Source organism: Eutrema salsugineum, unplaced genomic scaffold (assembly GCF_000478725.1).
Source record: "Eutrema salsugineum unplaced genomic scaffold, Eutsalg1_0 scaffold_4, whole genome shotgun sequence".
NCBI lineage: Eukaryota > Viridiplantae > Streptophyta > Magnoliopsida > Brassicales > Brassicaceae > Eutrema > Eutrema salsugineum.
In genome coordinates, this window is record NW_006256686.1 from 2143681 (window position 1) to 2287859 (window position 144179).

The 144179-nt window shown below is 36.4% G+C and overlaps 7 protein-coding genes, 1 long non-coding RNA gene and 1 other non-coding gene across 10 annotated transcripts; 4 read left to right on the top strand and 5 right to left on the bottom strand.

Moving 5' to 3' along the window:
* Positions 1-22050: 22050 nt before the first annotated feature.
* LOC112084622 lies at positions 22051-23748 on the top strand. 2 transcript variants are annotated; one of them, XR_002898293.1, is made up of 3 exons: positions 22051-22423; positions 22556-23128; positions 23544-23748. It is a non-coding gene; the product is annotated as an uncharacterized LOC112084622 (long non-coding RNA). The 2 variants fall into 2 exon arrangements; XR_002898294.1 differs by having other exon boundaries at positions 22057-22905; positions 23028-23128.
* A 15202-nt stretch (positions 23749-38950) lies between these two features.
* LOC18013833 (proteasome subunit alpha type-6-B) lies at positions 38951-41430 on the bottom strand. The gene is made up of 9 exons (XM_006396068.2): positions 41231-41430; positions 41051-41145; positions 40755-40836; positions 40496-40592; positions 40351-40409; positions 40170-40252; positions 39698-39793; positions 39394-39453; positions 38951-39241 (listed from the first exon to the last, which is right to left on the bottom strand). Exons 1-9 carry the CDS (start codon positions 41304-41306, stop codon positions 39149-39151), a joined length of 741 nt encoding a protein of 246 aa, XP_006396131.1. The 5' UTR covers positions 41307-41430; the 3' UTR covers positions 38951-39148.
* An 11675-nt stretch (positions 41431-53105) lies between these two features.
* On the bottom strand, positions 53106-56088 carry LOC112084356. Its single transcript, XM_024153476.1, has 9 exons — positions 55924-56088; positions 55818-55843; positions 55550-55749; positions 55149-55390; positions 54665-55051; positions 54200-54610; positions 53748-54098; positions 53470-53601; positions 53106-53351 (listed from the first exon to the last, which is right to left on the bottom strand). Exons 1-9 carry the CDS (start codon positions 56086-56088, stop codon positions 53106-53108), a joined length of 2160 nt encoding a protein of 719 aa, XP_024009244.1.
* Positions 55399-55502, top strand: LOC112084799. The gene has a single exon (XR_002898459.1). It is a non-coding gene; the product is annotated as a small nucleolar RNA R71 (small nucleolar RNA).
* An 11849-nt stretch (positions 56089-67937) lies between the features above and the next one.
* On the bottom strand, positions 67938-71172 carry LOC18013834 (methylthioribose-1-phosphate isomerase). Its single transcript, XM_006396070.2, has 9 exons — positions 70946-71172; positions 70775-70830; positions 70521-70679; positions 70327-70429; positions 69486-69628; positions 68972-69077; positions 68633-68771; positions 68291-68559; positions 67938-68202 (listed from the first exon to the last, which is right to left on the bottom strand). The coding sequence occupies exons 1-9, from the start codon at positions 71015-71017 to the stop codon at positions 68131-68133; spliced, it is 1119 nt and encodes a 372-aa protein (XP_006396133.1). The 5' UTR covers positions 71018-71172; the 3' UTR covers positions 67938-68130.
* A 15358-nt stretch (positions 71173-86530) lies between these two features.
* LOC112084357 lies at positions 86531-89786 on the bottom strand. The gene is made up of 6 exons (XM_024153478.1): positions 88943-89786; positions 88560-88759; positions 87954-88127; positions 87498-87674; positions 86877-87431; positions 86531-86833 (listed from the first exon to the last, which is right to left on the bottom strand). Exons 1-6 carry the CDS (start codon positions 89784-89786, stop codon positions 86531-86533), a joined length of 2253 nt encoding a protein of 750 aa, XP_024009246.1.
* A 4574-nt stretch (positions 89787-94360) lies between these two features.
* Positions 94361-95776, top strand: LOC112084358. The gene has a single exon (XM_024153479.1). The coding sequence runs from the start codon at positions 94361-94363 to the stop codon at positions 95774-95776; it is 1416 nt and encodes a 471-aa protein (XP_024009247.1).
* Positions 95777-123416: 27640 nt separating this feature from the next.
* LOC112084631 lies at positions 123417-124661 on the top strand. Its single transcript, XM_024153888.1, has 7 exons — positions 123417-123434; positions 123509-123587; positions 123664-123711; positions 123909-123963; positions 124043-124099; positions 124183-124239; positions 124356-124661. Exons 2-7 carry the CDS (start codon positions 123547-123549, stop codon positions 124644-124646), a joined length of 549 nt encoding a protein of 182 aa, XP_024009656.1. The 5' UTR covers positions 123417-123434; positions 123509-123546; the 3' UTR covers positions 124647-124661.
* Positions 124662-126281: 1620 nt separating this feature from the next.
* Positions 126282-128989, bottom strand: LOC112084359. Its single transcript, XM_024153480.1, has 5 exons — positions 128788-128989; positions 128202-128380; positions 127000-127170; positions 126429-126878; positions 126282-126338 (listed from the first exon to the last, which is right to left on the bottom strand). Exons 1-5 carry the CDS (start codon positions 128987-128989, stop codon positions 126282-126284), a joined length of 1059 nt encoding a protein of 352 aa, XP_024009248.1.
* Positions 128990-144179: the final 15190 nt, after the last annotated feature.

Consider the following 144179-nt stretch of genomic DNA (forward strand, 5'->3'; position numbering starts at 1 on the left):
AGTTTGTTAGAAAGAGGCCATCAAATGAAATTCCTTTGGATCATCACGTCATGGAAGCCAGCCATCAAGAAAAAGGAGAACCTCTTTCCATCCCTATTGACGATCTCGTCTCTACCGATTCATTCAGTGTTTTGAAGACGACAAACAAGATCATAAGTCCCTTCCTCTGATGAACCAAAGCCTATTTCTCTTCAGCTCCTCACCATCTTGACTGTAAGACAGACCACGTGAAAGATGAGACACTAATGGTGACATCAAAACCACCATGGGAGGCGCTTTCTAAGACGAAGGATTCAGAGAAGTTTGATGCCCCATTCTCAATCAAGGAAGTGAAATTTCGTGATTCTCTTTGTGAATCTGGACCTGATGTGAATCTCATACCAAAGAACATTGCAGAGAATGCAGGTATTTCGATTTTTCATCCTTCTAAGATTTATATTCACTATGGAGATCTTTCTGGTGCAGGCACACTTGATTTCAAACCCGAATTGCCTTTTCAAGGGATATTTTGTCTTGTTTCTACTGACTTCCATGTTATGGAGATGAGAAAGGATGAAACGAAACCCTTGATATTTGGTACTTCGTTCCCTAGCATCTGTTGAAACACTCATCAACTACCCAAATCAAAAGATGTGCTTATCAAAGATCAACACGAAAACATCACATCCGGCGATTCCTACAAGGAACTCTAATTGTATAATCATAGACAGCATGGATGATCCAATATTCGACCCTGGAGGAGCTACAAAGGATGTTGGATACGTTCTAGAAAGAAGAGCACCCAAAGAAAACGCTGGATTTACAAGCTTGACGAACAAAGGTACTTCCTTATGTACACCTTTAACCAATGCTCATATGAGAGGTGATGCAGACTTAATTGAAGCAAGAGTGGAGTTTAAATGGCTCTCAAGACTCTTTTACGAAGACTCTCCACAAGGAAAAAGAATTGGAGACAAGAAGCAAGAGGATCTGAACATCTTTCCTAGGACATTCGGCACCGCGGTCGCGTGTGTGCTACCCGCGGCCAAACCACCTTTTCCCGCGGTCGCGTGTGCGCTACCCGCGGCCAAACCACCTTTCCCCGCGGTCGCGACACTTCCACCCGCGGAGAATGCTCTTTATATCGACCTTTGGACAGTTCAAGCCATGGCGACACCTCTTCAACCAAATTGTCCTCACCTTGGATGCTTAACCATCTCCACCATGATATGTCTATATTTTACATCATTTAGAGTGCATTTTAGAGTCCTCATCATATGTTTTCCCATGTAAATTGAGTCTTTAGGCATGAAAATAGGATTTAGGGCTTGCATTAGGTCCCAAAGAGTTTTGCATGTTTTGAAGTCTTTATCAGGTGCTTTGGAAGTCATTTGGAGCTTAAGAAGAGGAGCAGAGAAGAAAACGGTGAAGAAAAGGGTCAAAAATAGTGAAAACCGCTTGGAGGAATTTCTCGGCCAAATCGCGTACTGGCCAGACAGAAACCTCGGTCAAAAAGTTTACCGATCGCTCATTACCGGCCAAAATCCTTACCGATCGACCAAAATCAGCCTGGGTCGAGTATCGGGTGCAAAATACCACAGGTTGAGTTTTTGGCCGAGGCGAGAGAAATTTACGACCAAAAAGCTTACCGCGGTACACAGCCCTCGGTCATTTTCCTTATCGCGGGAAGCTTTTCTCGACCAAAATCTGTCCTTGTCCGCACATTTCAAAGATCAGCAATCCGGGGAACCTTCCGGTCCGAATCAGTTGGCGGGGTTTTCATCAAAGTTGGAGACAATCAAGCAAAGATCCCAGAACGATCGGAATCATCAAATTCGGACCAGAGGAGAGAAAGATACAGCTTCCGGAAGATGCACCAGCATTACGCGCATCCGATAACCGAACGGCGGAGTCCAAAAATCACGGCGGACGGAGCCTTTCCGGACCGAATTAGCTTGTCCGGTCTTCATCAAAGTTTGAGATCTGTGGAAGAAATTCTCAGGACAGTTGGAATCGCTTAGTTCGGAGCAGTGGTTTGAAAGATAAAGTCTCCGGAGTTCACATCGGTCCAAAAAGCCTGTTTTCCGGTGATTTCAATACGGTGCAAAGATGTGAAATCCAGGAAGCCTTCCACTTCCCAAGCTCCGACGGTTTCTTCACCAAAGTTCGAGCTTATTGAGTCATCTTGACTATGGGACTGGTCTCAGAGCATTTGGAGTCGTGTGTTGAAAACTACTGTTTCCGGAAGGCAATATGGTCGAAACGAGCCCAAATGAGTTGCGATACACGCTAAGTATTTTCTCAAGCCTCGGCATCAGAACCTCGACATTGCTCAAGCCAAGGCTCATATCTTGGGAGTATTTTGAACTAGACCTCGGGCTGACGCCTCGGCACGTTGGAATCAAGGCATGCACACGTAAGAAATGAAGCTGGAAACGACTAAGTATTGGACGTGCACCTCGGTGTAATGACCTCGGCGTGCATGCCGGACTCTGTTCTACCGAACCCCTCGACCACCAAGCACCTCGGCATTTTATGCCGAGGTCCCTTGTCACAAACCCAGAATCAAGAACGAGATGGCTCAAGAACACACACGTGAAGATGGATCAAAGACTAGGGTTCATGCATGTTCTTGGCGTGTTCTTCACGAGATCTTCATTTGGATCCAGACTCACGTGCACTCCTCGACATGAAGACCTCGGCTTCACTCTCCGACACACCGTGGCACTCACCCATCAACCCAAGAAAGCGGTTCAGTACCCGGTTTGTTCCGGGCTGACCCGCAACACTTTCCCTTTTGCTATAAATACATTTTAGGACCAAAAACCTAATCATCTTATCTCTTATCTGTTTTTAGCTTTAAGAACTTGCCTCTTTTGTGAAACTGGATTAATCTAATCCGATATCTCGTTTTTGCATCAGAATCTTGTTCTTTCTTTACTTCTTTTATCATCCAGCATCAAACTCCTTATCATGACCAGCTACACGTCTTGCAAAGGACTTAGTGAGCTCGTTATGATCAGTGAGTAGTCGTTTAAGCGGCTTTAGATAAGTAGATTAGGGTGCTTTCAAGGTAGATTAGTGGGTTTAGGTGTCTAGTCTTGCATGTTTCATTCTTTAACCGACGAGATCTCTAGGCTGGATCCAAGCACATCACTTGAGGTTCAGATCTGAGGCATATCTCGCATCAAAAGTGTTTGTAGAAATGTCTGAACCACTCGGTTAAAGGTTTAAGAGTCTTTCATCGCGAGAGTGATAGTTTGTTCTCTTAAATGACATATTTGAACTGAATCTTATTGCTGATTGATTGGTGCTTCTCAAAAGACATTTTGGTATGAAGGAGGATCAGTTTAGATGCTTAATACTTTCATGAGAAGATTAACATGCCCTGAGTTCAAAGTTAAATGAAACCGCTTGATAAAATGATTCATTAACCCACTAGTTTAGCTTGGAAGCACCCGAGTCGATTATCTTGTCTAAAGTCTCTGCCTTTATCATTCATTATAATCATCTGAATCGTTTATTTGTCATTTGCATCTTAGCTTTGTTCAAATCTCATTATTTGCTTTACTTTTATGCTCATTCGCTTGATACTTAGCCTAGTAAAAACCTGTACTATTCTCTCTTGACTTAACGAACAAATGACATAGATACTGTCTCGTTTACAAGCTTGGATTGACACCCCTTTGTACTACTCTGACAGGGGATTGATAACCCTTATTAAGGCATAAAAAAACCTTAGTTATCACACCACTTCAGATCATAAAGAATCATCTGTCCTTGTATCTTGCAACATGGTTCAATGTCATGAAGTGAGAGAGACCTTATTCACCTCATCATACAAGCATCTGAGACGTTCTCCTATCACAAGTGGTGTTGAAGACTCATGCCTCAAAGGAGCTCCAAGACTGATTTTTGATCCTGAAGGAGGCTACCATCTCAAACCTAAGGACAAAATTTCCAATTGGGAATGGCGTTATAAGGGATATACAAAGGAAAGCAAGGAGATGTCGAAAAAGACTTGTCTCAGAACAAGGTCTTCTTCATTGGAATAAGCCACGTCCAACACCAAAGTCGAGCTAAACGACTTAAAACAAAAGCGCTTAATGGGAGGCAACCCATTTAGGTATTGTTTTCTTTAGGATTTTTCTTTTTTTTTTCTATTGATCTTTTTCTATTTCTTAGTTTCAGGTGTTTCTTATAAAACAAAAAAGCAAAAAAAAAAAATCAAAAAAAAAAACCCGAAAAAACCAAAAAGAAGGATAGTCCCTGACTGCTCGGCCCAGCAGGAACAAAGAAGAAGCAGGAAGAGGCCGCGAAATAAGCCCCTGCGGTCGTAGACGTTCTGACCGCGGGAAACGCCTCTTCGACCGCAGTCGCGTGATTCTGACCGCGGCCAAGCACCTGTTTACCGCGGTCGCTGATATGTTCATAATTTGCATCATTTAGGTTGCATAAATCATTCCAAATCATGTTTTATTTCATGCATTTTAGGTCCTTAGGGTTTGTTTTAGAACTTAGGAGATGCATTAGGTCCCAATGAGTCTTTGCATGTTTTGAGTGTTTATCAGGTGAATTTGGAGCTGAAAAGATGAATCCAGGAGGTGGAATGGTGAGCAAAGCTTGAAAAGTGGCAAAAATTGGATCTTTGGAGGTTATCGGCCATTCTCGCTGACCAGGAAGGTTTTCTCGGCCATTTTTTATGTACCGTGGGAAGAGTTTACCGGCCATTTTCATGTACCGCGAGCAAAGTGTATCAGCCAAAATCTCCGGTTGCAAACATGTCTCAGAAATCGCCTGTCCGAGGAACCTTCCGGTCCGATTCGGATGGCGGGTGCTTCATAGAAGTTGGAGAGGACTTGATCACGGTTTCATAGCAAGTGGAATCACGGAATTCGGACGCCTGAGCAGGAAGTTAAGCTCGTCGGAAGGAACCCCTGTATCGCTCTTGTTTTGGACCGAGCCGACGAGTTCTGAAAAATGCGAAGGACGGAGTACTTCCAGGCCGATTCAGTTTCCGGGGCCTTCATGAGAATCAGAGACACTTGAGTCCTCTTTCCAGAACATCCGAGACCAGTCAATTCGGAGCTTTGGGCATAAAGATACGGTCTCCGGACTGGACGTATGTATAGACGGCCTTCTCTGATCGTGTAAATGCACTGCAAAGATGACCCCTCCAGGAAGCTTTAAACTTCCCAAGCACCGAAGCTTCCTTCATCAACGTTGGAGTCAAATGAGTCTTCTGTCTTCTGCAACCAGAATCACTCAATTCGGACAAGTCTCCAGGAAGTTACACTCTCCGGAATGCGAGATGGCCCAGACAGCCCAGAATGACTAAGTTAAACATGCCGCGATGGAATGCCACGGTCCACACTTGGCCGTGGCAACTTTTGCACACCCTCGGTGAATGACGCGATCTTAATGCCACGGTCTGGGACTTGACCGTGGCAAATGAACAATTGGCTGGAGACAACTTTTACACAGCTTCGAGTTTTGACACGTTTTCAATGCCACGGTCTGAGACTTGAACGTGACAAACAAATACTTGGCTGGGAAGGATTTCACATGCATGCGGGTTTTGGCACGGTCTGAATGCCACGGTCTGGGGGCTTGACCGTGGCAACTTTTACACATCTTTGGCGTTTGACACGGTGACTTGCCACGGGTTTCAGACGAAGCTTGATCAGACCGTGGCATCAAAAGGAACCAAGAACACAAGTGAAGGCTTTGACACGGTCAGGTTGCCACGGTCACACCAAGAACACACCAGACCGTGGCAAACCCATCTTTGCCCATCAAGACCGGGTCAGTACCCGGTTTGTTCCGGGTTGACCCGGTTCGCCCAAGTCATCTATATAAGGTTTTTAGACCTAATTTGTAGAGAACCTTGGATCTACTTTTAGTTTTCTTTCCCCTTTTGTGAAAACCTACTTAATACACTTTGCTTTAGAGAGCTTAATACCGATTTTGAAGTTTCTTTCCATCTTATTCATCATTTCTTATCATCAAATCAAACTTCTGATCATGATTAACAACACATCTTGCAAAGGATTTAGTGTGTTGATCATGATTAGTGAGTAGTCGCCTTAATGAGGTTCTAGATGTGTAGGTTAGGGTGCTAAAGTGTTAGATTAGGAGTGCTTGATTCATTTCTCTAAACAGCTGTTCTCTATGCTAGATCCTTGATAATCACTTGAGATCTAGATTCTGGGAATTTCATGGAATTTCATGCACCAAAAGTGTTTGATGAAATTCCTGAAAGAGTTGTATTAGAGGTTTAAGCATTTTTTCTGCATGATGATGTATTGTTATTTGCTTGAATGATCATTGAGAACTGTTTATTAATGCATATTGGTTCATATTTCACAAATGGGAATTTGGTTTGAAAATGGATTAGTATAGGGGTTACTACCTTCATGAGAGGATTAACCTAGATTAGAGTTCTTAATCATTTGAATCATGTCTCATCATTGTCATCAGCATTTCTAGTTTAGCACCAAAGCACCCTAACCAACTATCATGTCTAGAATCTCATGCCTCCATCATATCATATTCACATCACTCGTCATTATCATTTGTCTTTAAACCTGTTTAAGTTTGTAGTTGTCTTTAGTTAACCAAAATCACTCTTGTTTGCTTGAATTAAGAATCTGATCACATAGTTTAGTGTCTAACACCACATCTGGATTGATAAACCTCTTTGTGCTACATTGACAAGGGGATTGATAGCCCTGAGACCTTAAAAAGTCTTGTCTATCAGTCGTGTGGCTCCTGACCACGGCAAATGGTCGTTGAGATCAAACCCGACCCCAAACCACCCACTTCACCTCATTCCACCTCACCAATCCCCACTCCACCTCATTCATCACCCTCCACCACCTTCATCACCACCAATCACCTTCCCAAACCTCTTCGAATGAATCCGGTTCATCTCCACCAGCATCCCGGATCCAGGTAAGTTCTCTTTGGCCTTACCAATTCGATTATCTATGCATTTTTCTCATCCAATCTCGATTTGTTTCACACTGAGGACTCTTTCATCCCTTTCTAACCACTTTTCTTTCATGACTCTTGCATTATCTACACTTTTTGCATTTTCCTTAAAGTTTTTCAAAATCGGTTTTCAAAACAAAATACGTTTTAAAGGGAATGGTGAACATGAATCAATGATAGTTGACTGTGTGCTTTAGACTGTTCCTAGTGACATGCTCATTCATGATTTAGGATTAGACTAGGCGGTAGCTAAACACATTTGAAACAAAGTACCCCAGAGGAATTTGAATGATTTCAATTTAGATGAAGGGATACACTAGCTCTGTTTTATTTGGACTTAATTTGGACTTAACTTTCTCATTGAAGCATTAGACCAGGGAAACGAATCATACATTCAGGACTCCTTTATCCTTTTACCACTCTCTGTTGATCCTGAATGGCTAGTTCATCTTTAGCTAGTTCCCCACCTTAACCAATCCTCTTTCAAACCACATGCACTCTTGTTTTTTATTGTCTTATATGCAGATAAGTGCAAAAACGTTGAAGAGAAAGAGGAACGACGCAGTTTTCAGTCACTAAGGACAGAGACCTGTGATTTGCCGGAAAAGTTCCCGGAAGGATTCAAAACAAGAGGAAGCTCAGTTTGCCTTAGAAAAATCTCAAATTTTGGTACAATCTCGTCCTCTAGCCTCTCTCTCTTTAAAAGGCATTTCCTATTCTTAAAAAAAAAAAAAAATCCGAAAATAAGAAAAGAAAGGAAATAAAAGCCTTAGAGAGTCTAGAGAGGTCGAATTCCAAGTCCCAAGGCAACTGGAGTTCGAATTTTATGGAGTTTTGGAGATCATTTTCTGATTCCCGGAAAGAATCTAAGTCTGGGGGAATAGCTGTTTACAAAAAAGGAGAAGGATTATGCAACAACATTTGGCAAGAAGAAGTGACTGAAAATTGCGGTCATCAACAGGTCCTTATCTCTCTTGCGGTTTTGCATATTATCTTGCATCCTCCAGATCTTCAGGTAACCCGAAACACTTTAACTCCACCACTTAAACAACCCTTTAATGCCATACGCCGTCTATCCTGGATGATGTCTTTAATGATAACTCACTATTGAACTTATTGAATGTAGAGAGCTAGTTGACTGGAATCAAGATTTAGATTGTTTAAGTTTTGCATGACGGAAAAAGTGGACTAGTATCTATTGTGCATTGGTGAGAATTTTCTAGACTAAGTTGTGGATTGATGCACTATCTTTGGTCCTAGTTTAGGAGTTCATGTCTATGAGATTTGTGCATTCCCTATTTTTGTTTTCACTTAACCAGTTTAGGCTTTTGCTTTGTTTGAGGACAAACAAAGGTTTAAGTCTGGGGGAGTTGATAACACCGTATTTTGACCACTTTAATGGATCGTTTTGAAATAATTTTTCTATGTTTTTAATTGATTTCAAGTACTTTTATTACGTTTTTTTAGTATTTGTAGTTCCAAGACTCTTTTCAGGTAACTTAGGGAAAAGCTTAACAAAATGGATAGAAAACCAGATTTCAGCTTAGAGTCAAACCGTCAGAAGTTCACCCCCGATTGAAGGCCTTCTCACCGTCTGATCCAGCTCAAATTTGGAGATCTTAAAGATGGAAGTATCAGCTTTTCATTACACTTTACAGCTTGGCAATCCAACGGTTCAATCAAAAAATACGCAAAGAGCAAGATGTCCCGTAAACCAGCCAGCAAGCGTTTCCACCCGCGGCCAACAAGCAATTTCCCGCGGTCAGAAGCACCGCGACCGCAGCCAGCCATCCATTTCCCGCGGTCACAGCCATCCCGACCGCGGCCAGCCAACTCCGAGCCCGAAGACCCATTTCTGAAGCCCGTATCATTTTCCCAGCCCTAATTCCGGAACCATAGACACCAGAGAGTATTGGAGACTATAAATACATGTCATTTAGGTCATTTTTTAGAGAGAAGAAGGGAGACAAAATACTTTACAGAAATTTTACTTTAAGCTTTGTTTTTAGGTTTTAGGGAGAGAGAGATTTGTCTCTTGAACCCTTGTTCTTTCTCTTTCAATTTCGGTTTCTATTCTACTTTTTAATACTATGTTTTTGATTTCGTTCATCATGTCTGAGTAGTTTTATTGTTGGGATTAAGGGATTTTCGATGGGGATTTATATGTTCGATGAGCTTTTGAGCCGAATCTTAGAACTTTTTCTTCTGAATTCGTTTTTACTGCATGAGAGTAGCGTCATGAACTACAATCTGATCCAGATGCTTGGTGATACGAAAGTGTTCATCCGGTGTCAGATCTAGTTTGGGAGAGCAAAACAAACATAGGAGTGGAAACCTACCTATGGGCGATTTGTGAATGCTGACGAGTCTTAAACATAATGCATCTCTTCTTTTCCAGGGCCAGAGTGGAAACCTACTGGTCAGGGTTGAGAGAGATAGTTGTCTATGATCATGACAGTGGCGTATTCATACGTCCGTGACTCCAGATCAAAAAGTTTAAGCTAAGATCTTATCAATTTTACTCTCTAGCAATGTTTTGAATCGTTCTTACCCCTGAGAAAACTTTCCTGAACCCCAACGCCTCTTTCCTTATAGATTCACACCGTTTTTATTTCAAGCTTTAGTTCAATATTCTCATTCCTTTTTAGTTAATTTTCATTTAAGCAATTAGAATATCCGTTTTTCTTGTTTTTATTCATTTTCGTTAAGTTTAGTTATTAGGTCATTTTAATTTCCGTATTTTCTCTTTAAGATTCATTTTTACATTTTAAACACACCACCAAAACCCCCACAAAACCGTTTGGTTCTAGACTTCTTTACTTTATATTTCTTTCAAAGGATTTTGCAGGAAAAGATCCTCCTTCCCTGTGGATTCGATCCCTAAGTACTACAATCGATCAGCTGTGCACTTGCGGCTATTGATTTCATTTAGGGTAAAACTTGACAACCCTCACACCGACTACACACCACATCACTAACCACAAGCATGGATTGATACCTCTTCATTATTACAACGGAAGGGGATTGATAACCCTTGCACAAGACCTAAAAAGTCTTAGTTATCAATTGGCGCGTTGCCAACTTGTGGGTAGCATTAGTTTTTGCTTGTTCTTTAGATCAAGCCTTTATTTTTCTTGTTATTACTGATCGTTTTCAAGTTCTGTCTTTGAGTGATCAGGTAGATGCGAACTCGCTCTTGAAGCACAGAGCCGCCTCAGCCTTACAACAACAACATTAAATTGCTTGAGAGAAGAGCTAGAGAGAGGGCTTTGCATCAGGAACGGTTGGGTATGGCTGATCAGGAGAAGATTGAGCAACAGGCTCAAGAAGACGAGCACCAGGCTCATCTAAACCAAGCGCAGGCCGAGAGGAACGAGCAACAGGCCTACGTAAATCAAAACATGGCTCGGCGTATTGAAAGGCAGGTTCAAATTTGGAGACATTTAAGAAGAGACAACCAGCTTTCCATAGAACTTTACATCAGGAAGATCCAACAGTGCATTCAAAAGATACATGGAGAACAAGTTGACCAAATTCACCAGTCCCGAAAGACTCTCACCCGGGACAAACAAGTGTTTTACCTGCCCCGGAAGACTCTCACCCCCGGTGACCTATGCCGAACAATAAGGCTTAACATGAAAGCTCATTTCATCATTCCTCTTTAGAGGAGCCTTATTTGTGACCTGAAAGACCTTAGGACCTATAAATACATTTCTAGCAGTCCTAATCGGGTGTGTGCTCCTGTAATGATTTTTTGAGCCACCAAACTCTGTTTTCTTAGGATTAGGCGATTGAGAATGGGATTCTTCCCTGGATCCATTGTTCTTTCTACTGTTTATCTAATTAGCTTTTCGATTTCATTCTTATGCATTCTTTCATATCTTTTATCATTTTCTTCATCATGTAGATTAGTCTCAGAGAATCAAGTTTCTAAAGAGTCATCGATAGGTATATATATTCAATTAGGATTTCTAAGTTTCTAAACCATATTATGAATCTCATCTTTTCTAAGTTGTTCATACTGCATGAGAGTAGATTCATGACCTATTCTCTGAGCCTAGGATCGATCAGAGCCACGAAAGTGCTGTATCATATCATCCATACCTAGCTTCAGAAGAACATAGTCGCTACAGGATTCGAGCGCTACCTGTAGAGAAGTTGTGAGCAAACAAATTCAATAATTAATGCATGACCTTATTCCTGGCATGAGAACGGGAGTTAATTATCATAATTAAATAATTAGTTGATTAAGATGACGAGAGTTGGTTAACCATACACACACATATTCTAGTTCCATGTAGATTCCAGAAAATAGATAAGGATAAATCGTCCAGAAGCTAATTGGAAATGCTTTGACATCGATTAGAGTAAACCGGAGATGTCTAAATCGCCCACTATGAGTCTAGAGTCTCTAGTTTGAGTCGAACACCCTTGAGATATTCTTTTAGAAACTCATTTGCACTGCATTTAGTTTCCCGTAAATATTAGATTAGGATTAGTTTAAGATCCTGTGACCAAAAACCCTAAAACCCCATGAGTTTATGATTTCGCTTACTCTCTCATTTTGGTGTTTCCTTGCAGATTAGACATCTTCCCTGTGGATCGACACCCTAAGTCCTACAACGTACATCTGTGCACTTTCAGACATTAGAGTTTTATAAATTTAAAACTCCGGACCAATGGGCTTGCAAAAGACCTGCGACCTTGAGGTCCATCAACCTCTTCCTCAAGATCACCATGAAGAAAGTATTGTGTACATCCATTTGAAAAATGTCCCAGTTTTTTGCTGCGACAAGCCTGAGAAGAGTACGAACTGTGGTCATCCATCCTAACAACGGGAGAAAATGTTTCATTGTAGTCTTCTCCCTCGACCTGATTATTTTCCATGATAACTAGACGGGCCTTGTACCGCTCGATCGTCCCATCGGCTGTGTACTTTGTTTTAAAGACCCATTGACTGCCGAGTGCAACCTTGGCTGGTAGCAAATCAGTGATATCCCACGTCCAATTACGTTCACAAGCAACAACTTCAGTGTTCATAACATCGTTCCGCACTTTGATCTGGACAGCCTCTTTGAAATGCTTAGGTTCGTGAGATTCCGTAATTGCAGCTAAGAAAGCACGATGCCTTGGAGAAAAATTAGTATCAGATATAATATGTCAATGGGTAAAGGGCATTACTATCGCAAGTGATTGTGTTACACACAAAATCTTTAAGTAAGACGGATCGAGTCTAGTGTCTCTGTCCACAACTGAGCTGCTCTTCGACAACCGGCGGCTCATTAACAACATCAGCAACAACAATAATATATGTGTCCACCTCAGCCTCAACATCCTCTGTGACAGTCGGTGCAGAGGGAGTAGAAAAGACAATGGCATCATCAATATCTGCTTCTCCAATACCAAAATAAGTAGAGTCAGTATGCCCCCTTGCTAAAGGATCTGAAAAAACACGCCAATCCTCATCGCAAGCAACAACTGGTGATGAAACAGAGTAAGGAACAGATGATTGAGCAGCAAACGGAAAAAAGCTTCACGAAACACTACATCTCGTGATACAATGAACTCGTAATAGTCAATGTAGAAGACCTTCCAGCCCTTCTTCCCAAGAGGATAACCAAAAAATACACAAAGACGGCTACGTTCGCCAAACTTTTCTTTCGCTCGAGTAATAAGGTGAGTGTAGCACGCCGAGCCAAAAAAATACAATACAGTGTAGTCTGGTTTTACTCAATGAAAAACTTCATACAGAGAACGACCACGATGAGTGGCAGTACGTGTAATACTGATCAAGTAAGCAGCCGTCAAAACTGCTTCACCCCATAACATAATTGGTAAACTGGCCCGAAACAATAATGCTCTTGCCACGTTAAGAATATGAATGTGCTTACGTTTGATTATACCATTCTGCTTTGGAGTCCCGATGCAGGATGTCTGATGTATAATCCCACGATCACGAAAAAACAAGGAGAGACACAAGAACTCTGTCCTGTTATCACTGCAAACCACCTTGACAGACTTGCCATATTGTTTTTCTATGTATGCCAAAAAATTTGTTAAGGCTTGGCGCACTTCCGATTTTTCGAGTAGCAAATGTGTCCAAACAGGTCTCAAAAAATTGTCAACAATGGTTAAAAAATATACTGCTCGACAAGAAGAGGGAGCTCGGTATGGACCCCAAACATCACAATGTATTAAGGAAAAATAATCGGTTGTTTTACTAATACTGTCTGGAAAAACCTCTCACGTTTGTTTAGATCGAAAACACACATCACAAAACTTTGAGCTAACAAGATATATTCATAAAATGCATCATTTAGTGTTCATATTGAAGTCTAAATCATGTCTCATTGGCATACATTTAGGGTCTTTAAGCATTAATTTAGGACTCAGGAGCTTGCATTAGGTCCAAGAGAGTTTTGCATGGTTTGGAATGTTAAACAGGTGCTTTTGGAGCTTATTTTGAGTGGATAAAGTGAACCAGATGAAGAAATGGTGTTTAAATGATAAAAATGGTGAGAAATGGCAATGTAGAGTTCCTCGGCCAAAACACGTACTGGCTGCTAAAGCTTCTCGGCCAAAAATCTCAAGTGCAGATACATTTCACAAATCACGTTACTGAAAGGCCTTCCCGGCCGATTCAGCTTCCGGGGTCTTTATCAAGATAATTAAGTCAAGGTTTCCGAACAGGTAGAATCAATGCATTTGGAGCAGCGATCTGAAAGATACGGTCACCGGAAGACAGACCTGTCTCGCATCCATTCCGGAGCTATCCAATACGCCTCAAAGACACTGTTACCGTAAAACCTTCCCATCCGATCTGGCTTCCGGGGTTTTCATGAAAGGTTTAGAGTATTGACTCTAGTTTCCAGAACGCTTAGAATTGTGAGTTGGGAGATATTGCAATCGGAAGAAGAACATGTCCAGAAGCCATTTCCGGATAATTCAATTATAATTATTATGATATAAATTTTATATATTAGTATTTTAATAATATATTAAAAATAATATAGTGTTAATATAATTTTTATGTAAATTGTGAGGTTTCAACGGTTTTTTTAATCTATATACAATATGTGTTTTTTCAAAAACGTACTATTTAGTCAAAGATTATAAGTTAATATGCTCAAATCTACTAAAAATTTTACAAAATAATCAAATGCTACTATTTAAAAATAGTATTGACATGACGATAAAATATTATACATTCACTTCTTCAAATCAAGAAGATAATAATTTTTTATTATTTTTACTTTTATTCTAATTATATATGTGATCTTTAAAAAATAATAAAATAATAAATTTAATATTTAATATTTTTTCTTATTTAACTAATACAATTTTTGATATATTAATTCAAAAAAACAAAGTAATAAATAAAATTTTTGCTTTGAGATTAATAACAACTTTAATTTCAAAACCAAAAAATAGTTGAATATGAAATGATTAAAATCACACAAAATTTATGAACTAAATTTATTTTTGTCAATTGGTTGTGTTAACTTTTAAATAATTTTTTAATGATTATACCTCATCTCTTCTAATAAGAATGAAAAAGAATTTTTATCATGTTCATTTTTATTCTTGTTAAATCTGTTTTTTAATAATATATCATTTTTATTTATTTAATAATTTTTTTATGATTATATTCAGTTTCATCATATTCATTGTCACTTCTTCTAATTATAATTAAATAGACAAAATTGATATAATTTAATAAATACAAATTTAGAAAAATGAATAACAAACTGAATAACTCAAACTAAGAACTTCTTCATTAATCTATTGTAATTCCAAGTCGAATATTAAAATGTACTTTTTTCCAATCATTTTACATAATATTATATAATATTATGTGGAAATATGTTTTGTATATGTGACAGAAATTTAGATGTATATAAATCATAAATATTATTTATTTAAAATTTTACTTGAAAAGCCTTTAAATCAAGTAATTTAAACTTGTATAAGTAGTATATTTTTTACATATAAAAAATAAATTTATAACTAAAAGAGTGATAATGGAGATTTTAATATCATAGTGGTTTATTTTTGTTGTTAATGGAGATTTTTTTTTTTGTAACCATAATATTAGAATGTGGAAAATTTTTTAATTTTTAAATGTTGATATGGATGCCTTAAAAATAATGTGGCTAAACTGTTATTAATAATAGAATAGTTTAAATTACAAATTTTCCTATATTGTTTTGTATTATCAATGTAATTTTATAATTTAAAAACTTTTTAAATTTTAATTATTGATGTGGACTAAAACATTGACCTTTTAAATCTTATTTGGATGTCTTTGGAGGCATATAGCTTCAGCTTTTATTTTTTAATATATTTTTTTTTTGCTAACAATACAGTTTTAAAATATTTAAAATTTTCTTAATTTTAAATATTGATATAAACCAATAGAATTAAAATTTAAAATCCTATGTGGACACTCTTAGAGGTATAGAGCTTCAGGTTTTATTTGTAATATATTTAGATATTAATGCTGGAAGATCCCACAGAAGGCCCGTTGCGGCAAGTGATTTTGGTTTTTCCTCCATGTTTTGAGGCTTACGGAATGTATTCTGATACTGTTTGGTTCAGCTAATTGTTACCTTTGTGGCCCATGTTGGATTGTTAAACCCTTGTCAGATGCCATGTTATTTCAAAGATTTTCCTCGGATACCTCAGTCTCTTTCGCCTAAATACGGAACCTCTTTCTCTATTTTTAGTGCTTCGTTTTTCAAATTTTTTTGGTATAAATCACTTGACATGTTTCTCGGATTACTTGAAATTTATCATTCTTCTCAAATCTGGTGGCAAAACTATAGAGATTTTACGGTCTCTTTTTCAATATTAAAGTAGCTTGTAGTGGTTTTGTTTTCATCATATTTTTTTTTAATTAGCTAATAGTTAAACATATACTTTAGTGAAGTTGGTTCTTAATTTTACATTGTAATGATTCATTTTTTAGTGAAACCTAACTCTAATTTTTTTGCTTTTTTTAATTGAAATGGTTGTACACACATAAAAAAAACTTAAATTTTATTATAGTTATGTGACAAAAATTTGGATGCTAATGTAGGAGTCTCTAAATATATGCGTAGACATATGTAAATAAATTTTAATATTTTATTTATTCTTAGTTATTTATATAATTGAAACATCTAATTTAAATTTAAATTTTCCTATTTAAAATTAATATTTTATTTTATTTTATTATTATTAATATAAATTGTATATATAATTTATTCATCTTTAATAATTTTTTAAAAAAATAATAGAATTTAGAAACTTTTTATTTTTAATTGTTGAGGTGGACCAATAAAAAGTTTATACAAACTTTTTTTATTTAATAATAATATTAGAATTTGTAAACTTTCTTAATTTTCTTATTTAACACTAATATTAAAATTTGGAAATTTTTTTAATTTTGAATGATGATGTGGACTAATAAAGTTGTTAATTTTCTTATTTAACAATAATATTAAAATTTGAAAATTTTCTTAATTTTGAATGATGATGTGAACCAATAGAATTGCCCTTTCTAATCCTATGTGGACACTCTGAAAAGCCTATAGCTTCAACTTTTATTAGTATAAGATTTGAATTTTTGTTATTGACTTTTGTTGACTTTTTTATGTCGACTTTGAAGTTGACTTTTGTTGACCTCTTCTTATTTTGCTTTTTTATTGATTGTTAATTTTGTTTGAGTTTTTAATTGCTTATTTTAATCATTTGCTCAGTACTTAATCAAACCGAAACCCCTGATTTGCTTAGTTTAAGTAATTTCTTGTATTCTTGGTGTGTCAATCTTAATCCCTTTGAATTGATACCTTAATATTGCAATGACATGAGCATATTAAGGAATTGATTTAGAAAAAAATTCCTTTATCATAACAGAAGCAGTTGAACAAGAAAACAAAGGTATATCCGAAAGCACGGAAAAACTAGGATACCCCAAACGTTGGTGCCATAAAGTCTGATCGAAACCCGCATCAACAATGTGAATCTTCGCGGTAGCAACATCCGTCAAGTAATATACCTCATCTCTCTCTTCATCGGTTCCAATGAGAGTCCTTGAAAAAATTTCTTGCAAGATACAAACAGTATCAGTAAACATAGCAAAATAACTTGCTTGCTGTAATATCTTAGAGACAGAAATCAGTGTACAATTCAATGAAGGCACATAAAGAACATTAGTCAGCGAGACTTTGTCTGAAAGAGGAAACACTCCCATGCTCCACGCAAAGTTTTACTTCCATCCGCGAAACACACACAATACGGTGGAATGGACACAAGATCGATTAATATAGATAAATTCCTGGTGATGTGGTGGGAGGCTCCTGTCTCAATAATATCATCGCCATATTTAGTCTTACCAGACAATTTGTCAGAGGTATCGTTGCCTGATTTTTCTTTGATCATTTGAGAAAGCATCTGCCACTGCTCTAGAGTAAACTCTGGAAAAGGAGAAGCATGTGAACTTGTAGCATGAGCAACTATGACTTGTCCTCTACCCCAACCTGCACCACGACCACCACAACCGCCACGATTTGCCAACAATCCTTTTTTTCATGCCCTGAACGACCACAATGAGAACAGAGGATCCGAGATTTCAGGACGGAAACCTCAGAGCTTGATCCCAAAGTTGTTTCCCTATTCACAAAGCCCACAACATCCTGCTGCTGTTCCTTAGCGCGAACGCCACCCAAACATTGTTCTTCTCTCACGACTTTGGAGTAGACTTCTTCAATTGATGGTAGTGGATCTTCTTCAATGAGTGCGGTACACAGATTCCCATACCGAGAGTCATCAAGGCCTATACGGAACTGGTGGACTTTCTCATTGTCTCTCTCTTTCACAATTGTCTTCGCCACTCCACAAGTACACAATGGCAAACGTTGATAGACCACCAGCTCATCCCAAAGCGTGGTCAACTTGCCGTAATAGTCGAACACGACTGTCCCTGTTGAAGACATCCTACAAGCTGCGATTTGAGCTGATGAACACAGACTTGGTTTCCCACTGAGAAATGTTGCTTCAAGTTTTTCCAAAGCTGACATGCTTTGGAAACAAAAGTTACCGTGGTTTTCACCTTTGGTTCGATTGATGCCCTTATCCAACCGACGATCATGGAGTTTGCTGCAATCCAGTTTTTGTAATCAGAGCTTTCACATCATGGTTTCTTCAATGTTTCGTCGATGAAACCAGTTTTACGCTTGGTATGAAGTGCATTAAGAATCTCGCTGGCCCAAAGATTGTAATTTTCTCCATTCAACATGACCTGAGTGATCATCAAACCGGGATTATCCGATCCATACCACACATACTGAGAAGGAGACACTATCTCCACAATTGCGATCTCACCGGATCCTGCAGCTGCTTTCTTACCAGACATAATAACAAAACTATTAGTTCAAACAATGAACAAACTTGCAAAATATGATTTTTTGGAAGAGTTAGACTATAGGCTCTGATACCAAACTAACTTGATTTTATTGAATGACATTTACAAGGTATTTATACATCACATTCTCCAGACAAACTTTTCTTAACTACCAATGTGGGACAAAGTCTTTATTTACAAAATAGGAAATATTCCTAAAACTAAGGGATCCATATATATCCCAATAATTTTTTAGATGGCAACTTTACTATCATAAGTATACCCAACCATCTTATAACTCCTACTACTATCGTATCCTATGCCACATAACCTGAATTTTCGCTAGACTTTGATCAATCTACTTTGTCTCAACCATGGGTTCCAAACCGTGGCTATATCATTCATGCCACATAACATGGAGTAGCCATAGCAGCCTTCCAAGTTTATTTTTCTCTTAGATTTTAAACTGGGGATATCTAAGGTTAACTCGCACACTTTAATGTACCGATCTTGGTCATTGAGATTGATGCTCGTCGAATAAATCTTGGAACCGGTCTGTAACATGAATTCTGATAGTGTTCTAGTGAATGCTACTGCTAAGTTGTTATTGACGAATCTCTTATCATTGAAAAGAGGGTTCCATCCTCTGCAAACGACTCTAAAGCGAGTGAGGGATAGAGGTGGAAGACGAAAGAGTATATCTTCCTCCAACTCTATCGGAAGCTTTATCGATAAATGAGGTTAGAGGTTTTGTTTTGTATCTTCTTCTTTTTTCCCTTTTATCTTTTTTTCTCTTTATCTTGGTAACGAGAATGAGGAGAAGAAAAACAAAATAAAATAAAATTACGATATTTTGTTAAAGAGAGAGATATATATATATATATAAGGTAGTGATAAAATCAAATGTAGATATAACTTTTATTTTTGGAGTTATCTCGGTTCTTGACTATATCTCTATGGTGAGTTTACAAGACTCAACTTTCTGGAAATCTTCTTAGCATTACTCTTTGCTTTACTCAACTTGTGTATGTTGTTTCTTGTAAATTTTAAAGACTCGATGTTATTTTACGCAATAATTAATTCAACTACGTAATTAATATATATGTTGTTGTCTTTTCCATTTGAGTAGTTCAAAGTAAATATTAAAGTATTTTTGTTAGTTACCATTCAATTTCTGGAAAACCATAACCCATCTATGATCCTCCCAAAAATCAGCACTCTAAAGTTGGTAAAGGGGATAAATGTAACACCTGTGTTTGGGAAAACCTTACCAGTGGGAAGTTTGGTTAAGGTAGTTATGAGTTATGCAGAGCAGAAATGGGGAAAAACCAGGGGGTTAACTGAGGAAAGTCGGAAATGGGTTTAGCCGGAGAAAATTGGGTTTAGTCGGGTGATTCCAAGCTAAGTCTAGCTTTTGCCAAGCTCAATCAAGTTTTGCCGAGCTAAAATCAGCTGGCCGGGATTTTCCGGAAGTTTAGCTAGATATTCCGACAAGCCGAGTTTTTCGGGACTTGGTCGGGATTCGGACAAGGTTAGTCGAGAGCAGACAGCCTTTCTCGGGGTCGGGAGTACACAGGAGCGGTTATCGGGTGAAAGCGCTAAGGCAAAAGTGCAGGAATGGTTATGGATATGGCCGAGTAAGCGATAGCATGGAAACGGTTATTAGTCGGGCAGAAAGACTCGTGGGAGTGGTTATTAGCCGAGAAAGTGTGCAGAGTGGCGCGGAAACGGTTTCTAGGCGGTTTTCTGTGGAAAATCAAGTGAGGACCTATATATTAAAAGCTTCTGGCTCATTTTTTATTCTTCCCGCGACCAAAGAACTCAGAAAGATCGAGAGAACCGCTTTAAGAGAAATTAGTCAAGAGAAAGTCTGTTTAGCCGAGAGATATCAGATTCTAGCCGAGAGCGACTATGATTATGTCAAGTGTGATCCGGATCAGCCGAGCGATCGTGGGAACGAGTCTGAGCGATAGAGAATTCTGTCCTATTCGAATCTGTCAGAGAAACTCTAAGGTGAGTGTGTGACCGTGGCCTAGTTGGTCGTATTCTTGCTTAGATTCTAGCCGGTTGCGTGTTATTTCTGTGCTTGTCATCACATTTCTTCTGGCTATACCGTGATGATCGATCCACCTTATCGGCGATCTAGATCAGATAAGGCGCTCGCGGCTGTGATGCTCGCCGAGGCTTGTCTGGTTGCGGGATGATCGGCCAGATAAGCGTGAATGGTCATGCACGGGTAGTTTTCTGTTTCTGATGAGCATTGGCCTCGATCTTTGTTTGATGCGATTATACTTTGGCTCGGTGAGATGACATGACCGCTCTCACTAAGCAGTTCTGTTTGCTTATGCCTCCTTTTATGGATGCAGGTAAAGATAATGTCGGATCAGCGCGCGTGGACTAAGGCTGGGAAGGAATGGATGGTAAGATCTGGGTAGTTAAGGTCTAGTTGATATAATAGCTTATATGCGAACAATCATTATATTGAGAACCTCGATTTAATGTATTTCTGCTTTAATCTGCTTATGTACGGCTAAGTCTTGTCTGAATGAACCAAATGCAAAAAGCTAAAGAAAATGTTAAGTAAAATCCGGACCAAAAATTTGACTAAGTATTAGTTAAAAATAAAAATCTGGGTTAGGGTACTACAATAAGCCTTGCTTCAATGGATCATGAGACACAATGAACAAGGGGTCTGGAATGAATGGTCACACAGGTAGCTGCGAAAAGTCTCCTGATTTACCTAAATGACTCTTTGGATATGGACACACCAAGACAATCCAAATTTGTGATCGTTTGGATATGACTCATCAAACAGATCGAGTTGTGATTGTTGAGACAATTAAACCACAAATATGAGTCACCGCGGACTGATCAAAAGATAACTTCCAAATGATCAAAAATATTCACAAGGAAAATAATTGTGAGAATCACTCTCAAAAAAAAAATTTCTGATTATTTCTCTTAGAGATTATATGATTACATAGAGTAGAAATGTGTAGAAAACTAAGCAATCTTGGAATTAACAGTTTAGACTAAAATTAAAGACAAACATTAACTAATAGTTGAATGACTCTTTAAATTGTGATATTGAAGCTGGTCCAATTGGCACGAGCATGACCCCCTCTTGATCTTTCTTTCTGCTCTTCATTATCATATCACATCTCCTAGCCCTGTGCTTAGGTTATTTGACCTTAATTTGACACCCTTACGTATTCATATGAAGAGAATATAATAGAGTATATGATTCAGGTGGAAACTACACGATTCATAAGACTGATGATGGAAACAAACGAGTGAATGATCTTAGAAAGATTCGAAGCAAAGGGAAAAATCACACAAAGTCTGATTTAATGTTACATCGAAAAGCGATCAGTAGCATTCACTAATGGACATCAAATGCCCTCGATCTCCCACCTGCCAAAACTAAAATGAACAGGAAAAAATTTCACATGACTCTCACAAGCTTTAACCAAAATTCATTTTGGTAGTTATAGAGTGGAGCATTTGTCAAATGTAGCACTATTTATTCAAAACTAAGATACACTACAAGAGATTCGTTAGAAGACGTCACATTTCTAACGTCGTTTGATAAACCGACTTTAAAATTAGAAGTAAGAAGCGGTTTAGCGTCGGTTTAATAAGCGACGTAATTGATATCGGTTTTTAAAGTAAATTAATTTGTCGCTTTTCGGGACACCCACACGATACTTTCATTATCTGGAAAATTCAGAGAACTCCACTTGAATCGACCATAGAGTTTTTCATTATCTCTCGTCTCTGATTACTTTGAATCTTTCATCATTCTCTATCGGAATTCATATCCGGGAAATCAAATTTCGATTCGATTCTGTAGTTTTTCTTTTCTATCTCGTGATACTCGTAAATCGGCTCCAGAACGAAGAAATAATCGATCATTATGTTGTCTCTCTGATTCAATAACTTGGTTTTATAAATAATTTAGATTTGATTTGATGTTATGATGGATTCGTAGAAATTGTTTGGTAGGGTTTTTGGATAGAGTCTTCGGTGAGGAATCTCCAATTTCAGAAATTTTAGCTCGATTCGAAGGTAATTTCTAATCAGATTTTGATTGCTTTGATCTCTTTTAATTTTGGAAGAACTTGTGGTGTCACTCGATATTTGGTCTCTAATTTGCTACTTAGTCAAATCATTTTCCTTGTTTTGACGATGAACTTTCAGATGGAATCTGTTATGCATGTGAAATGGGAGTTTGGGAATGAAATGGTAGATTATGCAGTTCTGACCTAATTAAACTGTAAAGCTAATTTTTTGATAAAATAACTTCACAGAATATACAGCGTAAGCACGATGATCATATGTTTACTATATCTTATGATCATATGTTTACAGAATATACAGCGTAAGCACGATGATCATATGTGAACATTACATATTTTGTTTTTTTGATTGGTGCTCAAATTATAATACAAATCAAACTATGTGATATTTGCAGAGATGCAAGAGGAAAGACGACATTTATATGATTCCTTATGTTGATCCTACAACTAGCTTGTCTTAAAAGATTGAGGGTGATCTCTGTATTTTGTTCTGTATCTAAGCATGTGATGAACATTGGAAAGGAACGATTGTTCTACTGGAAATGTTACTTGTTTCATTCTACTTTAACCTTGTAGAATATTTTATGTCGCAGCAAGACGAGACATGCTTCAACCAAGTCTAAGGAGAGCTTCTTATTGCATCTTACATGAGACGGGATCGAGGTTAATCGAAGAGGGAACCAGAGTACATGAGGTTAGTTCTCTGTTCGTTTGAGTAGTTTAATTGTTTATTAAGGCGTAATATAGACTGGAATGATCTTCTAGTGCCTTATATATTGCTAGAGACATTCCTTACTATAGGACTTGATTAAATGTAGTTATTATGATTCTTGAGAGTTCAATTCTCGAATACAAATTATACGTTTGAGTACAGTACTTGTTTGTGTCAGCTTTCTATTTCACATTGATTAATTACAATTTATAGGAGATTCTTACCTAATTGAATCATAATCTTTCAAGCAGAGCATCAAGCATTCGTCGTATGTTTGTTCCGTTCAAAATAACTGTAGTAGATGTGTATGTATAAATACATGTAGTGATATATATGTATAATGTGATATTCTATTATTCTAAAACTAAATAGTTCTGTAATTTTTATCTGATTTCAGGGTTGTTACAAAGACGGGAGCTTTTTTTGAAGAGTACTACAAATATGTAGGCAATATTGTGTGTTGTGCATAAGATAGAAAACAGAGTTGCTTTCTGTGTAATAAGTAATAACATATTAATTATTTAATTTATAATCAATAATTTGATTATTTGGAATCATGTTTTGTAAATCCTAGTGGAATCACATTTTTACAAATTTTTGTACATTTAATAATTAATTAATATGAATATAAAAAGTTTTGCATAGTTGCGTCGGTTTTATAACCGATGCTTAATACTACAAAAGAAACGACGTTATAATTTTGATGTTAAATTTGACGTCACTTATTTATCCGAAGCAAAATAATTTGGCGTCAGGCGTTGTTACGTCCCTTTAGAAACCGACGCTATTACTTTGGCTTCAGTTAAATACCGACGTTAAGTAATAAATCAAACGACGTTAAAAGCCTTTTTTTTTTGTAGTGATACTTGTTTTGTTAGTAACAAAAACCTTTCTAAAAAAAAAGAATACTCATTTTCTTAGTATAGAGTAGCCCTAGGCATTCGGATACCCGATTCAGATGTTCGGTTTATCGGGTTTAGGATTAAATATCCATTCAGATATTTTGTAAATTTCGGATCGGTTTGGATCACTTTTAGTCGGGTTTGGTATTGAAATCAATATCTGGTTTTTAACCAAAAAAAATTTGGATTCAGATTTTTTTGGTTATATGTCAACCGAATACAACCAAAACATTTAAAATACCCAAAAAAAACCAAAAATCCAAGGACATATTTTCTTTGTAATACTACAATCGACAAATGAAACTTGCAACAAATGTTAACCTGATAGTAAAAAAACAACATCAACATTAATCCAGTCGAAAACTAGCTCAGAAGAGAAATAAAAGATCAATAATACATAAGATTGTTCAACCTTCAAACTTCTACGTTCAAAAGAAAAATGCAGTGTGAAAAGAGTAATAAGGAGAAGAACCAAATGAATTCCATAACTCCAAAGTCAAAGCTTGAAATCGAGTCTACCATGCTTCTGTTCTGATAAAACCAATAACGAATGCATTAAAAGACAAACCAAATGACAGAGATTTAGAGCAAACAAATCTTGAGATATTACTTACATCAACCTGAGTCTTAAAGTGCTTGAGAGGCTGAGATTCATTTCTATAGTGTTGGTGGATTATCATAATCTATACATGTAATTAAGAAAATATAAAAGTTAGAACATCTAAACTGATATAAGAAGAGCTTACTAAATGAGAATATTGTCTGTCTTAAGCTTGTCTTCATATTCAAATTCAGAGATCATTTGCTCCTTTGTAACCATGCTTCTTTTACCAGTAATCTGAATGTCTTTCTTCATCCACTGCTATATACACATCAAAACCTCAACCATATAGTGAGAGCTCCTAGCTGGAGGTACGATCCGACCACTAGTGCTAAAAGCACTTTCAGATGTAACAGAAAACACTTGCATTGCAAGAACATCTTTTGCCATTTCGGATAGCATAGGCAACTTAAAAGTGTTGTGCCTCCACCAGTCTAGCACGTTATACTCTACTCCAGGCATGGTGTTTGAATCCTCAACACTCTCCTTCAGATATCTGTTTAATTCATCTTGTGTATCTTTGCACTCTAGTTTCAGCAACCATCTCCTTGTATATCGAATCCACCCTTTCATACCCTAAACCCAAATCATCTTCCACCACTTCCACTCTTTCATGTGATTGCCATGATGATTGTCTGATTAGACTGTAAGATTATGTGTTTGGCCCTTATTGGTATCTATCACTGTATTCATCAAACATTGCATGCAGCACAATAAGGACTGACTGTCAGATCCTTTTGCATCGAAACAGTCTTCCCCATACAGTCTTGCAAAACACAGTAGCAAACCCCATTTTTTCCCTAGGATCAAAGACTAAAGCTACTATAAGCATATTGTTTAATCCCTTCATCTCGTACATATACTTGCAAAACTTCTTGAACATCACATCGGCCTTCTCTTTCAGCTCTGTCTACATTACTTCTGATTTTCATCAAATTTTTCTCAATAGTCACTATCTCCTCATAGCATTTAAATGAATTCAGAGTTGAAGAAGCCGGAACAATCAAATTGGAGCCATAGAAGAGGACTAAGAAACAGACTAACTTCTTAATCACATCCCAACCACTTGAAGGAGGTCCGACCCTTGATTTCCCATTCTCTAACTTGTTGAAGTAGTCAATTTATAACTTGACTTCTTTCTCCATCTTGTCGAATGCTAATTTGTATTTCTTTGCCTTAAACAACATAGTGTAAGTTGAGTTCCATCGAGTTTGATATCCAATGGCAAACTTACCCGAGTCAACTCTCATTTCAAAAGAACTCAGCCTAGTTGAATTTGATCTAACGTATGAGATAACATTACGAATTGCAGTAACACTAGAATCTATGTCAGCTAAACCATCTTTCACAATCAGGTTAATGATGTGAGCACAGTATCTAACATGCATAAAATCACCACCCAAAACAAATGCCTCACGATTTACCAAAGAAAATTCTGTCTGAAACTTCCTAAGAGCAGAAGTATTAGCCGTAGCAATGTCAAGAGTGGTGCAAAATACCTTCTCTAAACCCCATTCAGCTAAGCAATCTAACAGAATAGTTGACATTGTCAGACCTTTGTGATCGATAATGTGCCTAAACCCGATGATAAACTTCTTTAACCTCCAAAACATATCAATGAAGTGAACTGTAATCACCATATAACTCAAACTTGTTCAATAACAAAATGAAAAGGTAGTAAACTGAGGGATGATAATCAAGTTATAAAGGTAACATTTAAAACAAAAAAAACGCAATACATGTAGGCTGAGGAACCCATATATCTGTTGTAAGAGAAACTCGTTGCTTGTTAGCTATCAACAGCTGTGGGAGATCTTTTCCTACCCACATACATCTCAATAATGTTTCTTGTTGCTGTTCTTCTAGAATGAGTCTTGCAGAGGTTCACCTGCTTGCAGAAGTATTTCCAAGCCATGCTTTCAACAAAAGAAAGATGCAACTCCCCAATAACAAGCATCTTATCCGTAGCAGTCTTGAATACTTCCTCAGACACTTTCACAATCCAGATTACCACTGTGATTCAATACAGACTGACTCTTACCTTGGCTCTGACTCTGACAATCTCTCCATGCTTTGAAATATTTGCATATTGCTAGATGGTTTTTGAGATTGGAAGTCCCAGATGTTGTTGGACATGAAACGAACTTCTGACAGTAGTTGCACTTGCATTTCTCATGGTTTTTTTTTTGTTTTGTGAAATGATTCCAAACTTGAGACCTTGTATCAAGTAACTTCCTTGGCTTTGGTGGCTGAGAACTAGTATCTTCATGTATGTCCTTTGTTTTACCACGATTAGCAGTAGTCCTAATCTCTTCTTCTAGATATTCTTCATGAAAACCATGAGTGTTCTCTGTGTTAGTGTTTTCCAGTATTGGTTCAGATGATGAATTTATCTGCGTAACCAAGAAAAGAACTATATGAGAAGCTAACAAAGAAGTTAAAGTGTAAGAGAATACATAAGAGAGCAAAGACTAAGATATGAAAAAAAAAAAAAAATCGAACGTGCAAGAGATGAAAACAAGGAAGAACAGAAAAAAAAAATAAAAAATTGAACAAGAATTATAAGAGATAAAATTTAATACAAGACCATTGAAAGCAGCCACCAAACATAAATTTAACAACAAGAATAATCAAAAATAGATTACAAGTTCTAATAAAAAATACAAAGTTCTAATTTTTACTGAAAGTCGAAGAACAGTAAAGTCAAAATAGAGGGAGAAGGAACAACTAAGAGGATACCTGAGATCGAATTCTCGATGCTTTAGAAGTCAGAGAGAAAGGGAGATGTTTGGTTACTGATTTCAGATTGAAATTAGGGTTAATGCCTGAATTTCGATTGGAAAAGAGGAAACACAACGCCTGGGAAGCTCAAGAGACTGCCTTGATTTGTTCGACATATTAGCGATGTTATGAACACAAACATGTGTTTGGTGTGTTCGTTTATTACTTTGGGTATCAGTTATTTTCTGAACCAAATCGAAATCTGAAGTTATTAGGCATCAATAACCACTCGGGTATAACCACTTGGGTATTTTGACAAATCTGAATCCGAACTGAACCAACTATTTTCGGGTCAGTTTTTATGACAGAAGTTCTGAGTTTCAATTCCTAATAGATGTGATTTCTACAGGTTATTAGTGAAGACAACTTTGTAAAGAAATTTCCAGTGTAGTGCTGTGTTTGCAGTCTGCTTGGATTCTTGTAGAACATAAATTGTCAACTAAAAATTTATTCTTGTAATAGTTTTTTTTTTAATATCTAACTAGTTTCTAACTCCGTGCATCCGCACAAAAATATTTTTTATTGTTTAACCAATTTTGTAATATAATTTGTGTTTTTGAGTTTAGATATAATTATTTTTATAAATATATTTTTTAATAAGCGAAAATATTGATTTTTGTGTTTAGATATATTTTTATAGTATTAAAATTAATTATGATTATAAAAATATAATTTTAACTCGTCCACTAATATTAATTCAAAATGAACTATTATAAAAACATAATTCTAATTTTTCCGTTCATATTACCGTATAATATAAATATTTGTTATAAGTTTAAGATGTATTAAAAGTATTATTTAACATTATAGTTCTCTAAAATTTAATCAACAAAGGGAGTGTACAACTGGTTTTTCAAACCACATTATAGTGTATGCAATAATTTTTAATTTTTTATGTTTTAATTTTGTATGAAAAATATATTTTCGATATACATGTATAATTCAAAATTAGTGATATTAGTTACCAAAATATTTTTAACCTGATTTTTTATATATATTTTTAGTTCTACGAATTTTAAAAAATATTTTACATTACTTTAAAAATTAATTTTAAATAAATTAAAAACATAGTCTACATTGGTTTCAATAAATAGACTTTAGATGACAAAAAAAAGGCAAAAAAATATATGCAACGAAAACTTTAAATATTAATATGTTTCCACTGAAAAATCAACTAACTGCAAAAAAAATTGACAATTAGTAAGAAAAAAAGACAGGTAAAAGTATGTACTATCGACTAAACAAACATATAGATGATCTTCGAATTTAAGAAAAGAAAAAAACAAATACACGTATTTTATGCTCGCATATACAATTCAATATTAGCTACAAAATTCATAAAAAATCACATTAGATAGTAAAAATGATGCGATTCTCAATAGAATCATCTCCCTAGATCACACTCAAGCACTGGATTGGAACTGATAATCCTTGCAAACACAAAAGTTTCAAGGTGTGGAGACTTGATAAGACTCCAAAGCCCGCGGTAAGACCTTTGATGAATTTGGTTCGATTTTCATTACTGGATATGACTCACCAGTCAAAGAGAACCGAGGTTCTTGAAGGATACTACACGCCAACAAGAGATTTTATCTTAACTTAGAAAGAGATTTTTGATAAAAAAAAAAAAAAGATAAGATAGTTTCTCAAATGAGATTACAAGAGGGTATAAAGAAGTAGAAGAGAGTCACGGCCAAAGCAATAAACATGTCTCAAAAATTACAAGTGCAAGCTGTCTAAGTTTGAATTCAAATGCTTCCATAGGCTCATCTTCATGGCCGACTCTTTTGGGCTGGACTTGGTGGACTTAGATGCTTAAGTGATCCAACTCTGCCTCATTAAAAACCCATCACTAGAAAACCCATTATTGGGACAAAACTAATAATGGGGAAAAACAGTACAAAGTTGGATCATAAGTCCACTAAGTATCTCGGACTTGGATCACAACAAGAGTGTTTGAATTATACTCTTTTCCCTTTGAACTTGGTTGGCTGATGATGTTGCTTACGGCTTCTTTGAGTCTTCTAAACTTGGCTCTAGTCATTGGGCCGTTTGCTACTTGCAATGCTTCCTTAGGTTCGAGCTCCTTAGTTACAAGTTCCTTGTCTCCAAGCTCTGGTTTAAATAAGCTTTCCATGATCGCATCATCCCCCTCCTCTTCGAAAGGATTTGACCTCAAATATGGATCATCTGCAAAATAATGAACTAAATCAAAAACATTGAAACTTGAACTCACATTATACTTACCTTGCAGGTCGAGTTGATAAGAATTGTCGCCAATTCTCCTTATGAATTTGAAGGAATCATCGATCCTAGGCATGAGTTTAGACTTCCTCTCAGCTGGGAATCTCTCTTTCCGAAGATGAACCCATACTTGATCTCCTTCTTCAAACATAACCTCTCGTCAGTTCTTATTTGCTTTGCGGACATACTGCTTTGTCTTTTACTCAATGCTTTCCCTGGATTTCTGATGGATCTGTTTAATAACTTCAGCTCTTTTCTTGCCATCCAGGTTTGTTCTTTCACTTAAAGGCAAGGGGGTTAGATCCAATGGTGATAAGGGATTAAAACCATACACAATTTGGAATGGGGAGAATTTAGAAGCAGAATGCATGGAGTGATTATATGCAAACTCAACATAAGGCAAACAGTCTTCCCAAGACTTAAGATTCTTTTTAACTAATGCACGCAATAGTGTAGATAAAGTCCTATTAACTACCTCAGTTTGCCCATCAGTTTGTGGATGACAAGTAGTTGAAAACAGAAGCTTCGTTCCTAGTCTAGACCATAAGGTTTTCCAATAGAAGCTTAGAAACTTAGTGTCTCTATCTAAAACAATAGACTTAGGCCTTCCACGCAAGCGAACAATTTCTTTAAAGAAGAAACTAGCAATATGCGAAGCATCATCAGTTTTGTTGCATGCAATGAAGTGTGCCATCTTAGAGAATATATCTACAACGACAAAGAATGAATCCTTTCATGTTCTAGTCCTAGGCAATCCAAGAACAAAATCCATAGAAAATTAACCCAAGGATGCTCAGGAATAGGTAAAGGAGTGTATAAACTGTGTGGTTGAACCTTAGATTTTGCTTCTTTACAAGTTACACATCTAGCACATATTCTCTCAACATCTCTCTTCATATGGGGCCAATAGAAGTGATCTTGCATGATTTTCAGGGTTTTGGTGACACCAAAATGTCCCATGAGTCCGCCACCATGAGCTTCCCTAACTAACAAATCTCGGATAGAACAGTTAGGAATGCAAAGCTGGTTACCAAAGAAGAGGAACCCGTCTTGTCTAAAATAATGATCTTTAGCAAACGTTTTCACAAGACTGGTAAACTTCTTTGAACTCAGGATCAGACGCATACATATATTTAAGTTGTTCAAAACCTAAGAGCTTTGCATCAAGAGTGGAGAGTAACACATACCTGCGAGACAATGCATGGGCTACAACATTGTCTTTACCTTGTTTGTATTTGATGACATATGGGAATGTCTCGATGAACTCTACCCACCTGGCATGTCGCTCGTTGAGTTTCTGTTTCCCTTTGAGATGCTGGAGGGACTCGTGAACAGTATGAATAACAAACTCTTTGGGCCAAAGATAATATTGCCATGTTTGTGAGGCTCGGACCAATGCATAGAGTTCCTTGTCATAAGTGGGGTAATTCAAAGTAGCACCTCCGAGTTTCTCACTGAAGAAGACTATTGGCTTCTTATCCTGCATCAAAATAGCACTAATTCCTATTCCAGAGGCATCACATTCGATTTCAAAAGTTTTAAGAAAATCAGGAAGAACTAAGAGGGGATCATTGGTTAGCTTATCCTTTAAGGTCTGGAATGCCTCCTCTTATGCTTGTTCCCATTTGAACCCTACGTCTTTCTTGATGATCTCTGTGAGTGGAGCAGCCAGAGTGCTGAAATCCTTCACAAACCTCCTATAGAATCCGGCTAAACCGTGGAAACTCCTTACTTCACCACCGGTTTTTGGACTTGGCCATTCTCTAATGGCTTTCACCTTTTATTCATCTACTTAATTCACCCTGCGATCACAACAAAGCCTAGAAACACAAGACTATCGGTGCAAAATGTGCATTTCTTGAAATTAGCAAATAATTTTTCCTTCCTAAGCACATCTAAAACCGATTTTAAATGCATGATATGATCTTCTATACTTTTGCTATAAACCAGAATGTCATCAAAATAGACTACTACAAATACACCTATGAATGCTCTAAGAACATGGTTCATCAGTCTCATGAAGGTACTTGGTGCATTTGTTAGACCAAATGGCAATACTAACCATTCATATAAACCATGCTTCGTTTTAAATGCAGTTTTCCATTCATCCCCTTCTTTCATCCTAATCAAATGATAACCGGTTTTATTATCTATCTTAGAAAAGATACTAGAACCATGCAACTCATCAAGCATATCATCAAGTCTAGGGATATGATGTCTATACTTAACTGTGATGTTGTTAATTGCTCGGCAATCAATACACATGCGCCAGCTTCCATCCTTCTTTGGTACTAGGAGCACTGGAATGACACAAGGCTCATGCTTTCCCTGATGTGACCCTTCTCCATAAGTTCATTGACCTGTCTTTGAAGTTGGTTTCTACAGGGTTAGTTAGATAAGCAGGGCAGTTTGGTAATGAGGCTCTGGGCACAAAGTCTATCTGGTGCTCTATGCCTCGCACTGGTGGTAATTCCTTCGGTTGGTCTTCTGGAAATATATCTTTATAATCCTGCAAAAGTTCTGTCATCTCACTTGGTAATACTGGTGTTAGGTTAGTCATATTCGCAAGACAATCTTTAAAAACGAATAGCAAAACCGACTGCTTAGTAGATAAAGCTCTTTTAACATCACCAGCCTTGAGAAAGAAGTTTGCGAATTGGTCGATGGTTTGTCCTTCTGTTTGAGCTGAACCTGGTCTTGGAAAACCTCCTGAGGCGTCAAAGGAACCAAAGTAGTGTTCCGGCCTTTGAACACAAATGAATGCTTGTTGGTGAACCCATCGTGTATCACCCTTCTATCTGATTTCCATGGTCGGCCGAGGAGGATATGACCAGCCTCCATTGGTAATACATCACACAGAACCTCATCCTCATACTTTCCGATGGTTAGGGGCACATTAACTTGGTTCTGCACCTTCAACTCGCCACTATCGTTGAGCCATTGTAACTTATAAGGTCTAGGATGCTTCTTTACGTCTAAACCCAGTTTATTGACCATAGACTCACTAGCCACATTAGTAAAGCTTCCTCCATCAATAATAAGAGAACAGACTTTTCCTTGGACTAGGCATCGAGTATGAAACAAGTTCTCTCTCTGCTCTTGTTCATCGCTCTTAGTTTGCAAGCTCAATGACCTTCTAAAAACAAGCAAATTCCCTTGTGCCGGCAGCTCTTCATGCTTGGATAGAAACTCATGGTCTGCCTTTCCATCCTCTGATTCGACCTCTCCATTTTCCAAGACCACCATAACTCTTTTGTTTGAACATTCCGTAGCATAATGACCAAGGCCTTGACATTTGAACCACTTAACATCTCGAGAACGTGTTGTAGGAGCCTCTGTTTTGTACTTGTTGTCTTGATGAGACGCAAAGGATTTGTTATCCGGTTTGGTGCCTACGATTTGCTTTCCTTCCCTTTGATAACTCGGTTTGAATGTAGAGGTGGTGGCTCCTTGATTAGATCTTGTTGTACTCCTCTGTTTGAGTTGTTGCTCCACTAGTATAGCTTTATGCAGCATCTTTTCAAGGTCCACATAGTGTTGCATTTCCAGCCTATCTTGGATATCACAGTTAAGACCTCCAAGGAATCTTTACATGGTTGCCTCACGATCCTCAGAAACATCAGCACGAATCAACAAGGTTTCAAGCTCTTGGTAATAGTCTTCTACTCCACGGCTGCCTTGAGTTAAACGTCTAAGTTTATTATGCAGTTCCCAGTGGTAATGACTTGGAAAAAACCGCTTTCTCATGAGGGTTTTCATCTCGGTCCAAGTTTAAACAGGATACTCTCCATTTCTCCTTCTAGAAGTAACAAGTTGATCCCACCAGCTCAGGGCATAATCGGTGAACTCTGTGGCAGCAACTCTTACTCTATTGATCTCGGTATATTCTTGGCAATTGAATACCAATTATATCTTCTTCTCCCATTCTAGATAGGCGTCAGGATCATTCTTCCCTTGGAAACAGGGAATTCGCAGATTAAGACATCCTAGATTGTCTTGAAGACTTTCAGCCCCACTTTTGACTCGCCTTGCTTTTCTTTGGCTATGATGCGATATGACTGACTATAGTATTCTTCTGACGCATGATCTTTAGGTGGCCTGAGTTTATCTCTGTTCTTCTCAGGGGATTGATCTGGATCTTTTCTTCTAGAACTTCAGTCAGATTTGGCATCTGATTGCTGTTGTAGTTCCTTTCTGAATACTTCGAACTGATCTGACATTAACTTCGTAAGTTTTGTGGTCATGGCTTCCATCAGTAGCTTATTATCTTGCTGTTGGCTTGTTTATCCATTTGACATGGTTTTCCTGAAATCAGCAACAAGTTTTTGATTGTTCAAACATGAAAGATGACCCTTTGTGTACTCCAAGTAACTGAAGAGACTAGATCTGATTTCTTATGAATTCGATTCGACAATATGGTCTAAGATGAACAGATCTGATGTTAGAAGTTGAAAAGTTAACTTGATCCAAATGGTTTATGATGCAACAACTATTAAGAGATTCAATAGAATTCTGATCTGATTGTAATTAGCAAGATAATAGATCGAAGCAACAAGGATAGAAACAACCTGATGATTCGATGATAACACCGGATTTTGACAATTTTTATGGATCACTTTAATATTTTTTGCAGGTGTTTTTACTCCATTTTCAAAGGTTTTCAAAGGATTTCTATGTTTTCGGATTTTAAAAGACTTTTCAGGTAATTTGGGATAAAGAGGCATAAATTGGAACAAAAAGACTCTTTTGGATAAATGCAGACCATCAGAACTCTCATGGAGAGACGAAGACCTTCTCACCGTCTAATCACCCTCAAAATTGGATAACTTATAGAAGAATCAACCAGCTTTCAAATGCATTTGGTTTGGAGACATTCTAACGGTTGGATCTCAAGATATTCCATTTGCCTCAGAGACACTCAAAGACGACCAGCAAGTCTCCCTACCGCGGCCACCGACCCATCCACCACGGTCACGAGCTGTAAGACCGCGACCAAGCCTCTATTTCACGGGGCCACGTTACTCTCGACCGCGGCCGGCCAACTCCGATTAAAAGCCCATATTTCTGAAGCCCAAAGTCATTTCTCTGCCTCAATTCCGGAATCGTAGAGACCATGGAGTATTGAAGACTATAAATACTTGTCATTTATGTCGTTTTTAGACATCACCTTCATACTTTTACAAAAACCCTTTTCCTTCGGCCGTTTTATGCGATTTTTAGAGAAGATTGTTTAACTCTGAGTTCTTCAATAAAGAAGCTTTCTTTCATCTCTTTTCTTTGCTGTTTTTGATTGCTTTTAACACCAATGATGATGTCGACCTCAGCCATGTCTGAGTAGATCCCGAGTTGAAATAAGGGTTCCCGAAATGGGCTCTCATAATCGATTAAGACATCTAGGTTTATAGATCTGGGATTTTAACATTGTTCTATGTTTATTCTCGTCCTTATTGCATGTATGCTTGATTGATCACCTCATATCTGATCTAGATAGTTAGTGTTGCAAAAGTTTTCATTAAGTATCCGACCTAGAATGAAACAGACGATTTTTCCGTAGGAGTGGAAACCTACCTGCGGAGAAATCATGAGTACTGACGAGTCCTGTGCAGCTCTTGCATTCTCTCCCTTCTAGGGCCAGAGTGGAAACCTACTGGTCAGGGTTGCGAGAAACAATTGGTTATGATCACGACAGTGACGTAGTCATACCGCTGTACTCTAGCTCTAGAACCCTATATTACGATACCCGTCAATCCCAATCTATAATCCCTAGTGTTGAAACCGATTATGATCCCTGTAGAGTTCCCAAAAGCTCAGCATTTTTAGCCATAGTTTACAAACTAATCGATTTTTACTTGCTCATTTAGATCTGCATTTTATTTGATTTAGTTCGATATTCTGCTTGTTTCATTTGCCTTTCATTCGATTTTCTACTTGCTCTTTAGGATATATTTATTTGCCTTCTTTAGTTTTAGTTTAATCCGTGACAACCAACCAATCCCTAAAACCAATCTAGTCTAGACATAATATTAGAAACCGTAGAAGAATACCAGGCACACAAATCTCTGTGGATTCGATCCCTAAGTACTACAATTGATTAGCTGTGCACTTGCTACTTTCATTTGTTTTTATTAAGGGTAAAACTTGTTCCCTCACGCAGTAGACACATCATTTGACGATCCAATGGTTGAATGTTTGCTCTGATACCACTTGATGTGTTTCTCAATAGAATCATCTCCCTAGATCACACTCAAGCACTCGATTGGAACTGATAATCCTTGCAAACACAAAAGTTTCAAGGCGTGTGGACTTGATAAGACTCCAAAGGTTGCAGAAAGACCTTTGATGAATTTGGTTTGATTTTCCTCACTGCATATGACTCACCAGTCAAAGAGAACCGAGGTTCTTGAATGATATTACACACCAACAAGAGATTTGATCTTAACTTAGAAAGAGATTTTTGATAAAAAAAAAAAGATAAGATAGTTTCTCAAATGAGATTACAAGAGGATATAAAGAAGTAGAAGAGAGTCTCGGCCAAAGCAATAAACATGTCTCAAAAATTACAAGTGCAATCTGTCTAAGTTTGAATTCAAATGCTTCCATACGCTCCTCTTCATGGCCGACTCTTTTGGGCTGGACTTAGTGGACTTAGATGCTTAAGTGATCCAACTCTACCTCATTAAAACCCCATCACTAGAAAATCCATTGGGACAAAACTAATGATGGGAAAAAAGAGTACAAAATTGGATCACAAGTTCACTAAGTATCTCGGACTTGGATCACAACAAGAGTGTTTGAATAATATTCTTTTACCTTTGAACTTGGTTGGCTGATGATGTTGCTTACGACTTCTTTGAGTCTTCTAGACTTGGCTCTAGTCATTGGGCCGTTTGCTACTTGCAATGCTTCCTCAGGTTCAAGCTCCTTAGCTACAAGTTCCTTGTCTCCAAGCTCTGGTTCAAGTAAGCTTTCCATGATCGCATCAAAAAACATTTTAGAATCTATTTAACAAGTCCACATTTAGCTTTGCTCTCTTCTCATGCTGTCATTTTAGCATCTATGTATACACTATTAACAAAAAATCTGAATATTAAAATATAAATACACAAACATATTCACGCTAATATGTATATATTTAAAATATATAAAAAAATCAGTATTGAATATTAAAGTATGAATACACAAACATATAACATATGTATCTATTAAAATACAAAAAAAATCTAAATTACATAACTGAATATAAAAAATAAACCTAAGAAAATATATTCATGTGAAGACGAACCATAGACAAAAGAAATAGAATAATAAAGGAAAAGAAATTGAAAAAACAAATGCGAGAGACAACCAAGATAAAGAGATGATCTAGAAATAGAGCCATAGGAGTACATTAATGTGGGAGATGAAGAAAAAAAAGGAGTTGGAAAATGATGAAAGAAAAATGTAATCTGGTTTTTTTTTTTTTAAATGACGGTTTAGATGAGAATGGAAAGAAATTACGTGAAAGAAAAGTATAATTAAATTTTTAATTTTAATGATGATGCGTCTAAGGAAAAAAGGATAAGCCCTAAGGAGATGTTAAACATCATAACCATCTGATAGTAAGTGATAGTAATCGAAATAAGAAAAAATGTTCAACAAAAAAAATGTCCAAAAGTAAATGAAAATTTATTTTACTATACTTTCAAATTTGTATTATAACACAATAATATAATTTTAATTTAAAAATAACATAATAATCTTTTTTTTTTTAAAAACACCTAGTATTGTAACAAATTAAATATATATATATATATAACTAATAGAGAGCATTTATAAAACAGAATTTACATACAGTAAAATTTCTAATAATATACCTACGCGTAGCATGGATCAAATTCTAATATCTGTATATATAAAGAAGAATGTCCTCTCTTTATAGGCTGTCACATTAATAATTCATACTCTAAATTAGTGACACATCAGCACTTATGTATTGTCCTTTAATCTCATCCAATACTTGACCAATTTATTTGACCAATAATCAAATAAAATAATCATTGCCTCCTTTCCTAATATTTGATTAAGAAAAACAATATCTACCCAAAAAAATGAATATAAAAACATCATGTAGTCTTCGAAAATGATACATTTTTTCTAAAACAAAAATGATAGCATATAACCATAATCTAACACTATAAAAACATAAGACTATAAAAACATAACACCACAACTGTGAAAACTAGAAATTACAACACCAGGAAATTTTGGAAAGATTTCAAAACATTTACTAACCACTATACACGGACTACATACCACGGGAACGTCAGCAAAGCTCTAAATTTTACCCCATAGCGACAGTGGCAATGGAATTGTTTGAAATAGCTCAGAGTCTCACGAAAATAATGAATCCGGAAAAGTGATATATAAAACTGTTGGAGAATTGCACGATTCAGAGTTAGAAGCGAGTTGGTGATAATCGGAAACATTTTCGGCGGTTTTCTTAAACCAGATCGGAATTTATTTAAACCTGACAAAGATGAAAATTCACATACTTAATTAATGTTGAAATATGTGGTTTTGTATTTGGTTCGTACATTTAATAAAATTTATGAAGCCCTAGTTGCGTCTTTCTTTTTCTACGGTTTGGGTTTTCTTTATGTATCAGTTGCGTCTTTCTTTTTCTACGGTTTGGGTTTGTGTTTGTGGTGGGGTTTAGATTGGGAATAGAATAATAAGGAAGAGGATACACGTGCGTCCAGCAGTCAAGGTGTGTTGAAGAGTTCAAACGCAGGATAAGCTTAAGGCTGCAGCCAAAAGCCAGAGGAGAGACAATCAGCACCAAGAGACAGCCCTTAAGATCCCAAACACTCATGCTTAACCACAACCGGTTCAACCCGCATCTCGGTCCAAACGGGAAATCACTGTTTCGAAGTCCGGATAGGGATTGTAATATATCCACCGGACATGTCATTGCAAAGGTAAAAGAATGGATTGGGCGTAGAGATACATATACAGTATAATCTAAAGGAAAAGCTGATAAAGCTTGTCTTCTGAGTAATCGCAGTTCTTGAATATATATATATATATATTTATGGTGAATCTACAAGTTGTTGGCCGGTTCACCACTATCTGAATAACATCCGCAGATTACTCTTTTGCTAGACTCAACTTGTTTATATTGTTGTTAGGCTTGGAGACTCCATATGGTTTTCATGTAATAATTAAATTCAACTACGTAAATAGTTTATATAATCTACATATGCGAGCAACACTAACTCTACTTAACCCATCTCTTAGCCCTGTGCTTTGGTCATTCAAACTATAAATTTGTTACCCTTACATGCAAACTCATATTAAGACGATCTGAGAAAGTAGATGATTCAAATGGAAACGACACGATTCGTAAACTCTCTGAAATGTGAATCAATTTAAAAAAGGATTTGAAGCAAAAGGAAGAGATGCAAAGTCTGATTTAGATGTTACATAGAAAAGTGATCAGTCGCGTTCACTGATGGCGGTCAAATGCTCCTCGATCTCCTCGGTTTCCAGCGAACGGAAGATAGGGTTATCAGCTTTCACAACTCCCACCTGCAAAAACAACAGTGAACAGTTTCATTTCGACAGAAGTAAACCAAATCATTCCCATTGCGTCTCCCTGTCACATGCAGCTATTTTCTTCCTAACGAAGATATAACTCTTTGGCCAAAGTGTATGTATTAGAGAGAGTGGTGAACTGATACCTCAATCTCAGTTGCCTTGAAGTCCTCTTGAAGAACAGATTGCAGAGCGGATATAGCAGTCTACAAAAGTATAATAACAAGAAAAAATCAGAGATAATGAGCCACGGTTGTTTCAGACTCTTGGTGCTTCGTGCGTTCCTGTCATTTTAAACCCTACTCTAAAAAAATAAAGCTATTCAAAAGTGTATGCAAATGAACATAGCAAATGGTGACCATCACCACCAGTAGACAAACACATGCTGCTTCCCATTTACAACTATGCAAAAGGAGGGAAAAATATCTAAGAAAGCTTGGCCATAAGTACCTGCACGGTTTCATCATATGTGAAGGCAGGGTTTTCTTTCATTTTCTTCTCCAAGAAATTGATTGCTTCTTGTTCTTTCATACCAGCACTAGTTGCCTGCATCATATGTTTGCTTAATTATTATTTTAGACACTATATAATAGAAGCCTCTTATTCTTATGGAACAATAACATTTAACACTATAGCCTCCTAAAATCGTGGGTGCAAGGTCCAGGAGTAACATAATTACCATGTATGTAACTAGATCATATTAATATTGACAGTTTTTTCATTACACTCTGGTTAGATAAGATTGATAGAAAGCTAAATTACAGAAGAAGCAAGTGCAAGATAGCAGTAATACATTTTCCGCACAGTCTTATATCCCGAAGTTTTTTCTTCCATGTTACCAAATGCGGTAGTCTAGATATCAATATAAGCGTAAGACAGGAGGCAGAGGCTTATTTAAACATAACAAGTAGAGTGTTATTACCTTGTGACCGTAAAAATGCCCGGCTGGATCACACTTGTAAAGTAGGGGTCCTCTCTCTTCATCAATACCTAGAACCATGGCAACTTCAGAAAGGCAAAGAAGACAAGAATGAGTCTTTTGTATACAAATAGATATAACACACGCAAATGCATTGGGAATAAGGAAGGGATTGCAAACTTGCCTACTCCAAGGGGTCTCATGTAAGCATGTTGAGTGTAGACCTGTGACTTATCTGCAATCCTGTCAGCACAAATGTTCATGATTAAATGAGGAAGATTTAGAGTTATAGCTTTAATATCCCCAATAACTAAACATATATAGTATACCATTTAGCGAGAATGTCTGCGGGCATCTCGTATCCATATTGGAACCTAAACTCAGCTGCCTCATTCCTTGCTTGTGTCACCAATGACCTTGAATCAGCTGGAATTCCATTACAAGGGTACATGTTTTTAGATAAACACCCAAAGCAATATACACAAGCTTTGCAGGAATATCGAAATCGATCATAAACTCTACAATCTAGTAACTTTAATCACAAAAATTTCAACGAGCATTGCAATATTGTGGAGATATTATACAAACCTGTCATGCCTGTGGCTAACAATCCAAGGTACTTAGTCACAGGGAAAAGGTGAGATACGCTTGACTGATCTAGAAGCTTGTCCTGCAAATTTACAAAAACATGAAAGCTCAGGTAAGTCAGAACTTCAATGGACAAAAAGGAGTCAAAAATCTCAAATTTATTGGATCCCAAAACACGAAACCCTCACTCGTTCAAAACCCATTAAGCGAATCCCATAGATCTACGCCCTAATACAAGATGCAAGCTTCTCGCACTTCGACCCAAAAACCCTAAATCGTCAAAAAAGGGGACTCACCGGAACTTTTTTCTGGGTAACGACGCAAACTGAATCTTTCCCTCGCACACCGATCGATGTGATTCCAGCTGCTTTCACGGCTTTGAATGCATATTCTACAAAAATCCGTAACTAGTATGAGGGGAAACGAGAGAAAAAAAAAGCTCCAATAGAGTAAGTTTGAAGGATACGATAACTGACCTACTTGGAAGAGACGACCTTCCGGCGAGAAGATAGTGATGTGACGATCGTATCCTGCGCCGCTTCCTCTGCTCATGATTCTCTCAACGAAGATTCACTAAGCTGAATAAACCCTTCTTCTCAATCGGATTTCAATTTTCTTTTTTTTGGTTTCTGTGATCTATCGAATGGGACGAGAGAAAGAAATAGAAGAAGAAAGCTTTGCCTTCAAGACAGAAAATTATTTTGCTAAGGGTTACTTTTAATTTCCTAATATACCCTTAAAAGTTACACTATATTACATTTCTGAATTCTGGCACTCTTTCTGCTTTGCCTTCTAAATTTTAATAAGTTTCTAAATTACAACTATTCTTTATGGGTATTGATAGGTAACCACCAACAATTTATATTTGGAGAAAACCATTTCGATGGTTTTTTTTGGTTCAAGAAATAGATTCTAAATTAATCCATAAGAATTATAATTGATTGTTCTCTTCCACATGGTGTTTTAATCATTGTGGCACTATAGAATACTACTTAGAAGCATAATTATCTAGAGAGTTTTCTTTGCTATCCTATCTGCCTTCGATTCTCATCTTTTTGTTGGAATCTAAAGCAAACTTCTCAAATCATGAACGAAGCTGAATTATATCAGTAAGCGAGGTGTAGAGCAATGGCTATGTTTCTTCATCAGTGATTGTCGTTATAAACTCATTAGAATCAGATTCGAAAACGATTTATTTGTTTGCCAACTCTCTTAGTTCCAAATGTCTCAAGATGGATATTGAATACACGATGCAGGTTAGTGTACTCAGAGTCAGATCATTCACCATTAGGTGGCGCTGGGACACCAGAAAGTGCCCATAGAAGTCTAGCAAACATATATAGGAAGAGATGATTAGTGAATTCATTACTTGCCTGGCACCACACACATTCAGCCTCTTTGGAGATATGTCTTCGAGAGAGGTTCTTGGCTACTAGTAGACAGTTGCTCAAGCATCTCCACAGAAAATGATGGATTTTTGGCATTGCCTCAGTTTGTCAAACCTGTTGAACAGAGCATCGAGACTGGGTTGGGTTAACTCGTGCATCCTTTACTTCTCATGTTGCAATTGTAACATAACCCAATACCTAGACTTGATAGAATAGTGTCCAGTTTTAGTGTGATCCCAAGCAAAACAGTTCTCTGTATATTTCCCTCACAGCCTTAGTTCCTCTATTAGTCTCTTCTCTTCCTCCAGGAACAATATTGAGAACATCTCTTGGTTCCACTCCTTTCCATTTTCCTCAATGAGCTCATTAACCTTCATATTTAATGGATTGTTTAGAAGGAAGTTTTGTGGGATCATTTTCATCACTATTGCAGGTCTAGCAGGCTTTCGACCTAGCCAGGAGTCATGCCAAATAAGTGTATCCTCACCACTGCCCACTATTTTCCATGCCCATTTTTTAATGAGTTCATGGGCATCATGGATACTTCTTCAGGCATAGGATGGCAGGGTGACAGACAAGAGTTTATTGGACTCTTAGGGTATCAATCCCCTTTATCTGTTATAACATAAAGGGATATCAATCCAATAATATTGTTTACCACACTAATCTATCATGTTTGTATCTTAATCCAAGCAAATCAAAGAGAGTTGGTTGTAACAAGTAACAAATGAAGGCTAAATAAGTCTAAAACAAGATTAAAAGGCAAACAAAGCAATAAGCAAAGACAACAAATGATTAAGATGATATGAATATAATGAAACTTAGAGGTCTAGACATGATAGTTGACTAGGGTGCATCAGGATTTAATCAAGCAGTTAATGACAATGATGATGAATGATCTAAGCAGCTTAGGATTCAAAGCAAGTTTCAATCTTTCTCAAGCATCAAAACAAAATTTCAAACATTGCTCATACCTAATCATCATTAGAGGCACAATGAAAGAAATGCATTAAACACCAATCCTAATATACCATCTATGCTCAAAACAACATTCCCATGTGAATCAAACAATAGATTTCATCAAACACATTTTGGGTGGATGAATTAAGATATGGGTTAGAGAGATCATCTAAAACCCAGCATTAAGATCAGCTAAACAAGACAGAGATGCATAAATCTAGTCCTAAGCATGCTTAATCAAACCCCTAAGCATCCTAACCTACATGTCTAGAACCCTAATGAGGTGACTACTCAATAATCATGATTAACTCTCTGATTCCTTTGCAAGAAGAGTAGTTAAGCATGCTTAGTTGATGAAAATAGATAGATGATGGATAAATGATGATGAAACACTCAAGAACTCTTTTGGATTAAGCAAAGAAAGGAGATTTCTCTCACAAATATTTCTTAACACAAAAGAGTCAGAAATTTTAAGAGAATAAAAGGTGTCATTGGAAAAAAAAAACCCTAAAAAGTATTTATAGATGTCTGGTTCAGACTGGGTCAGCCCATGATAAACTGGGTACTGACCCGGTTCAGTTAGATCGTCTGGCTAGTGTGCGAGATATGGTTCTAGCTCACCCACACTGCAATGTCGCACTGATCCTGCTGCTTGTTCTTGCGGGTCAGTTCCTTGCTCCTTCAGCCACACTCCCATGTCGGATCTAATTGTGAATGTTTGTGCGATTCAGGTTGTCTTTCTTTCCCACTCGCACCTACCATCTCGCAGCCTGGAGAGAGTATGTATGCGAGATGGTTCATCTCACCTCCCAGTCGCACAACCATCTCGGAGACATTTGTGAATGTTTGTGTGACATGGTTCGCTCCTTTTCTCACTCGCACTCCAAAGTCGCATAGCCTTGTGGATTTAGCATAATTTGAGCTTTGGAAGTCTCTACCCTGCTCTGAGTCGCCTTACCCGCACCATTTAAATTGCAGATTGCTCCCAGAGTTTAAACCTTCACTGCTGCGAGTTAACCAAGCCGCACAGCCATGTCGCAGCTTTTCTCATTTTCTCGTACCAACTTTTACTTGAACAAGCATAACTCGTGGGGTATTAATCCAAATGACTCGGGACAAACTCCAGAAAGAAGGCAGCTCGATTGCCTGAAACGTTTATGAAGAACTTGAGTGCATCCGGGGTGAGGGCCTTCCGGTAAACGGGTTTCTGCATCAGCTCGGGAGGCTCCGGTTTCTTGCTGCGAGACATGTCTGGCTCCTGATTGTGATATTTCCTGACTCAGCTCCCCAAATAAGATGATTCTAAGCATTCTGGAAAGAAAACCTAAAGCTATCAAATCTTGATGAAGGCCCCGGAAACTGGATGGAAAGGGAAGGGCCTCGTCCTGAGTGATCTTTAAGGCACATCGGATCGGTCCGGAATGGATGCAAAACAGGTTCGTCTTCTGTTGGCCATAACTTTCAGCTCACTGCTCCAAATCCATTGATTCCAACTGTTTTGGAACCTCTTGAACTTTTCTGAAGACCCCGGAGACTGAATCGGACGGGAAGGCTTCCCAGTAACGCAATCTTTGGTGCGTATCGGAATCTGGTAATTTTGGCCGAGGTTTCATGTACCGGTACAGCACTTTAGCCGATAAAACTCATTTTCCCCGGCAGGAGATTTTAGCCGATGTTGCTCGATCAGGTACATCACTTGGGCCGAGAAAAGCTTATCGGGAAGGATTTTTGGCCGATAAAATCCTTCCTGCAGTAAGCGTTTTAGCCGATAACCTCCAAAGCCCAATTTCCACCATTTTTCCACTTTCTTTCACCATTCTTTCACCTGATTCCATCTTTTCCACTCCAAATGACCTCCAAAGCACCTGATTAACACTCCAAACATGCAAGACTCACTTGGACCTAATGCAAAGTCCTAAAACTCTAAAACAAGTATAAAACATGAAGAATCTATCTAAAATGTATGAATGAGACTCAATTCTTGGACCAAAAATGCATCTTAAACATGCAATTATATGAATATATCAACTCCCCCACACTTATCTTTTGCTTGCCCTCAAGAAAACAAGATATTCAGAGAGAGGGTTGGAGTTTGGGAGTTGCACATTTCTTAAAAGAGAGAGAGTTGATCATCAAAAGAGTTCAAGCTCATGGTCCTAGTTACTAGTTCTGGGATGCAATACAAGGAATACTCTGGATGCAACAAATTCAAACCTTGACCTACACAAGCATTCTTATCCTTCAGCCTTTTGACATTCATTAAGTTGTAACCATGTGGATCTAGTGATGCTTATTCAAATGAACTTGTTTGGTTTAGGGATGAGGTTATGAGACAAAGATGGTCTTATTCAATGCTTATGGGTTCAATGCAGTCCAAGGGATCACTCAAGAAGGAATAAACTAACAGAATGCTAAGGGTAAAAAGCAACTGGTGCATACAAGAATAGACTCCCATCTACCCAATGCCCTAAATTGATCTTTCACCTTAACTCTAAACCCATGATGAACACTCCTAAACTACCCTTTTTCCAAGGCTTTCATTACCTTCTCAACCCACTCTCACTTCCTTTTCATCCTTTCTCACTAGGAGATTCAACTTTTATTTTCAACATTGGCTTTGGGGTCTAAACTTTTCACTCATCTCTTTCTCACATAGCACACTCTAGCCTCTTTTCTTATTTCTTTAGACACTTGAGCCACTTTCTTTTCTTTTCTATCCCCTAGCTCTCATCACAAACTCTTTTTTTTTACTCACTGAATCCTAAGTTCCCTTCCTAGCCTACTCTAGTCTCATGATGCAGAGCTAGATCTACATGAAAGCATATTCTTGTCGCTCTAAACCCAACACTTTCTGTCAAGTTTATTCAAAACAAGGCCCCACATTGCTCACTAGAGTGTTTAGGCTTCAAAGATGGCTTAGTTTAAGGTAGGGAAAACTGTCTCAATGATGGAGATCAGCTACTTGGGTTAACAAGAGTGGCAAAAAGGAAAAAGACAACCCAAATATGTATAAGTATTCATAAGTCCAATCTAAACAAGCATCACATGATAATTCAAAGTTAGGTTAAAAGTTCCACTTGCTAAGGCTGAATTCAATTCAAAGCTTGCTTCAATCAAGGTCTAAACATTATCACACATTTCATCACTTGCTAACATCAAAGAACTAATAACTATGGCCATGAACTAAACTCTTAAGATGATGCTCTCTCAAGAAACCTATCAATACTATCATGCAAATGATACAACCTATATGATTATGCAACATTAGACTCAGTCTTAAAATGTGAATGCAACTAAATAAACATTTTTTATAAAATTTTTTCAGATTTTTCAATTTTTTTTGGTTTTTTCTATGCACTTAAATGCTATGCATGATCAAATGAGACTCAAAACTATAAAATAGCAAATAAAATCAAAGAAAATATGGTTAGTAGACACTAAACCCCTCCCCTACAATTAAATAACACAGTCCTTTGTGTTATAAAAATATGAGAAAGAAGTGGAAATCAAACACAAAAAATGCAAAGTGTAAAATAAAAATGCAAAATGCATATATACAAGGGTTTGGAGTGTACCTAGTCGCTTGGGTCTGACTCTAAAGAGTATGAGGGGTTGGAAGTATCACCAGATGGAGCCTCCCATGATGGCAGGCTCGGTTCTTCAGCAAAAACTGTCTCAGGTTCCACCTAGTGTGCCTTGTCGTGTACGTAAGACCATTGCAGTTCATGTGGTGGAGCTTTCTCCAACCTCTTCTCAGCGGAAATGTGATGCTGGTGGTGGAGTTGCTTCCTTTCAGGGGTTCTTAAGCTTCTTGATACTCTTCTTCATCTTCTTTACATACTTTGCCAATTTGTGGATAGTTTTGTCTTGCCACGTTCACCATTGTTGAAATGCACCAATCCTTTGGTGAGCTCTAAATGTATTGATCCCTGGCTCTTCCTAAATATAGGGGTCAATGTGGTATCTGTTCCCTCCATAGCGCTTGATAGGAGGAGGCATTCCATCATCACAGCACTAGCTTCATCAGCAGGCTCCTTTCGTTTGGAGCTTCTTTCTTTGGCAACCTTCTTGTACTTCAGAACAGGTGGATCCCTTTGGGGTTGTGTAGCTGGTCTTTCAATAGAATGAAAGAGAGGTTGCGCCTTTCTCTGATAGAAGTGAGAGAGGTGTTAGGAAGGAGGACTTGAACCACATCACCTTAGAAGATTTTGAAGTTGTTGGCAAGCTTGTCTCCAACTTTCCTTTGAAAGAATCCAATTCTACAAAGGTGAGCTTCATTGATCAGATCAAAGCTTGCTTCATTCTTTCCAAATTTGTATCCCCTTGCCTTTAGGATCCTTGTGACAATCCATCCATGACTCAACTTCATATCTCTCTTCTTTGAATCCCATATGGCGTTCTTGTAAACCAGTAAGCTCCTAGCTAATTGTGAGGCAAGACAAGGCGTGTAGTCATCATATTCAAATGGCTCATTGTTGTCAAAAAGGGGCATGAGAGGTTGCAAACCCCATCCAAGAAGATCCAGATCAAGGTTGTGAACCCTTCCAACATCAAGCTTGAAGAAGAAGTTGTGTGCAAGCATCTTGTGAACATATCTCAAGACAGGGTTTCTGATCAAGGAAGCCTTGGCCACACCTCCCCTATACTTCCCATATGCAATGGTTTGCCACAATTGATCAATCTGACATTTGCAATGGTTGACCTCATTTGAGAGAGGTGTATTTCCAGGTGTGTTGAAAAAGAATATTTCATTAAGCTCCTTGAAACCGATCAGGTACTTTTCTCCTTTCACCACAAATTCCATCTGCCCAAGACAATTGTTTGAGATCCTCCTTACATTCTTTGGAAGATACATGTCCACAACCAAAAATGCCAAGAACTTTTGAGTCTCTTTCTCATAAGCGATCTTTCAGCTCTAAAAGTGATCCAACACCCATATTGTCAAGAAGGAACTTGACATCATCAAGAATGCCAAACTTGTTCAGAAACTCCACATCAAGAAAACTCCCTTGTTTAATTCCAATCTGTTGGAATTTCATCAGGTAATCAGTTGTTGAGGGTGCACTCGGCTTTGCTTTCTTGGCCGCCTCTTGTACAACACCTTGTGCAACCTCAACCAAGTTCCCTTCAGATTCACTCTCTGTTCTCTCTTCATCTGAGACCAATTCCACCTCTTTCCCCTTTTTCTTTGAACCAGAAGCATCAAATAAAGCCGTTTCATCATTCCTTGCTCTCTTGGCCGCTGGTTTCCATTGCTTTTCTTTGTAGCTTTCTTGGTGTTCTTGCCACTTGGTTTTGGTTTTGATGATTCTGAGGTCTTTGCTTTCCCTTTGTATGCTTGATCCTTCTTCTGACTAGCAATGACAGCAGTCCTCTCAGTTATCTACAAAAAAATTCTCAAAAACAAGTGAGCATCAAAACCAATATTCACAAAGTGTCACAAGTTTTTTTTTGAAAAATTAATGCAAAAATCGATTTTTGAAGTTCAGGAACAAGTTGTTTCTCAAGCCAAGCATAAGTCTAATAAATTCACAGCAATGCTAAGCAAAAGTGCAAAGCAAAAACTCAGCAAGAAACAGGTTCACCACCATTCTATGAAAAAACGATTTTAAAAGGGATTTCTTGCAATTAATTTTCAAAATTCAAGAACCAAGAATCACCAAGCAAGAACTCTGTTTTCCATGATAATCTAGCATCCTAGCATTTATCAAATTAATCCCAATGTATCTATCAACTTATTAAAATCGATTCCACACATTTCAAGCTAAAAAATCACCATTAAAGACATAAAAAAAAAGATGAGTTTTAACAGAGTGAATATTTTGGAATTATGATGCAATGAGCTCAATATGCTTGCAGAATGAGATTACCAACAGAAAAAAAAGTTCAAGGCACTTTGAATCAATGAATTTAATGGAGAAATGAGAGATTTATGCAAGAAGCAATGCAAAAAGAAAGAGTTTAGAGAGGCAAACTCGAGTTTCTTTGGAGAAGAAGGAGTGTGTGGGTCAGACTCAGTTTGGACCAGCGGTTCATAGATCCAATTTGACCATTAAACCCTTGAATTTTTCATAGTGTGAGTTGACCCCGCACACACCATCTTGGAGTCTGAATCGAGCTTTTGTGTGACATGATTCGATCTCTTTCCGACCCGCACAGCAATCTCGGAGTCATTTGCGAGTTTTGGTACAAGATGGGACCTATTTTTCCTGACACGCACACTTATATCGCACCCTGGAACACTCATGTAATTCTTGGCCTCTTCTACAAGCTGCGACGTAGCCTGATATTTCTCTGACCTGCAGCACCATCCCGCGGCCTATTGCGAACTGTTGTGCAAGATGGGTCCTTCCTTTGTCTGAGTCGCACTCCCATCTCGCACAGCTCAACATGCATGCACGTCTTGGCTTCTTTTGGTGCTGCGACATGGGTCTATGGAAACTTGACTCACACTGCCATCTAGGAGCCAAATGCGAGTTCTGGTGTGATATAATCCAGGGAACACCGACACATACACCTATCTAGGAGCCAAATGCGAATCTTAGTGCAATATGGGTCATGTCTTTGTCTGAGTCGCACTCCTATCTCGCATTCCTCAACTAGGAGTTTTCCTGGACCAAGTTTCTTTGGAGCGAGATGGTTAAGCCGCAGTCCCAAGTCGTGCACTACAGCCGGCTAACAAGATCCATTGCCTTAAGCTCCTTTCTCAGCTGTTTCCACACTCCTTTTCACTTTTTCCTTGGGCCACATCACTTCCAAATTACCTAAGACCTGAAACCACCTCACAAAATGTATCAGAACATCCTAAAACATAAAAAAGAAAAGATTAAAAAGATTTATATACAAGGATAAGCGTGGGATTTCTCCCAAGAGCACTTTATTTTAAGTCACTAAGTTTGACTTTTCATACTCATTGATGAGTTGGGGGATCATCAAGAGGGACTGAGGCAGCTCCCTCCTTGATTGCATTGACCAGATAGGGTTTTATCCTTCGTCCATTCATAAAAAATCCATTGCCATCCTTTCCTTCAAGAACAACAGCTCCATAGCTTCTCACTTCCAAGATCATAAAAGGGCCAGATCACCTGGACTTTAACTTCCCAGCAAACAGCTTGAGCCTTGAGTTAAACAGCAGCACAAGGTCTCCTTCCTTAAAGTCCCTCTTCATTATCTTCTGATCATGCAAGGTCTTGGTTTTCTCTTGTAGATCCTTGAGCTCTCATAAGCATCAAGCCTTATCTCTACAAACTCATGAAGTTTCAAAAGCCTTTTCTCCTAAGCAGTCTTTATATCAAAGTTCAGCAACTTGACAGCCCATAATACCTTGTATTCCAGTTCAACAGGCAAATGGCAGCTCTTCCCATAAATGAGATTGAAAGGGGAAGTGCCAATAGGAGTTTGGAAAGCTGTCATGTAAGCCCACAATGCATCATCCAATTTCTTGAACCAGTCTTTCCTTGATGAGCTCACTGTCTTCTCTAAATGGTTTTGATCTGTCTGTTTGAAACTTCCACTTGTCCACTTGTCTGAGGGTGAAAAGGGCTGGTTATCTTATGCTTGACTCCATACTTCCTAAGAAGTCCCTCCAAGGTCTTGTTCACAAAGTGGCTTCCACCATCACTTATAACAACTCTAGGCACTCCTAATCTTGGAAAGATGATGGTTTTAAATAGCTTCACCACCACTTTACCATCATTGGTTGGACTTGCCACAGCTTCAACCCATTTGGAGACATAATTCACTGCCACACGAATGTAAAGGTTCCCATGTGAAGATATCAAAAGTCCCATGAAGTCTATTCCCCAACAATCAAAGATCTCCACCTCCAAGATCAGTTTTTGAGGCATTTCATTCCTCTTGGAGATGTTTCCAGCTCTTTGGCAGACATCACACCTCACAAAAACAGCTTGAGCATCATTGAACATGGTTGGCCACCAGAAACCTGACTGAAGTGCCTTAGCCACGGTTTTAAATGCTGCATGATGATCTCCATAGGCAGATCCATGCTACTCCAACAAGATCCATGGAACCTCTTCTTCAGCAACACACCTTTCTGTACAAGTGATCATTGTTAAGCACATAAAAATATGGCTCATCCCAAAAGAACCTCTTGATGTCCTTGAAAAACTTCTTTCTCTGATAGTTGCTCATTTCAGAAGGATCCACTCCACATGAGAAATAGTTCACAAGGTCTGCAAACCATGGCAAACCCCCTTTTTTGATGGGCTTGATTTCTTCCAGCTCATTCGAAGCTTTCACCGCCATGAGCTGCTCTTCAGGTAGAGAATCATTAAGAGGGACATCAGCTTCCACTCTTAGTCTAGACAAGTGATCAACTACTCCATTTTCAATACCCTTTTTGTCTTTGATCTCCATATCAAATTCTTGGAGAAGCAATACCCATCTTAACAATCTGGGCTTAGCATCCTTCTTTGTCATCAGATATGTCAAGGCTGCATGGTCTGTGTAGACCACCACCTTAGACCCCACCAAATAGGATCTAAACTTGTCAAAAGCAAAGACAATAGCCAACATCTCCTTCTCAGTTGTTGCATACTTCTCTTGATTTGTATCCAATGTCCTACTTGCATAGTAGATGACATGAAGCTTCTTGTCTTTCTTTTGTCCCAGCACAGCACCAACTGCAAAGTCTGATGCATCAATCATGATCTAAAAGGCAAGCTCCAATCTGGTGCTTGAACAATGGGAGCACTTATCAGAGCTTTCTTGATCTTCTCAAAAGCTTCAATGCACTCTTGATCAAAGTGAAACTCCACATCTTTGCATAGAAGCCTTGTCAAGGGTCTTGCTATCTTTAAGAAGTCCTTTATAAACCTCCTGTAGAACCCATCATGTCCAAAAACGTTTCTGACTCCTTTGACTGAATTTGGAGCCCCCAGATTAACAATGACATCTACCTTGGCCTTGTCAACCTCTATCCCAGCTTCAGACACCTTATATCTCAACACAATGCCTTTTTGTACCATAAAATGGCACTTCTCCCAGTTCAGCACCAACTTTGTCTCCTCACATCTCCTTAGCACCTGAGACAATTAGACAAACAAGAAGAGAAAGAGGGTCCATAGACACTGATATCGTCCATGAACACCTTAACTTTCTCCTTTATCAGGTCAGAGAATATAGACATCATGCACCTCTGAAAAGTGGCTGGTGCATTACAAAACAAAAGGCATTCTTCTATATGCATAAGTGCCATAAGGGCAGGTGAATGTTGTTTTCTCTTGGTCTATAGGGTCTATTGGAATTTGGAAAAACCCTGAGTATCCATCTAGAAAACAGTAATAGAGATGATTGGCAAGCCTCTCAAGCATTTGATCAATGAAATGAAGTGGAAAATGATATTTCTTGATGCAGCATTCAACTTCCTATAATCAATGCACATTCTATGGTTTGTCACACTTCTGGTGGAGATGAGCTCATCCTTCTCATTCATGACCACTGTTATGCCAGCCTTTTTAGGAACAATGTGTACTGGAGAAACCCATCTTGAGTCAGAAATAGGATAGATTATTCATGCCTCAAGCAGTTTGAGGATCTCTCTCTTACCCACATCTTTGAGATTTGGGTTTAATCTCCTTTGATGCTCTATAAAGGTCACTGATTCATCTTTCAGATGTATCCTATGAGTGCATAAGTCAGGTGAGATCCCTCTAATGTCTTCTAGAGTATAGCCTATAGTTCTCCTATACTTTCTTAGTTCATTCAACAAAGCATTCTCTTCATGAACTAATAGGCTATCATTGATGATCACATGATAAGATGAATTGGAGCCAAGAAATGCATACATGAGCCCTTTTGGGAGTGGCTTAAGCTCAACAGATGGATCTTTGTGTTCATCCCAGTCCTCCATGAAGCTCTCTTGATTAGCCTGAGCTTCGTTGCTGTTGACGTCCTCAACAGGTCTAGCCTCTTCCTCAGGTTTCATACCCACGGCCATGCACTCTTGAACCGGTTCCTGACTTGTGCTGAACCCATTGACACTCTAAACCACTTGGCTGCTTGTCTCCAGCTCCAAAAACTGAGTTTCTGAACCTGCTACCCTGTGCTGATCCAACACCATCTTGTAGGCTTCACTCTCCTCAGCCAAGAACCCATTTTTTCCTGGTTCTTTTGTCAAGATGACCTGAAAAGGGTCTTCCAATGTCAGCTCTTCCAACAGCTCATCAGCCAACAGATCCATTGTCTCAACATAGAAAACCTGTTCTTCTATTGGTGGCTTTTTCATCATCTAATTCATATCAAATGTAATAGATTTTGATCCAAGGTGCAACTCAATCTTGCCTCCTCTCACAGCAATCTTGAACCGGTCCCTGACTTGTGCTGAACCCATTGACACTCTAAACCACTTGGCTGCTTGTCTCCAGCTCCAAAAACTGAGTTTCTGAACCTGCTACCCTGTGCTGATCTAACACCATCTTGTAGGCTTCACTCTCCTCAGCCAAGAACCCATGTTTTCCTGGTTCTTTTGTAAAGGTGACCTGAAAAGGGTCTTCCAATGTCAGCTATTTCAACAGCTCATCAGCCAACAGATCCATTGTCTCAACATAGAAGACCTGTTCTTCTATTGTTGGCTTTTTCATCATCATTGCGATCCAATGTGCAACTCAATCTTGCCTCCTCTCACATCAATTATGGCACCTGCTGTAGCAAGGAATGGTCTACCCAGTATGAGAGGATCCATAGGCTCTTCATCAACTTCAAGCACAATGAAGTTTGTTCGGACTTCAAAATCACCTATCTTCAAAGGAAGATCTTCAAGGAGTCCAATGGGGAGCCTAACTGACCTGTCAGCAAGCACTAAAGATATCCTTGCAGGCTTGTAGACTGTGAACCCCAACTTCTTTGCAATTGAGAAAGGCATTAAACTCACTGATGCTCCAAGGTCACATAAGCAGCTTGCAAACTTTAGAGGACCAATAGTACATGGCAATGTAAAACTCCTTGGATCAGATAAGTTCTTAGGGATTGTCCTCCTCTGAATTATTGCACTACACTCATGACTTAAGACCATTATTCCTTGTAGTTCTCTTGACTTGTTCAAAAGAGCATTTTTAAGAACTTTCCAAGTTGAGGAACCATAAGGAAGGATTCTATATTGGGCATGGTGAACTGAGTCTTCTTCAACTGCTTTTCAAAAACAGCTCTAGCCTTCTCTGAGAGCTGCTTCTTGAACATTCTTGGAAATAGAAGTTTGGGCTGATAAGGTGGTGGTGGCACATATGGTTTCTCAGGCACCATCTCTTTTTCCACACCTTTGCCCTTGTCTTTCTTTACAGCTTCATCATCTAGCACACTCCCTTGAGGCACCTCCCCACCAAGTTGCTTATTGTCCTCAATGAGCACATGGCTTTGCTTTCTCTCAGGTAATTCCTTGCCACTTCTGAGTGTATTGGTATAGGCATACTCCTTTGGGTTTGGCTCAGGTTTCCCAGGAAGTGTTCCTTGTGTTCTAGAAGAGGAAGCTTGATTCTTTTGAAGATCTTTCAGCTAATGTTGCATAGCTTCATACTTTGAACTCAGATCAGTGAAACTGTTCTCAACCCTTTGCTGGCCCTGAAGTATCTGCTGTAGAACCCCACTCAAGTCTGAACCCATCTGATGACCTTTCTGCTGCCGCTGCTGTCCAAATCCAGGTGGAAACTTGGTCATAGGCGGCTGACTATTGAAGTTACTCCCTTGGTTCTGCTGAGGTTTCTGAACATACTGCTGAGGTAGCTGAACATACTGCTGAGGTTGCTGAATGTACTGCTGCTTGCTCTGAAAGTTCCTTTGAAACTGATTCTTGGGAACATAGCTTTGCTGAGCTTGTTGAGAGGGATAAACCTGATCTCCTGGATTAGCTACATTGGGATTTATGTATGACGTTCTGGTTGTTGAAGTTGTTATACCTCTGGAACTTGTTTTGATTCCTAATGTAATGTAGCTCCTCTTGTGTTAATCCCTCCTCATTCACATTCTCAAAGCAAAGGGTTTGTTCATAAAACTCTCCAACAAAATGTAGTGGCTTCTGAGTAGCCACTAGTACCTTATCCAACTTTCTTTGAAGCTCCTTGATGTCCTTTCTCATCCTTTGTTCTTCACTATAACCATCTCCTCTATAGGCTCTATCATAGTCTTCACCATATGTGTCATTTCTCATAGCCAAGTTTTCCACCAACTCCATTGCTGCATTGATTTCCTTAGCAAGGAAATTGCCATTGGAAGCTGTATCTAGTTGGTTTCTTATCTTGGGGAGAGCTCGTCTGTATAGAGTACTGAGTAGTGAAGCTTTAGAAAAACCATGATGGGACTGGTTGATGTAGCTTCTAAATCTTTCCCATGCTTCCCCAAAGATCTCATTTGTGTGTTGGGTAAACCTTGAGATTTGATTTCTGAGCTTATCTATCCTTGATGTAGAGAAAAACTTTCAGATGAAAGCCTGCTTACACTGCTCCCAAGTTTGAATGGATCCTCTAGGCAGGTTCTTTTCCCAATGGTGAGCTTTGTCTCCCAAGCTGAATGGAAAGAGTCTCAGCTTGAAGCCATCCTCAGATATACCATTGATCTTTGTAAGGTTACAAACCTTGTCAAGGTTATCAAGGTGATCTAGGGGATCTTCCATAGGCAAAGCATGGAACTTGGAGTTTCTGAACCATATTGAGAAGTGATGCATTGACTTCAAAATTATTGTTCTCAACAGGTGGAGCCTGAATACCTTGTCTGTTCTGGTGAGTATTGACTCTGTCATTTGCACCCACAAGAATTTGATTCCTCACTTGAGGCTGTTAATTCATTTGCTGGTGCTGGTTCTCCTGGTTTACATGAGCCTGGTGCTCATTTCTGGCCGCCTGATTCTGATTCATCTGAGCCTGGTGCTCATTTCTCTCAGCCATGTTCTGGTTAACTAAGGCTTGTTGCTTATTTCTGGCCACCTGTGCTTGGTTCACTTGATCCTTTTGCTCTGCTTGATTCTCTTGTGGATCCATACCCAACCTCTCAATTATGTGCTGCTCTTTCCCTTGTTCTTCTTGTAGCTCTCTCTACCTATTGGATGTTGTCAATGAAAGGCTCAGCTGGTTCAGAACTTCTGCTTCTAGTCCTTGGTCTATGTGACATAAACCTGGAACTTCAGAACCTGTAGTTTTAATCAGTAAAACAAAACAAAAAACTTGGATCTCAAGAACAAACAAGAGACTAATGCTAAACCACAATTTGGCAACAGCACCAATTGATAGACAAAAGTTTATTGGACTCTTAGGGTATCAATCCCCTTTATCTGTTGTAGCATAAAAGAATATCAATCCAATAATGTGGTTTAGCACACTAATCTATCATGTTTGTATCTTAATCCAAGCAAATCAAAGAGAGTTGGTTGTAACAAGTAACAAATGAAGGCTAAACAAGTCTAAAACAAGATTAAAATGCAAGCAAAGCAATAAGCAAAGACAGCAAATGATTAAGATGATATGAATATGATGAAACTTAGAGGTCTAGACAATATAGTTGGCTAGGGTGCATCAGGATTTAATCAAGCAGCTAATGACAATGATGATGAATGATCTAAGCAGCTTAGGATTTAAAGCAAATTTTAATCTTTCTCAAGTATCAAAACACAATTTCAAACATTGCTTATACATAATCATCATTAGAGGCACAATGAAAGAAATTCATTAAACACTAATCTTAATATACCATCTATGCTCAAAACAACATTCTCATGTGAATCAAACAATAGACTTTTGATTTAGCTGGTTCAGGCATTTCAACAAACACCTTTTAGGTGGATGAAATGCCTAAGATCTGGGTTAGAGAAATCATCTAAAACTCAGCATTAAAATCAGCTAAACAAGACATAGATGCATAAATCTAGTCTCAAGCATGCTTAATCAAACCCCTAAGCACCCTAACCTACATGTCTAGAACCCTAATGAGGTGATTACTCACTAATCATGATTAAGTCTCTGATTTCTTTGCAAGAATAGTAACTAAGCATGATTAGTTGATGAAAATAGATAGATGATGATGAAAAAATGATTAAACACTCAAGAACTCTTTTGGATTAAGCAAAGAAAGGAGATTTCTCTCACTAAATATTTCTTAACACAAAAGAGGCAAAAAAACTTAAGAGAAAAAAAGGTGTCCTTGGGAAAAAAAAAACCCTAAAAAGTATTTATAGATGTCTGGTTTGGACCGCGTCAGCCAAGGACAAACTGGGTACTGACACAGTTCAGTTGGATTGTGTGGCTAGTGTGCAAGATGGTCGTGGTTCAAGCTCACCCGCAATGCCATGTCGCACTGATCCTGCTGCTTGTTCTTGCGGGTCAGTTCCTTGCTCCTTCCGCCACATTTCCATGTCAGATCCAATTGCGAATGTTTGTGCGGTTCAGGTTGTCTTTCTTTCCCACTCGCACCTACCATCTCGCAGTCTGGAGAGAGTTTGTGTGCGAGATGGTTCATCTCACCTCCCAGTCGCACAACCATCTCGGAGCTATTTGCGAATGTTTTTGCGACATAGTTTGCTCCTTTTCTCACTCGCACTCCCAAGTCGCACAGCCTTGTGGATTTAGCATAATTTGAGCTTTGGAAGTCTCTACCCTGCTCCGAGTCGCCTTACCCGCACCATTCAAGTCGCAGCTTGCTCCCAGAGTTTAAACCTTCACTGCTGCGAGTTAACCAAGTCGCACAGCCATGTCGCAGCTTTTCTCATTTTCTCGGGCCAACCTTTACTTGAACTGGCATAACTCGTGGGTATTAATCCAAATGACTTGGAAAAACTCCAGAAAGAAGGAAGCTCGATTTCCTGAAACTTTGATGAAGAACTTGAGTGCATCCGGGGTGAGGAAGGCCTTCTTGTAAATGGGTTTCTACAACGGCTCGGGAGGCTTCGGTTTCTTGCTGCGGGACATATCTGTATCCTGATTGCGATATCTCATGACTCAACTCTCCAAATAGGATGATTCCAAGCGTTCTGGAAAAAAAACTTAAAAGCTCTCAAATCTTGATGAAGGCACCGGAAACTGGATCGGAAGGGAAGGTCATCTTCCTGAGTGATCTTTGAGGCACATCGGACTGGTCCGGAATGGATGCGAAACAGGTTCGTCTTCTGTTGGCCATAAATTTCACCTCACTGCTCAAAATCCATTTATTCCAACTGTTCTGGTAACCTTGACTCAATCCTCTTGAACTTTTCTGAAGACCCCGGAGGCTGAATCGGAAGTTAAGGCATCCTAGTAACGCGATCTTTGGTGCGTATCGGAACCTGGTGATTTTGGCCGAGGTTTCATGTACAGACAACACTTTAGCTGATAAAACTCATTTCCCGCGGCAGGAGATTTTAGTCGATGTTGCTCGATCCAGTACATGACTTTGGCCGAGAAAAGCTTCCCGGGAAGGATTTTTTGGCCGATAAAATCCTTCATGCGGTAAGCTTTTTAGCCGATAACTTCCAAAACCCAATTTCCACCATTTTTCCACCTTCTTTCACAACTCCTTCACCTGATTCCATCTTTTTCCACTCCAAATGACCTCCAAAGCACCTTATTAACACTCCAAACATGCAAGACTCAGTTGGACCTAATGCAAAGTCCTAAAACTCTAAAACAAGTATAAAACATGAAGAATCTATCTAAAATGTATGAATGATACTCAATTTTTGGACCAAAAATGCACCTTAAACATGCAATGATATGAATATATCACAGGGATCCCAGTTTAGCAGTCAGCGGTCAGCTTTGTTGAAGTCTCTTCCTTTGAAAACCCGAGCTATAAGAATATCCTTGTGGTTAACATATGCCATAACTGCTTCCTCAGATTAGCCAAGTTGAAAACTTCAATGTCCTTAAACCCTATCCTCCTTCACTTTTTGGTTTGCTGAGATGCTCCCAAGCTTTCTAATGAAACCCTTTGGTTTCTGGCTTGTTTTTCCACCAGAATTCTGCTATGGCACCACTGCTTTCAGCAAAACTTCTTTGCCTCCAGGGTTGAGTAAGTTCATTTGCCATCTATTGATTCTTTGGTTTAGTTTGTTCTTCAGAAACCGTAAGACCGAGAATTTTGACCCACCAAAGGATTCAGGAAGACCAGGTACATACCATTACCTCCATCCTGAGTGATTCTCAGCTTCATTTTAATGTCATCTCTTCTTGGTTCTGGAATGAGCTTCCCAATATACACACTTGATTTCTGGTAGTTTACCTTTTGGCCTGAAGCATGCAGGGCTATACTTCTCTAATATGCGAACTATCTGATTCAGCTCTGAGTCATTTTGCTTGGCAGTAAATCATGCTATCATCAGCAAAAAAGAGATGAGAGACTGCCGATGAGCCTATGGCTATTTTTAGTCCACTGTGAACCCTTGATCTTCCGATTGCCTCAGCATCATAACTAACATTTGATGGTTATTTTACTATGTTTTTTCTGTTTGCTACTAATACAATTACATACTTCTCCAAAAATCCAACAATTTTAGAGATAACAACTTCTAAAATTGTTTTGACAGCTCCTAAAATCTCTTTAGCCACCATGACATTGATGTCCAAAACAAGTGCTTTCACCTCCTCAATGTTGGATGCACAAAGCGATATCTTCCTGTCTATTTCTGGAAATATCATCTTTTACTTTACGGGTCACCAACTCAGCCATGTAGTTCGCCAACAAATTAAATTAGACATTGCTGAGGCGCATGCAGCAGCATCTAGTGCATTCTCTTTAGCCTTCTTCTTCATAGTAATTTTCGTCTCTTTGTTCATTCTTGCAAGATAACAATTTTTCTCAAATTTAGAATCCTCACTAATCAGCCAGGTCATATTGTTTACCTTTTCATCTTCTTCCTCATCTGACCAGTCAAATTCCATCTTCCTCACTAATCATCCTCACTATCAGCCAGGTCATATTGTTTACCTTTTCATCATCTTCCTCATCTGACCAGTCAAAGTGCATCTTCTTCGTCTTATATATATGGTACACGATATAGCATCAGAAGAGATTTAATCATTATTTCATTTAAAAAGTAATAAAATTTTAAATGCTTTACAAAAATGACAAAAAACTATAACAGTTTAAATAAGAGTAAAAATGCAAATATCTTGTTTTTTTTTGTCTAACTGCAAATATGTTGTTTTTATAAACTTTTTTTAAAGTGTTTACAGACATAAAACTTGTAGTATAGTTTGCAAGAAAATAGATAAATTGCCGCTAGATAAGTGTTGATTTTCTTCACTGAAACCTAAGGACGTGCGACTAAAAACCATAGCAGCAACGGTCTTTACAGCCCAACCATTCTCTATTTTTGTCGCAACCACAATTTTTGTCTCCTTCGAAAAATTTGTCAGCATCAAATTATTAACGGTAATTTAATGGCAGCAGAAAAGAGAAATAGAGATCAGCAAGATTAAGCGTTTTAAGTCGGTGTTGCATGATCAGCGATGAGGACTGTGCCAGAAGAGAGTTGGATTGTGGTTGGTGGAGGAGGAAAAGTGGCAATATGACTCTCAGCTGAAAGTTTCAAGTCCATGGCAACAAATGATGGAGCGAGAGGGGAGGTTGGTTTGGTGGATTACCCGAGAGGAGATGAAGCTAGATATGATGGTGATGTGTGACCCACTGGAGCTATATCGATTGTGTTAAAGGAAGCGGTGGAACTCCACCAAAATGTTTGAAGGAGAGACAAAAGATTTTTTAATTACATAAAAAGACTCTCAAAAATGTATAATCGACATTTCTCTTAAAAAGTGTCAACTTATTATATACACGAGTCATTTGCATCATAAAGTTAATTCTCTTTAGATTGTAGCTTTTTTTTATAAAATGTTATTAGAAATTAGCACCTAATTTATTATTCAAGACTATTTCACTCCGGTAAAATATGTTATGTATGACAATATATTGTACACGAAGCAATAAGAGTGTGATAAAACGGTAATTAGCTATTAAAAAAAAACTAAGAGACAAAAAAATATCCAAAAGTTTAGAAACTGACAAAAAGAAACCAAGACCTCAAGATCAGAACTAATAAAATTGAATACAATGCAGTAAGAAAATATGTCAACATATTTTATTTTATATTGATATTGAAAAATTATATATACATTGGTCTAGTAGAATTCTGATTTGTGTAGAATTTAAAAATTTTCATAAAATAAATTAAATTGTGGTAACAAGATTTTAATATGGATGATGCTTGGGAATATAGTAAATTTTCCATGTCGTATTACAGATTGAGTTATTTATGATTAATATATGTTTATTGCAAAAATTAAGGGTTTGACTGTGTTAGGGATAAATTCAAAATTTTCTATGTAAATGAATCGCATGCTTGCATATGATGTTCATGGCTTTTTTACAGGTACAGTCCCTTGAGCCAAATTAGGATACATACGGCCTAAACTTATAGCATCGGATCTCGAATCCATTCGAATTCGAGAGATCCGACACGATAGGCTACCTATTTGAGGCACTCAACACCAACTATCTTTTCCGGTCATTCCTCTTCACATCACTTCCACGGCGGTTCCCAAACCGTGGAGTATTCTCACCCCTAAACTCTTTCTTTCTTCTCTTTTCACTGCAGAAAGCCCATTTCCTCCCAAAGGCCCGAGCAGATCCTACCTTTCTCAAGGACTATCGGCCCATTTCCTTCTATTCATTTTCCGACTTCCTTCTGCTCTCCGATTAGCCATTTGGTGGTTTTTTTTAGCTGCTTTCTGACTTGAACGTCGGAGAGCCTTCGGAAACACACTCCCATCGTATTTTCCGGACCTTCATATTTTCTCCGTTTTGCAGAAGACTTGCCCCTACTCGAGGACCAAAAATCTTCTAAACAGACTAGTATGTCAACTAAATAGTAGAATAATTGAATATCAAAATGGCATAATTTAAAATGTGGGAGATAGATTGAAAATTAGTTTGTTAATTATGAATTTTTTTATCATTTTGTGCTTATTCAGAATCATGTTTTCAAAATACAAAAACGTGAAAACCCTAGATAGTGAAAAAGTTGCTTAGCATTCAAGCCGTAAATGCTTTGTGTAGTATGCAAAAAGAACTAATGTTAGAAATTTATGCACTTTTAGGGCATTTTTAATGCTATAGTAGATTAAATTGTCCTTGAGGAATCAGACATGACAGCACAGTGGAAAAGTTCGGGAGATACCATGTCAAATGCAAGCCTTAAGAAACTAACTATCTTTCCACAAAAAAAAAGTAGCTAACTATCTATACTACCGGTTATGTGGGCAAGGAACTTCAATGAGGTCAAATTCGAGCACATAAAACGTATCTATTGTAATTTTTATTCAAAGATTCGGAAGATACCATGTCAAATGCAAGCCTTAAGAAACTAACTATCTTTCCACAAAAAAAGTAGCTAACTATCTATACTACCAATTCTGTGGGCAAGGAACTTCAATGAGGTCAAATTCGAGCACATCAAACGTATCTATTGTACCGGCGCATTGCTTGGCCAAATTTTCTAGTTTCAATTATAATTTTTATTCAAAGTGTATTAATCTCCCTTGTGATTAACTCGATCTCCATCTACACCAAGACTATGTAACTTCAAATATTCATTATGGGAAAACTATCTATTTTCCCATCAGAAATTTCATATACTAACAGATATCCACAAAATTTAACCCTAATGTTATTTTCCCAGCATTTGAAAATTTGAATCCTATTTCTCCAAGAAAACAAAGTTTGACACGAAATCAAAATTCAAAACCAATAAACACTCAGACAATGATTAAATTTGGTTTATTGTATACCAATTAACTGTTAACCAAATAAACACCAAACAAACCAACTTAAATCTGATTGCAACCCGTATGAAGAAAATAATCCCCACCCACCCGAAACTAATCCCCATCCACCCGAAATTAAACCAATTACAGAGTTTAAGCTTAGTGCTTAAAGCCAGTGGCGGCTTATGAATTTGATGGATATGTACAAAAATCTAATTTTGTAGATATAATATGCAGAATACTGCAAAAATATTTTCCTTTTTTAATAAAAGACTCAACTAAATTTGTGAAAAAAAACATCAATATCCAGTGCAAATGTACCGTTAGCACATACATTACTATGAGCCAATACTGTCTAAAGCCATTACATACTCTGGACAGTGCCGTGCCTAGATTTATAGAGGCCTAAGGCAAATTTTAAATCTTTGTAAATTTTTTTTTTTAAAACTTTTGTTTTAATAATTTTATGTATCATTATAAACTAAATTCTATTTTAAAGTAAAAATTTAGTCATTTATTCTATTTTATGTATGTATTAGTATAATGATATAAATATATAGATGTAAGTATATGATATTTTGTTTAAAATCCTAAAATTTAATCATACAATCTATATTTATAATGGGTAAAACCACATATAAAAGTTAATTCAACCTATTAATTAAACTACTTGTTACAAAGATGTGACCCTTAATTTTGAAATTTTGTTTGTGGCTTAAGGCAAATGCCTTTTTTGAATAAGGGAAGGCACGACTCTGACTCTGGATCGAGGTATCCAAGAGGCTTTCAAAAATGATACTTGAGTTTCATTTCTTAAGTCATTTCTATCATTGCAATGAGGCTCTCAAAAATGGTTCGACCTAAAGAATCAGAACTTGTTCGATGTACCAAATTCCTTTTGTCATCCCACACATAACATATCAACAACAACAGCATATCAATGCTATCCTTTTCCGATAGAGAAGATTCAGTAGACCTTGTGCTATGAGAAGTTCAGATCAAACATATAAACTTGTATCGTCATAGTTTTGAATGAAAGATAGTTAATATATTTTTAGCAAAAAAAAAGATAGTTAATATAGTAGCGATCCAAAAGCTTCAAAACTCAATTTTCTGTTTTGTAAAACAAAAAATGGAAATACAGAGAAGACTGCATGGAAAAAACAAACAAAAATGGAAACAGAGCAAGAATGCATGGAATTTCCATTCCATTGATTAACTAGCGACAAATTTCCCATTTTTCAATTACATGCAAAGAATTTAACCACACTGGAAAAGAAAAGATAGTTTTTTTTTTTTTTTTGAATTGGAAGATGATCATTTGAAGCTATCTTTGATAGCAATGAAGGTGATTTCTGATATTTCGTTGGATTTGATATATGAGGTTCATCCCTAGGGGTGAACCTCTTTATTCACCCTTTTATTTTCTAACAAATCAAAACATATCATCTAATTTAAAATAAAAATGAATATTATATTACTAAAACAATTAAGATTAGTTGACTTTTTAATCACAGAAAACTAAAAATTTGATATTGTTAAAATAAAATAATTCGATTTAGTCATTAAAATAATTCATTTATTTACTTCCTCTTATTTTAACCAATAAAAATTAGTCAAGTAATAAAATTAATAAGATATTTTATCAAAATAGCACATTTAAAAAAAAATCTAATGGAGAAAAACTAAACCTTAAATTAGAAATAATGAAACCAAGCATAATATTAAAATTTATTTCTAATTTATTTTTGATAAACATATATATTTTTACATAATAATTTTTCTAGTTTCAAAATTTTAAACCCTAATCTCTAAATCCTGAACACTAATCTTTATACCCTAAACCATAATATGTAAATATTTAAGAAATTAAAATAAAAACTAAATCTAAATCTCTAAACTCTGATATGTAAACCTAAAAAGATTTGAGTAAGTGTTTTATTTATATTATTTATTTATATATAAATATATTAATTTTTAATAAAAGATTTGAGTAAGTGTTTTAATCTTTTAATTTTAATTTTGTATTTTTTAAAAATAATATTAGATGGCACATTCTAATTGGCTAAAGTAAAAGAAGGTGAATAAAAAGGTTCACCCCTAGACAATTCTTGGGTTCACCCTTAGGGGTGAACCTCTATATTCACCCTCTCATTTTTCATCCAATCAAATGAAGATAACTAGTTTTTAATTGAAATAAAAATTAATAGAAAAAACAGCAAGTAGGACTCACAAATTTGAAATTTGAATTTCAATTAAATAAACTAGTTGTCTTCATTTGATTTGATAAAAAATGAGGAGGGTGGATATAGAGGTTCACCCCTAGGGGTGAACCCAATAATTGACCCAAATTTATTCAATTTTAATAAGAAATTTGACTTGTAATATTTGGATTTGAGTATATATGTGAATGAGAAATGAAGTTTAATAAGCAAATGAAGTTTAATGAAGTTTAATAAGCAAGTAGTTTTGTAAGAGTAAAAAGGCATTATGCAATATCATACAAGCGCGTACGTCACTGTCGTCGGGCTCTAGCTCGTGACACTTACTTGCGGGAAAAGGAGAATATCTCCAGAATATTCATTCCTATTCACCAAAGCTTATCCCTTGGGATCAAGCTGACTCTAGACGTCTCCTCTCTTCTTATTCTTTATATTGAAAAACGCAGAACAAAGCTTAAGAAAAACCGTTCTAGCAAATCTCTCTCTTGCTTAATATCGTAAGTGTCTCGAGAGCTATATCGTAGTTATTTCAGTTCGTAGATTCTATTATGAATGTTGCATAATAGGAGAGAAATTGTTATGAAAGAGAGAGGGGTGGACGTTCTTAGTTTAGTTTGTAGATTCTATAATGGGTATTGCATAATAGTCGAATCACGGTTGTATCTTGGGATTCAAAAATCACATCACCGTCACACATTATTGACGATTTATTGAGTTTCGCCCTGGGTTTTCAGGTAATCGGATCGGTTCCGGATATTTCGGGTATCGACAATCAGGAACCAAAGTGGTACCGAAATGATTTTGGTTCGGTTCCGGTTCGGTACCTTTCCGTTCCGGGTCGGTTTGGGTATAGAAGTCAAGAACCGTAAAATACCCGTAAAATTTCGGTTCTCAAACGGTTCCGGGTCGGTTCTGGTATCTGATACTCGAAATACATAAATTATATCCGAAATGACAAAAAAATAACCAAAACGTTAACAAGTATCCGAAATATAAAGATCATATCCGAAATTACAAAAACAAAAACATGAACCACAAAGCATCAAAATGATCAAATGATTCAAATCAATAACATCAGTTGCAGAAGGTGAGAAGGAAACGTAAAACATGATCCAGAAGCATCAAATACATAACACATATTCGACGATCAAAGAGAAATGCATAAATAAAACACTTCAAACTTCAAAGAGAAAGAGAAAGAAAAGGAGTAACAAAAGAGACGTAAGATTTCCAGAATTGTGAGGAGGAGTGACTTGTGACTTGTGTGGCTTGTGAGACGTGAAACTGCAACACAAAAAGAGACTCCACATATTTGAAACTGCAACATGAAGACGAAATATACTCAATTTCATATTAAAGCAAATGAAAACTCTAATCCCCAAATCGATTTCATTGTTAAAAAAACCCTAAAACCAATTTCAAAGTTAAGAGATTCTACATACTTGATATATTGACAGAAATTAGTAGTAGAAAGAAAAAAAACAAAAAGGAAATGAAATCAGTTTCATATTTAAACAAATGAAAACCCTAACCCCCAAATCAATTTTTCACAATTACAGAGCCAGATATAAAATGGGAAGAGAAGGAGAAGAAGCTTAGTTCTGATTGATTTCTCGACGCTGCAGATGGAGTCGGCGACACGCGATGGCTTCTGAGATTTTGAGTTGTTTTAACTTTTATCGAAGAGAAGAGGAAGAAATTAAGAGAGGAGAGTGTTTGAAAGAGGAGAAGATGTTTTTTCAAAAAAAAAAAAAAAAAAAAAAAAAAGAGGAGAAGAGGAAGGAAAGCGTGTATAATTTTGTGTATATGTCTTTTTTTTTTTTAATTTTGTGTATATATGTCACAGACTTTTTTGGTTTTTTTTTTGTCGCACAGGTTTTTGGTTTTCTCGGTTAGAAACAAAGTCAAAGAGTATAAAACCACATATAATTAGTTAGATATATATTTATTTATTTATTTTGGGTATTCGGTTCCGATGTTTCGGTTATTGGGTAATAACCGGAACCAAACCGATATTCATAGTTTCTCATCTCAAGATCTAATGGGTATTTAAAGCATAACCGAAACCGAACCGAATCGATTATTTTGGGTTAGTTCCGGTTCTGGTATTCGGTTCCGGTTTTTATGCCCAGGGTGAATTGAGTTAATGAAATAGTTCAAATTCAATCAGTTTTTAATGTCTCGTTTAATTCGTTTTCCTTAATATATCGTTTATAAGATTATATTTCTTCGTGATTTCAGTCCGGATTTTCATATTCCTACAATACTCACTAAAGGTTTATCGATAGGTGTTGAGATCTACAAAGATCACAGTTTTTAAAGTTTGTTCAATGATCAGAGCTTTACAAAGAAACACTTTTGCGGTTTTATCCAAAGATCACAGTTTTTAAAGTTTCTGGCGATCATGAAGAACAATAACCACAAAATCTTGAGGCTTTTTGATGGGTTCAGAAGTGTTGATCAGTCTTCATAAAGTTTTTTCATGTCAATCACGATTGGGATATGTACTTTGATCGGTGTGTCTTTGAAGGGAAATACTTCCTTTTGTTGCTCATGGAAGAAACGTAGAGAGTGAATTTTTTTTTTACTTTTTTTTTACTTACAAAAGAAAGATTTGGACCGCATCTACATCTGCCGTTTCACTCTAACTGTTATTGGAATTCGGCGATTCTATCTACTATTAGAGAAGAGAAGCTCGCAGTTTTATTCATGTTATTTGAACAAGACCAGTTGATAAAGACAAACAGTTTTCAACAGTGTAAGTGGCAGAGAGGTTGAGATATGATTTCATTTTCGAGAAGATGATCAAATTGTCAGGGAAACATATACCTCTTATGTTCTAAGTGTAATGCAAATCAAACCAAATTAGAAGAAAGAGAAGAAGATAAAGTAACTCAGCAATAGTTATGTGCTCTATATCTCCACTTTCATCTATATCAGCGAATGTTTTTATTTATCTTCAATATATCGAATATAAAGGTGTTCTTATGTCAACCAAATTTGTATTCTTGCTTGTCGATTATGTCAACCAAATCTGCAAATCGCAATGCTGACTACAACATCAACCAGTTCAGTTTCCTGTCATCTTCTGTGCAAAGCTGCTAATGTCAAATGCACCATTGCCACTCTTTGTTATGATCCCCTGCAAATACGTACACGTTTGAGAGATTGAGAAAACTGAGTTTATAAATCTGAATTAACCAGACAAGTATAAGCCTAGAGAAACGAACCTTCTCGGTTATGATTCCTGCAATCAGCTCAGCTGGAGTCACATCAAAAGCTGGGTTCCAAACCGAGATCCCTGGTGCTGCAATGCGTTCACCAAGTCCTCCATGTGTGTTCAGCAATTCCTTTGGTGTTCTTTCCTCTATCACGATTTCTTTCCCGGACGAAAGCGACAGATCAACTGAGGTGAGAGGAGCAGCAACATAAAACGGGATCCCGTGATGTTTTGCGCAGAGTGCGAGACTGTAAGTCCCAATCTTGTTAGCAGTATCACCTGGAATATATGTGATTCATAAGGAATCAAATTTATAGAGAAAAACTTATCATCTTAAGGTGTTAGAGTTCACCATTTGAAGCCACGCGGTCTGCTCCAACGATGACACCATCTACACGACCATCTTTCATCAGTGCAGCTGCAGCTGAGTCTGCAATGAGAGTTGCAGGGATTTTCTCATGCACTAACTCAAACGCTGTAAGCCTCGATCCCTGTCAATTGTTGTTCTTAACTATTTAAAAGACTTTCAACAACAGCTCAACAGAAACATGAAAAGTACCTAAAGCAATGTTATCTAGTTCAAGTGTTTAGAGCTTTTACTTTACTATCTTATTGATGAATACAAGAGTATGTCAAACTACAGACAATTATGGTATTCAAAAAAGAAAAAACATTGATTTAAGAGATTTACTTGATTGAATGGACGAGTTTCTGTGCAGTATGCTCTTTCTAAGACTCCTTGAGTGTGGAGTGCACGGATAACACCGAGGGCAGTACCATATCCAGCGGTAGCAAGGCTACAGAGAAAAGGGTATTCTTAGTTACTTCCTTACTTGTAATCTTACACATAAACACCCAACTTACGCAACTCTATTTGGTTGAAATTGCAGGATTATATGGTATATGAAGTAACATGCTAGTTACTCAACTTCAGTGAGTTTTGCAGTACATGAATCTGAAATATATATTATAGCGAATTTTGAATACTATAAGTAGATACGAAGATGATGTCCCTTCAAAAAACAAAACGAAGAGCACTGAGATATGGAAGCCTTCTTTAGCTTTTGTTTAGATAAACAGTATACTGTCCCTAATTTTTTACAGCGATTTTGTTTTAAGTTACTAGCTTGCCTAATTAGATGGCTGTGTATTTTTGTAAACGATTACATGAAGAATACAATTCAGAATCCATTTAAAAATGATACCTGCCAGTGTTGCAATGGGTCAAAACAGAAAGCTTGTCAGGATTTTTAGTTTGCTGCCTCAGTAAACTTGAACCAAATGTTCCTATTGCTTTGTTTGAAGCGACATCATCTTCGAGCATATTCTCAGCAGCGTCAATATATGCCTGAGGAACAAATGTCACAGAGAAAGAAGTGAACTTACGAGAGCAAAAAGCTCAGCTTTGTGCAGGTAAATGATACAGAAAAAAAACCCGAATAAATTACATTCTAAGACGAAGCTATCGTTTCTAAGTCCAAATCCAGTTCTCTAAGCTATCATTCCTCAGTCAAAAGTCGAATAAAGTACATTCAAAGACTAAGCTATCATTGCCAAGTGATAGTCGAGTTTTAAAGCTATAACTCCATATCCAAAGCCGCATAAAGTACATTCAAAGACGATGCTATCATTCCTAAGTCCAAATCGACTTCTCTAAGCTATCATTCCTCAGTCCATAATCGAATAAAGCACAATCAAAGACGAAAGTATCAGTCCTCGCTCTTCAGTCCAAAGTCTCAAGTCCAAAGTCGAATAAAGTACATTCAAAGACGAAGCTATCATTCCACATTCCAAATCGAGTTCTCTAAGCTATCATTACTCAGTCCAAAACGGAATAAAGTACATTCACAGACGAAGTTATCATTCTAAGTCCAAATCAAGTTCCCCAAGCTAAATCATTCCTCAGTCTAAAGCCAAACAAAGCACATTCAATGACTAAACCATTATTCCTCACTCCTCAGTCCAAATTCTCAAGTCCAAAGCAGAATAAAGTACATTCAAAGACGAAGCTATCAATCTTAAGTCCAAATCAAATGTCGCTTTTACCTTGAAAATGGACTTAGGTTCAATGGTAGTAGTAGCCAAGGCCTTTGCTATAACTTGTTTAAGTTTCAACGCAGCATCTGCAAGATTAACTGCTGTTGGCCGGCTGAAGAAGAAACATATATAAAGCAAAGTACTTTAGAATCACAAACACCAAGATGCAAAATTTATCAAATTACCCATCAAAAATTTAGTACCTTGACACTAAATAATCCAACTTCTTCTCAAGAAAAGCAACAGCATCTGTAGATGATCCATCGAAACCATTAAAGTTGAAAACTTCAACAGCTAAAGAAAGAGCTGCAGCAATGGCTATAGCAGGAGCACCACGTACCACCATCTCCTGTATCGCACTCCTAATGCGCATCAAAAACCATCAAAAACCTTTTGGGCAATTCCCCTTTTCAAGGAAGAATCTAATCTAATCTAATCAAAAAGCCATGATTTTTACCATCCATCTACAGAATTACGGATCTCTAAGTAAGTAGTCTCCAAAGGAAGCTTCCTCTGTTTCGATATCAGATGAGATTAAGATAAGAGGAAGTGTTGATTTTAAAACTTTATTATAGAAGTGAAAAAGCGTTTTTAGACATTAAGAAGCGAAAAGGATTTTTAGAGGAACCTGATCGAGTAACTGGAGAGAGCCACGCTTGTAGCAGATAGACTTGAGGGTGGTGTCTCCTTCGCCGGACATGGATGTGACTGTGGAGTAACGATGTCGTTTCGATCTTTGAATGAGAGAGAGACAATAACTTGTTTCACAGAATGGCGTTGGGGACAGAAGAACGAGGAGAAGACTGGTGGGTGAGAGAATCAGATGCCTACAGCAACAAGGCGGCGTGAAACGAGCCGGCTTCGTTTTTAATGGGCAAACGAATCCATATTAAAAACATGTTTTCTGATTAGAGCATCCTCATCAATGAGATACTCAAAAATAGGTTCTCAAAAATATAATATTTTTTATACATTATTAGCTAATTATAAATAAAAATGAGTAAGAGTTTATATTCTAACTTAAAAAATAAAAGAAAGATAGTGGAGAGAACAAAGCTTTTTTTTTTGCTTGTATTTTGTTATTATTGTTGATATACATTCTTTTCATTACAACTATCTATTTATAGACGAAGAGTTAGAACAAAATCAAAACATGTGTAATGGTGATTAGGATATCCCTTTTTTCTAATACAAAGATTAGTGTCCAACCAATATGACAAGTGTCTGAGGAAGTGTAGGAAGATGACAAGTAATAATCTGATGGATAATCACACATTTTTCTTAACACTCCCCCTTGAGTATTCATCATCATTGATATGTTGCATGTTGTCTCATTAAAATTTTATCATGGAAAAATCCATTTGGGATAAAAACCATGAAAAGGAAAAAGAGTACAACCATGCAACACTCCCTGGATATAGTCTTCCTTTTATAGATCTTGTAGACGTCGCATTCCAATGCTGTGAACATGTTTTCTGAATGTTTTAGTAGGAAGCGACTTCGTAAAAAGATTTGCAGCATTGTCACTTCAACGAATATATTGAATGTCCATTTCTTTATTTTTCTCGAGCTCTTGAGTGTAGGGGAAAAATCTTGGAGGGATATGTTTTGTTCTATCACTTTTGATGTAGCCTTCCTTGAGTTGAGCAACACATGCAGAATTATCTTCAAATAATTTTGTTGGCTCCTTATTCATGATTTTTCCACTTGCTTCTTGTATGTGATGAATCATAGATCTGAGCCATACACACTCTCTACATGCTTCATGAAGTGCAATAGTTTCTGCATAATTTGAGGAAGTGGAAATCAGTGTCTGCTTTTGAGAATGCCAAGAGATTGCAGTACCTCCAAATGTAAAAGCATATCCGGTTTGCGATCGAGCTTTATGTGGATCTGATAAAAAACCTGCATCTGCAAAACCAACTAAACCGAATTTGGAGTTTCTAGGATAAAATAATCCCATATCAATTGTTCTTTGAAGATAATGGAAAATATGTTTTATTCCATTCCAATGTCTACGTGTAAGGGACGAACTATATCTAGCAAGTAGATTTGTAGCGAATGCTATGTCCGGTCGGGTACAATTTGCATGATACATAAGTCCGCCAATAGCGTTCTTATAAGGTACTTCAGGACCTAATATTTCTTCGTTACCTTCACAAGGTCGGAACAGATTTTTTTCCGTATCGAGAGATCGATTAACCATTGGAGTACTCAAAGGAGTCGCTTTATCCATACGAAAGCATTTTAATATCCTTTTAGTGTAATTTGATTGATGTACGAACACTCCGTCTCAGAAATGTTCTATTTGTAATCCAAGACAAAACTTTGTCTTTCCGAGTTCTTTCATTTCAAACTCTTCTTTCATATGATCTCTCGCTTCTTCAATATCCTTTTGAGTTCCAATTATGTTCAAGTCTTCAAAATAAACAGCAATGATCACAAATCCAAACAAAGATTTCTTAATAAACACACAAGGGCATATCACATTGTTAATATATTTTTTACTCCACAAGTATTCACTTAGGCGATTATACCACATTCGTCCAGACTGTTTTAATCCATAAAGTGATCTTTGTAACTTGACTGAACATATTTCTTTTGATTTGGAACTTAATGCTTTTTCAATCCTTCGGGGATTTTTATAGAAATATCATTATCAAGTGATCCATATAGATATGCTGTCACAACATCCATAAGGTACATTTCTAGATTTTTAGATGCTGCACGACCTATTAAAAATCTAAATGTTATTGCATCCATAACCGGAGAATAAGTTTCTTCATAATCAATTCTCGGTCTTTGAGAAAATCCTTGAGCGACAAGTCGGGCTTTATATATTGTCACCTTATTTTTCTCATTTCTTTTTCTTACAAAAACCCATTTGTACCCAACAGGTTGTACATCTTTAGGTGTTGTGACAATAGGTCTAAACACATTTCTTTTATTGAGGGAGATTAATTCAGTTTCTATGGCCATTTTCCACTTCTCCCAATCAGATCTTTTCTGGCATTCCAATATGGACCTTGGATCTGGATCATCACTTTCATATTCAATTTCTTTAGATACAGAGAATGAGAAAGTTCCATCATTATCTTCTATATCATCTCTATCCCATAATTTTCCGTTTTGGGCATAGTTGATGGAAATTTCATATTTTTTTTTTGCCATTTGCGTCTTCAAGACTTTTCTCTGTAGGTGGTCCTTCTGGACCTTTATCATTTTGTTCTTCCACTTTCTTTTTCTTCCGGGGGTTTTTATCTTTTGATCCCATTGGCCTCCCCCTTTTTAATTGAGCTTTGGGTTCATTTGCTATTTCCATCATTTTGTTCTTCCGGAACATCAATTCTTGATGGAACATTTGCAGCGGGTATATATGATTTTGTCACCCTTCTTGTATCAGTAAATGCATCTCGCAACTGATTTGCCATCTTTTGTAAATCTACAATTTTCTGAACTTCAAGTTCACGTTGTTTGGTAGGGGAATCAAGGTACAATAAAGATGGTGTATACCATGTAACATATTTTGGTAGGGGAACTTCTTTAATTCTTCCCCCTAACACTGAAAATTCATTTTCATCAAAATGACAATCGGCAAAACGTGCCGTAAACATGTCACCAGTTTGTGGTTCCAGGTATCGAATGATACTTGGTGATGTATAACCAACATATATTTCCAATCTTCTTTGTGGTCCCATTTTTTTTCTTTGCGGTGGGTCTATAGGTACATAAACCGCACATCCAAAACACGAAGGTGTGATACATTTGGTTCTTGGCCAGATGCTAATTGTATTGGGGAATATTTATTATAAGAACTTTGTCTTATCTGAAGCAATGCCGCTGCATGCAATATAGCATGACCCCATACAGAAATTGGGAGTTCTGTTCTCAATATTAATGGTCTTGCAATCAATTGCAATCGCTTAATCAAAGACTCAGCCATGCCATTTTGTGTGTGAACATGCGCAACAAGATGTTCAACATCAATTCCCAATGACATACAATAATCATTAAAAGCTTGGGAAGTGAATTCACCAGCGTTATCAAGTCTTACTTTCTATGGCAAAATCAGGGAATTGTGCTCGCAACTTAATTATTTGGACAATGAATTTTGCGAAAGCCATATTTCTTGTGGTCAAAAGACACACATGTGACCATATACTGGATGCGTCAATTAATACCATAAAATATCGAAATGGTCCGCATGGGATGAATAGGTCCACATATATCACCATGAATTCTTTCTAAGAATAGTGGAGATTCATTCCCGATTTTGGCTGGCGATGGTCGAGTTATAAGTTTTCATTGAGAACAAGCATTACATATAAATTCTCTTGAATGAAAAATCTTCTGGTTTTTCAATGGATGACCATTAGAATTTTCCACAATTTTTCGCATCATGACTGAACCAGGGTGCCCTAATCGTTCATGCCAGATTTTGAATGTACTTGTAAATTTCGGGTTTACCGTTACAGATGATTCAGTCATATTTATCTTTGTGGAATATATTCCGGAGGATAATGCTAGTAATACTTCCAATACAACTTTTCTCTCTGAAATAACTGATGTAATGCAAAGATATTCAATGCCATTTTTATTCATAGTTTCTATATGATATCCATTTCTGCGGATATCTCTGAAATTTCACAAATTTCTATAAGACTTTGGGGAATATAATGCATCATTTATCTCAAATTCAATTCCCCTTGGCATTGAAAAACTGACTCTTCCGGAGCCCATAATAATTTTTGCATTACCGGATATTGTATTCCGCTTCCAGCGGAATCTTTCATTTTAAGAGAGGAGAAATATCTTTTATCCTTAAGTATTGTGTGCGTTGTAGCATTGTCTGCCAGACATATATCTCCGTCCTCGATCTCAAATTGCCATTTCTGAATCTAAAATATAAAGATGTATTATCAAAACAAAAACAAAAGATTTATTTTATAAAACTATTTTACAAACAGAAAAATACATATAAACATTAGATTTTATTTTCTTAAACATAGCTATTTATCATGTCATTTTTTCTTTTTTCCAGAAGATCTTAGTAATTTTGCTTTTCGTTGATATCTTCAGGATCAACCATAAAATATGCAATGTCGAGATCTGTATCACTTATACCATCGAAAGAAGGCCTGGGTTCACCATGGATGAAGTTAGCTTCACCTTCTTTTCCTTTGGTCTTTTGTGATTCTTGATATAGATCGGCCAAATGTTTTGGTGTACGACAGCTACGGAACCAATGTCCTTTCATGCCGCATCTATAGCAAGTAGTATTATCATACTGCTTATTCATTTCTTGGCTATCTTCATTTCTTTGAATTTTATTATTCCTTTCATTGGTGAAGTCATTGGAGCGGGACATTTTACCATGTCCACGTCCACGTCCACGTCCACGTCCATATCCATATCCTCGTCCACGACCTCAATTGTTACCACAGCCGCGTCCACATCCTTGTTGCCAGTTATTATCATTTGATGATGCAACATTCACTTCTGGGAGTGGAGCTGATCCAGTTGGACGAGATTGATGGTTTAACATCACGAGTTCATTATTTTGTTCTGCTACCAGGAGAACTTGCATTAACTCAGAATACTTCTTGTATCCTTTTGTCCGGTATTGTTGCTGCAAGATTACATTTCCAAAATGAAATGTTTGAAGAGTTTTTTCGATCATATCGAAATCACTTACTTTAGTTCCACATAACATCATTTTGAAAGTGATTCCAAACAGAGCGGAATTATATTCACCAACGCTCTTGTGATCTTGAAACCGAAGGTTCAACCACTCATGCCTAGCCTTTGGTAAGATCACATACTTGTGGTGATCAAACCTATCTTAGAGTGATTGCCAAAGATCTGCGGGATCTTCTTTTGTGATATATTCATCTTTTAAACCATCATTGATATGGTGGAATAAAAATATCATGGCCTTTGCCTTTTTCTCTTCCGAAGTCGTTTCCGACTTATCGATGGTATCAAGGAGCTGCATTCCCTTTAAATGCATCTTTGCAGCCACTGCCCATCTCATATAATTATTTTCTGGTATATCCAGGGCAGCGATCTCGAGCTTTGCCAAATTTTACATGATAAGTGAATCCATAAAAATTTTTTAACTTTATAAGTGATATTTTAATCTAAAAATTATGATTTAAAGAAACATGATAAAAACTTTAAAATTTGTAAACATAATAATAACAGAATTTAAAATAGGAGACAAATCTTCTATATAGATTATGATAATAAACATAAGATAAGAAAGACCAATAATTTAAAACATATAATATCTGTCTTTGGAAAATATATTTTATGGAGGCATGATCTGAGGAGACATCTCTTTGGTATAGGAACGGTTCGTGCTGATAACATTTTATAGACTATTAGCTAATTATTATAAATAAAGATGAGTAAGAGTTTGTGTTCTAACTTAAGAGATAAAAGAAAGATGGTGGAGAGAACAAAGCTTTTCTTTGTGCTTGTATTTTGTTATTATTGTTGATGTACATTTTCTTCATTACAACCATCTATTTATAGATGAAGAGTTAGAACAAAATCAAGAAATGTGTAATGGTGATTAGGATATCACATTTTTCTAATACAAAGATTAGTGTCCAACCAATATGACAAGTGTCCAAGGAAGTGTAGGAAGATGACAAGTAATAATGTGATGGATAATCACACATTTTTCTTAACAATATTGTTATTTTAACTAGGTCTCGAGCCCCAAGAAATCACAGAGGACATAAATTATATTAAATTTTGAATTATTTTTAAAAATTTATAAGTAAATATATATTTTTTTGTTAAATGATGATACTTAGATATAAATATTCATTTTTTTGAAAAAATAACTACTATTATAAAAAAATAAATAGATATGACTTTCAAAAATATAAACAGACGAACGAAACCGTACAAAGCAATAGACAGACATATTCTATTTGAGTTTATTAATGTAACAATGTATAACTCAACATATGCATCTATATAAAAGACAACTATACAATTGACATTGAGAAGAAGTTAAACAACGATTATAACCAACATGATCAATTTTATCAATAGAGCACAATCGTTGATAGATATATTTTGACAATAATTTTTTTAAAAAAATATTATCATGATATTAAGTATTAAAATCTCCAAAAAAAGAGAATAAAATTCTAGTACAAAATCTTGTATGAAAAAAAAAATCAAATTTATAATGACCTGTAAAAAATTTAGAAATATTTGGATTTCAAACCATTATAAATAGTTTTGAAACATTTTAAGTCAACATTATCTTTCGAAAACCAAATTTTGTTTTGAATTTTTAACATCATATAGCATTGGATATAATATATTGGCTTAGCAAATTTTTAATTGTGTAATATTAGGCAACTTGTTAGCGTATCAAAAATATACATTTGAGAGAACTTTGGTGGCTCACCATCACATGGTGGTACAAACCCAATAAGATCATAATTTTCACCATAGACCTTGAAACAATACATCCCATATGTATTTTGAACAGAATAATAAATTTCTGCACCCATAGAAGTAAAAGCTATGATAAAATTATAGGCTCTTATATATCGGAGAAACGAATGTTCACTTAAAAACTTAACTAATAACTAATAAAACTTAATATATGTAAATTAATATCTCAAAAGTATTTTCAAAAAAATATATATAATTGAAGTGACATACTGTTAATCGAAGATTGTTGTTGGAAGAAACTTTCTAATTCTATTGAATTTCCTATATTCATTGATTTTCAAACTTTCCTGCAAGCAAAATATTTTAAAATATATATTATATCAATTTCATAATAAAAAAAGCAATACATAATCAATAAATTTGATCATATTCTTGAATAAATAATATATTATTTGTTTAACAATAGTGAACTCGTAGATCTTATGCCAATGGTATTAGAAAAACTTGTAATTGTAGCAGATAATTCTACTTTATGACATTTAATAGGTGAATTTTATGTTTGATAAATAGAATGTTTATCCATCGCTAAATGAGAAAAATAAAAAAATTGTGTCTTATTGGTATATATATATATATATATATATATATAATTTGGTAGAAATTTGTATATTCGTAATGAAAAGTTCTGCCTCTTTAATAATTAATTGTGTCTTTATTTTGAAAAGATACAATGCTTCAATATTGAAAAATAAATTGTTTAAATTTTGAAAAATTTGCAATGGTTTAAAACCATTAACTCAAGAGGTGCAATGGTTGGTAAATTAGCCTTAACTTCAAGATTTGCAATATTTAGTAAACAATTATAAACTCAAGAGTTGCAATAGTTGATAAAATGACTATAATTTCTAGAATTACAATATTTAGTAAAATAACCATAAACTCAATAGTTGCAATGGTTCACCAAAATAACTATAACACTTAAAAGTCTCCAACATTCATTTCCTATTAAAATATAACCATAAATTTACAAAATAAATAACACATATACAAATAAAAACCAAAAGACATAACCATACAATAGCTAAGAGTTATATACAAAAAATACAATTAAAAATATATTCAATGGAAAGACACAACAATTCATTCTTAGCTTTTCACAGAATTGTATAATTTTTTAAAAAATTAAATGAAAAGACAAAACTTTATAATAATTATAACCTTTCATATTAATAAATATTATACAAAAAATTGTATAACTAATTTAAAAATAATAAAAATACAAAGAGAAAATGGTTCATTCATAGTTTTTCATATCATTATCTTTTCACAGATTTAGTTATTTCTTTTTTCTTCCTAGCCTTTTCTTTTGTCTTGAAACTTTGTTTTATGATTTTTTTATTTTCTTATTTTCAAGACTAAAATCTTCATCACTTTCACATAAATTGGCTTCTTCTTTGTCTTCTTTTTTCACTTCACATCCAAATCTATTAGTTGTATTATCTACTTTAGAAAGTTCATCTATAATCCCCACTATAGTTTGGTATATCATATTTCCTATGTCAAATAAATTAACTAAATATTATAGTATAACCAAAAGTAGTCCTATACTTGCATATTAATGATAAATTAAATTTAAAAATCAGATTTTAAAATATAACTAATAAACTCATAGGACAAAAGATTATATTGCCTTCTAAAATTAGTGATAAATTTGCCGAGAGAATTACCATTTTTCTGTTTAGTCCTAATTTTTGAATTTTCTTTCATAATTTTTTTTCTAGATATTAAGCGGATGTGAGACCCTCTAATTCAAGTTCTTCAATATTCATAGCTGAATATATTTTTTTTTTAAAAAAATTATTTTAAATTAGAACTAAAAACTCATGGGAAAAAATATTATATTGCCTTTTAAGATTAGTAATATAATTGACATGAGAATTACAATTTTTAGTCCAAATTATTTGGCATTCGTTCCAAAAATATTTTTTAGGGAATGACCAGATCTTTCACGCTCCAATTCAAGTTTATCTTTATTCATGGCTAACCATCTATTCAAAAAAAAAAAAAATCTTCTAACACCATTTCGATAACAATTGCTTGCAAATGAATAATGTTTTTCTCAAAGAATTCTAAATTAATTTGAAGTTTTCAACAAAAATAATTGAAGTATAAGATGTTGTTTTTCAAAACTAGAGAACATTATTAAAAAAAATTTAATAAAAGAAATAATGAATAGTTGAATAAAATATATACAATCTTGAAAAGACATAAGCACTAAGAAAAGCAACATTTTGATAATCGGTAGTTATGTACGAAAATGTACAAGTAATAAAATAAAATGAAAAGACACAACTATAGAATTGTAACCATTAAATAAATTAGCAGTTATATACAAAAATATATAACTAATTAAAAAAAAAAATAGAAGGACACAATATTGCACTCATATTTTGTATTTTATAGAATTCCTAAAGGTACAAATGAATAGTTGCAATAGTTTAGAAGAAGCATAATTTCAACAGTTGCAATGGTTTAATAACCATTAACTCAATATGTGCAATAGTTGGTAAAATAACCTTAAACTCAATAGTTGCAATAACCATAAACTCAAGAGTTGTAATGGTTGATAAAATAACCATAACGACCGAATAAAGAAAAAAAGCTTAACTAATAACAGTGGAGGCTCAAGAGCAGTAGGAAATAAAACACGACATTGTTTGCAACAAATTGCGAACAATGGTCGTTTACTAAGTGGATATGTTTCAGTACTTTCTAATGAACAAACATAAGCATTAAAATCAGGACATTGCATTAAGTTATTATTTGGTTCATTTTTTCGTAGTTTTCCTTCTTTTCCTTTAAATTTTTAATATTATTAGTTCTAATATATTAAAAAAACAGTTATGTTGTTATGACTAGCAATAGAAATACTTACTATTCTAATTTTTTTTGGGATAATGCTATTGTTTGATGTTGGTTGAAATTCACCATCTATTCAAAAAAGAATTATTAATTAATATATTTATATTAACATCCCAAAAGTATTTTTTGAAAAATATATAATTTAACTGACGTACTGTTAATTGAAGATTGTTGTTGGGAGAACCTTTCTGATTCTATTGAATTTCCAGTTTTCATTAATTTTTTATACTTTTCCGCAAACAAATATTTTTAAAAATAGATTATATCAATTTCGTATTAATCTTTTACACCCTTAAATGGAGGATGAAACAATAACAATTCAAACATTATCAGCCAAGTTTTAAAAACATCCTACATAAGTAGATTTAAAAAAAAATGAAAATGCCAATATATAATAACTAATTTTGTTCATATTATTTAAATGAATAATACCTTCTTTGTTTAACAACAGTGAACTCGTAGATCTTATGCCAATGGTGTTAAAAAAACTTGTAACTATAGCAAATACTTCAACTTTATGACCTTTAACACGTGAATTGTATGCTTGATAAATAGAATGTTTACCCATCTTTAAAGGAAAATTAAAACCAAAATTATGTCTTACTGTTATATATATATATATATATATATATATATATATATATGGTAGAAAGTTGTATATTCTTAATGAAAAGCTGTGGCTCTTCAATAAGTAATTGTATCTTTATTCTGAAAAGATGTAATGCTTAAATATTAAAAAATAAATTGTTTAAATTTTGAACAGTTGCAATGGTTTAATAATTATCAACCCAAGATGTGCAATGAATGGTAAATTAACTTTAATTTCAGGAGTTGCAATGTTTAGTAAATAACTATAAACTCAAGAATTACAATGATTGAAAATGTAATCATAGATTCACTAAATAAACACATATATCTATTAATAAATACAATCTTAAAAAGAAATAAGTATTTAAAAGAAGCAACCATTGGTAATCAACGGTTATGTATGAAATGATATAATTAATAAAATAAAACGAAAAGACACAACCGTAAATTGTAACTTTTGAATAAATTAGTAGTTATACATGAAAAAGTACAATTAATTAAAATAATAATAATAAATAGAAATACACACTGGTTCAGTGGTTTATTCATAGTTTTTCATATTGTTATTATTTCTTACATGAGTAATTTTTTTAAATGAAAAAGGAAATACTTTTTTTTGTCAACGAAAAAGGAAATACATAATAACTAAATTTGATCATACTATTGAATAAATAATACATTTTTTGTTTAAAAATAGTGGATTTGTAGATCTTATGCCAATGGTGTTAGAAAAACTTGTAACTATAGCTGATACTTCAACTTTATGGCTTTTAATAGGTGAATTGTATGCTTGATATATAAAATGTTTACCATAAACTCAATAGTTCTAATCACTCAACAAAATAACCATAACACGTAAATCTCCAACATTTATTTCCTATTAAAATGTAATCATATATTCACTAAATAAACAACACATATTCCTATAAAAAAGACCAAAAGACATAACCATACAATAACAAGGAGATATATACATAAAAACACAGTTTAAAAAATATTTAATGGAAGGATATAACGGTTTATTCGTAATTTTTCACAGAAACATATAATTAAAAAAAATGAAAAAGATACAACTTTATAATAATGATAACTTTTTCACAAAAAATATAATTAATTAAAATAATAATAAAAACAAAGATAAAATGGTTCATTCATAGTTTTTCATATCTTTATTTTCTTCAGAGATTTAGGTTTTTTTTTGTTTCCTCTTAAAATTTTCTTTTGTCTTGAAATTTATTTTGTGATTTTTTATTTTCTTATTTACAAGACAAAAATCTTCATCACTTTCACATAAATTAGCTTCGTTTTTTTGTTTTCTTTTTCACTTCACATCCAAATCTATTAGTTGCATTATCTACTTTAGAAAGTACATTTTTATTCCCCATGATATTTTGGTATATCATGTTACCTGTGTCAAATAAATTATATAACAATTATAATATAACCAAAAGTAGTGCTACACTTGCATATTCAATGATAAATTAAAAATCTGATTTTAAACTATAACTAATATGCTCATAGTAAAAAAGATAATGTTGCCTAAAATTAGTGATAAACTTGTCAAAAGAATTACCATTTTTCCGTTTAGTCCTAATTTTTTGAATTTTTTTCCAAATTTTTTTTCCTGGATATTGAGAGGATGTGAAACCCTGCAATTCAAAGTCTTCTTTATTGATGGCTAAATAGAGTTTTTTTTTAAAAAAAAAAATAAAATAGAACTAAAAAAACATAGGAAAAAAATATTATGTTGCCTTTTAAGATTACTAAAATAATTCTCAAGAAAATTACCATTTTTTTGTTTAGTCCAAATTTTTTGGCATTTTTTCCAAAACTATTTTCTTGGAAAGTGAGCACATTTCAAGTTTTTCTTTATTCATAGCTAACCATCTACTAAAAAAAATTTCTTGTAACACCATTTCGGTAACAATTTTTTTTTTTTTTTTTGAAGAATGTAAAATTTATTTAACAAAAAATGTCTTTACAATGAATGCTTCTATAGTCTGATTAAAAAAAATTAATCAACACTTAGAATAGAGATTGATTTAGCTCGGATCAGCTTCAGCGGGTGGAGAACCACCAAGTTAGGCCGTCATCGTATCTGAAGCCATTTGTGTGTCATATGGAGGAGACTCTGTTTCTCACTCCCTTATCAATGAAGAGAATCATCTGGAGAGAGGATTGAGGTTGTTCACCATGTCCTCTCCTGTTTCGCTCGCGCCGAATAGTATGTGTAGCCAGTTGAAAAGCATATCTGAACAAGAATAGAGGTGTTGAGCTGAGTGTGGAGTCAGAGAGGAGAAGAACCAAACTATCCCAATCTGTGGAGAAGCTATTTCCAAGTAGATTAGAAGCAATCTTTGTCCAAATTTCCGCCGAGAATCTGGAGGAGAAGAAAAGATGACTTCTCGTCTCCATTGGGTCGTTGCAGAAGGCACAGACCATGTTTATTGCAGAGTTCCAGTGCACCATTCGATCCTTAGTCGCTAAACGATTTTGAATGGCCAGCCATACCATGAACGAATACTTAGGAGTGGCACATGAGAACCAAACTCTTTTGTACCAATTCACTCGAGGCTGCTCTGTTCTAATATTGCGTTAGGTTTCGTGTGCCGAGAATTTTGTCTTGAACTTGTTATTTCACCCTTGCCATATCTTTCGATCGGCTCCAGATCGCTCACTTAGGCGCAATTCGTCAGTAACTTTCTCTGTCTCCCTGTATATTGGTGCATGATGTGTGCTGTTGTGAGGGTTGTCAAGTTTTACCCTAAATGAAGTCAATAGCCGCAAGTGCACAGCTGATCGGTTGTAGTACTTAAAGATCGAATCCACAGGGAAGGAGGACTTTCCTGCCAAAGCCTTCGAAAGAAATATAAAGTAAGGAAGTCTAGAGCCAGACAATTTTTGTAAGGGTTTTGGTGGTGTCTTTAAAACGTAAAACTAATCTTAACGAGAAAATACGGGAATTAAAATGACCTAATAAATAAACTTAATGAAATCGACTAAAAACGAGAAAAACGGTTAAACCTAATTGCTTAAATAAAAATCGATTAAGAGAATGAAAATGATGAACTAAAGCTTGAAATAAAATCGATGTAAATCTATAGAAAAGAGGGCGCTGGGTTTCAGGGAAGTTTATTTGATAAGATCTTAGCTAAAACTTTTCAAACTACAGTCACAGACGTATGAATACGCCACTACCGTGATCATAGACAACTATCTCTCTCAACTCTGACCAGCAGGTTTCTACTCTAGCCCTGGAAGAGAAAAGATGCACTATGTTTAAGTCTCGTCAGCATTCACAAATCGCCCATAGGTAGGTTTCCACTCCTATGTTTGTTTTGCTCTCCCAAACTAGTTCATGACGCTACTCCCATGCATTAAAAGTAAATTCAGAAGAAAAAGTTATAAGATTCGGCTTCAATAGCTCATGGAATCCTCATCGAACATATATATCCCCATCGAAAATCCCTTTGACCCATCAATAAAACTACTCAGACATGATGAACGAAATCAAAAACATAGTATTAGAAAGTAGAGCAATAATCGAAATTGAAAAAGAAAGAACAAGGGTTCAAGAGATAGATCTCTCTCTCCCTAAACCTAAAAACAAAAGCTTAAAGTAAATCTCTTCTAAAGTATTTCGTCTCTCCTCTTCTCTATTCTCCTCTCTGTAAAAACGACCTAAGTGATAAGTATTTATAGTCTCCAATACTCCATGGTGTCTAGTGTTCCGGAATTGAGGCTTAGAAAATGATTTGGGCTTCAGAAATGGGCCTTCTAACTCAGAGTTGGCTGGCCGCGGTCGGGAAGTGTGTGGCCGCGGGGAATGGATGCTTGGCCGCAGTCGGGTAGCCTCTGATCGTGGTGAAATGGCTGTTGACCGCGGGTGGAAATGCTTGCCGGCTGGTTTATGGGACATCTTGCTCTTCGCATAACTTTTGATTGAACCGTTGGATTGCCAAGCTGTAAAGTGTTTTGGAAAGCTGATAGTTCCATATTTGAGATCTAGAAATTTGAGCTGGATCAGACGGTGAGAAGGCCTTCAATCGGGGGTGAACTTCTGACGGTTTGACTTTGAGCTGAAAATCTGGTTTTTATCCATTTTGTTAAACTTTTCCCTAAATTTCCTGAAAAGAGCCTTGGAACTACAAATACTAGAAAAACGTAATAAAAGTACTTGAAAGAAATTAAAAACATAGAAAAATTATTTCAAAACGATCCATTAAAGTGGTCAAAATACGGTGTTATCAGTGCACGGGGATTCCTTCTCCAGTGAGTCACAAGCACTGATCCGACTGTTTCATTCTGTTTAATTCCCATACCAATAAGTCCAGCAATACCAGTTCTATCCAAAGTCTCCCATGGGGTGACCAGATATCATACCAAAAAGAAGTAGAAAACCCATTTCCAACCTCTACGCGAGAGAACTGTGCTGCCATATCTCTGCATTTCAGGAGCTTCCTCCAGATACAAGATCCCGATGATGTTGAATCGCTAATAGCCCAAAGCGAGTGCTATCGCAGCAAGTACTCCTTACCCATAGCAAATCTTTAGAAGCAATTATTCTCCATAGAAGTTTCATAGAGCACACCTTGTTCACTTCTTTTAGTGGCCGAATACCCAATCCCCCCTCCTTTTTCAGCCTACATACATCACTCCATGAGACTTTGGCTTTCCGAGAACTCAACTCAGGACCTTACCAGAGAAATGCAGAACATAGTTTTTTGATCTCCTTTATGCATTCACCTGGGAGACAGAAAGCAGTGAGACAGAAATTTGTAGTGCTTAGAAGTACTGATTTAATCAGTTGCAGTCTTCCTACAAAGGAGAGAAATCTCGCTGTTCATGTGCCAATTCATCGTCTAATCTTCTCTAGCAAAGGCAGATAGCCCGAACTACTCATTCTTTTCGTGATCAGAGGAAGGCCTAAGTATCGAACTAGAGTACCTGTTGCGACTTGGAATCTTGTAGCAAACAGATCTCGAGTATTCTCCGATATACCAGCAGTGAACAAGGTGGATTTCTCCAAGCTAATTCTCAGACCTGATATCTTCGCAAAATCGTTAAAAACCTCTATTACTCCTTCCAACGACCGAATATTACCATCTGTAAAGATCTTATTATCGTCAGCAAAACAGAGATGCATTAGATTTATGTTTTTACAGGATGGGTGATAACCAATTCGACGTTCTCTTGCCGCAGTATCCAAGAGTTTAGACAGGACATTCATGCAGATCACAAAGAGATATGGAGAAAGAGCGCAGCCTTGACGTAACCCTCTCTAACTTTTTAAGAACCATGCGAGTTCCCCGTTCACCTGTACCGAGAAAGACGCCCTCGTCACACACAACTTGATCCAGTGAATGAATATTGCCGGGAAATTTAGAGCAGCCAGTGTATTCAGCAGAAACGGCCACTGTAGTGTATCAAATGCCTTTGATATATCGATCTTTACCGCACTCCTCGGAAAAATGTCTGCTTTGTGATAATCCTTCACCAACTCAGTGGCAAGCAAAAGATTTTCAACTAGCAGCCGATCTTTGATAAAAGCAGATTGATTCGGAGCGATGAACTTCAGGAGAATCTGCTTCAATCAATTTGCAATGATTTTTGATATTACCTTATACACATGGATGATAATATTTCATTTCTTTAGCATCCTCCTTCTTTGGTATAGGAGCCAATATCATGGTGTTGATGCCCTTTGGAAGAAAACTTTTAGTGAAAAATGACTGAACTGCAACAGTGAAATCCTTACCCACCACCGGCCAAGCAGCTTTAAAGAGCTCGGATGTAAATCCATCGGGACCTGGTGATTTATTTGCTGGCATCTTAAATAATACATCCCTGACTTCATCATCTGTCACTGCCCGAGTGAGAAGCGAACAGTCTGTATCCGAAACCTGAAACTGCAACAGCTCAGCAAGTCTATCTTCGGATGCACCCTCAAACTCAGTCAGGACTGCTTGGAGGAACTGTCGAAAGAAACTTTCAGCCTCTGCTTTAATATCTGTGCTACTCTTAGCGATCACTCCATTAGGAAAATGAATATCCCTTATTGAATTTCGAATCTCTCTGGTTTGTGCCGCTAGGTGAAAGACTTTGTTGTTCCCATCCCCAGTGTTAAGCCAATGTAATTTGGATCTTTGTTTTAGAAAGTTCTCCTCTAACTTTGCTACTGTCTACCATCGATTATTAGCTTTGACTTCCTCAGCAATAGACTGCTCTGTTGGAGCCGCAAGAGTTACCTGTTGCTTCTCACAAAGAGCTGAATACGCCTCCTTCGTTTTCTTAGTAAGATCCCCCACACTGCTCTTCCGCATCTCTTTTAGAATTGGTTTCAGGTTCTTTAATTTCTTGGAGAACTGAAACAACGCTGACGTTGAGTTGAACAGGGTAGGTGTGTTACTCCAGAAGTTTGTCACCTGCGAAATAAATTTCTGACACTCTGTAAGAACATTCATAAATTTAAATCGCCTACGAGTAGACTCAACCGGGGTAGTTAGTTGAATTCGACAACGAGCATGGTCTGAACATCCCCCTGAATCGAAAACAGAGTACGAGCTTGAAAAAGCTTGGTACCATGATCGATTTATCAGAGCTCTATCCAGCTTTTTACAAATGAGGGTACCCTCCTCTCTTTTGTTACACCATGTGAATAAAGAGCCATGATAAGTCAGATCCTCAAGGGAACAATATCTAACCATCTCCTGAAAATCTCTCATTCCAGCAGAGATAGTTGGCGAATTAGCAAACTCTGAGTGTTCCTCTCCATCAAAAATTTCATTATAATCTCCAAGCAGAATCCATGGCTTGTTTCTGATCATCGGAGAATCCTGGTGAGCTCTTAAGGCCCCCCATAACTCTCGTCGATCATCCTTAAAATTTGATGCATAAATGTAAGAGCAAAAGAATTCCTCTTCTAGATGCTCCACCTTTACCGAAACAGTTATTAACTGTTAACCTCACTTCTGGACTCCAAACCACCCAAATGTGACCTAACCGGTGATGCTCATAGTTAGCCATATATGACCAACCCGAAAATACTGATGAAACAATTTGCATTGCTTTACTCTCCTTAACCCGAGTCTCCAACAAGCAACCAAATTGCAGAGAATTCTCCACTACCCACTTCTTCACTACATAATGTTTAATAGTTTTGTTGAATCCGCGAACATTCCAGAAGAACCCTGTCATCTAATTTCGTCTGAGGGATTTCTTTTTTGCTACAGTGCTTGGAGCAGCAGCAGCAGCAAGTGGTTCAGAGAGTGTTTTGTTTGAATTCTTTGACGCGTGTGGGAGAGGAATACGATTGCCAATCTCATCCTTTTTTCTCGCATTTTATCTGTTTGGTCCTCAGCTTGAAGCTCTCCCTCCTCCATCTCAGCAGACACATTCGTTTGGGGAATTGTTTCTGCTGGATTACGGAGAGCTGCAGCTACCAACATATCTTCCTCATGCTCTTTACCCTTATTGCTCTCTAACTCCTCATTCCCCTCATCTTCAACATCTTGGAGAATGAGAAATCGAGAAGGTGAAGAAATCACTACATCTTGCTTTGCACTTTCAGCCTGACGGCCTACTTTGTTCGGTGAAACTACGCGCCATTCGCTTTCCACCTCCGACTAATGAGGGTCCAAACTCCCTGCATCCGAAGTTCCCAAAACTCGCTCAGCTGATTCGGCTTTCTTACTTCTCGATTTCTGCCCTGATTTGGCCGGAGTCAGCTGAGATTCTGGAACCTTTTCTACCTCAGCCACCTCTGTGGATACCAAGTTCTCTCTTGTTCCTCGCTTTAGAATCCTAACATTCCCTGATTTTGGCAAGCAAACATCCTCCAGGTGGCCCCACTTGCTACATTTTGAACACCGAGATGGTATCCAAGGATACATGTATTCATTCTCGACATCTTCACTCTGAATCTCGAAACAGTGACTTGTTGGTAAAGGTTTTGACAGATCAGCCTCCACGAAAACCTTTGCCTCTTCATATTTTTTGCAGAGCTCTGTGTTAGGGTGTAAGCGCTTGGGAACTCTGACTGCAATAGAAAGAAATCCCAGCCCTTTCCATGAAAACATCAAGTATGGAACGTTCTTTAAAATTACCCAGATGGGAATTGTACTGATTTCTGGTGGAGGCTCCTTGATGGGTGAACACTTCGATATAACCATCGGTATATCAGCAATATTCCAAGTTCCTCTCCTAAAAACTCTGTTTCGAACTCTTGCATCCCGAATTCTGAATCTCATCGTGTTTGAATTTACCTCAAACACGTCGACTTTGATTGTTTTGTCTCCTAAAGGCCAAATTTTGTTTACCATGACATGATCTTTAGCAATATGCGGAGCTGTTGCTAAGAACCTTCCCCCAAGCAGATTTTCCCATAACGGATCATCTCCGATCACATCATCCGGCACAATCACCTTTGACAAACTCGGGATCTTCTTGACCACGTTATCCCAAGACGACTTTGACGATTCCTCCTGCACCTGATCCGACTCCTTCTGACTGTCAACCTCCGCTTCCGGCGCCGTCATGGTGGCGTCGCCGGCATCCAAACCTTGATAACACGACAAGAGAGCACCAAAAACCTAATCGCCTTATTTTCGCCTCCCTAGATATTCGTTAACAAATTTTCAAACATACAAAAATCACTTGCTTGCAAATGATCAATGTTTTGATTAAGAAATTTTAAGTTAATTTGAAGTTTATCAACAATAAATTGTTATATAAGGTGTTATTTTTCAAAGTAAGAAAGCATTATAAAAAATATCAATAAAACAAATAATGAAGAATGAAACAAAATATATATAATCTTGAAAAGACATAAGTATTAAGAAAAACAACATTTGATAATCAGTGGTTATATATGAAATGGTATAATTAATAAAATAAAACGAAAAGACACAACTGTAGAATGATAAACTTTATATAAATTAGTAGTTATACTTGAAAAGGTTCAATTAACTAAAAATAATAATAATAATAATTAGAACGACAAGTTCATTCATAGAGGCAATCATTGATAATCAGCGGTTATTTATATATGAAATGGTATAATTGATAATATAAAACGAAAAGACACAACCGTAGTATGATAACTTCTATATAAATTAGCAGCTATACATGAAAATGACAATAGAAAGACATAATAATTCAATGGTTCATTCATAGTTTTTCATCTTGTTATTATTAATAGATATAATCTAATTATATAATTAAAATTTTATATTCTTTTTAAAAGATAAATCAATAATAGAAAGACAAATGAAGAAACAATTTTTAGGTTCATCCCCAAGAATGAACCTTTTATTCACCCATTTTTATTTTAACCAAGATATTACATTTAAACATTTTTAATGGAGAAAAACTAAACCCTAAATTGCAAATATTGAACTCAAACATAATGTTTAACTTTATTTTAAATTAACTTTGAATAAACAAGTATTTTTACATAATTATTTGTGCTATTGGAATTTAAATTTAGGATGATAAGTTTGAAAAATAAATTGTGTTTAGAATATTCACCAATTAAAATTTAAAATAAACAAATAAAAAAATTAAGAATATACAATCATTAAGCTTTTTGTTTCATTTAATTTTTAGGGTTGGGTTTCATTTGTTTTATTATTAATGATTTTATATTTTATATTTTATTTGTTTAATTTCAATATAATATTGGATATCACATTCTTATTAGTAAAATTAAGAGGGGGTGAATAAAGTGATTCACTCCTAGGGGTGAACCCAACAATTTTTCTTTCTGTAATAACCCAACCTAATTAGGAATTGTTTTAATTTTCTTTTTCCAATTGATTTTCTAATCTCCTAATTAAACTGATTTAAAAACTCCTATATAAGCCCTAATTTCTTCCTCTAACCCTAAACACAAAAGAAAATCACTGCCTCCTTTTTTTGTCCTCCCTCCAGTGACACTAGCCTCCTGTCTCTCCCTGCGACTTCTCTCTCTCTCTCTTCTTCCTCGCGCCGGTGATCTCCCCCTCTCTCCTTTGCTTGCCATTGTGATAAGGGTGAGATATGTAAACAAGAAGTGGTGTTGATATATATATATATATATATATACATATATACCATAAGAAATGGAAGTAGATCATATATAAAAAAAAGAAATATCATAAAATAAAATTATGAACATAAAAGAAACAGAAATAAAATAAAAATTATTAATAAAATATATATATATATATATATATATATATATATTATTAAGCATAATGCACGGTTAAACCAGCCACAGAAACATAAATTTAAATATAAACATAAATGTAAACTGTAATAATACACAAGATAAAATATTTTTATTACATAAAAGTAAAGGCGGCTAAACCAGCCATAGTACAAGTTTGGAAAAACTTACTTATTGGAGATCGTAACAATGTAGAAGATAACAGGACTTAGAGAATATGGTAGAGAAAGAGAATGAAAGAGAAGGATGAGAAATTGAGAATGAAAACTTGAGGATTACAACTAAACACACACTCCTTTATATAGGAGTTTTACAAGAGTTCAAATAATAAAAATAATAATAAAACATAAAATAGTGGTAGAGAGTGGATAAATCCACTCACAAAAGCTTGTCTCCAATTGCAAAAGATTGTCTCCAATTTCAAAGTGGTGTCACGTCTGCGGAAAATAATATCGAGAAATGCGGTCTTCGATGTGCGGTGTTGTCGTATTTCGTCGTTGTGGATCGTATCAAAATATTCGTCTTTATGATATTTTTGTAACAGTGATTTTGTCGAGATTTGTACTTTGGTGGCGAGAAATCATCATCCACTGTTTCCAAAAATTTCTTCATCGACCTATGGGATATTAGATTCTGATCCGCTTCCCGAGGTTTGTGAAATAGAGTCTGAGATTGAAGGCATGAATTGTAAGGAGATTACCTTGATTTCTTCTTCAGATTTAGCTGCTGCTAGCATCGATAACATTTTGGATTTTTGTGCCAAGAAAAAGGTTGTTTCCGGTGTTTGGTTTTTATTTGGTGTTTGGATAAGGGCGACGGAGGAGTTGGAATTTTGGATTTTTATCCATTCTAGAATGTTGAACGGATAAAGGTTTGAGGGAATTTTAAATTTATCCCACCATTTTACCCTGAACTTTCTCATAATGATTGGAATCGGATCAGGGGAAAACTCGAGATTCCACGAAAAAACCCAAGGAAAATGAAATTTAGAGTGAAAAAGGGCTAATGGGGGAAATTTCTTTTCATTTTCTGATGGAATGAAGTTTGTTTTGAAGATTTGAAAGACTTTTGAATGTTAGGCTTGAAAATTTCGGCAACAGAACCAAAATAGTTCTACCATGGAATGAACCAATAAGGAGATTTGGATAAATCACAAGTGGTATCAAAAAAGATTAACCATGTGTGTTTACGTTTTGAAGATTGGATTAATAAAGAATTGTACCAAGCCTGACAATAGTCACAATAGTTGAAGAGACATTGAAACAAGAGAGATCTTTTAGATTTTCTGGAAAATTTAGATTTTCATTAAGATCGTATTCCCAATCGCTTGGAGCAATGACCTTATAAATTTTAAAAGTGGAATAAGCAGGATCAGTGTGGTTTTCATTACTATAAAAATGTTTGAAGGACACTGATTCTGTTATTTCCAAAATTGTTTGAAAGAATAACACAGTTTTATCTGTATTATGAGGTTTGAAAAATCTGTTTTTCCAAAAATATTTTTCGATTGTTAAAAATGGGTCGTTGCTGACCAAAAATCCTTTTTCAATATTTATAATGTTTTGGTAAATAGTTTTTTCAAAATTTTCAGAAGGTGAGTTTTGTGGAAACTCCTTCAGAATAATTTGTGAATTATTCGAAGGTTTTGAAATCATTTTAAAGGTCTGGTTTTCATGTAAAATTATTTTTGAAGGGACCTCAGAGGATTTTAAGACATTTTTCGAAGAGGGGGTTTTAGAAGAATCAACCTTCTCCTGTTTTGAAAAACTTAGCTTGAAGGCTTTTTGTAGCTGTAGAATTTGATCCATGATTTTCTCTGGAGTTTGAAGATAATCAGAATGTTCTTCTTTTTTCACATTCTTTTTTGTAACGGAGATACAGGGTTCTGTTTTTATCTGTGGTGATGTGTTTGGGGGTAAGGTTTTTTCTGGGATTGGTTCCAGGGATATGCCTTTTCCTTTATCAATCTTCCTCGGAGGCATCGTACCTGTTTTGAAGAAATTCCCTTGTCAATAAATCTGGAACAGAGTTTGAATCTCCTTTAATATATTCTATATCAAAATCAAAAATACTTAAAATTGCTTGCCATCGTGCAAAAATTTGATTTGAGGCAAGGTTTTTAACATATTTTTTGGAAAACATCTTTAACGTTTTTGCAATCGATACGTAATAAAAATTTTTTATTCAAAAGATCACTTTGAAATTTTTGCACTACAAGAAAACATGAAATTAGCGACTGCCATTTACGACGGATAAAACAGTCGTAAATAGTTCCGACTGTTTAGCGACTGTTGTACGCCTATTTAGTGACTAATGTAATTTAGTCGTAAAAGGGTCGCTGATTTGTTGCCAATTAAAACAGTCGTAATTTGGTCGTTAATTAACGACTACATTGCGACTTGTGCGGCGGGTCGCATAATTTATAACACGTGTTATGAGTTTTTTGGTAGGTGTACCGGTTTTTTGCGACTAAAACTGTGCAGTCGCAGTTTAGTCGGAAAATAGTAGCAATTTAGTCGCAAATTTTTCTATATATACAGCACAACGCATCTCTCTTCCATTCATTCACAAACACAATCTATAGAAGCTCTGAAATTCTGAGAGCGTTTCTAAGATATAATGTCTGGAAATTTCAGTAATAATAGTAATAGAGAGTGGATGTATAGACGGATCGATGAAGAGACGGGAAATTTCTCAACGGAATTTGTTTCCGGGGTGGAACAATTTATGAATTTTGCAAACAACCAAACGCTAGCACAGAGTAATGGCGGTAAATTTTACTGTCCTTGTAGTGTTTGCAAAAATAATAAATTTTTGCCGGGGAACAAAATTTGAAATCATCTGTACAGTAAAGGGTTCATGCCAGATTACTATATTTGGTATAAGCATGGGGAAGAAATTACTATGGATTATGGAACAAGTTATGGTAATACAACTCATTTAAGTTGGAGTGAAGAAGATGTGGGTAATGTAGTAGGAGATAGATATGTGGATATGGTGAATGATGCATTTCATGGTAATTATCATCAAGATGATAGTTATCAGAATGTACGTAACCATCCCCAACAATTTTACGATTTGTTAGAAGCTGGGAAAAAACCATTATATGATGGTCATGAAGGTCACTCGCAGTTATCTTTAGCTGCTCGGTTCATGCAAAATAAGGTAGATTATAATATGAGTGAAAAGTGTGTGGATTCGTGGGCATCTTTGTTTACGGAGTATTTACCAGAAGGAAATCAGTCAACCAAGTCACATTACGAGACAGAGAAATTGATGGGAAATTTGGGGCTTCCGTTTCATAAAATCGATGTTTGTATTAACAATTGTATGATCTTCTGGAAAGAAGATGAAATGTGGGAGGAGTGTAAATTTTGTCAGTCACCCAGATATAAGCCTAACGAAGGACGACGTTCACGAACCAGAATACCATATAGTCGTATGTGGTATCTACCTATTGGTGATAGATTAAAGAGGATGTATCAGAGCCAGAAGACTGCAGCGGCAATGAGTTGGCATGCTGAAAACCATGCAAAGGAGGGTGAAATGTGTCATCCCTGTGATGCTGCAGAGTGGAAATATTTTCAAGATCTACATCCCCAATTTGCTGAAGAACCCCGTAACGTGTATCTTGGGTTATGTACAGATGGATTCAATCCATTTGGCATGTCTCGTAATCATTCATTGTGGCCTATGATCTTGACTCCTTATAATTTACTCCCTGGTATGTGCATGAAGACTGAGTACTTGTTCCTCACAATACTGAATTCTGGGCCAACTCATCCGCGTGCTAGTCTCGATATCTTCCTCCGACCTCTTATCGAGGAGTTAAAAGAATTATGGTCAACTGGAATCGATGCATACGATGTATCTTTGCAGCAGAATTTCAAACTAAAGGCTGTGCTGATGTGGACGATAAGCGACTTTCCGGCGTATGGCATGTTGTCAGGATGGACGACCCATGGTAGATTGGCTTGTCCAATTTGTATGGACGATAAAAAGGCATTTTATCTGCTTAATGGAAGGAAGACGTGTTGGTTTGATTGTCATAGGAGGTTTCTCCCTCATGGTCATCCATTACGAAAGAATAGAAAAGACTTTTTGAAGGGTAGACACGCTATAAATGAGTCACCACCACAGTCTTTGACCGGTGAACAAGTTTATAGTAAGCGAATAGAAACTGTCAATCCTGCAAAAATTGCGGTGAAAACGGTCATGAAAAAAAGATGCCCGGATATGGGAAGTGGCATAACTGGCACAAAGAAAGTATATTTTGGGAGTTGCCTTAATGGAGGGACCTCAATGTCCGACATAATCTAGATGTGATGCATATAGAGAAGAATTTCTTTGATAACATCATGAATACTCTAATGAGTGTTGCGGATAAATCAAAAGACAATATTATGTCAAGGTTGGATATAGAACGATTTTGTGATCGGGCACACTTACATCTTGCTGAAAATGGTCAAGCTCCTTTTCCAGTATACACATTGGAAGAAGCTGATAGAAGAAGATTATTGGAATGTGTGAAAGGGGTACAATTTCCTGACGGTTATGCGTCAGACTTAGCTGCTTGTGTTGATATAGAAAGAGGAAAGCTTTCCGGCATGAAGAGTCATGACTGCCATGTTTTTATGGAACGGCTACTTCCATTTATCTTTGCAGAACTCTTGGACTGTAACGTCCACCTAGCATTATCAGGTACTTTAGTCGATTTAATGGTACATACATGTAAAAGTTCTGATTATAGTAATTTATTCTGAATTGAACTTTAATATATCTAGGTGTTGGAGGATTCTTTCGTGACTTATGTTCAAGAACTTTGCAAAAAAACAGGGTCCAAATCTTAAAACAAAACATAGTCCTAATCTTATGCAATTTGGAGAAGATTTTTCCACCATCATTTTTCGACATAATGGAGCACTTGCCTATACATCTTCCTTATGAAGCTGAATTAGGAGGCCCCGTGCAGTATAGGTGGATGTATCCTTTTGAAAGGTTTTTTAAAAAACTGAAAGCAAAAGCAAAAAATAAAAGATATGCATCAGGATCAATTGTTGAATCATATATCAATGACGAGATTACTTATTTTACGGAGCATTACTTTTCCGATCATATACAAACGAAATCAAGGTAAACTCCAAAACTGTGAATTCATATTTATAATTAGTCTATAATGGCCAAGGTAATTTTACATTAATATGTGAATTCATTTTTATTATTAAATATTGCACAGGTTAACAAGATTTGACGAAGGTGAAGTCCCTATATATGATGTCCCCGGAGTTCCTGATATATTTACTCACGTAGGTCGGCCAAGTGGGCAAATGCATAAAATATGGCTTTCAGAAAAAGATCACAAAATTGCACATGCATATGTTTTGCGAAATTGCGATTACTTTCAACCCTTTGAGAGGTATATCGAATTTCATCCTTTTCAGATGTATAATCTAGTATCATTTCTAGTATCATTACTTTCAACCCTTTATACAGGATGTTTGAGGATTATATTTGCACAAAATATCCACAACTCTCTGATAAAGAAGTCGCTAAAAAAAGAGCTGACGAATATCCTTCATGGGTGAAGAATTATGTACGTTTTCTATATGTTTACTAACTATGTACGTTTTCTATCAACAAATTAGTAATGTATACATATATTTATATGTGCAGGTTACTTACTAGAACGCCACAAATCCTTTTCCTATTTGGGTTCAGGATATAGTTCACGGACCAGTCAATAAAGCCAAAACCTGGCCTATTTACTTTACGAGAGGATATTTGTTTCATACACAGAACCATGGCAGAGGACGGAAGACATGTAACTTTGGAGTGTGTGTTAAAGGAGAAAACTACACCGATGCATCTGATGAAGCTGATTTTTACGGGATCTTAACTGATATCATACAACTAGAGTATGAGGGGATGGCAAATTTGAAAATCACACTTTTCAAGTGTGAGTGGTATGACCCTTTAAATTGTAGAGGCACTCGAAGGAGCAATGGTGGTGTCGTTGACGTTCTTTCATCAAGAAAGTACAACAAATACGAACCATTTATTCTAGGTACGCATGATATATAAATATATAAATTCATATCTAACTCAATAAATATAATGATGATATATTCATTTGGTATTCATATTTGTATTCCACAGCCTCCCAAGCAGATCAAATATGTTATATTCCATATCCAACCCGAAAAAAACCAAAGCAGATGTGGCTAAACGTCTTACAAGTGAATCCAAGAGGGAATATTTCAGGACATTATGAAGATAAAGAACCAACTCTCTTGCAACAAGAGAGTGATGATGCTGTTATGCTGACCACAATTGAAGATATCATTGTTGAAAATGGAGTACACAGAGTAAACCCGCTAAATCTCGATTTTGATGTCGGAGATGCAGAACCAGAAGATGAATTTATGTGTAATTTATCATCATCTGATGATGAAGATGAAGACGAAGAGAATCCTTATTAATCTGTGTATGTTTATGATTACAAAACATGAATAAAATTGTTGTGTTGTAAGATAAATTATGTTGTTTTTTTTTTTACAAAAAAATAGAATTTTACCGACTGAATAGCGACTGATCTCCTACTAAAGGTCCAAAAAAATAGAATTTTACCGATTGAGCCCAACTCTAATCCCATTAACAGGCCCAATAATTTTACCAAGCCCACTAAACCTCGATTAACCCTTAATCGCGAAAAATCCCCAAATCACTTTCTATTCCACGAACCCTAATTCCCGAAATCCCAAAAGCTCCCTTGAAATCGATCCCTTTTCGATTCGATTCCAACCCTAAATCGACAGATAAACGATCCCATACCCTTCTAAATCGATCGATAAACCATAATTTTCAGTTCTAATCGATCGATCTTCTTCTCCTCAAACCCGAAACCCTAATCGATCGATTCCCAACGACCTTCGATATCAAGCCTCTCCTGGAATCCGATGGGTGGCCGTGGAAGGAAGAAACGCGGAGGAGCACGAGGAGGAGCCGCCGTAACTCCGTTACCCAGTCGGTATGATTTCATACCGGCGACATCTCCACCACCGCTGGTCCCAACCTACGCGCCGACACATGTCCGAGACTATCCACCGCCGATGGAGCTCTTCCAGAGCTCGCAAAAAGGAGGCCCTGAGTTGCAACCACCGCCTCAACCTAAAAGGTCAGAGCAATCGCAAATTCGATTCTCTCCATCTCCTCAACACCGCTTCCAAGACCAACCTCATCGGCAGCATTCTGCATCACCTCAATCTCATCAAGGAGCTTCCAGAGCTTCTTCTTTCTCTCAAAACCGAGCCTCTCCATTATCTCAAGAAGGAGGTAATTCTCCACACTCTCAACAAGCTCATTATGACGGTGAAGAAGCTGCATTTCCAGATCCTTCTGAAGAACAAGACAGTGCTGTCAATCTCTCTGAAGACCAGCTTCAGATTCTTAATGCCTTGCTCACAAGCCTGGAAGAGAGGCTTATACTACAGTGTTGTCTCCCATAGAGAAACCGGGTACAACGTGGTAAGTCTACTTCCTCTAGCTTGATTTGTTTCCTTCTTCAAATGATGATCTCGATGACTTCTTCCTTTGTTTTCTTTGTATGTAGGTTTGGTCGTGACAAGTCCTCACTTACCCGTCAGATTACCAAGGTCTTCACCAACAAGTTTGATGGCCCTTTCTACAGCTGGACTCGTGTGCCTCATGATAGGCAAGAGCGTTACTTCGTGGAATTCGCGGTAAGATCCTCATTTTCATTTATATGTGTTTGTTATTGAGTTTGTATCTATGTTTTATTCTAACATCATCTCTTTGTTTCTTCCCTTGATCACTGGTGTGGTTCAAGCCAAGTTTGAGAGTATTTGCAAAAGCAGGATGAAGGATATGGTCAGCACCGTTAGGACATCAAGAGTGCAACCTAACTGGATCGGCAATACACTCTGGGAACAAATGACTGAGCATTGGGACAAAGAATAATCCAAAGAAAAGAGTTCAACCACTTCAGCTGCTCGGTTGTCTGAACGTGGCGGTCTTGGTCCTCACGTTCACTACTCAGGTCAGAAATCCTATCTGCAAATCCAGCAAGAAATGGTAACTTTCTACTCTTTTATTATTCATTAAGTGTTAGAGTCTTATGAATCGATGCATAACTTCCCATTGACATATGTTGGTTTATCATTTCAGGAAGAGGAATTAGGAAGACCGGTGAGTCTTGGTGAAGTTTTCATCAGGACTGATACAAAAAAGGATGGGAGTTATGTGGATGGAAAGGCAAAGAGAGTGGTTGAGACTTACCAGAAAAACTTGGAAGCCAAGTTGTCTGCCATCAGGACTGAAAACTCAGAGAATCCTGAGGGTACATCACCTCGTCGAGAGCTAATTGTAGAAGAGGAGAATGACTTGTTTCTACAGGTACGGTTCAGTTTTCTTATTTGGGGTTTTTTTGCTAACTCTTTTTTTTCCTCGTAGAGAGCTAACTCTTTTTTTTTTGTATTCGCAGTCCACTATTATGAGTGAAAGAGGAATACCTTATGGAGTTGGTAGCCTCTCTAACTTGTATGTAAATGGCAAGAGGAAGTACCCAGGAAGCTCTGCATCCTACAACACTCTGCAGGAACAGCTTCAACAAGCTCAACAGCAAATAGAGCTCCAAGCGGCTGAGAATGCACGGCGTGAAGCAGAGTTTGCCAAAACTACAGCTGCGCAAGAAGCCAAGCTCGAGAAGCTCACGATGGTTGAAAGGTACTTGACTCAAACTGATCCACGGTTCAATGATTTTTTGGCTAGTCAAACTCCTCTATCGACCACTCCTGCTGTGAAGTCTCCAACACCTGCTGATCCGATAACTAATGGAACCTTCGAAGAGTAGGTCTCTTCTCACTTTTTTTAGAACCTTAGAACTATTATAATGTCTCGGAAACTTAGAAGAGTAGGTCTCTTCTCATTTTGTACTTCTTTATAATGGTTGTATATTGTAACCATTTTAGATTTTTTTGGTTTGTATGCAATGACTTTTATGTAAATTATTTGTTCCTTTTGCTTTTTAAATATTCATCATGATTTTAGAATTCAAAAAAGACTTTTTAGAGCATTGTTTGTAATCAGGGTTTCAAATTGGGGGTTTGTAAACAGCAATACCAAATTGAATATACGATGCTCAAAATAGTCGCAAACCAGTCATAAATTAGTCGGAAAATAGTCACAGATCAGAAACAAATCAGTCGCAAAATTGCAACAAATTACTATTCATTTCTCGACATCAGTCGGTATACAGTCGCTAATTCGAAGGTAAATGGGTCACGAAACAGTCGTAACTTGGTCGTTATATTTAACGACTAATTACCTACGACTCGTATATTATTAATACGACTACATTACAGTCGTAATTGAGTCGCACAAGTAGTCGTACAGTAGTCGTTAAATTTGCCGACTACATTACGACTAATTTACGATAATAAATATCAAACGCACATTAGTCGTAATTCAGTCGCACATTAGCGACTATTATACGACTGTTTGAATTAGCGACTAAGAATTAGCGATTGTGTATTTCAGTCGCTAATCAGACGTACAATGTTGAGTTACGACTGATTTCCGACCATTTCTGCTGTCGCTAATTTTCTGTTTTCTTGTAGTCTTGTATACATAGTACTATACTTAAAATCTCTTTTTTTAATAGTAGAATAGTTTATTTGGGTATCATTCCAATGCGAAGATGTAAATTGTATTATATTTTCTCGACCATCTATGTTCTGTTGTTTAAGAATACCACCATATCCTACATCTGATGCATCTGTTTCTACAATCTTTTTTAAATCTGGATCCGCTATGTGCAGATAAGGGATTTCAAGAACCTGCTTTTTAAGTTTTTGTACTAGTGCAGTATGCTCTTTTGTCCAAGGAACTGGGTTTTTTTTTAGACGACTATGTAATGGTTTTGCTATCCTATTAATGTTAGGACAAAAATCTAATACTTAGTTAAGACTACCAAGGAACCTTTGTAATTGGGTTTTATCTAAAATTTTATCTGGAAATTTGTTTGCAAATTCTAAAGATCTTTCTATCAGAGTTATCATACCTTGCGATATGTAATGCCTTAGAAATCTGATCTAAGTTTGGAATAAAGATATTTTTGTTTTTGAAACAACAAGACCATTTTTTCTTGCAACATAATAAAATGTCTTCAAATGTTTAAAATGCTCATCAAGAGAATTTGAAAATATTAAAATATCATCAATGTAAACATTACAAAATTTTGAATATTCAGAAAATATGTCATTCATGATTCTTTGAAATTTCGAAGGTGCATTTTTTAAACCAAATGGCATTACATTCCACTGGTTATGATCAAAAGGAACTGTAAATGCTGTTTTATAACGATCGGTTTCAGAGATTTGAATTTGCCAAAATCCTGATTTAAGATCAAACTTTGAAAATATGTGGGCAGAATAAAGCTTTTGAAGTAAATCTTGTTTTATTTGGTATTGGATATCTGATCCATTTTAATGCGGTATTTAAAGGTTTGTAATTAATTACTAACCTAGGAGTGCCTCTCTCAATTTCAGAATTTTTATTCACATAAAAAGCATCACATGACCAAGGAGATCTTGATTTTGAAATTAAGCCTTTGTTTAAAAGGTCAGAAATTTCTTTCCTACAATGTTTTTCTAATTCAGAGTTCATTTGTATAGGACGAGCCTTAGTGAGAATTTCTTTTTCATTGAAATTTCCCTCGTATGGCAAATCAACAATGTGTTGTTTGCGATTCCAAAAGGCTGTTGGTAATTCTGAAAAAATTTCCTTTTCGAAAAGTTTTTCAAGATTTAAAATTTTGTCTTTTACTTCTTTCGTATCCAAAGCCTTCTTTGTTTTTTTGTAGTAAAAATTCAGATTTTAAATTTTCCAAATGGAGTGTTTTACTATATATTAAAGAATTTAAGAAATTCTCTTGTATTGAGCAAGCTTTTATTAAATTTAGACTTCGTTTTTTAGGTGATTCAAGAAATTGGAAAGATATAATTTTGTTTTTGGTTTTAAAAGAAATTGAATCATCCATAACTTTGTATGGTGTGATTAAATTTATGAAGGGAGTTCTTAATATAACATTCTGATATATATCATCTGTTAAGACGAATGCAGTCTTAATGAATAGATTATCTTTTAAAACTGAAGCTTCTGCTTTAGATGTTATGCGGAGTTTGAAATTATTAGCAGCAGATAAATTTTCTCGTGTTTCTAGATGAAAACATTTTGGGACAAGTCCAGACTTGATGCAATTAAGATCAGCGCCTGTATCAAACAGAGCGATCGTATCAATTTTGTAATTTTCAGAAAAAACAAGTGTGATTTTTATTTTATATTTTTGGGAGGTGATTTCTCTTAAAACACAGAGGAAATCTTTAGGTGCAGAGTCTAGAGACTGTATTTGTTCTTTGAGACTGATATCATCTTCCATGTTATTTGTTCTTTGAGACTGATTCCCTTTGATAGAAGATATAATTGAGTGAAAATACTCAGAATCCCTTTTTTGTTTTTTCTCTAAGAGTGGTTGAGCACTCAGAGGCCAGAAGTGCCCGTTAAGCTCCCTTTACCTGGAACTGACCCTCGTCTGTTAAACCGACTTAGTCAATACGACATTCCCCGAGCCTTAGCTTAGTCAATACGACATTCCGCGAACCTCTTCAAGTCATAGTATGGTATCTAAGAGTTTTGAGATCATTTTTTACCTCTTTTATTTCTATCCTAAGATCTTGAATTGTTGTTTTAGAACTATCTTTCTTTCTTCTGTTAAGGATTGTTGTTAGATCATACAATGATTTTGAAGATGTTGGATTATGAGGCTTTGATGTGTTTTCAGAGATTTTTATTCCTTTTTTGTTAAGGGAAGAAAGGATTGTTTCTTAAAATTTTTGTTTGGTCTGAGGATTTGAAATGGAATTCAAGATTTCAATCTGAAATTCTTGATCTTTTGTAAGTACGTTTATTTTATTTTCATCGGATTCAGAGCCGGATGATGAGTTTTTTAGCTCATCAACTTGTAGGGCTTTTTCAGAAGATAATGATGAATCAGAATCATTACCCGATGATGATGAATGATCTAGCAAGAGATTTGATATTTTACTCGAAAGTTCTTCTCCAAGGCCGAGTTCTTGGATTTTTCTGTTAAAACGGCAGAATTTTGAAGTGTGACCCTTATTATTACATTTGAAGCAAGTGAGATTTTTGTAAAATGGCTTAGAGTTTGTTATTTCTTTTGGAGTAAATTTCTTACGAGGTTTTTGCCAGGAATTTTCGTGAGATTTATGATTTCTATAGGTTTTAAGTATTTTCTAGGCTTATTTTTAGAGTAGTAAGAATTACTGCAATCTCCTATGCAGGACTTACTATTTTTGCTTGGATCAATTTCGAATTGTCTACAAAATGAGCCTAATTCTACTTTTGTTCTTTTGAGTTCCCATTTAAGATGTTTCTGGAGTTTTAGATCTTGACAGATCTTGAGACCTTCTTGTTGAACAATACTGATCAATTCTTCATAAGTGAAATCATCATAATCAATTATTTGGGTTCCTGTGGAATCTCTAATTTTATCTAACTTTTTCACCTAGAAGGGTTGGAAGTCCTGCTAGGAATTTTTCTTTCCAAAAAGGTTGGTTTGAATCTTGGCGGAGTAGAAACCTAGTAAGGAAAGTGTTTTTGTACCATTGGAAATCACTAAGCCTTTTGCATTTAAGGTTTGAAAGGAGTTCAGCGTTCTTATCCCTAAGTACTGAGGGATCTCCTATGAAATGCAAGGTTATAGCTATAACTAAGGTGGCTACAGCATCTTGTTGGGAATTTCCAAAATTATCTAGTAGGGGCACGTTATCCTCATCCGTTTTGACGGCATCTAGAATTTCTGAGCGTTGCTGATTGTTTAGGTAGTTATCCCACCATCCTTTAAGCTGGCCTGAAATACCAGCTATTAGGAGCTCAGCTACGGTTCTATCTTCATTTCCTACTTGAGTTCTGTAGGCGTTTGCGGCCATAGTCATCTTTTGTAGGAAGTTTAAGATATTGTACTCAGATATTCCATCGATATTCCAGTCATAAACTGAAGATGAATTGAACCTAGATTGTTCTATTGTCAGGATTTGACCTAAGTCAGGGGAAGAGATTATTTGATGATCTTGATGGTTTTCCCCACCAAGACGGTTAATCTTAGGGGTTGAATTTTGCTCAGAGGATTCACTAGAATAGGATTCATTTGCTAGAGTATTTATTTGGGCATTAGAAGTAGGAGTATCGGGAATATCGGATTCCTGAGGCGTGCTATTTTCTCCTATGTCTATTTTACTTAGTTGGCTTTGAAGAGCACGAATGAATTCTTTATTCGTTTCTTGATAAGTTTTGACACTAGAGCTTGAAATTTGGAAAGGCTTGAATATGGGTTTTTTTGTTTTCTTTTCAGAGGTAGAATCTATTGAAGTGATAGGTTGATTTTGAATCGATTTTTTGATTCTATCAAGCTGTTTGCCTATCGTTCCAAGATTCGTATTTGAAAAATTATTTTGGACGATGATATTTTTGATATTAGTCTTATCATCATCTTGGGGACGTTTAAAAGGAATCGCTTCAATTGGTGTTCTCAATCATTCAAGCTTGATTCCCTGTTGAGGGGTTGATTGGAACAAATAATTTTTCCATTGGCAAGGGTTTCCCATTCAGGGGTTTTATTGCGAGTGGTGATAGGATTTCGCAGTTTTAGAAAAAGGAATATTGATATTATTTTTGAATGCATAGTATTCAAACCAATTGAAAAATAAAATTTGTACTTTATGTTCATAGAGATATTTGTAAAACTCTTCTTGGATTAAATTTCTATTCTTTAAAAAGTTTTTGAAAAACCAAAATCTTTTTTGGGTGTTATTTTTAGAGTAAAATTCATCACGTAAAAACTCTTTATCGATTTGAAAATCTTTTTCTAAAACATTAACTCATTTATCATATTATCTGTAACAGCTGAGAAAGTAGGACTTGTTGGCTCCGATTTTGGAGAAAAGTCATTATGTTGAAAACTACTTTCTGCTTTGTAAATAGGTTTTGGGATTTGTGTTTGAAAATCAACATTTCTTAAAACAGAATTTGGAGTATCAGAAGTTAATATGATTCTCCCTGAAATCAACACTCACTAAACTGGATCAAAAGGGGATAGCCTTGCACACAAACGAATTGTATCAAGGTTTGTGGGTTTAGATAAGACTCCAAGGGTTGCGGAAGACCCTTGATGAATGGTTTCCGAATCAACTAAGGATATTACACACCAAAGATGAATCGAAAGGCCTTGAAGGATATTACACACCAACAAGAGGGTTTGATCTTACTTAGAAAAGATTTTGATTAAAAGATAAGATGTTCTCAAAAGAGAGTTTACAAGCGAATATAAAGAGAAACACAGATGAGTCTACAAAGCATTAAAGTGTCTAGGAATTAGTTCTTTGAAAGCTGGCCAAGTTTGAATTCAAACTCTTCTTCACACGCTCCTCTTCTTCTTCTTGGACTCAGCTGATGGGTTAAGGTGTGAGGTGATCCAAACTATGCCTCATTAAAAACCTATCACAAGAAAACCCATTGGGACAAAACTTGAGATAGGGAAAAAGAGTACATAGTTGGATCACAAGCCCATTAGCTTTCTCGGACTTGGATCACAACTAGTGTAGTTGTACCCATCTCTTTTCCCATATGTTTCATAAGCGTTCCTTGCTTAAGTATCTCTCCAACAACTTCCTTAAGCTTCTTAGTCTTTTCTCGGGTCATGGGACCTTTTGTAATGAGCAAAGGATCTTCTTGTTCCATTCCTTGATCCTTGTCTTTGCTCCTCAGCTCCTTAGCTCCTTGCGGCTTTCCTTCTGGTTCCAACTCTTCATTGATGCTATCCAAGATCATATCATCCCCCCCTTCTTGAAAAGGATTTGTCCTCAAATCTGGATCATCTGCAAAATAAGGAATCAAGTCAGCAATATTGAAAGAAGAACTTATCTTGTACTTACCTTGTAGATCAAGTTGATAAGCATTATCATTGATCTTTCTAATTATCTCAAAGGGTCCATCAACTCTCGGCATCAGCTTAGACTTCCTTTCTGCTGGAAATCTCTCCTTCCTTAGGTGCACCCAAACGAGATCTCCCTCCTCAAAGGTAAGCTTGCGTCGGCTTTTGTTAGCCTACTTGACATATTGCTTTGTTTTCTCTTCTATGTTAGCTCTGGCCTTCTCGTGGATCTGTTTAACAAGCTCTGCTCTTTTCTTTCCATCTAGGCTAGTTCTTTCACTCAAAGGAAGAGAGGTTAGATCCAAAGGCGACAAAGGATTAAAGCCATAAACAATTTCAAACGGCGAAAACTTAGTAGCCGAATGCACTGAATTGTTATATGCGAATTCTACATGAGGCAAACAGTCTTCCCATGCCTTAAGATTCTTTTTAATCAATGCTCGCAACAATGTAGACAATGTTCTATTCACTACTTCAGTTTGTCCATCAGTCTGTGGGTGACAAGTAGTGGAAAACAAGAGCTTTGTACCTAGCTTAGACCACAAAGTTTTCCAAAAGTAGCTTAAGAACTTGGTATCTCGATCAGATACTATGGTCCTAGGCATGCCATGTATTCGAACAATGTCCCTAAAGAACAGATTAGCTACATGCGATGCATCATCAGTCTTGTTACATGCAATGAAATGTGCCATCTTAGAAAACCTATCAACTACAACAAAGATCGAATCCTTTCCAGTCCTAGTTCTAGGCAATCCAAGCACGAAATCCATAGATATATCAGTCCAAGGGTGATAAGGAATAGGTAAAGGTGTATACAAACCGTTGAACTGAACCTTAGCTTTAGCTTGCTTACAGGTTGCACATCTTGAGCAAACTCGCTCAACGTCTCTCTTCATGTGAGGCCAATGAAAATGATATTGTAATACTTTCAAGGTTTTGGCTAGACCAAAATGACCCATAAGTCCTCCTCCATGAGCTTCCCTGACTAACAAGTCTCGAATAGAACAATTAGGGATACACCTGACTAACAAGTCTCGAATAGAACAATTAGGGATACACAATCGATTATGAAAGAAAAGAAATCCCTCTTGTCTATGATAATAACCCGAAGCAAACTTAGCACAAGACTCATAGACGTTTTGAAAATCCGAATCAGATGAGTACAGAAGTTTAAGTTGTTCAAAACCAAGAAGTTTAGCATCAAGAGTAGAGAGTAGAGTGTACCTTCGAGACAATGCATCGGCAACTACATTGTCCTTACCTTTCTTGTATTTGATGACATAAGGAAATGTCTCAATGAACTCAACCCACCTCGCGTGTCTCTTATTAAGCTTTTGCTGTCCTTTAAGATCATGCTTGAGGGATTTATGATCGGTATGAATGACAAACTCCTTGGGCCACAAGTAATGTTGCCATGTTTGTAAAGCCCTGACCAAAGCGTATAGCTCTTTGTCGTAGGCTGGGTAATTGAGAGTGGCTCCTCTAAGATTTTCACTAAAGAAAGCAATCGGTCTCTTGTCCTGCATCAGCACAGCTCCAATTCCTATACCTGAAGCATCACATTCTATTTCAAAAGTTTTAAGGAAATCAGGTAAAGATAATAGAGGTGCATTAGTAAGCTTATGCTTCAAAGCTTTGAACGCGGCTTCTTGAGCTGATCCAAACTATGCCTCATTAAAAACCTATCTCAAGAAAACCCATTGGGACAAAACTTGAGATAGGGAAAAAGAGTACATAGTTGGATCACAAGCCCATTAGCTTTCTTGGACTTGGATCACAACTAGTGTAGTTGTACCCATCTCTTTTCCCATATGTTTCATAAGCGTTCCTTGCTTAAGTATCTCTCCAACAGCTTCCTTAAGCTTCTTAGTCTTTGCTCGGGTCATGGGACCTTTTGTAATGAGCAAAGGATCTTCTTGTTCCATTCCTTGATCCTTGTCTTTGCTCCTCAGCTCCTTAGCTCCTTGCGGCTTTCCTTCTGGTTCCAACTCTTCATTGATGCTATCCAAGATCATATCAGAAGTTGAGAACTGTGGTTGGAATTTTGGACAATTTTCCATTCTGGAAAAATCTTGTGCTAATTGTAAAACTCTTCCTAGATCAATAGTTTTTGGAAGAGAAGAAGATTCACACGTGTAATCATCTATCGTTTCATGATGATTTCGTATGAAAGAAAGTTTTACCTTTCCATCATGAAATTGTTCAATATGTTTTAAGCGTGTATTTGGCTCTAAAGGTTCATTAGGTTTTGTAGGTTTTGGTTGGACAACTCCTTCAAGAACCCATTCAGCAGGAAGATTTATTTATTTCCATCGAATAGATCTTGGAATTACAGAGTTGGATCTCGAAAGATCTGTTTGTAGTAAGAGGGTTTCACCCTTTTTACTCAAAATTTTTACTTTTGAAGAGAAAACACTCATCATGGCTTTATAATGAACTCTAAAAATTATAGCAATTGGAATAGATCCTTCGATCATTTCATAATTGTGAGTTTTAACTTGTAAAACTAGAGATTTTAAGATATTTTTATCTTTTAAAGATACTGTAAAATTTGGATAACAATCAAATGAAATTGGACCAGTACACAAACTTGATTCAATAGAGCTTAATAATGAATCTTCAAATATTTTAAATCTTGTATCTCGTAAAATAGCTAAAATAGAAGTGTTTAATCCTTCTTTTGAAAGTTGTTTAATTCCAACTTGAACTAAACCAATATGTATGTATTTAAAACCGTTTTCTCTATGTCTTTTTAGAGCTTTTTCAGAAAACAAATGGATTGTTTCAAAAGGTTTTATAAGTTGTGTATCTCGTTCTTCAGTTTTAGTTGAGTAATCAATTCATAGAAAATTTAATTTTGAGATTTGATAAATTTGTTCTTTATGAACTTTTGGAATTTCCCAATTATCAATTGAACCTTGAAAATCATCTATAGTTGTTTCACGACTAGTGATGACGCCTTTTGAGTTTCTAAGAGACTTACTATCAGACTTAGAAGAAGAGGTAGACTCAGACCTGTTTGATGTTGATCTTTTAAATAAACTCATTTTTAGTATTTTAAGAAAAATGTTTTATGACTTCTTACAATCATGTCTAGTAACAAATGAGATTTACAACCCTTTCTTAGACTGGCTAAAACACTCAAGAGACTAAAGTTTTTTCTCAAAAACTAACAATGATATTTAATAAAAGATCACAAAAACTTAGACCTAAGACTCTTAATAAACCAATATATATATATATATATATATATATATCAATTCTTTTTGGCCCTCTATTTTGATAATAATATCAATCAAATAGTCAGAAGATCTCTTATATAAACATGAATGATGGCAGAATATTTAGGGGGGGAGGAGAGTTATTGGGAGATTGATTTATGAAGATTTTGAGTTTTAAGATTCTATAGTTATTGGTTGTGAATTTATACATTCGTAATAGATTCCACTGTTATTCGTAAACAGATTATAACATTCTTTAAAAATCCATTGTTAATTGTTTGTTGTTTTTATAGTCTAATCAAAATTCATCAATTTTCAAAAAGTTTGTATTTTAAAGATTCTATGATTCTGTTAAAATCTAATGTTATTGGGATAAAGATTCTTTATAATTTAACTCATAAATCATGATTTTCAAAATACTATCTATATCCCTAGGATTTTTAAAATCTGTCATATTAAAAATATTTAGTGAATTGTTTAAATCCATAAACTTTTCTGCAAGTTTTATAAAACCAATAAACTTCTTGAAGATTTGACAAATCTCGTGATTTTTAAAATCAACCAAAATATTTATAAATTCAACTCCTAATAACATCCTTACATGAGATATTGTTATTGATATATTCTTAATTACTAGCTAATTATTGTTTCCTAGTGCAATGACTCTAACAATTACTATCCACCATTACTAATAAAAATGTCAAATGCTTTTTTGTTTGTTTTATTATCAACTAATATCTCTGTATTATTATTTGTGAAATTTAAATAAATTGAAAATAGAAAAGAATAGGGAGAAACATGTGGTCATCAAATATCTATTTTTTCTTCATTTATAACTTATTTATAGGTATTTTTACCAAGATGTTCGACTATAGGCCCTAGTCTTTTTTTAGTTTTCTACCACTTTTATGGACTACGTTTTATGTTATTTTTTCTCTTTTTTTTTCTTTCCTTTTTTTTAGGGAATCAAAATCCTCATATACAACCATTAGGTTATTGCGTTCAGCATTTCACCAAAAAGAAGCAAAGGAACACCGAAATTAAAGGTCAAAATGGCTAAAGGTGTAATTCCCAATGGTACCATCACTTATTTGGTGATTTTCTTGATTTTTACAGGTATTATCCATTGTTAGAAGAAAATCCGTGCAAACTTGTTCTATTTTGTTTAATAAATAAATATTATTTCTTTTAGTCCGATTATCAATCTCTTCTGTAGTTTTTATAATTTTTTGTTCTTTTGATGATCCAAATAATCTCTTCAATCTATTTTTTTTTTAAATTCAACTAAATCCTGATCTTGTATTAACTTCTAGCTTTTACAATTTATCATTTTAACATATCTTTTATTAATTTCATCTCTCATTTTCAAACCCTCTGTATTTTGTGTATATATTGGGATAATTAAAAATATATGATTAAAAAACACTACTATTGTCCTTTTAATACTTTAATTTTGGAAGTTGTCCCCTTAATACTTCTACAAATTATTTATCCTCTTCTACCCTTTAAATCAAAATTATCCAGAAAAATAAAATCATTGGTATTTAATTTTAATCAGACAAAATTAAAAACGAAAAAAGTAAAAAAAAAATTTCATTTACCCAAACAACTTTGCAGAATCCCTCTTCAAATGAAAAAGTAAACAAAAAAATATATTTACCCAAAAAAATTTATATTTACCCAAAAAACATTTATCTAATAAAATTTCATTCTTCTTCAAAACCAGAATTCTAGAGACCAAATGTTACTTAGGTATGTAATATATTTTAAGGTAATTAAAACGAAAAATCAGAGGAAAAAAATTGTTTTAAAAATTTTGTTTGCAAAAAAGTAGTACAAAAAATATTTGTATTTCTTTTTCTGAATTTTTCCAAATTTTTTAGATTATATAAGTATTTTTTAATTTTTTTATAAGTATAGGAAAAAGGTATATAAGTCTAAAATTGGTAAAGTTTAAAAAAGTATTAAAAGGACAATACTACAGTTTTTTTCCTATAAATATAATTGCCCCATATATTTTTCTGTATACTTGTCTTTGTTTTTATTATCTTTTCTTTTTATTTTTGATAACTTGTTAACTTCTTTATTGTTTGTTGCGTTCTTTTGTGTGCTATAATTTTTTAGTTTTTTTTTGTTACTTTCGTTGTTTGAAACTTTCTTAACTTTTTGTAATCATTTTGGTCTTATAACTTACTCTTTTTTTCACTTTTATTGAGATTAATCTTCGTTAGGTTTTAAATGAATGATTAAATCATCCAAAAAATGAGAAGACACACTTCAAATCTCAAATTAGTTAATATTTATATATTTATGATGTCTCTAAACTAAATTTGAACATTATTTATTTTAGACTTTTGATATAAACGTTTTTTTAAAATAAGTAAACTCAAATCAAATAGTTTTTATATGCATTAATAGCTAGAGAAATGTTAATTTTTATCTGCTTTCAAATGATGAGATGTACAGTTCCCTTTAATTACTATTATTATTATTATTATTATTATTATTATTATTATTATTATTATTATTATATATATATATATAAGCTAATTTATTGTTTGTGCATGTTTAATATTTTGACAATTGTATATTAAATATCATTTACATACTAGTGAACTTTTCTACGCCTTGCACAGACTAATTTAATTTTTCATTTGATTGTTTGAAAATTTAATAGTAGTTTGGATTCATTTGATTTTTAATCTTTAATATTGAATATATTTGTTTGTTAGATTTCTTTATATTTTAATATTTGAAGACATGATCGTCAAAACATTGTAGAAGAGAGTAGATAAAAACATATTAGCATTAAAATAATTTAGTTTAAATAGTTTTGAGATCTTTTGATCACTATTCTATATATTTTAAACGTATAGTTTTTTTTAAAGTAATGTACGAACTTATTCGATTTTGATCACTGTTCTATGTATTTTAGACATAGTTTCTTGAATTACTGTACAAATTTATTCGAAGAAGAAGGAGGAGGTTAACCAATTTAGAAGGGTGTGAGAGAATTAGAGACAAGTTGTACATATTTATACTAAAATATTTGAAATCGAAATAAAACCCTCTAGACATCACAAACACCGTCATTCCATTAGAAATTTCATTTATTGATTTTTACTTTTTCATTACATTTGACTACAGTTTTATCAAATTTGAAAAACGGTTTGATTGACAATGGAATAAAATATTAAACCACAATAATTTAAAGATGTTTTGAGTTAGTTTAACACATCATCAGATAAGAACTAATAAAATAATGACACATATTTAAAAAATAGGGTTAAAGGTGACAAAATTCATTGTAGAGCTGACACGTAAGCAAAACGTTCTGAAACTCGATGTAGAGCTGATGTAGTGATTTGTGTAGTCTTATACTAAAATATTAGCTAAAATTGTTTGTGTAGTGATTTGCTTAGGTGTCGGCTCCAGAATGAATTTCGGCTGCAAAAAGACTCTTTATCTGATGGTGTGTTAAAATAACTTAAAACAAACCACTGTAAATTAGTATACTTTAATGCAATGTTTTCAGACCCGGATCAGACCGGGTGGTCCAATTGGTTAAAACGTGACCCGAAAATTAACCGCTCAAACCTATAAAAATTTGCTCAAACCGGGTGAACCGACAAAAATCTGACCTTGTAGTAATAATGATATCTTTTTTTTATTGAATGGTTTTTCCACTTTTTCACCATTACACATTGGCAAATTTTATATAAAATTTGGTGATAAATATTTAATAGGTTAAAAAGAAAATAAATTGAATTAAAATAATATAGAATGAATATATAATTATAGATGTAAAAAAAAATAATTAATATGATTATTAAGTATAATGTCTATTTTATTTAAAATTTTATTAAAAAAAATAAAAATATACAGAAAAAGATATGTGATAATTAATTCGATTTGGTGACATAAATTTTTAGAATACCTCTTTTTTTTTAAACACACAATAGAAAAATATAACTAAAATGATGAACTTTATAAATAAAAGAATAACAAATATATATACTAACTTGATCCACGGTTGACTCGGATATCCAGTAACCCGACAACCCGAAAAAACTTCTGAGTCATAATCAGGGTTAGATTTAAAAAACATTGGTTTAATGCTTCAATACATTATCAATCAAACTGTTTTCAAATTTAATAAAACTAATTATTAATAAATGACTTAAAACAAACCGCTCTTGACATATAAATAACACAATCCGTTTTTTTCTTGCGATTTTCTGTCTCAGCGAACAATGTACATAGCTATCGTTTGTCAATAAGTATCACCGCTACCAATAATAATCTCCAACATCCAAAATCAGTCACATACAAAGATGATATATGCCACCAACTCCACATAAGCTAGAACTTCACAAACACCAAACACCTACTGGCTCGCTTACTTAACCAAAATTCTTTTCGATAGATTATTATACTTATTGATACCCATCTTCTGATTTGTTATATGCAGCATCTAGAAAGGAAGCAAACTTTGCCATTAATGCCATTGTTAGTCCTCCATGTTCATAACTCTCTTTTACGTCACCAATGCTGAATTCTAATATAAATTCTGAAAATTCGTTGTCCTGCACTATTGACAGCATGTCCTCTTAACACCTTAAGCTAAATATAAATTCACTAACCTCTCTTCCTAATAATCTGATTAAAATTCATTAAACTCACTAATTCGTACGTAGTATCCAATGTCATCTTCTTCTTTTCTGGTCTAGTTTTTTTGATGAGGTCGAGCTCTCTAGGGTGTCGTTAAGGTTTCATATTTTTTATTTGTACATCTTCTTTGTCGTTTTTTTTTTAACTTTTTTAATAAAAACGTTTTTGATTTTTTTTTTCTTCTAAATTTCGGTTTTATCTAATTTTAAAAACGGTTTGATTAACTACGTAATTAAATATTAAACCATAATAATTTAGACCAGTTTGTTTTAAGTTTTTTTTTACATGTCATCAGATAAGAACCAATAAAAAATGACATGTAATTAGAAAATAAGGCTAAACGGTTTTTTTGCGGCCGAAACTTATTCTGGAACTGACACGTAAGTGAAAAGTGGTGAAACTCGTTGTGAGCGCGACACGTAAGCAAATCACTACACAAATATGTATATAGATTGATCAATAATAATGCATGTACACCGCTTAAGGTAAACCACTTCTTTTTCAAGATTTAATTATTTCTAAAAAATATATACACTTTTTACTTGAAACATAAGAATTAATTAGTCAAGAGCCAAACAATCTGTGAATTTTATGTAAAAAAGTGTTTCTATAGAGATGAAACTAAACCAACAAGATGCATTTTTAATGAAAAAGATTTGAATGTTTTTTACATATTGATCAATAATGCAGTAGGAACATCAAAAGGAAAGACTCAGGAATTACCTTGTCAAGAAGGCAAAATCGCATACCAGATTCCTGGTCCTTGTTCTAGCACGACTGACCCTTTTTGCGTAGAAGATTGCAAGCGCACTGGTATTTATAGCACCGGCCGATGTGATGTTCATATTAATAAAGGACAATTTTGTGTATGTCTCGGTTGTAAAAGGGTATAGATCCGGAAAATTCTACATGCAACAATATCATCATTAATACATCCATCAATTGTATTATTCACATCACAGAAATATCAAATATAGAGAAGAAAAATATTCGATTTAATATCTAAGGGCCAAGGCTTATCAATGAAAACCATAGTCAAATTCACTTATTCTTATATATGTTCTCATTATATATCGCAATATATATGCTTCAATAATAATTTGCTTTCCGAAAGTTTTGTATACTGGTTTTATAATCTCAATTTGGTATCACTAAAATTAATTTTGCTGTAAAAGTATAAAAATTTAAAGAAATTAGGTTGAAAGACAAGAGTCAGAGTCCAAATTTGCACAATTTATAATCAGTTTATTATCTGAGAAATTACCCAGCACCTCATCCTCTATTACAAACAGTATTATCCATTCTCAATCAATGGCACTCGATATTTTTTCCTTCTGACATTCTCACTTTATTGAGTTAGATACCTACTTTTATCTTTCTTCCCATTTCAAATTTCAAACCACCAACTTTACTTTCTTCCTCTTTTTAATTCTCTCTTCTCTCCCACCATCGTTAAAATTTTCCTACCGCCGAGAAAACCTTCATCGCCTCTTCAAAATTTCTGGACGCCGTGTCTTAATCCCTCACTGCCAAGACGATTTAAGAAGCCGCCGCGACGAAACCCATCACACTCTCTGTTTATAGTTTTTCCACCCCAAGCTCACTTTCTGGACATGTCTTCTCTACAGCTTCTATTCATTATTCTTTGCAATATGTTTCTGATTCGCGGCTTGCGTCTACATAGCTTTTATTCAGGTCGCTTAGATCTAAATGTACTTTTGTTTATCAGCTTTACATTTTCACATATATTTTGCTGCATAGTAGTGTCAAATCATCCATTTCAAGTTGGTTTCATACCCGTCCACTTTATGTTGCAGAAAATTTATTCAATTTTGGCATAAGTCAGACCCAGGAATTATGTTAAAATTTTGACTACTAATAGTTGTCTACTTTGTATCAAATGTTTAACAGAATGGACAATCTCCCATTAAAGCAAGACGTAGTTACTTCTGAACCTCTCAACGTCTTGGCTAATAGTGTGCCCTTCAGATTCGGGATGTACTGCTCAACGTCTTTGTAAGGGTAGGAACAGTATCTGCGGCGGATGCTGTTTCTTTTGGCTTTAAACCAGTTATTGAAAGAACCAGCAGTCATCAAGGTGTTAAACCTGTCTTCATTCGTTAAAAACCCCCTTTTAATGAATCGTTTCCCCAAATTCTTTGAGTCAGCGATCAGTTCTGGTAATCCATTCTCATTGTACCTTCACGGTCTGAACAGTGTGATTGTTGATGTTGAGATCGATGATAGCATTAGATATTTTAACCAGGCGTCTAAGGTGGGAGTTCATGCGGCAACATTAATGTTTGCTATTTGTGCTACCGCCTACGGTCAGTATGAAAGAGGTCTTCAGCTGTTAGACCGTATAGGTGATTGGAAAAACCGCATGAGTTACATGATCCAGATTGGAGAGGACGTCTTGGATACAATGACCTTAATGGTGGTTGATGGTCGCGTATATTTGCCCCAGGTTTTGTCTGATTGGCCCAGGTTTCAAACACCCTCTGAAGTGCTGTCCATATTGCTACCTGTATATGCACTACCAGATGGCGAGGAATATCATCAACCCTTAGTAGGTGTCTGTTTTATATGAGTTGTAGGTGACTACAAAATGTGTACTCGCTTTGAACCTTTTATATTATTGTATTTCTAGTTTTTCGTATTTTTGTAGTGAACTACTTTCACTTATGAACATATATGTTTCCAATTATAGTCGTCTACTTCTTAGAGGATTATGTTTTTATATTAGCCAATTGTAATCGCTAATTGTTTACCCGAATATATTGTATTAATAGTCTTTTAACAATCGTTGCCTATTCCGACGGGAAACTATAATATTTTGGTTACCGTATAGTAAAGTCACAAATACCCATATTTTACTGTTCACGGTAGCCTCCTTTCGTAACACTAACATAACATTTTCTCATTTGAGCGTGACAACTGCTTTTTGCTTTGGAAACCACTAAAAACTCGATTTTAAATTAAAAACTAATTCCAACCATCATTTCAAGTCTGCAAAGACATTTCATTTCCTTTTTTTTTTTTGCAGATGAAGAGACAACCGTTTCGTGCTCTTTCTTTTTGTTTTCTCTTCACTTCCGTTTTCGTTTAGTCCTACTTTCTATCTCCCACATTTACGGCAACCTTAGTAGTACCTTGTTTGAACTTCATAGATCCTGCGCCGCAAAACATCTCCGTTTTGCGTACTACTTTCCAGGGTAAGTTCTAAATTATCTTCTAGTTCGAATTCTTCTACTCATCATAGTATTCTTCCACACATCTTCGTTTTTTCTCGTTTTTCACTACAATTTTCATTCCATCAATTTTCGGGAGGGATGCATTTTTTTCTCTGCCTTTGCATGGTCGTTATTCTCAAAGTAGACCACTTTTCATAGTCAACTATTACAGAAATCATCAGATCTATTTTACAGTAAAAGGGTACATATGCCCAACCATCAATAAGGTCGTCCCTCATATAATAGCCGACTATCAATAGTGGACCACATGTAATAGCTGACTACCAACAAGAGTCCACATGTAATAGCTGTCTACTAATATTTGCATAATTTTTAGTATTTCTTGGTCCTCTTTCTTGAATATTTTGTCATTTGTCAAATATGTAGTTTGCCATTATTAGACACATAAAATAATTAGAAGTAGTTGTCAATTGTTTTCAATAGTTAACAATCCGTAGATGCATACATTTGACATTTTTCAACTAAGTCGTTTGCTATTGGTAGTCACATACAACACTTACAATGGTCGTATACTGTTTTCTGAATTGTTTTGCAGTGATAACTTGATGAGTCCATTTCTGGAGAGGTTCTTCAAGTTCGGCTATGAACCTCAAAGCAAGAAGGTAAACATGTTCTTTCAGCTGAACTACCTCAATGCCATTACCTTCGCACTAGAAGATGACCACATAGACAAGCTTATGGACTCCCAATTCGGAAAACTATTTCAAGCTGGCAACAAGATCACATTTTCCATACGGTTTCTGCACTTTCTACTGTCTAGGCAACTCGTTACCACTAAGAAGATAGAGATATGGTGTCTTTTCTCTGGTCAGCCAATTCGATACTCGATGAGGGAGTTCACTATTGCTACTGGTCTGGATTGCTCGACTCTACTTTCGACCTTTGAAGGTGACGAAGATGGAATCAGGAAATACACTAAGCAGTTATTTGGGGCTGATAAAAACACAACTACAGTTTGGATATCCAACACCCTTTTGGGCAGGCCGTACAAGGACAAAGATACCAGATTCAGGCTTGCTTGTCTACTTCTAGTCGACAGTATAGTGTGTCCCACCTCTAAGAATACAAAAATAAATGGTGATCACATCTTGATGGTTAGAGATGTTGATGAATTTCTCTCCTATCCTTGGGGTCGAAAATCATTTGACATGACTATGGAAAGCATCAAAAGTAGATCTGCTACTTTGTCCAATCTCTGTCAGACGACCTGTGCATTTCAGGGTTTCTTACACGCTCTGCAAATGGTGGTTTTATCTTGCGTCCCTAACTTGTTGTCTAAAGATGTTAAGGGAAAGAAACCCAGCTTAGCGGATGATTAAGAGGACGACGATGACATTCCAATACTACGCCCCGGTGCCCAGAAGCCAATTCAAATTCAAATGAATCATGTTAGGATGCTTGACAAAGATGACAAGGTAGACAACTATTTATAGTTGATTTTTTTTTTGCATATTCATAAATATACATACCATAATATAGTGTTAACTAATATTGTACTAATAGTAGTTGACTACCTATCTTAGGTTTCTGTAAAACACATCCTCGAAGATGAGGACTTAGTCTTCGACGATGTTGATATGTGAATATCGACAAGGGATAAAACAGTAATTTAGATCGGCAAACTCGGATTTTATTAGATCGATCAAAGAATACAACTGATTTCGGTTGAATAACGAGCTAAGACTTATGAAACTAAGAAGCTAAAGTATTGAGTTCTCAGTCTCTAAGTCTCTCTGTATTTTCTTGTGGTTTCTGGTGTCGATTCCTCTTCCTTTATATATGTCTTCTCAGTCGGTCTTCGTGGGTCTTCTATGCGATATGGAACCGAGAAGACTTTCCTTTTCTCTCGGTCATTTTCCTTTTCCCACGACAATTTCCTTTCTTCTTGTCAGTTTCCTTTTTCTATTCGGAAACTTTCCATTTTCCTCTGAACTCAGAGAACTTCTCGGTTCCTTTGAGAAGTTTCTGACCAACTTTGGCTCGTTGGGCTATGTTCGGCCCAAGAACTCACTCGGCCCAATGTTCCTGGTACATTTCCTTCGTAAACCGGGCTTACTTCGTGCCGATCTTGGTTTATACCGGAGAAAACCGGGGGTGCGGTTTTCACCTCCAACAGTTAGCCCCCCCCTCAGTTGGATGAAAGGGTACGGCTTTTAGTCGAACTCATTCGAGCCAAATCTAAAAGTTAGTTACAAACCGAGCTCGGTAACTTTGATCGATTCATTTTCCCGGATGTTTCGCAACTTGTCTTTAATGAGGCGTGTGAATTCCAGGATTTTGCGAAAATCGAGGAACCACGATTTCCACTGTTTATTTATAAAGGAATATCGAACCTCGCATTCATTATTCTCGCCACAGAATATATAAGGTACGCTGCTCTCCCTTCTCTCTAGATTTTGCTTCTCTCTCTAGATTTTTATCCGTAGCTCCCTTTAGTTCTCTCTGCTTCTTCCGCCGTAATCTTTGAATTTTCCGACCGATCTTCAAGTTTTCCGATCAATCTTCAGAATTCTCCGATCCATCTTCAAACTTTCCGATCGATCTTCAATCTTTCCGATCGATCTTCAACCTGTTCTTCATTTCCCTCAGATCTTCTTTCGACTCCATCTTTCCGAACTCAAAATTTCTTCTAGCTCTTCGATCAACTCTTCTGCTGATCAAATCCTGCCAGAGGATCGTCGTGAATCTTTGGAGCCGAGCTCCTCCTCTTCATCAAGCTCCTCTCGGGCGGCGAGTAACCCACCGGCTTTAGTTCGCAAGAACTCTAGATCGGCCGGTGCTAATAGCCGACCTCAACCGAGAATGGAGGCGCCTGAGCATCTGACAACAGAGACTCGTGAAACTGGAGCTCGAGTTGGACTGAACGTTGATGGCGTCAACCATGAAATCGAGGAAGTTGCAGAATCTGAAGAAGAGAATCTTGAAGTGAACGACTCCGAAGAAGAAGTTGTCGAGGACAACCTTGAAGCGGTGAATCACGCCTCGACACCAATTCCAAAATGAAAAGTCGTCTGTCCTCACGACGTACTGGCTTCTTCCCTTTCTCCGAGGGCAGTTCAGGCCGTACTCGAGGCTCACGGGCTCGCAGAAAGAGTCGTCTTTATTATACCCGAAGCTGGAGATCGGCCATGGAACGTTCCCGAAGGCTTCCTTTGCGTTTACTTGACTTATTTCACGCAATGTGGGTTTTCTCTCCCGATTCCCTCTCGTCTTCTCGGAGCGGTTGAACGACGGAGATCGTCGAGCGAGACTTGTCCTTTTCGATACTGCGCGAGTAGGTATTCCTGTAGATGTCTGCAGTCTTCGGTGCTATGTCCTTTACGGTTATGGAATTCGCAGAACAATGACTCGTCTTGATCTTCTTCGCTGTGGATCCACTTATTATTCCACTGCTTGGCCGGTTGCTGGATGGCGTTAATGTAGAACTTCTTGCGATTCTCGTACCCTCAGCCATAGCCAGATTGTGGTTCGTTAGTGGCGGCGTTTGGTCGTTCGAGCTGCTTTGCCGAATAGCTCTGCTCATAAGCTGCCTCCTCTTCTTCTTCAGCGATATAAGTGTTAGCTCGGTGTAGTGCGTCCTCTAAGGTCTGCGGGGGGGATGAAGTCACGAAGGCTCTCGTTTGCTCCTTGAGCTATCTGCCATAATTCAGAGTTCTTGGTGTTCTGTCCGATGAACATTGAGAAGTGCTTGACAAAGGCCGTTGTCAGCTCCTTGTAGTTATTTATTGAGTTCGCCTCGAGTCGTGAGAACCAGCCGAGAGCTATTCCTCCTAGACTTTCGACGAATAGCGGCACTGGACCGCGTCCTTCTCCTCGGCAGACCTGAACTGGTATCGATTCATGCAGATTCAGAACGAGGTCAGAAAATGCCGGGGATCGGTATTGCCTTCGTAGATCTTGTTCTTGAGTTTCTCCATGTGTTTGACAGGCGTTCCCGCTATGCGCGGTGTAAAGGGCTTCTTTCGCGTTTCCTGAATGACGCGCTCGATCTCCGGGGCGGTGCTCGTTGCTTAGTGAATTTTCGAAGTGATCTGACGGAGTTGTGCCTTCATTGCTTCGAACTCGGCATCGCGACTCAGATCCGGTGGTGTTGGAGCATTTGCCGATCCAACAGCGGTGGATCGCGTAGTTCCGGCTGGGTCGCCGTCTGTATTGAGGTCATCAAAGATGTTCCGAACTCGAAGGGGAGTTCGTGCTTGGCTGAGCTCGGCGGTCTGTGCAGCCATCTGACTGAAGCGCTCTTCGCTCCTTTTGTGGATAGCTTCGAACTGAGCGTTGAACACTTGGAGTAATAATCCAGTTCCAAAGCCTCCTACGGCTGCGGGAGTTTGGCCGGCCTCTGTTCCAGCGGTCTCCCCGGGGGTTCTTCCTGTTTGCTCTGTGGGGGTTCGGATGTCGCCGTTCCCTTGGCCGACAGGGTTTCCTTCTTCATGGATGTTGACTTGGTCTGTCATAGCTGAATCGATCTCTCCGGAATCCGATCTAAAACTGAGTATTCTGTTAAGTCCCCCTTCCTGGCGCGCCAATTGTTGATATGTGAATATCGACAAGGGACAAAACAGTAATTTAGATTGGCAAACTCGGATTTTATTAGATCAATCAAAGAATACAACTGAGTTCGGTTGAATAACGAGCTAAGACTTATAAAACTAAGAAGCTAAAGTATTGAGTTCTCAGTCTCTAAGTCTCTCTGTATTTTCTTGTGGTTTCTGGTGTCAATTCCTCTTCCTTTATATATGTCTTCTCAGTCGGTCTTCGTGAGTCTTCTATGCGATATGGGACCGAGAAGACTTTCCTTTTCTCTCGGTCATTTTCCTTTTCCCACGAAAATTTTCTTTCTTCTTGTCAGTTTCCTTTTTCTATTCGGAAACTTTCCATTTTCCTCCGAACTTAGAGAACGTCTCGGTTCATTTGAAAAGCTTCTGACTGACTTTGGCTCGTTGCGCTATGTTTGGCCCAAGAACTCACTCGGCCCAATGTTCCCGGTACATTTCCTTCGTAAACCGGGTTTACTTCGTGCCAATCTCGGTTTGTACCGAAGAAAACCGGGGGTGCGGTTTTCACCTCCAACAGACGAGGAGGATATTTTCCACCCAGATGAAGAGTACGACTCCAAGGTGGAAATTTTGATAAGTGCCATTGAACATGGCACTGTATTCACCCACAAGTCCTTCGTTGGCGGACAGAAGGCATCCGACCATAGTAAGGTTCCAAAGCCTCTAGGGTTAATATCATGAAAAGCGTCTTTTGATGGGGATGACCACGTAGACTCCTCTGCTTCTGCAACCTTAGAGAAGGTGGTTGCTGGGAATGAGAGCATTTTGAATGCGGTCAACTTGATAAAATCTGATGTTCAACTGATTCGTCGTGGTGTCAAATCAGCATTCAAGGAGCTTGCCCTTTTTTGCTCCGAGTTTACGAAATTCAAAGAGCGGAGTGCTCCTACTGAAACTTCTCCCGTTACCACCTCTAACAAAGATGACGATGAATCAGAAAATTCCGAGGAAAGAGATAACCAAAGGGATCAGGTAGGAGATAACCAAGGGGCTCAGGAAGAAGATAACCTAGGGGATCAGCAGAACGCAGACATTTCCATGAAAGAGGCTGGGGATGGTCTGGACGGTTCTCAAGTTGCAGATGATGGAACATAAGTTACTTTCACTGATGAAGCGACCCACGCGACCAATAGGATAGATGAACTGCTTCAATATTTAAATGCCTCTGAAGTGGTCATAGATGAGAATACAGATCTCCCAGTTCCGTCAATTCCTGTCACATATCCAATTTCGGGGGATTCTAATTTACAGGTACGAATTTATTCCACAGTATTCACCTATTTTTCTCCCATGAATATTCTGACTACATTATAGTCGTCTATAAGTTGACGCTGTGTTCTTCAATTACCAATTCAAGCCACCGATGGACATGCAGATTCGAATTCGGTGTCCGCAAAAGATCAGGTTCGTATTCGTATATTTGTAGTCAAATAATCTGATCATCGTACATTTATGTTCCTGTCGTATTACTTTACAGCAGATGGAGGATACTGCAGACGTCCCAGATCCCGAGCCCACAAATGTTAAGGTTCGTATTCGTCTACTAGTAGTCATTTATTATACAGTAATTTTATTTCATATGTTATTTGTTAGTGTTCAGGCAACCGAAGATATTTGAAACCTCCCAGATCCGAATTTTGAGTCCGCTAAAGATCAAGTTCGTATTAACTCATTACCACTATTTTATAATCGTCTATTTTCACTAATGTTTGTGTTACTGTCTAGGCCACCTTTGATAATGCAGACAATCCAGTCGCTAATTCAGATCGATAAAATTCAGGTTCTATATTTAGCCTCAACCGGTTTTGTTGACTACTACTAATCGTTTTTTTAATTTAATATTATTTGTGAGTCTTCAGGTCACCGATGAGAAGGCTGTGCTCCGTGATCCACAAACTGAACTACATAAAGAACAGGTTTGTAGCCATCTATTTAATAAGTTTCTATCTGATAGTGATATGTATTCAACTATCTGCTTCCATTTCTTTTGATCATTCAGCTTACCGATGAGAATGCTGGCATCCCGGAGCCGAATTTTGAAGTACCTAAAGAGCAGGTACGTAATTATGTATTTCTGTAAGATCTGTGATTCAGTGCTCTTACCTAACTTACATATAAATCCATATAAATCAAGTTTTTTTTTAAAAAAAGTTTGAAAACGTCTATTATTAGGTAATATTGAACCCAATAATAGACGACCCTCAAGCCTTTTCACTTGGTCTAACTCAAGAAGAGAAGAACCGTGAGGAAGCTCGGCTAAGAGAAGAAGAGCAGAAGAGCAGAATGGATGTTGGAGATTCTTCCAAAGTTCCTCCTCCGATATGCAAAAGCTTGCGCCCAAGAGCTCCTGCATCTACATCTTCAGACTTTGTGTACCCTCAGAAACAGCAGAAAAAGACCGACAAATCTGTAAAATTGTCTGCTTTTTTTTTCCTAGACCCACCTCTGAACAAGTTTCCTTGAAGCCAGAATTAAAGATATGAGGTTAGTGTTTAGTAATGAAGTTCTTTTTCGCCAAAAAGAGCTGATTTCTGACTTTGTTTTACATATTTTATTTGATTCACATAGTCTTTTCCACCCCTGGTAAGGCGTTAGTCTGTCTCCCAACATCTTTAATAAAATAATTTCTCGTATGAAGCCAGTAAGCGCCTTGGTAAGTTATGTAATTTCGGTAATTTCTTAGACAACTATATTTTTCTTATTATAGACGCCTACTAGTAGTTTTCTATTTTTCAATAGGGCATGAATGCCTTAATTTCCTGTATCCGTGATCAGCTGTGGGTGACCAGAGACACTCATCCAATGAATTACGATTTCGTTGAATTCAGATTAATCAACGAAATTGTGTAGCTTCACGACCAATTTCTAACAAACTCGAAGAAGTCCAAGATTACCCTCCCCAATGGTACCATTGCCTATGTCAAAAACAGACACCCTCGATACACTGTAGTCGGTCGTGTCTACTGTTCCTTCCAATTTGACAATAGGCATTGGATTGGTATTTGCATCGATTTGGAGGCACATGAGATAGCTGTTTTTGAATTGAAACCAAACGATTAAGGAGATGAAGCTTAAGACTCTCTTAGTACCACTTGCGAAATCTCTTCCACACTTTATCAGGAAAGTTGCTTACAATTCAGAGATGAAGAACGACACCCTAGACGCTTTCAACATTTCAATTGCTAAGACTGTTTTCCAAACAGCAACTATGGGTAATCTACTACTTGTAGTCATTTATCATATATATGTAATTGTTTCCTTTTTTTAACTGCACATTGTATTTGTCCCAGGTCATAGTGGAGTTCTTATACTCATGCTACTTCAGCTCCACTCATCGACACTGTCATTGAAGACGATCTGGTCCATGATGCAGCTCTTACTTACGCTTTTGACCTACTATGTAAGTCGACCCACCTACTTCAGTGGCTCCGCCAACTAATCCCTGAATTTGCCTTCCTCAAAATTTGGCGCATGTTGTATTAAATCTGTTTTGTTAAATCCTTCCTTTTTTCTTCTCCAAACGGATGTCGCTTTCCAGTCAAACTATTGTTAGGGTTAACTTTTTTCAGTAGCCTATCCAGCTTTAGAGACACGTTTTCTCATATCTATTAATGGTTTCTCACCTATTTTAATGACTTCTCACTTACAACATGAATAAGTGACTATCATGTATTCACTTATTATCTGATTTAATATTGTTTAACCCATAAACCGGCCATAACTTTTTGGTAAGTATTAGTTGACCAATATGTAGTTACTTATTCTCAGATTTTGTTTGTATTAGTTACGAAAATAAGTATTTTAGTGTGTCTGTTCTGACCCCTATTTGGTTTTTAGTTGACTAGTATGTAGTTATTTATTTTGAGTAATTTAGTGATCGCTCCACTACGAAAGTAACAAGTCATCTAATACAACAATTCGATCAAATAGTCATTTAATACCTCCCCCACCAGGGTATTGTTATTAATTTGGCTGTACGAGCTGGCAGCCAATGCGTGGCAACATGGTATAAGTAGCATTTGAAACTCTCTGCAGCTGCATATTTTAGTCTGCAGATTCACTTCAAATCTAAACTCCTTTTAGTCGTAAACTTCAAACTCATTCTGGTTTACGACGATCACCTACAATTTGAGGTAGTCTATTGTTAATACGGGTCTACATGGGCAACATAAACCAGAAGAATAGACGTATAAGTATCTGACTATAGACTATAATCAATAGATGATTACTATCCACGAGTTTTACCTTCAGCTTGGTGCCTTCATAAAAGATGTCGTCCATGATGTCTCGCACTTTACTTGTCAGGAGATGTATCTCAGAGGCGTACGAAGACCTTCTCCGTACAAACCATCCCATTAGGCTCATCCGTATCGCTTCAAGTATGGATATTAGGGGAAATTCCGTACATTCTTTTAGTACTTTGTTCAGCGACTCAGAAAAATTGGTTGTCATGACGTTGTAGCATTGACCAACACAGTAGGCCCTCGTCCAATGTGGTAATCTTATATTAGTTAAGTACTCCGCACATGCAGAGCTAACTCGTCGCAGCTCGGCAAATAGTTGGTTGAACTCATACACCATATAAGCCTTTGCTGCACGGACCATTAGTGAAGGCAAGCAACTCTCTTTAAACTTTGTTGTCACGTTCCTCGCTAGATGCACCAAACACGCACCATGCCCAACAGACGGGTACACCTTAAGAATATATGAAATATCCATTGTAGTTACCTACTAGTAGTTATCATTTTCGGATATAAATAAATATTTATATGTAGTCAACTATTCCATATTCATAACACTGATTTCAAGTAGTTACCTTTTTCAGTCCCGAGTAGATCGATGAGTGTCTAACGGAGATGAACATCACTCCTTTCTCATCCCTTATGATCGTCTGAGACACCTGAAGAACCATTTGTAGGATGCATCCTTCTCGCTGTCCACGACGGCATAAGCGATTGGGATGATTTGGAAGTTTCCATCTTGCCCACTCGCACAAATAAGGCATCCACCATAACAGCCAACAAGATGTGTACCATCAATCAACACGACAGACCTTAAGTACGGTAGTACAGAAATGGAGGCAGAAAATAAGATAAACATATACTTGACCCTATTAGAACCATTTTTATTAATCTGGAACTCTGTTTTGCAAACAATGCCCGGGTATGAGGTACGCAGGTTTTCAAAATACGATGGGAGTAAAGAATAACTTCCGGACACAGATCCAAAAGCTTTCTCGACAGCAACTTCACGGCATCGCCACGCCTTCCAGTAGGAGATGTTAACCTGGAACTCATGTAGCATGATTTGTTGGATCTTTATAGGACCCGTGCCTTTTTTTCCTGCGATAAATCTACATTCCCACTTAGCCAACTATTAGTGTTTGTCTACATGAAAACATTAACCACAAGAATGTACTCTTAAATATCTGAGTAAAGACTATAATCAATAGATGAATACCTTGGTTGTATCAATTCCCCTATGACTTCTGTTGTTACTTGTTTGTGGAATTGTCTACGGTCTTCAAGTGGGCAGGTGTGTTTCAGCCGTGCCTTTTTTTATCTGAAAGTTTCCGGTTTGGTCCATCAGCGAAGCGTACAAGCGCCACCGGCAGGAGCTCACATAGACGAATTCCATGAACTGTGGTGTCGAGCGAGGAGTCCTAAAGTGGAATTTCCTGTTGATTGCATATATAGCCATCTTGATTTTGCATTTGACCTTGTTTCTGAATATCCGGCCAACAAAAATTTCATCCCCCTCTATCGGACGTCTTTCAGGGCACTATATATTCCTGTAAATATAGAAAGATATGTTGTAGTGAACTACATAAACAGTAATTATAAATGGCTACATATATTCAACTACTTACCATCATCATCAATTTCGTCCACTATCGGAGGAGCATCTTTTACAAACATTACCGGCATTTCTTCTGGGTCAGAGAAGAAACATTTTTCTCTCTGTTTTGGGACTTTCCAATCGGCCTCGCATCCTGAAGGGGGGGGGGTGTTCGAGTACGGCTTTTCCATGCCGTTTCTTTCTGACCACCGCACTGTTTGCCTCTGCAGAATCATCAACGGAAAAGTTAAGCATTTTTTTGCCGTTACCCGCAAGGAATTCTTCATCACTGCCTCCATCCAAATCGACCTCTTCACAAGCAAGACAAATTGCTGCCAATTCGTCCATTTTTTCAGATCCTTATACAAGCAAAAGAGAAATCCACTCACGTCATTATTACCAGATATTGTATTCATTTACCTTAACAATGCACACGCAAGAGATAAAATATCCAAATACATTTAGTTGCTCACTCATTAAGAAAAATGTGAATAACATGTGTCAAATACCCAACTATATGTAGGCGACTACCACTTAAAAGGTTAATCAGATCTACATAGTCTACAAAAAAAATAAGTAAAACCAGATCTGGATAGTTAACATAGTCAACGACTAAATAAGTAAAAACCAGATCTGGATAGTAAAATAGTCTACTACTAAATAAGTAAAAACCAGATCTGGATAGTCTACTACTTTGGTAAGCAAAACCTACTTATATGACTACTTATTTTGTAATAGTGAAAGTTACACCGATGACCAAACTTACCATCATCTTCCATGTTTTCAGAGTCATCTTTTCCGGTGTTTACAAATTCCACCAAAGCTGTTTGTGGCACAAAATGGGTATCCTCTTTATGCACCGTGAAACATAGGTTCAGTTGTTCGATTTCATAGCGCATTTGGACGAACAAAGAAACATCGTCATCACCACAAACATCTACCGACGGTGCATCTTTGCCATCATCCATGAGCATATACGAGGGCAACTGGAATGTCAGAGCTACCCCTGCATCTTCACTTAACTGGTACTTCTCTCTCACGATTTTCAAAACCTCCTTATATGTCATCCTAGAAGTTAAGAAAGCACCTTGGCTGTGATCTGTTTTGTCTGTCATGAAAGCCCAAACACCCGGAGTATCTTCAAACCATCTACCCTTGACAAGCAGAAAGATTTGTTTTCCAACCATCTGTATGAGAAATTACAAAGTTAGACACATATAACTTCTTTGACTACAATAGAAAAATCCTTGAAGGTAGCTGGAATTATAACGTTCAAAATTTGTAAATAGAAATTATCAAATTGGCTTATCTTTAATAACAGAAAAATCGAATGATATTTGAGTACTAAACCGAAAATTTGTTGCTCTGGAAGTACTAAATTGATATAAGACTCGGTGAGAGGCTTATATGATTGGGGATCAATGGCTTGGGGGGATCAACACGCTGGCTTTCACGCTCTCTCGTGGGGATCAGTGGATGGAGATTGTAAGACAAGTCTCATTTACACAAGGCTTGAATCGATACGGGATCTGTCAAGCTGGCTTTATCGCTCTCTCTTGAGAGATCAAAGAATGGTTGTGAAGTGGATCGAAGGCACCACAGAGATTATTTTGGGATCTCTGATACTGCAAACTTGCCCCTTGGTGAATCAAACATGCAAGAACACAAGCAAAGTCTCTCAAGCACAAGCTAAGAGGAAAAACGGCGTTATTTTATTGATAAGGTGAAAAAAAGGTGAGTACAACAGCTGCGTGTGGGACTTTATAAATATTCCATCAGCTTTGAACCTTCTAGGGTTTGACACTTAACAAGAAAAACGACACTAAAGACTAAAAAAAACAGGACTTGTGAAAGAAATAAAACAAAAATGGCAAAGCGTCTCATTTGGACACAAAAATGGAAAGTTCACTTAAAAATAAAAAAGAAAAGAACTAGCTATGCGCAACCTTTTCTGGACTTGTTCCGTGGACCTCTGATGCTCTCTAGTGTGTTAGACACCATTAGGATACTTCCATGTTACCTGCAAAGATCGTATAAACTGAAAATACTTGATTAAGGGCGATTGTGGACTTGCTTGTTGTGTGGTTGATTAAGTCGCGTTCTGGCCCATGTTGCTCGTTAGTCTTGATGTTTCCTTCGTCTAGAGTCCTGCTAACGTCGTGTCATATGAGTTCTTCAAGTATCTTCTCGTGTCCTGCTTCATGTCCTTCTTCTTGTCTCATTTGCCTGCTATCGGCTTCGTGTCTTGAAACGGTTGTATCTTGCAGGTCCGAGGCAGTCTCTTCGGAATTCTTGGTGTTCCGTGCTCCATTTCCTGCCAAGTAAACATGTATACCTTGTTCTAGTTGAGGCTTGCTCTCTTTGAGCCTCAAACGCGCGAAGCCCTCCATTATGCTAAATCGGGTCCTTTGGGGCTGTCTTGCGTGTAATGCTCTTGAGAAACGGTTTTGAATGCACCTTCAAGCTCCATGGTGCTTAGTAATGATTCTATGGCCAAATTGAACCCTTCTCTAAACCTCCTAGCTTTGGAACGGATCATTGGTGCTTTGAGCTTGGGAACGATCGTTTGATTTGGTGTTGGTTCGATGACCTAATCATAAATGGATCAAAATAAATTTTTAAACAAAAGGTATGAAGTGAATGAGTTTAGTAAATAGTTTTCAAGAGTGTTTACACAAGAAAAAGAACAAAGAATTGCTAAGTATTTATAGTAGAGCAAGTTGCAGTTGAAATTCATTTTTTAACTTCATTGCCCTTATTTTTGCTTTATAATCCGAGTTCGTGTTTAATGTTGTCATTTACTCCGCTTGCTTTGCAATGAAAAGTCTCTAATTTGAAGGTATGACTATTACGTTCAGGTGCCTTAAATCACTTGTTCAAACGAATCTTTGGACATGGCAGGGTTGATTTGACAGATTTGGATTTATTCTTCTTTTAAGTCTAAACTCACTCCACCGTGTCTTTCAGCTCAGCTCTCTAGTGCATTTATGTATTTCACTTCTTCGACCTTTTTACTTTTTTACCATTTGTATACTGGATCTGTTTTACTGGGCTGAGATTTTCACTTCCCTCCCAATTCCTTCCATTCATTAGAGGTTAAACCCCTTTTAAAGGAATTTCACTCCGTAATCATCTTCTACAAGTGAATATATTGTCTTGACGATTCACTTCTCTTACTTGCTCTCTTCCTTTGACCTTTTTTCGTTCATTTACTTTGCTGATGGACTCCCAGATTTGTTCAGTTTTTTTCTTCTATATTTGGGCTGACTCCACCTTTAAACCGACTGATGAGGACCTTGATGCATCTCGTCAGAAGTGTAATAGATGAAATATAAATTGATTCCCTGTACTGGGGAATTTCTAGAGAATAATCTGCCAGGCTTCTGCATCGCCTAAGAAATGTACTTTACCACCTGAGGACTCTGATTTCCTATCTCAGATATCCCGGTTTGATATCTAGTCACTTCTCCTTGCTAAGTGTTGTTGCACAATTCTTCCTCCTTTGGTGTAAACTACTACTTCCCCAGACTTATATTTTTTTCAGGAATCGATAGTTGATATTTCGGACTAAAAATAATCAAAGCAAGGATTGCCCCATAGACAAAATCAAACCACTTAGACTCAATAAGGTTTTTGTTTCTTTTCCCTTCTGATTTTCTTTTTTTTAACATTTTTTTTAAAGGAGAAACACCTTTTTGTTGAGAGAAAGTCTTAAGGGGCACGAAAATATACCATGTTTTTGAATTTTTTCTGAGGCAACCAAGTTTTCTTCCTTATTGAATCAATCCCATAAATCGCAAAGTCTCCATCTTCAGTGATTGAAAACTGCGTCGTTCCTCTTTCTCTCCGGCGTTTTTGCACATATCTGCATATAAGACAACAAAAACAAGAATGCATGTGGTTTCAAAGAGGTAGGGTAAGGTGGAGAACTAGCTAAAGATGAATTAGTCATTAGGATCAACAAACAGTGGTAAAAAGAATAAGAAGTTCTGAATGTATGATCATTCGTTTCCATGATCTTATGTCTTCAATGAGAAAATGAAGTCAATGTTTAGTCCAAATAAAATACAGAGTGTTTTTTTCCTCTAAATCTAAGCAATTGAAATTCCTCTGGGGTACTTTACGTCAAATGTGCCTGGTTACCGCCTAGTCTAATCCTAAATCACGAATGAGCATGTCATTAGGGAATAGCCTAAAAGCACACAATCAACTATCATTGATTCATGTTCATCATTATCTTAAAAACGTATGTTGATTTGAAAACATTTTTTTAATTGTTTAAAATAAAACAAGAAAGATGTGAATAATGTAAGACTCATGAAGAAAGGTGGTTCGTAAGAGATGAAATCCTCCTCTACACTTAAATCACACTGTCCCCAGTGTGAAATAAATTGAGTAAATAGAGTATGAATGTATGGAAAAGATAAGAAAAATAAAACTTACATGGATGCTCTAGGAATGATGCAGAGGATGGTGATGATATGAATGTGTTGTGGTTGATAGTGATTGTATGGTCATATGATGGATTGTGAAGGAGATGAACATCGAACCGGGATGAAAAAGGATGACACGGATCGAGCATGCATTGAGCGCGGCCGGGCGAGTGGCGCTAGCGGTGCATCATGCTTCGGCCGTAGTCCAAAACACGAGACCATAGTTGATTCATCTTGTACCACATTCGGATTGGGGGCCCCCACGGTGAAGAGGTCAGGTGTGAGATAAGGCAGGCTGATTGGATTGGGCGAGATGGGTGGCGAGTGAGGGTTGTGTCTCGACGGGTGGGAAATGGTGGTTGAGTCAAGTTGGCGTGGTGGGTCATGGCGAGATGGGGGATGAGTGAGGCAAGTTGGCGATCGAGTCGATGGGCGAGGTGATGATGGGCGGGTCGAGGCGGGATGAATGGGCAGGTCAAGGGGAGCGGCTTGGCGAGTTGGTGAGCGGCTTGGGCTCGATAATGAAGCTTACAAGGGTTTAAAAGGAAAGAGAAAGAGCTTGAGACAGCCAAGACTTGTCTTGAAAATGATCAAGCAATAAAGACAAATTTTGAACAAAGAAAGAACAAAAAACAAAACTTCTACACCCTTGACCGAGACTTCTTCTTGCTGGGCCTTGATGGATCAACAAATGGGTGATATGATGTGATCCATTTGCCTCATTGAAAACCTCCTTTTGAAAAAGCCATTCAAACAAAACCAAAAGAGAGGTAAAAAGAATACAAATGGATCACATGCCCATTTTTCTATTATCTTGAGCCTATATAGAAACCAATGAGGCTTGTATAACATCTTCTCCCTCCTTGCTCAAGATATCATTTTGTCTCCAGATGTGTTTAAGCATAGGTCCGAGTGCTTCCTTGAATTGCTTGGACTTAGATCTGGTCATTGGTCCAACTGGTATAACTAGAGCATCCGGTGCAACTGGTATAACTAATGCTTCATCCTCTTCAGGCTCTTCTTGATCAGCAAACTCATCATCTTCAGGCTCTTCTTGAGCACTTTTGTTTAAAGTCGTTTAGCTCGATATTGTTTCTGAGGTGATCTTAGTCTTTCAAAGACAATGTCTTGTGACAAGTCCTCTTTGCTTCTCTTTGTTCCTCCTTATTTGGTTCTCCATTACTCCATTCCAAAACGGATTTAGGATTCTTTGGCTTGAAGTATCTTTCTCTCATAATCTTGTACGAGACAGCGGTCTAGAATTGATGGGCCTCAGGATCGCAGGTCTTTTGCAATCCCATTGATCTGGAGTTTTAAATTTATAAAACCCTAATGTCTAAAAGTGCACAAATGTACGTTTTACGACATAGGATGTCAATCCACAGGAAAAATGTATAATCTGCAAGGAAACACCAAACTGGGATAGTAAGCGAAGTCATAAACTCATGGGGCTTTGGGGTTTAGTACACGTCCTTGATACCAAGACGTTTTGCAATGGTTTTGGTAATGATGTTAAGACAAGTTCCAGAGTCACTAAGGACATTAACGAGTTGAACTCCTCGAATTCCACAAGTAATGAAGAATTGGCCTTGCTCTTGGATCTTTTGGAGATTACGAACTGGCTTTCTTTTCCTTGCTTGAGTGAAAAGATCTTCTATCTTTGTGGTGGACTCCTTGCTTTCACAGAAAAATGACCAATCATATAATCCATGCAAGCTTTATAGAACGAGATACCTTGAGGGAGATCACAGACCACTCGGTTGAATTTTCTAGCTTCTCATTGCTGATCTTGTTTGGAAGCCTTTGATACTAATTTGTTCGAAAGAGTCCGATTGCACACGAAGTACCTTGATGGCGAGTATACTGCATGGTCAATCTTCTTGCTCTCATGAAGTAGGTGTAGATTTTTTCTTCTTGGTTCTCCTTACTGTTCCGAAAGAAAGGATGTATGGCTCCTTGCTTCCACACGTCCATAAAGGGGATGTATATCGGAATGGTCTTTACTAAGTTTTTGAACTCAACTAACATCTCTCGGGAGATGTTCTACGTCTTGGGTTTCTCAAAAATCTCATTATTTCTTCCGTACAAACTAGTAAGAGACTTAGGTGAAGGAGGATCTTCGTGGACCTTATACATTGAAGTGAAGTCTGATTCTCGAAACATCAAGGTCGGTTCATCCTCTTCTTCTCCATCAGAATACTGTTCTTTTACTTCAAATCCTCTGAAACGAACCATGTTGCAATGTGCATAGATAGATGGTTCATCTTGATCATGAGATACTTGGGTGCTGATGGAGTAGATAGCTTGCTCGAAGAGACGAGTTCTGGTAGCTACGGGGGAGACTTCAGATGAGCAACAGGCTGTTTGAGCTGAAGGAGACGGATCAGGTACGAACCAAGGTTTGACCACGGTTGGAGGAGCTGTGAGCATGGTGAAGTGGCTTGGGCGGCAGTCGCAGTAGACACGACCGTGGTGAATGGCTCATTAGCCGCAGTTAGAGAAAGTGCGACCGCGGCCGGCTGTGTCCGAAGATAATCACTTGGATCGCCTTTCTATTCGTCTTCCAAGTAGTCTTCTGGGTTTATAGGCTCAATGTACTCTTCTTCTAGGTCAGGACCATGGTTGAAAAAATTTGGATCTTGCTCTTCACGATCTTGTATTATCTTCTTAACTTATTTTCTAACTTCATCAAGTGCAGAGACAACTTTGTCTAGGGTTAAGTCAAGTTCTTCGGTCTTGTCTAAAACTTTGTGTATTCCTTCCAAACCTTGACAGTAAAGTTATAAGACTCGTTTTTTGCTTCATTGAGGGCATCAACCATGTCTTCAAGCTAGAAATAAAGGGTTTGAATCTCATTTTAGCATTGTGAAGCTCAGGAGTATGCTTAGCTTTCTCCTCTTACATGGTATCAAACTCCTCGATGAACATGGCTGCGTCTTTAAGTGCATGTTCCTCTATGGACTTGACTTGGGCAGAGAGATTGTCAAACTTCTTGTAAAACAAGGTTGACATGCCATCGATTCTATCATGTAGAGCGGCTTTGGAACGGATTGAACATCGATGAATTGCTTGATCGTGCCCTTTAAAATCGTTAATTCTAGACTTCCTTACCTAATCTCTTTCAAAAGGTTTTGCAGAAAAGTACTTGCTTACCTGTGGATTGATACCCTAAGTACTACTACGCACTTGCAGAAGTCTGGAGTTTTATGAATTTAAAACAAGAATTCAAGCATCAGAATCAACCCCTTCATAGATGACATCAAGTTTTAGGTGCCGTTGCCGGGGATGCAATGTTTCCTCTTCAGCCAGACCCAAGAAGGCTGGAAGGTCGACTCTGGAACATCTTTTTCTACTAATTTTTATTTTTGTTTTTCCGTGTTTCAGATCTTTAAGCAATGAATTCGCCTATGAACCGGGAGAAGTAAACGGGAGAAGGAAAATTGCTTAAGAAAATTGGTGTAGAAGCTATGAAAAACGGGCCTTCTTTGGGGTATGATCAATTCAAACATGCTAAAGTAAATAAAAAAATCCTAGCTAAAACTTTTAAAACTCGAGCACGGTAATATGAAACTCTAAAGGAGAAACTCACCAATGCACTACTCTTATCTTTACCAAACTTTCTTAAAACTTTTGAGATTGAGTGTGATGCTTCTGGTGTAGGTATTAGATCTTTCTTGATGCAGGAACAGAGGCCAATAGCTTATTTCAGTGAGAAGCTAGGATGAACCACTCTGAATTACCCGACTTATGAGAGGGAGCTGTATGCCTTGGTGAGAGCTTTGCAAACATGGCAACATTACTTGTGGTCCATACGGATCATGAATCACTTAAGCATTTGAAAGGACAACAGAAACTCAAAAAAAAAGCATGCTCGGTGGGTTGAATTCATTGAAACATTTCCTTATGTTATCGAATACAAACAAGGTAAGGAAAATATTGTTGCTGATGCATTATCTCGAATGTATGTCTTGATCTCTACTTTGGACGTCAAGTTGTTTGGTTTTGAACAACTTAAAGAAATGTATAAGACAGATCCTGAGTTTGGAGAGATCTATAAGGCATGTGAGAAGTTTGCTTCTGGGCATTACTTTCGACAAGAAGAGTTCTATGAAAATCGTTTGTGTGTGCCTAATTGCTCTCTTCGAGACTTATTTGTTAGGGAAGCTCATGGAGGAGACTTGATAGGACATTTTGGAGCTGCTAAGACACTGAAAGTGATGCAAGAACACTTCTACTCGCCCCAGATGAGGAGAGACGTGGAGAGAATCTGTGGCAGGTGTGTCACTTGCAAACAATCTAACTCAAATGTCCAAACCCACGGTTTGTATAATACTTTACCGATTCCTTCTCAGAGTGACATCTTGATGGATTTTGTGCTTGGTTTGCCTAGAACTAGGACTGTAAAGGATTCTATCTTTGTTGTGGTAGATATGTACTGATGATGCATTGCAAGTAGCAGATTTGTTCTCTAAGGAGATAGTTTGTTTGCATGGAATGCCAAGAAGATAGTGTCAGATAGATATACTAAGTTTCTAAGCTATTTCTGGAAAACATTGCGGTCTAAGTTAGGTACTAAGTTATTGTTCTCAAATACTTGTCACCCTCAAACTGATGGACAAACAGAAATGGTCAATAGAACCTTGTGTACTCTCTTACGAGGATTGATTAAAAAGAACTTGAGAACTTGGGAGGAATGTTTACCACATGTCGAGTTTGCATATAACCATTCAGTGCATTACGCTTCTAAATTTTCACCATTTCAAATAGTCTATGGTTTTAATCCGGCTTCTGCTTTGGATCTAATCCCTTTGCCTTTGAGTGAAAGAACAATCATAGATGGGAAAAAGAAAGCTGATCTTGTTAAGAAAATCCATGAGAAGGCCAGAAAGAACCTTGAGGAAACGACTAAGCTTTATGACAAGCAAGCCACTAAATGGAGAAATAAGGTGACTTATGAAGTTGGCGATCAAGTGTGGATTCATTTGAGAAAAAAAAAAGATTCCCGGCGGAAAGAAAATCCAAGCTCATGCCAAGAGTTTATGGACCATTCAAGATAATCAAGAAGATCGGCGACAATTCTTATCAACTTGATCTTTAAGGTAAGTATAATGTGAGCTCAAGTTTTAATGTATCTGATTTAGTCACTTTTGTTGCAGATATTCCGGATCTGAGGACAAATCCTTTTCAAGAGGAGGAGGATGATATGATAATGGGTAGGAACAAAGTCTTGGAGCTTGAATCAGAGTTTGTGCCAGAGCTTGAACCAGTGGACAAAGGACTTGAAGATGTTGAGCCACTTCATGTGTCACATGGACCAATGACCCGAGCCAGAACTAAGAGATTCAAGAAGTCAATTGGAATTTTACTTAGTCATATTGGAGATCGACTAAAGTACTTGGGTCAGGACGGAGAAGATGAATTACAAGCTACCTTGATTTTGATTCAGGTCTAAGACTGATCAACAAATGGACAAGTGACCTATTTGTGCTCATTTTCTTTTACCTTTATCTTTTGTCCCAATGGATTTTCCAAAAGAAGGTTTATAATGAGGCAATGGAGTTCAATTTCACACAAGCCCATTTTGTTGATCCAAAGACTTAAGGCCAGCAACAATTTCGACCAAGAAGGTTTAGGCAGAAAAGGAGTCTAAGAGTCATTCAAACTTTGTGTTTAATTCTCTTTAAGTTTACCTGTTGACTAAGATAGTTTTCTTTTCTTTCTTTATAAGTTGATGTAAAATCTTTGCAGAAACCATCTTTTATGATCATTTTTAATTATACACTTTTATCTTTCTTCAGAGAAACTTTGAGAAAACTTCTCTTCAGTTCCTTGTGAACAATTCGATTATTTGGTGTGTGACATCCAATCGATCAATCCTTGTATTGTCTTGGTGTGTCATATCCAAGGAGATAAGTTGGTAAATCAGAAGCTATTCCGGAACTTCTGCGTGACCTTTTGATCCACCTCTTTCTTCACTTGTGTATTTTGATTCATTTGAAGATCATCTATCCATTTACCACCTTCTAAGTGCCGATTCAGGGAGGATCATATCATCCCTGAACCAAAAAAATTATAAGTATGAAAGTAAAAGATAAAAACTCGAAGACAATATGAACATGTTATCAGAGTGTGTGTGATCTCTTTCTATAGTTGGTTAATTGAGTTGTATATAAAGAGAGATAGTTGTAATTTGGTGAAGAAGATAGTGGATAGTAGGTCTCTCTAGTCGGAGACGTAGGGATTCTTTCTCATTTTGAGAACCTGAACTCCTTAATTGCTTTGAGCCATATCTTCTTTCTGGTTTTCTTGCTCGTTTCGATTCTGCAACTGTTTAATTCTTCTTCTTCTTCTTGAGTGATTTGAAGAATTAGTGTTTGGGTAATTGGTTTGAGCTAAACGCTATTTGCTTGAGAGATTAAGGAAGATTTGCAACTTCAGGAAATGGTTAAAGAGTATAAAAAGGGGCCATTAGCTAAAGAAGGTTATACAGTGGTCGATGAGAGACTGTGGTATAAAAGCCGGTTAGTGATTTTAAAATCCTCGGAGTTTATTTCGACGATATTTCATGAGTGTCACGATGGAGTGATGGGAGGGCACTCAGGCGTGCTTAAAACAGTGAAGTAGATTCAAAAAAAATTTCAGTGGGAAGGGTTGTTCAAGTGTGTACAGAAGTATGTATCTGGATGTCAAATCTGCCAGACACACAAGTATTCAACATTGTCACCAGCAAAACTCTTACAACCATTACCTTTTCGTACTATGATTTGGGAGGATATTTCTATGGATTCTTTGGAAGGTCTTCCGACATCACATGGTTACAATGTGGTGTTGGTGGTTGTGGATCGTTTAAGAAAATTTGTGCACTTTATGGGGTTAAACATCCATTCCAGGTCAAGAATGTGGTGCATAAGTTCATCTCTAAAGTGATTCACCTACATGGGTTTCCGAAGTCTATTGTATCAGATCGAGATCCTTCTGGAAAGAACTTTTTCATACGGCGGGTACCAAACTCAGATTTAGCTCTGCCTTCCATCCTCAAACTGACGGACAGTCAGAAGTTTTAAATCGTTGTATGTATCTTCGCTGCTTTGCCTCGACACATCCAAGGAAATGGTTTAATTACTTGAATTGGGCATGGTATAATACATCATATCATACAGCATTGAAGTCGACTCCTTTTAACATGGTATATGGACGTGACCCACCAAGCTTAATTTTTAATGAGAAAAGGCAACAGCTAACACAGGTTTGGAAGCTATGTTATTGGAAAGTGATGCAATGCTTTCAAATATCAAATCACACCTGATTCATGTGCAGAAACTGATGAAGAATAACGCTGAAAAGCATCCCAAAGATGTGGAATTTACAGTGGGTTCTATGGTGTTTCTCAAGTTGAGACCTTATCGTCAGCAATCCATGGTTAGGAGAGGATGCCAAAAGTTGTCTACTAAATATTTTGGCCTGTTATTGGGAAAGCAGTCTACCGCCACAAATTACCGGATCCGTGATATCGGATCGTTACAATGAGGACGGGCAATTGGAGGTATTGATCAAGTGGCAAGGAATGTCAGAGGAAGATAACACATGGGTCTTAGCCAAGTCCATGTGATCCATGTTTCCTGGCTGAGCTGGAGCAGTGAAGACTCTTTATCATTCGGTGGTTTTGCTGTTATGTATAGAGGTCTATCTTTTAGATAAGAAAGTTTGTTGTTAGGAAGAGTCAGTCTTGGATTTTCGAATTTGTGAGAGAGACTGTAGTCTTGAGGTGATACCTCGAAAGAAGGCCTCGTGTTGAGAGATATCAAGATTTGTTCTGTGAGCAATTCTGATATACACTGTTACGCATAGTTTGAAGGTTGTATACATCATTAACATATTCAATTCAAAGAAGTTACAAGGAGAGGACAGAGTTGAGATTGTATCAGAGTTACAGGGTATATTTTAACAACTGAACTTGAGCTAATATACAACAAGTGATATCAGAGCCTTAGTTTGGAGAATCAATCGGGGTTCCCAATGCTTCTCTGCGCCCTAGCCCAGAGTAGTATTATCATAATTATAGTATGCTCAAATGACTAGGGCGCTACTGGACAGGGTTGAGGCTCGAACAGAAGAATCGTCTATATTGAACTTGACTTCTCATTGAACTTCGTTCGCGAAGGAAATAGAATTTTGACAGTCCCTTCATAGACCTTTCCAACTCGTTATAACTATCTCAAAGAGACTCTCAAATATGATGCCTATATATATATATATATATATATATATATATACTAAGAAACGGTATATAGAAACAGAAATAGTGAGGAAGGGTTATAAGTCCCATTGTTATGGTATTCGAGCCATGCTTATGGTTCGGGGTGAGAGAGGTAGTCAGAGGTTTATTTTAAGTTTCTTGTGATGTTTTATTAATATTATTGTTAGTTTTTTGGAAAAAGAACTTTATTCTCCTGTGTGTTTTAGCCAGCTTAAAAAAGGGTTATAAGTCCCATTGTTACTAGACAGGATTGTAAGGAACCATAAAACTTTTTCTAAACATATTAAAATAAGTTTATTTAATAGATCAACATCAAACAGTTCCGAGTCCGTCTTTTCTTCTAGGTTTGATAGGAAGTATCTTAGAAAATCAAAAGGGGTCATCACTAGTCATGAAACAATTATAGATGATTTCCAAGGTTCAATTGATAATGGGAAATTCCAAAAGTTCATAAAAAACAAATTTATCAAATTTCAAAATTAAAATTTTCTAAGAACTAATTACTTAATCAAAACTGAAGAACAAGATATACAAGTTACAAAATCTTTTGAAACAATTCATTTTTTTCTGACAAAGCTTTAAAAAGACATAGAGAAAACGAATTCATATATATACATATTGGTTTTGTTCAAGTTGGAATTAAAGAATGATTAAATAATTCAATTTAAGCTATTTTACGAGATACAAAATTTAAAATATTTGAAGATTCATTATTAAGCTCTATTGAATCAAGTTTGTGTACTGTTCCAATTTTATTTGATTGTTATCCAAATTTTATAGTATCTTTAAAAGATAAAAATATCTTAAAATCTCTAGTTTTACAAGTTAAAACTCACAATTATGAAATAATCGAAGGATCTATTCCAATTGCTATAATTTTTAGTGTTCACATATAAACCTTGGAACGATAGGCAAACAGCTTGATAGAAAAATGAATTCAAATCAACCTATCACTCCAATAGATTCTATCTCTGAAAAGAAAACAAAAAAAACCCATATTCAAACCTTTCCAAATTTCTAATTCCAGTGTCAAAATTTACCAAGAATTCATTTGTATTCTCCAAAGCTAACTAAGTAAGGCAGACATAGGAGAAAGTAACACACCTCATGAATCTGATATTCCCGATATTCCTACTTCTAAAGCCCAAATAAAAACTCTAGCTAATGAATCCTAATTAGTGAATCCTCTGAGCAAAATTCAATCCCTGTGATTAACTGTCTTGGTTGGGAAAATTATCAAGATCGTCATTTAATCTCTGCCCCTGACCTAGGTCAAATTCAGAAAATAGAACAATCTAGGTTCAATTCATCTTCAATTTATGATTGGAATATCGATGGCATATCTGAGTACCATATCTTAAATTTCCTACAAAAAATGACAATGGCCGCAAACGCCTATAGAACTCAAGTAGGAAATGAGGATAGAACCGTTGCTAAACTCCTAATAGCTGGTTTTTCAGGCCAGCTTAAAGGATGGTGGGATAACTACCTAAACAATCAGCAACGCTCAGAAATCCTAGATGCTGCCAAAATGGATGAGGATAATATGCCCATACTAGATAATTTTGGAAACCTCCAACAAGATGTTGTAGCTACCTTAGTTATAGCCATAACCTTGTATTTCAAAGGAGATCCCTCAGTACTTAGAGATAAGAACGCCGAACTCCTTTCAAACCTTATATGCAAAAGGCTTAGCGATTTCCAATGGTAAAAAACACTTTCCTTACTAGGGTTCTACTCCGCCAAGATTCAAACCAACCATTTTGGAAAGAATAATTCCTCGCAGGACTCCCAACCCTTCTAGGAGAAAAAGTTAGAAATAATTGATTATGATGATTTCACTTATGGAGAGTTGATCAGTATTGTTCAACAAGAAGGTCTCAAGATTTATCAAGATCTAAAACTCTAGAAACATCTTAAATGGGAACTCAAAAGAACAAAAGTAGAATTAGGCTCTTTTTATAGACAATTCGAAATTGATCCCAGCAAAAATAGTAAATCTCGCATAGGAGATTGCAGTAATTCTTAATACTCTAAAAATAATCCTAGAAAATACTCTAAAACCTATAAAAACCATAAATGTCACAAAAATTCCTGGCAAAGATCTCGAAAGAGATTTAGAAGGAATACCAACCACTAATCCATTCTACAAAAATTTCACTTGCTTCAAATGTACTTAAAAGGTCACACTTCAAAATTCTGCCATTTTAACAGAAAAATCCAAGAACTCGGCCTTGGAGAAGAACTTCGAGTGACATATCTAATCTCTTACTATATCATTCATCATCATCGGGTAATGATTCTGATTCATCATTATCCTCTGAAAAAAAAACCCTACAAGTTGATGAGCTAAAAAAACTCATCATCTGGCTCTGAAACTAATGAAAATCCAATAAGCGTACTTACAAAAGATCAAGAATTTCAGATTGAAATCTTGAATTCCATTTCAAATCCTCAGACCAAACAAAAATTCCTAGAAACAATCATTTCGTCTCTGAACGAAAAAGAAATAAAAAGCTCTGCAAATACATCAAAGCCTCATAATCCAACATCTTCAAAATCATCTTATGACCTAACCACAATCCTTAACAAAAGAAAGAAAGTTGGTTCTAAAACAACAATTCAAGATCTTATGATGGAAATAAAAAAAGTAAAAAATGATCTCAAAATAATTAAAGAAAAACCAAAAAAGAGATTCTGAGTATTTTCACTCAGTTATATCTTCTATCAAGGGAAATCATGATCCTAGTTCTGATGAACAAGACAATGATAACCTAGATAACATTTAAGATGATCTCAATCTCAAAGAACAAGTACAGTCTCTAGACTCTGCCCCTAATGATTTCCTATGTGTTTAAAGAGAAACGACTTCCCAAAAATATAAAATAAAAATCACACTTGTTTTTCCTGAAAATTACAAAATTGATATGATCGCTCTGTTTGATACATGCACTGATCTTAATTACATCAAGTGTGGGTTTGTCCAAAATGCTTAGAAACACGAGAAAAATTATATGCTGCTAATGATTCCAAACTCCGCATAACATCTAAAGCATAAGCTTCAGTTTTAAAAGGTAATATATTCATCAAAACTGCATTCATCTTGACAGATGATATATACCAAAATGTTATATTAGGAACTCCCTTCATAAATTTAATCACACCATACAAAGTGATGGATAATTCAATTTCCTTCAAAACACAAAACAAAAAACTATCTTTTCAATTTCTTGAAACACCAAAAAAGCAAAGTCTAAATTTAATAAAAAATTGCTCAATACAAGAAAATTTCTTAAATTTTTAATATAAAGTAACACTTTCCATTTGAAAATTTAAAATCTGAATTTTTACTACAAAAAACAAAAAAAAAGCTTGGATACAAAAGAAGTAAAAGGCAAAATTTTAAATCTAGAAAAACTTTTTAAAAAGGAAATTTGATCAGATTTACCAACAGCTTTTTGGAATCGA

Excerpts from the sequence above, each read along its gene's own strand:
- LOC112084631 (XM_024153888.1), top strand. The coding sequence starts at position 123,547 with ATGGACATGCAGATTCGAATTCGGTGTCCGCAAAAGATCAG. Across the intron at positions 123,588-123,663 it reads CGGTGTCCGCAAAAGATCAG|ATGGAGGATACTGCAGACGT; the intron begins GTTCGTATTCGT and ends ACTTTACAGCAG. Across the intron at positions 123,712-123,908 it reads CCGAGCCCACAAATGTTAAG|GCCACCTTTGATAATGCAGA; the intron begins GTTCGTATTCGT and ends GTTACTGTCTAG.
- LOC112084357 (XM_024153478.1), bottom strand. The coding sequence starts at position 89,786 with ATGACGGCGCCGGAAGCGGAGGTTGACAGTCAGAAGGAGTCGGATCAG. Across the intron at positions 88,128-88,559 it reads AAAGGATGAGATTGGCAATC|GATGATCGACGAGAGTTATG; the intron begins GTATTCCTCTCC and ends TCAAATTTTAAG. Across the intron at positions 87,432-87,497 it reads CTCTTTGTGAGAAGCAACAG|ACAGTAGCAAAGTTAGAGGA; the intron begins GTAACTCTTGCG and ends AATCGATGGTAG.
- LOC18013834 (XM_006396070.2), bottom strand. The coding sequence starts at position 71,017 with ATGTCCGGCGAAGGAGACACCACCCTCAAGTCTATCTGCTACAAGCGT. Across the intron at positions 69,629-70,326 it reads AACCTAAGTCCATTTTCAAG|GCATATATTGACGCTGCTGA; the intron begins GTAAAAGCGACA and ends TTTGTTCCTCAG. Across the intron at positions 68,560-68,632 it reads AGACCGCGTGGCTTCAAATG|GTGATACTGCTAACAAGATT; the intron begins GTGAACTCTAAC and ends CATATATTCCAG.
- LOC112084359 (XM_024153480.1), bottom strand. The coding sequence starts at position 128,989 with ATGGATGATGGCAAAGATGCACCGTCGGTAGATGTTTGTGGTGATGAC. Across the intron at positions 128,381-128,787 it reads TGAAAACATGGAAGATGATG|GATCTGAAAAAATGGACGAA; the intron begins GTAAGTTTGGTC and ends TGCTTGTATAAG. Across the intron at positions 126,879-126,999 it reads TCTACTCGGGACTGAAAAAG|GTGTACCCGTCTGTTGGGCA; the intron begins GTAACTACTTGA and ends TATATTCTTAAG.
- LOC18013833 (XM_006396068.2), bottom strand. The coding sequence starts at position 41,306 with ATGAGCAGAGGAAGCGGCGCAGGATACGATCGTCACATCACTATCTTC. Across the intron at positions 40,593-40,754 it reads GTTAGCCACAGGCATGACAG|CTGATTCAAGGTCATTGGTG; the intron begins GTTTGTATAATA and ends ATGGAATTCCAG. Across the intron at positions 40,410-40,495 it reads GCAGACATTCTCGCTAAATG|GATTGCAGATAAGTCACAGG; the intron begins GTATACTATATA and ends TTGTGCTGACAG.
- LOC112084356 (XM_024153476.1), bottom strand. The coding sequence starts at position 56,088 with ATGGATCCACAAGAGAATCAAGCAGAGCAAAAGGATCAAGTGAACCAA. Across the intron at positions 55,844-55,923 it reads GAAATGAGCACCAGGCTCAT|AGTCAATACTCACCAGAACA; the intron begins GTAAACCAGGAG and ends TGCAAATGACAG. Across the intron at positions 54,099-54,199 it reads ATATAGAATCCTTCCTTATG|AGGAGGACAATCCCTAAGAA; the intron begins GTTCCTCAACTT and ends GCAATAATTCAG.
- LOC112084358 (XM_024153479.1), top strand. The coding sequence starts at position 94,361 with ATGGATTATGGAACAAGTTATGGTAATACAACTCATTTAAGTTGGAGT.